General features: G+C 48.4%; 3 protein-coding genes and 1 non-coding gene across 11 annotated transcripts in view; 3 read left to right on the top strand and 1 right to left on the bottom strand.

The window, feature by feature from the left end:
• The first annotated feature begins 26,487 nt into the window (after positions 1-26,487).
• On the top strand, positions 26,488-49,504 carry PANK2 (pantothenate kinase 2). 4 transcript variants are annotated; one of them, XM_056813725.1, is made up of 7 exons: positions 26,488-27,073; positions 34,601-34,953; positions 40,638-40,891; positions 41,577-41,753; positions 42,849-42,972; positions 46,589-46,714; positions 47,477-49,504. In XM_056813725.1, exons 1-7 carry the CDS (start codon positions 26,497-26,499, stop codon positions 47,525-47,527), a joined length of 1,662 nt encoding a protein of 553 aa, XP_056669703.1. In that variant the 5' UTR covers positions 26,488-26,496; the 3' UTR covers positions 47,528-49,504. The 4 variants fall into 4 exon arrangements, with proteins under 4 accessions (XP_056669703.1, XP_056669707.1, XP_056669713.1 ...); XM_056813738.1 differs by lacking the exon at positions 26,488-27,073 and adding an exon at positions 27,711-28,260; XM_056813729.1 differs by lacking the exons at positions 46,589-46,714; positions 47,477-49,504 and adding an exon at positions 44,472-45,590.
• Positions 43,228-43,311, top strand: MIR103-2 (microRNA mir-103-2). Its single transcript, NR_032161.1, has one exon. It is a non-coding gene; the product is annotated as a microRNA mir-103-2 (primary transcript).
• An 8,500-nt stretch (positions 49,505-58,004) lies between the features above and the next one.
• Positions 58,005-124,338, bottom strand: RNF24 (ring finger protein 24). Its single transcript, XM_056813716.1, has 6 exons — positions 124,103-124,338; positions 74,215-74,364; positions 71,580-71,622; positions 70,581-70,622; positions 63,316-63,395; positions 58,005-62,735 (listed from the first exon to the last, which is right to left on the bottom strand). The coding sequence occupies exons 2-6, from the start codon at positions 74,355-74,357 to the stop codon at positions 62,597-62,599; spliced, it is 447 nt and encodes a 148-aa protein (XP_056669694.1). The 5' UTR covers positions 74,358-74,364; positions 124,103-124,338; the 3' UTR covers positions 58,005-62,596.
• A 9,673-nt stretch (positions 124,339-134,011) lies between these two features.
• The window catches only part of LOC103094158 (uncharacterized), a 66,894-nt gene continuing 59,314 nt past the window's right edge, over positions 134,012-141,591 (top strand). For all 5 annotated transcript variants that reach the window (XM_056813702.1, XM_056813698.1, XM_056813707.1 and 2 more), the window contains exon 1: positions 134,012-141,258. In XM_056813702.1, coding sequence (XP_056669680.1) covers positions 139,400-141,019 — 1,620 coding nt within the window. In that variant the 5' untranslated portion in view covers positions 134,012-139,399 and the 3' untranslated portion in view covers positions 141,020-141,258. The remainder of the gene's footprint in view (positions 141,259-141,591) is intronic.

Genomic DNA, 141,591 nt, shown 5'->3' with positions numbered 1-141,591 from the left:
TTAAAAGTGTAAGACATTTAAAAATCCCCAAAATAGGGCTTTCTCACCAGTTGTCTCTCTGTTCAGAATCAACCCTCTTCCTCTCTGCAGAAAAGGAGGAAGGCAGATTTGATCAGTGAACTGATAGCTTCCAGGTTTCCTTTTCCCCATCTCTGACTGGATTTCTAGGCGAGGCCCTTGCCTTAAAATCCATGTAAAGAGTAGAGTTTGGATAACTGAGAGCCTAGTGAGGGAATAAATCTAAAAGGTAAGGGACTTCTGTCCGTAAAATATGTCCAATTGCCACCTGGTGTTAGAATTTAGGGTAACAAAAAGCCAATTTCCTCTTTTTTTTCCTTTGATGGTGTTCAGCTATTTAACATGAGAGAAAACAAACAAACAAAAAATCCAACTGAATTTTCTCTCAGGCTGCTTAGACTTGATCTCTTCCCAACAGGAGAGGCCTGCAAGCATGCTTCTCCCTTTGTCTTAATTGGGTTGGCTAGTCCCTATCTGGCTTGACCTCAGGCTGAAAAAAAACTCAATTGTAAGTAGAGGATGGTCTTACAATTTTAGGGTGCCATGAATAGGCCATGCCTCTTGTTTACCAAGGATGTAACGTGGCCAGCCAACATTACAAAAAGAAATTAGTTGCTTTATCTTTAAGCTGTTTAGTGCCAATTTTTTTCCTATTTTTAAGTATACACCCCAAAGGGGAATCTTGGGGTACTCTCTGTCTCTGTCCCATTTAGATGCAGAATGGCCAATTTCACACTGGAGGGTCAACAACTGTGCATCCACAGAGGTTGCCTGACCAAGAGCACTCAGTTTAACACTGAGGCGAGACTTCCCACACACCAGAACGTCTTCCAGTATAGAAGGGGAAGCCGACAGACAGACTCCAAAATACAGTGGCCACACTGATCTGGGGCCGATGGGAGAGAGAGCACGAAAGAGGTCCCACAAAGATATCACCCAAAAGATGGGGGTTTCAGGAGTCAAAGAAGGCTCCTTCCTACCTGAGAAGCTGTGTCCTCCTGGATGATCCAGGGTACAGGAGTAGCTTTCAGGAGAGCCAAAAACATTGGGAGCCAAAATGTTATGGGGTTTAGATGTGTACCCCTGGGGTTCAGGAAGGATACCCTTTGCAAGAATGCAAGACTCCAAAACTTAGCTTAAAAACAAAAAGAGAAATGTATTAATTTAAGGAGTAATGTTGAGAATGGCCAGGAGGATAGCAAGGTGGAACAGCAAGATGGGGAGCAGTTCTTTGGGAGGACAGCATGGATGGAACGGCTGTCCCCCAGACGACATCAGTTCTGGGGCTTTTATACTCTTTACAACAGATGCTATGTCAGTGCTAATCCCTCAGGCATTTGGTGGGTGAGGTGGTCATCTGACTGGGGTCATAAAGATTCATCTCTTTGTCCATCTTAAATCTAGAGGACAATCAAAGAGGATAAACATCTCAGGACCCTAGGAGGGTCATTGGGTGTTTCTAGGTTCAGAGTCATGAGGATGCAAGGGACCGAGGGAGTTTCCCTGATAATAGTTTGCCTGAGTTTCTGGGGGTACAGTGCCCATGTCATAAATCACACAATTATATCTTAGAGTTCTGATATTATCATTTGATCACACTCAGAGCACTGATTAAGCTATTGATTGGTTTAATGGTTCCGCTCCAAATCCTGCCCTGGTTTCAGCGTGCCATGCCTGTGCAAGACTGTCTTGTATGGGAGAGTGGGGGACTGAAACTAGACAAGGGTGGCTATTTTGCAACTGGAGGTCTCAGGTTTGAACTCGGGGAAAGCAGCAGACCTCTGGCTCAGGGATTTTTCTGCTCATAATAAAGCCATGTCTTGCAAAGGAGTGCTATGTTTGAGCATGTGGATTCCCCTCTCTCTAGGCTGGTAAATTCAGAGACATGTGCTCTCAGGAGACATTTCCCTAAAGAAACTTGTATGCTTCAGGGGCAGCAAGGTGGCTCAGGGGATCGAGGGCTGGGCCTGGGTTCAAATTTGACCCCGGATACTTTTTAGCTGTGTGAACCTGAGCTAGTCACTTCCAGTTGCCTAGCCTTTACCACTATCCTGCCTTGGAACTGATAATGTCCATTCTAAGACAAAAGGTAAGGGTTTAAAAATCTACCTGCTTCAATTATACTCTTCTTCCTTTGTTTTTACCATCATGATCACTAACCCCCTTTCTCACATAATTCAACCCCCCCCAAATAAAAAATAACAATTCTTCTTAAAAAAAAAAAACAACCAACAACCCTTCCCTTCCTTGTTAGTCAATACTGTGTATTCCTTCCAAGGCAGATGTTAAATTTAATTGTGGTTGAACTGAAATATATTAATTATGTGGTCACCAGGGATTTAATTTCTAAATCCCAAAATGAATTACTAAAGTAAATGGAATTTATGGTAGTTTATTTACAATAGAGGGAAGATATTAAGGAAGAAAGAAAAGGGAGAGAGAGAGAGAGAGCTCTGGCTTCCACTGATACCAGTTAGAATTTCTAAGCCCCAGCCAGGGGAAGAGAGTCTCAAGCCAATGGACTTTACCTGGAGGCTTCACGCCTCCAAAAGGTCAGGGTCACTAAGTCAGCCTTTCACTCACCAACGTGACTGTCTAAAATGGAAAAGCAGTCTGAGGTCTCCTGCACAAGTTCTTCCAGTATGTAGTTCCTCTTCCAGTCTCTCCTCAAGTGTCTGTCCTCCAGTCCCTCCGAGTCAGAGAGCTCTTCCATCTCCTTGAATTGAATATATCCTTCTAGCCTCTGATCCTCTTTTTAAAGATCTTTTTCTCTTGTGTTACCTCCCCTAAACATCTCTGTAGACGTTCTTCTCCAGGATGGCCCATTCTTTAGTTCACATCTTCTTTGGTTAGATTATATCTTTTGGGTTACTTAATACCTTTTTTGGTTAGTTCACCTTTTGTAGTTACTTAACACCTTTTTGTATATTAAAATCTAAAAATAGATTGTGGATTACAATTCAATCTTCCCAATAAAGGAAGATCTAAGTACCTTCATTGTTACAATCAGGGGAGAGCTAAATCCAATCTTCACACAGAAGAGCATAAGGACTAAGCAGCAGTGTTAAGTGCCTTGCCTGGGGTCACCCAGCTAGGAAGTATCTGAAATCAGATTTGAATTCAGGTCTCTAGCCACATCTCTAAATCCACTGAGCTACCCAGCTGCCTCCCCCCCACCCCCATAGTTGTTTTGTTGTTGTTTTTTTTAAACCCTCACCTTCTGTCTTAGAGTCAATACTATGTATTGTTTCCAAGGCAGTAGAGTGGTAAGGGCTAGGCAATGGGGGTTAAATGACTTGCCCAGGGTCACATAGCTGGGAAGTGTCTGAGGCTAGATTGAACCCAGGACCTCCCATCTCTAAGCCTAGCTCTCAATTCACTGAGCTACCCAGCTGCTCCTCCCAAATAGTTGTTGACTATTGCTTTGTAGAATAATCTGAGATCTATTACTCCTGGTCCCCCTTTCATTTCCTTTGAGGTTCTTGACCTTTCTGTTCATCCACAAATTTTGTTATTATTATTTTTCCTCACTCTGTAATATCTCTTCAGTAATTTGACTGGTATGGCACTGAATAACAAAATGACTGTAGGAGGTTTTATCATGTTTATTACATTGCCACTATCCAACCACGAACAATTAATTTCTCTGTACTTATGCAAGTTTCTCTACTCCTGTAAGGAGTGTTTTTTTCCCCTTTATTCCTTCTCCTTTTTTTTTATTTCTTTTATTCATTCTCTTGAGACTCTTCTTTGGTTTGCTCATTCTTTTGGGTAGGTTTTTAAGGAGCACTTTTGGTATTTGGGGGTATTTCTGCTTCTCTCTTTGAGGTAGATGGAGAAGAGTTGGGTGGTGCCCTTGAGATCTTTCACAAAGCCTCTAAGATACTCTGTTTCACATCATGTTTCAGGGTGGTCTTAAAGCGTTATTTGCATTTTTCAGTGGTGAGATCATTTGCTCTTCCTGCGATGCTGTTCAAGGACTCTTCCATTCTTATCCCATGCAATAAGTCCAGTGGATTTCAGCTTAAACCTTTATCACTAGCATGAAGAGATTCTCCAAAAGCCACTTGATTTTGTCGATGTTGAAGTTGGACACTTTTGAGTTTCTTCCAGGTCTGTCTCAGACACCACTTCCACCAGGATCCCTCCCTGAACCCTCCTCATGTAAAGATCGCCTCTCCTTTCTCAAACTGCTTGTAGCCCTTTCCCAGGACCTTGTATCTCACTCCTTTATATAATATTTCTTCTTAAAATTTATTTATTTAATTAATGAATTTAGAATTTTCCCCATGGTTATATGTATAATATTTCTTTCTAAAAATTAAATTCTGCCTTAAGTCTCTCCCCACTTGTAGCTCATCCTCCTCTCAGCTATTCAATTGATAATTCTTAAAGTATAGGCCTGGTCGTATAATTCCCACCCCTCTTATTCAATGAACTTCAGTGGCTCTCTATGGTGTCCAGGATCAGCTATAAAAGCTTCTGTTTGTCTTTTAAAAAGCCCAGGGGGCAGCTGGGTAACTCTGTGGATTTAGAGTCAGGCCTAGAGATGGGAGGTCCTGGGTTCAAATCTAGCCTCAGACACTTCCCAGCTGTGTGATCCTGGGCAAGTGACTTCACCCCCATTGCCTAGCCCTTACCACTCTTCTGCCTTGGAACTGATACACAGTATTGACTCCAAGACTGTAGGTGAGCATTAAAAAAAAAAAGCCCTTCCTACCTTGAGCCCTCTTACATTTCCAGCCTTCTTTCTTTCTCTCTGTGTCTCTGTCTGTCTGTCTGTCTCTCTTAAACTGTTGCTTTATGTCCTAGTAACTGCTCTTAGAGAGAAGGGGATGGGCTAGACAGATGGAGATTAAGCAACTTGCCCAGGATTACACAGCTAGGTGTAGATTTTAAAATTAATATCTAAATACTCCAAGTATGATAGTTAATAAAATTTATTAATATTAACTTCAAGGAAAAGAAAACTAAAAGGCTAGAGTCAAGGGTGAGCTCACCTAGGCCCACACGTGGGAAAAAAAAGAGAGCGAGGAAGGAATTAAAAAAACATATATACAATAAAGTAAGAATGCAGGTAAACAGAAAGGGAAAAGCAATTTGGGGAGGAGAAAAGAATTCTGGGAGATGGAGTCCAAATTTTTCTAATTTTACATAGGAAATGTCCAAGGTCAAATTTGAACCCAAGTCTCTAGGCCCGGCTCTCACACCTAGAACTTGAGTGTGATGCTCACCTTGTGGCTGCATTTACTAGCAAAAGGACCCTGAGCTGCCCCACCAGGAAAGAAAACAGACCCGGCTGCTTCCTGGATCACTCACACATCCCCAATGATGTCTCTTTGTCTGGGTCTCCCAGACATAACTCAGCCCGGGTCAGAGGTGGGTCTTCCAGACTCCAGGAGTCATGAGGGACAAGAGGCAAGTCCACCAGGGAGCCCTGAGGCATCCTCCCACTACAGAGAAGTCTCAGGTCTTATTATTAACCTAATTGAAGGTGAGGGCTGGATTTTCAAAACTTTCCTTTTAAAAAGCAAAGGCTACAGATTGAAGTTAAAAAACACAGAATCCCCCTATGATTCTTTGGGAGACGTGGTCACCTCCCCAGGGAATCATTCCATATGTAATACCTGTACATGTCAGGACTGTCTCACCAGGGGGAAAAAGGGCTCAAAGATAGATTGCATTTCATGGAGGGTCTCATTACATTTGGGTGTTTCCCAACCTATTGAAAGTGATTGATAGATGCACTGACCATTCCCTTTTTTGGTACAAGGACTTTACAATAAAAATAAAACAACGGGGGGCAGCTGGGTAGCACAGTGGATAGAGAGAAGGTCCAGGTTCCAATCTGGCCTCAGCCACTTCCTAGCTGTGTGACCCTGGGTAAGTCCCTTCATCCCCATTACCTAGGCCTTAGAGCTCTTCTGCTTTAGAACCAATACACAGTGCTGCTTCTAAGGCAGAAGGTGAGGGTTAAACTCCCTTCTAAAGTTCTGCCATTTTCATGGGTTTAGATCCGTTCTCCCAGCCTCCAGTGACCCGTCTTTAAAGTTGTCCTTAAAATGCAGACAGCATCCCGTTTCATTGGGAATTCCGGACTCAAACCAATGTCCTTTATGAAAAGAGAAGCTGAGATTCCACAACTAGCCACATTGTTTTCCTTTCCAGGCAAGGCTGTAGGAAAGAATACTCCCTGATTAGAGCGTCCCAGGGGGATGGGAAGTGAGCCATAATCCCTCCACTGCCACTCTCCGAGCCTGAAAAGAGGCTTCAGAAAAGTTCAAGACAACAGTAGATCCTAGAGGGGCTTTTTCTTGTTAATATCACATTGTAGGCTGCTACACTGTAACATCCCGCCCGGGGCTCTCACTGCCTGAAGGCAGGGGATGGCGCCTGCATCTTCTCCTGGATTCTCCCATATCCTTCCTCCCTCTGGGGTGTCTGGGCTCTACTGGTAGCTCTAGCATCCGCAAGAGGGGTGCTTTGAGAATGGGGGAGGCCGGACCCCAACTCCTTTAACCACTTAACCATCAGATTAGCTTCCTTTAAAAAAAAAACTTTTACTTTCTCTCTTAGAATGGATACAAGTGTTGGTCCCAAAGCAGAATAGGGAGGTCTTGATCAATAACACAAGTAAAGCCCAGTGGAATTCTGAGTCTGTCTGGGAGGGAGTGGGAGGAGGGAAGGGAAAGAACATGAATCTTGTAACCATAGAAAAATATTCTAAATTAATTAATTAGAGAGAGGGAGAGAAGGAGAGAGGGGGGGGAGGAAAAGGAAGAGGGAGAGGCAGAGGGAGGGAGAGAGATGGAGAGAGAGAAGGAGGGAGAGAGAGGGAGGGAGAGAGGGAGAGAGGGAGAGGGAGAGAGAGAGGGGGAGAGATGGAGAGAGAGAAGGAGGGAGAAAGAGGGAGGGAGAGAGGGAGAGATAGAGAGAGAGGGGGAGAGGAAGAGGGAGAGGGAGGGAGAGAGGGAGAGATAGAGAGAGAGGGGGAGAGAGGGAGAAGGAGAGAGAGATATGGAGAGAGAGAGGAAGACAAAGATGGAGACAGAGACAGAGACAGAGAGAGGAGAGAGAGGAAGAGGGAGGGAGAGAGAGAATCTGATATCACCTCAAGGGAAACTTCTCAAAATTTCTAGTGCAGTAATCTAGAAATAGGACATGTTGAGGTGCTGGCTCTCTCTCCAAGTCTCTCCCAGAAAAAAAAATGTCCAGAAGAAGGTACATCCTCTCTCAAAGCTGCAAACAAGGAGTTCTCCTTTCCCAAGCTCTCACACATTCATACAAGCATGCCTTGTCAAGCAATCATCCTCATAACTAGTGATGACAATCTTAGGTAAATGTATCCAACCTCCTCAATCCCAATTTACATTCAGAATGTTCCTCAGTGACCTCTTTTCTTCTGTGAGTGATGCTATTCTATCTCAGTGTTCTCCTCACTCTCCATCTCCTTTGGGGGGGAAACCAGGAAAACAAAGCTCTTATAACAAAAACACACAATCAAGCAAACCGATTTCCCACACTGGCTGTGTCTGAAACCATGGCTTCCTCTGAAGCCTGGGTCTCTGGCCTCTGTCAGGAGGTACTTAGCATTACACATCACCTGCCCTCTGGAACTGTGGTTGGGCCTTGTAGGGATCAGAGTTCTCAGGCACTTCATCTTTCTGAGTAGTTCCGGTTTCCTCCTCTTTTCCAACGAGGCAGTTGGACTAGATGGCCTCCAAGTCCCCACTGGATGGGAGAGCTCTGGAGGAGCTTGGGTGATTCACTTGGCTGCAGCTGACTAGGCAAATGGGAACAGAATTTCGCCTCCAGGTTTCAAGGCTCTTGAGTCTGCCATTTCCCTCATCCATGCCCAGGTCTACTCACACCCCTGTCTGTCTGCGCAGTACCCAGTCAGCAATAGGACATGTTCAGTCTGCCAGGAGTTAGAGCCCATGTTGAGCTCTCTGTCACAAATTTGTTATGTACAGTGTTAGAGGGACAGACGGAACTCAGATGCCACTTCTTTCACTCTCCATAGCAATGGAGAAGTCTCTATCTCTTCCTCTTCTTCCTCCTCCTCCTCTCCTCCTCTTCTGCCTCCTCCCCTCCTCCTCTTCCTCCTCCTCTCCTCCTTTCTTCCTCCTCTCCTCCTCCTCTTCCTCCTTTCCTCCTTCCTCCTCTCCTCCTTCTCTTCTTCCTTATCTACTATGAATTTTACAAAGGCTGAATGAGCTCTTCTCTGAACTTGATTGGCTGGTTTTCCTTCCATCTAGACTTCCTGTCCACTAGGCAGTCCAGCTAACTTTCCAAGAGACAATAGTGGGTTGTAATAGAAAGGAAGGAACAAATTTTGTAGGATGTTCAAGTTCACCATCAAGAATTTCAGACTCCAGAATGGGTTTAGTTAAGAAAAACATCTTGGTAGAGGACAGCTAGATGGCTTTGTGGACTGAGAGCCAGGCCTGGAGATGGGAGGTCTTGGGTTCAAATGTGACCTCAGACACTTCCTAATTGTGTGATCTTGGGCAAGTCACTTAACCCCAGTTACCTAGCCCTCACTGCTCTTCTACCTTTGAACTGATACTTAGTATGATTCTAAGATGGAAGGCAAGAGTCTTTTTTTTTTTTTAATAAAGAAAGATGAGCCTTGTTTTTCTTTCTGAAAAACATATTGGTGTATAGAGAACATGCAGGATCATGGGACAATGGAAAGCTATTCTGTACCAAATAGAGGAACTTTTTCCAGGCTACAAGACAGGCTTGGAGAAAAGTCAAAACCTGGTATACTTCAACCTGAGTGAATGTTGAGTAAGTATTCATTATGTGTCAGATACTGTGCTAAACATTAGCGATACAAATATAAACAAAGCAGAATTCCCATCATTTGGGAAGTGGCTGAGCCAATTATGGTATGTAATTGTGGTGGAATACTATTATATTGTAAGAAATGGTAGAAGGAGGGCAGCTGAGTGGCTCAGTGAGTAGAGAGCCAGGCTCAGAGCAGGGGAGGGGTGTGTGTGTCCTGCATTCAAATCTGGCCTCAGACACTTCCCAGCTGTGTGATCTTGGGCAAGTCACAACCTCAGTTGCCTAGTCCTTACCCCTCTTCTGCCTTGGAATGACACTTGCTATCGATTCTAAGACAGAGGGCAAAAAGATTTTGAAGAAAAGAAACAATAGAAGGGATGGTTTCAGAAAAACCTGGAAGACTTGTATGAACTGATGCAATGTGAGATGAGCAGAACCAGAAAAACAATTTATATAGTTTCAGTAATAGTGTAAAGAGTTAGGAGCTCTCATGAACACAATGGAACCGACCAAAGCTGCAGAGGATCCATGATGAAACAGGCCTCTACCTCCAGAAAGAGAACTGATAAATATTATATATATACATGTATTTGTACATGCATAAAGGCACATGCACACTTATATGTAAATAAATACACATGTGGGCATGATGAAAAGCAAGAATTGGCTTTGCTTGATTCCACATAGCTGGAATGAATTTTGCTTTTCCTGCTTTCTCAGTAGGTAAGGGAGATGGGAAGGAGAGAATATGGAACTGAAATGTAAGTAAATAGGAATTTAAAAAAAAACAACAAATATAAACAAACAAACTAGTACTTGCCCTCAAGGATCTTCCATTTGAATCAGGGAGGACAACACATAAAGAGGGCTTGAAAAGGGTGTTGAAGATGAGGTTGAAAGCCTGGCAATGGTGTAGAGAAGCCTGGGAAGAGATGTAGAGGCTGGATGTCAAAAGGATGAGATGAAAACTCATTTAGGAGGGCTGTATGAGTCGGGGGCAGGGTCCGAGTTCAGAAAGATGGAGCTAGAAGAAAAGAGGGCTGGAAAGTTAGCCAAATGGGCTCTTAAAAGATCTCAGTACAGGTACAGAGCTAGAGAGTAGCTTTGAAGGAGAGGATTCATGTGAAGAAGAAAGTGAGAATTAAAATTAATATACAATAATTCAAGTATTATATTTATAAGATTGATTAAAATAAAAGCTAGAGTTAAAAGGGACTCAATTAACTCAAGCCCTGAGAAAGAAAAAGAAAAGTGAGAGGGAGGAGTCCCAGAAAGTTACACATAATTAGGTAAATGAAGGGAAAAGGATTCTGGGAAATACAAAAGGAATTCTGGGGAAGGTAGTTCAGAGGTAGAAAATTTCCACTTACACAGGGTTGTTGTAAAGATCAAATGAGAGAAAATGTGTAAAGTTCTTTGTGAACCTTTGAGCCACATTCAAGCCAGCTATCAGTGTAAAGCAGGTTCTTAACCTGGGACCCAAGAGCTCTGAGGAGAAAAAAAGTGACATTTTTCTTTTCATTACCCTCTCCCTGAAATGAGCATTTCCTTCAGTTAGGACTGTAGGCAACAGAGATTATTATTATTATTTTTAACTTTTATCTTCCATCTTGGAATCAACACTATTTATTGGATCCAAGACAGAAGAGCGATAAAGACTAGGAAGTGGGGTTAAGTGACTTGCCCAGGGTCACACAGCTGGGAAGTATCTGAGGGCAGATTTGAACCCAGGACCTCCCATCCACTGAGTTACCCAGCTGCCCCCTAACAGAGATTATTCTAAGAAAGTATCCCTAGGTTTCAGCAGTCTGCTAAATGGGTCCATGACACAAAAAGGGTCAAGAACCTCTGCATGATGTACAGGGACGGATGATGCACTCAAGACTGCCTAGATGTAAAGATGAGGACGAAGGAGTAAGATGAGGAACCAGTGAAAAAGACTAAAAAGGAGTGGAATGAGTCGAATAGCCCAGGAGAGCCCAGGCCTTAAGTCAGGTTCAGATTTGCCTTTTCTGGGACATTGGAGAGAATATATGCAGTAACTCCAGCTTGGCTGCTCTCCAACTCATGGAGATTCAGTCATCTTCATTCAAGCCTTGAGTCACTTAGGGGGTGATGGTACAATGTGGTGATTGTTAAGGAAAAAAAAAACAAGGGCAGAGTCTGGCTGTAGATTAAAAAAAATTTTTTTTAAACCCTTACCTTCCATTTTAAAATCAATACTGTGTATTGGTTCTGAGGCAGAAGAGTGCTAAGGGCTAGGCAATGGGGGTGAACTGACTTGCCCGGAGTCACACAGTTAGGGAAAGTCTAAGGTCAAATTTGAACCCAAGACCTCCAGTTTCTGGGCCTGGCTCTCAATTCACTGAACTACCCAGCTGACCCCTGGCTGTAGATGTTTTAAAAAATCCTTACTGTCCACCTTAGAATCAATATCTTAGGCAGAAAAACAGGAAAGGCTAGGCAATGGGGGTTAAGTGACTTGCCCAGGGTCACACCACTAGGAAGTGTCTGAGGCTAGATTAGAACCTAGGACCTCCCATCTCCAGTCTTGCCACTCTATCCATTGAGCCACCTAGTTGCCCTGTGCTTTATATTTTGACCCCACTTTCCCCAAGGACCTTGAGTTTAAGGGGATAACGTCCGATTGTCCTGTAACTACTATTCTCAGATTTGTGAAATCTAAAAGCTGGTCAGATTATTCAGCTGTCCTAGTCCTCCTCCAGAAAAACCCTAGAACGTGCGCTTTAGCAGATAATGATAAAGAAACAGGGACTGACTCACTCCATCCCAGAACAGCACAAAAAGCTACCCAGAAGCCCAAGGGCAATAGGAAAGAGGGTTAGCAGCGGACTAGGATCCTGCAGACGATTTAGCCCAGGGCTTCCCTGGGGGACTAGAAATGGGCCGGAGACGTATGTAGCCTGCAGGGCTGGAGGCAGGAAAGGCAGAATAATGGGGGAAGGAGAAACAAACATCCTTTCGGGAGCCCTGGAGGAAGTTAAACTAGAAAAACTGGTGTTGGGGGTGGGTGGATTCTGTTCTGAGGGGATCCCGAGAAAGAAGGGAGAGTTCGCAGAATGCCTGCGCTAGGAAGGAGGAAGAAGGGGCGAGACTGGTGATTTCCCCTAGTTAAGTCTTCAGTCCCGGAAGAAGGTGAACGGGAGCAGGCATCAGTGCACCTTGCTGTCCTCGGAAAAGGGCAAAGGAAGGGAATCGCGTCATTGGACGTAGAAATACTCCGGGAAAAGAGACGAGGCTGGGTGGGCTGGAGAGGGGGAGCACTTAAGAGGGAGGATGGTCCCCAGGGCCGGAATATCTACCAGCAGACCAAATTTCATGGTCCTGAAGAGGGAATCCAAAAGGGGGGAAAGCAAAAACTAGAATGGAAGGGGGAGGAATTGGAGGAATGGCTGAACAAACTGTAGTAATGGAATGAAATGGAACGTTGTTACAGTGATAGAAAGGAGGAAGGGGGGGGGGCAGCTCAGTGGATGGAGAGCCAGGCCTAGAGACCAGAGGTCCTGGATTCAAATTTGACCTCAGACATTTCCTAGCTGTGTGTGACCCTGGGCAAGTCACTTGACTCCTATTGCCTAGTCTTGACCCCTCTTTTGCCTTGGACCCAATACATAGTATTAATTCCAAGATGGAAGGTGAGGGTTTAAAATTTTAAAAAAAGAGAGAGACATTTTGGGAAATGGCCAATGGATAGATTCCTTTAGCTTGACTATGTTTATTTATTACAAGGGATTTTTTTCTTTGTATCTTTTTTTAATTGCAGAGGAGGTTTGGGAGGGGAAACAGTTAGCAAGAGTGAGGTAAAAAAGGATTGTTTAAATATTCTAAACTAATTAATTAAATAAAAATTTCCAAATTAAAAAATCTTAAAGTACTGAATAAATTGATAGCTATTATTAGTATTATTAATTTTTTAAATAAACCCTTACCTTCCATCTTGGAATCAATACTGCATATTGGCTTCAAGGCAGAAGAGTGGTAAGGGTTAGGCAATGGGGGTGAAGGGACTTGCCCAGGGTCACACAGCTGGGAAGTGTCGGAGGCCAGATTTGAACCCAGGACCTCCTGTCTCTAGGCCTGACTCTCAACCCACTGAACTATCCGGCTGCCCCTGAAAGCTATTATTTTAAAAAAAAAAAAGTATTGTTTAAAAACATTTTTTCCCCTAATGCACAGAAAAGGATGTTCAAAGGGAAGCATGGAGAAGCTGGTCAATTTTAAAAGTAATGTGTGGTGTTGACTGGGGCAGCTAGATGGCACTGTGGCTAGAGTGCCAGACCTGGAGTTAGGAAGCTCCATCTTCTGAGTTCAAATGTGACCTTAGACACTTACTTAATGTGTGACCCTGGATAAGTCACTTCACCCTTTTTACCTCAGTTTCTTCTTCTGTAAAATGAGTTGGTGAAGGAAATGATAAATCACTCCAGTCTATGTGCCAAGAAAACCCCAAATGCGATCTCGTTAAGTCAATCATGACCGAACAACAACAAAGGTGGTATTTATTATAATATTTTTCTAAAATATATATTACATTTTTCTAAAAAGCAAGTGAGATGAAATGGACACTCAGATTCATATGTGATCTTTTTTGTACATTTTGCTGTGTGTGTATATATATATATATATATGTTTATATTCAGATTTTTTAAAAAGCTTATTGATTTCTACTGGTTGATTGATTTGGAGGGAGCACATTGGATGGGGCTCATGAATGACAGTATTAGAAACCATAATCCCCTAAGGATTCTCCCAGAATGCTGAGAGGAATAGTAGCCAGCTGCCCTCTGGGAAACCACCCTGCTAGTGAGAGCTGAGGATTCCCAGGCTCCGTTTCTTGTGGGAGGCTAGTCTGGGATGACCTTAGGAAGGTCTCACTAGAGAGATTCTACCCCTGAGACGTATTATTGAATGCACAGATTTCAGGGATCCACGAAAGACAAATTAGAATTTTTTTCTTTTGTTTTATATGGCAAATGGCAAATCCATTTTGGGTGGCCTTTCCTTTGTGAGTCAGAGCTGCTTCTTTGTGATGACTTTTGCTTGTTTACATTCTCCAGTACTAATAGCTGTTGTATTCCTCTGCTCATTTGTTCACATGTACTGAGTGCCTCATCATTTGTCCAATCATAACTTGTAAAGGTTAATCTCATTAATTTTTTAAACTCTTACTTTCTGTCTGTTTTTAACCCTTATTTTATGTCATCAGTAACAACTCTAAGACAGAAGGACAAGGGCTAGGCAAATGGGGATTAAGTGACTTGTCCAGGGTTACACAGCTAGGAAGTGTCTGAGGTCAAATTTGAACCCGGGTCCTTCTGACTCTAGGTTTGCTGCTCTATCTTCTGTGCCACCCAGCTACCCCGTTAATCTCCTTTCCTTTAAATCACACCTAGAATGCTTGCCTTACTGTGTAATCATTACTGCTTGCAAGTCCATAGAAGAAAGCTTGCTTCTAGACTTAAAAACCCCTCAATAATCAAGCCTATGGACGGAATCCTTTTTGATTATCCCATCTATGTTTGTTTTGCCTGATCCTGTTTCCTTTCTCTTTTTTTAAAAATAATATTTTATTTGATCATTTCCAAGCATTATTCATTAAAGACATAGATCATTTTCTTTTCCTTCCCCCACCCCCCATAGCTGACACGTGATTCCACTGGGTGTCACGTGTGTTCTTGATTCAAACCCATTTCTATGTTGTCAATTTTTGCATTAGAGTTTCATTTAGAGTCTCTCCTCTGTCATGTCCCCTCAGCCGATGTATTCAGGCAGTTGCTTTTCCTCGGTGTTTCCACTCCCACAGTTTATCCTCTGCTTGTGAATGGTGTTTTTTTTTCTCCTAGATCCCTGCAAATTGTTCAGGGACATTACACCGCCACTAATGGAGAAGTCCATTACGTTCGATGATACCACAGTGTATTAGTCTCTGTGTACAATGTTCTCCTGGTTCTGCTCCTCTCGCTCTGCATCACTTCCTGGAGGTTGTTCCAGTCTCCATGGAACTTCTCCACTTTATTATTCCTTTGAGCACAATAGTATTCCATCACCTACATATACCACAATGTGTTCAGCCTTTCCCCAATTGATGGGCATCCCCTCGTTTTCCAGTTTTGGGCCACCACAAAGAGTGCAGCTATGAATATTCTTGTACAAGTCTTTTTCCTTATTATCTCTTTGGGGTACAAACCCAGCAGTGCTATGGCTGGATCAAAGGGCAGACAGTCTTTTAGCGCCCTTTGGGCACAGTTCCAAATTGCCCTCCAGAATGGTTGGATCAGTTCACAACTCCACCAGCAATGAATTAATGTCCCTACTTTGCCACATCCCCTCCAGCATTCATTACTTTCCTTTGCTATCATGTTAGCCAGTCTGCTTGGTGTGAGGTGATACCTCAGAGTTGTTTTGATTTGCATCTCTCTGATTATAAGAAATTTAGAACACTTCTTCCTGTGCTTATTAATGGTTTTGATTTCTTTATCTGAGAACTGCCTATCCATGTCCCTTGCCCATTTATCAATTGGAGAATGGCTTGATTTTTTGTACAATTGATTTAGCTCTTTATAAATATGAGTAATTAAACCTTTGTCAGAGGTTTCTATGAAGATTTTTTCCCAATTTGTTGTTTCCCTTCTGATTTTAGTTACATTGGTTTTGTTTGTACAAAAGCTTTTTAGTTTGATGTAGTCAAAATTATTTATTTTACATTTTGTGATTCTTTCTATGTCTTGCTTGGTTTTAAAGTCTTTCCCCTCCCAAAGGTCTGACATGTATACTATTCTGTGTTTACCCAATTTACTTATGGTTTCCTTCTTTATGTTTAAGTCACTCACCCATTTTGAGTTTATCTTGGTGTAGGGTGTGAGGTGTTGATCAATTCCTAATCTCTCCCACACTGTCTTCCAATTTTCCCAGCAGTTTTTATCGAATAGTGGATTTTTGTCCCAAAAGCTGGGATCTTTGGTTTTATCGTATACTGTCTGGCTGAGGTCACTTGCCCCCAGTCTATTCCACTGATCCTCCTTTCTGTCTCTTAGCCAGTACCAAATTGTTTTGATGACTGCTGCTTTGTAATATAGTTTAAGGTCAGGGACTGCAAGGTCCCCATCATATGTGTTTTTTTTTCATTATTTCCCTGGATATCCTTGATCTTTTGTTATTCCAAATGAATTTTGTTATGGTTTTTCTAAATCATTAAAGAAATATTTTGGTAGTTCAATGGGTATGGCACTAAATAGATAAATAAGTTTGGGTAGGATGGTCATTTTTATTATATTGGCTCATCCTATCCATGAGCAGTTAATGTTTTTCCAATTGCTCAAGTCTAGTTTTAGTTGTGTGGAGAGTGTTTTGTAGTTGTGTTCATATAGTTCCTGTGTTTGTCTCGGGAGATAGATTCCTAGGTATTTTATTTTGTCTGAGGTGATTTTGAATGGGATTTCTCTTTCTAGTTTGTGCTGCTGAGCTGTGTTGGAGATATATAGAAATGCTGATGACTTATGTGGGTTTATTTTGTATCCTGCAACTTTGCTAAAGTTGTTGATTATTTCAATTAGCTTTTTGGTTGAATCTCTAGGATTCTTTAAGTAGACCATCATGTCATCTGCAAAGAGTGATAACTTGGTCTCCTCCTTGCCTATTTTGATGCCTTCAAATTCTTTTTCTTCTCTAATTGCTACTGCTAGTGTTTCTAGTACAATGTCAAATTGTAGAGGTGATAATGGGCATCCTTGTTTCACTCCTGATCTTATTGGGAATGCATCTAGTTTATCCCCATTGCAGATGATATTAGCTGATGGTTTTAGATATATACTGTTTATTATTTTTAGGAAAGGCCCTTCTATTCCTATGCTTTCTAGTGTTTTTAATAGGAATGGGTGTTGTATTTTATCAAAGGCTTTTTCTGCGTCTATTGAGATAATCATGTGGTTCTTGTTGGTTTGTTTGTTGATGTGGTCAATAATGTGGATGGTTTTCCTAATATTGAACCAGCCCTGCATCCCTGGTATAAATCCTACTTGATCATGGTGGATGACCCTTCTGATCACTTGCTGGAGTCTTTTTGCTAGTATCCTATTTAAGATTTTTGCATCTATATTCATTAGGGAGATTGGTCTATAGTTTTCTTTCTCTGTTTTTGACCTGCCTGGTTTTGGAATCAGTACCATGTTTGTGTCATAAAAGGAGTTTGGTAGAACTCCCTCTTTGCTTATTATGTCAAATAGTTTGTATAGTATTGGGATTAACTGTTCTCTGAATGTTTAATAGAATTCACTGGTGAATCCATCAGGCCCTGGGGATTTTTTCTTAGGAAGTTCTTTGATAGCTTGTTGGATTTCATTTTCTGATATGGGATTATTTAAGAATTCCATTTCCTCTTCTGTTAGTCTAGGCAGTTTGTATTTTTGTATATATTCATCCATATCACCTAAGTTGGTGTATTTATTGCCATATAATTGGGCAAAGTAATTTCTAATGATTGCCTTAATTTCCTCTTCATCAGAGGTGCTGTCCCCCTTTTCATCTTTGATGCTATTAATTTGCTTTTCTTCCTTCCTTTTTTTAATTAGATTGACCAGTACTTTGTCTATTTTGTTTGTTTTTTCAAAGTACCAGCTTCTTGTCTTATTTATTAAATCAATAGTTCTATCACTTTCGATTTTATTAATTTCTCCCTTAATTTTTAGGATTTCTAGTTTGGTTTTCTGCTGGGGGGTTTTAATTTGATCGCTTTTGAGTTTTTTTATTTGCATTTCCAATTGATTGATCTCTGCTCTCCCTAGTTTGTTGATATATGCACTCAGGGATATGAATTTACCTCTGATTACTGCTTAGGCTGCATCCCAAAAGGTTTGAAAGGATGTCTCGCCATTGTAATTTTCCTCAATAAAATTATTAATTGTTTCTATGCTTTCTTCTCTAACTAAACAATTTTGGAGTATCATATTGTTTAATTTCCAATTAGTTTTTGATTTGGTTTTCCATGTACCTTTACTGATCATTATTTTTATTGCCTTGTGATCTGAGAAGGCTGCATTTATTATTTCTGCTTTTCTGCATTTGTGTGCTATGTTTCTGTGACCTAATGTATGGTCAATTTTTGTGAATGTGCCATGTGGTGCTGAGGTGTATTCCTTTTTATCCCTATTTATTTTTCTCCATATGTCTATTAATTCTAATTTTTCTAAGATTTCATTCACTTCTTTCACCTCTTTCTTATTTATTTTTTGGTTTGATTTATCTAAATTTGATAATGGTTGGTTTAAGTCTCCCACTAATATGGTTTTACTGTCTATTTCTTCCTTCAATTCTCCTAGTTTCTCCATTAGAAATTTGGGTGCTATATTATTTGGTGCATACATGTTGATTAGTGATATTTCCTCATTATCTAAAGTCCCTTTTAACAAAATATAATTACCTTCCCTATCCCTTTTGATCAGGTCTATTTTTGCTTTGGCTTTATCAGATATCACGATTACCACTCCTGCCTTCTTTCTGTCAGTTGAGGCCCAGAAGGTCTTACTCCATCCTTTAATTCTGACCTTGTGGGTGTCAACCCGCCTCATGTGTGTTTCTTGAAGACAACATATGGTAGGGTTTTGGATTCTGATCCATTCTGCTATTCGTCTATGTTTTATGGGTGAGTTCATCCCATTCACGTTCAAGGTTATGACTGTCATTTGTGGACTCCCTGGCATTTTGATAACCTTCCCTAATTCTAACCTTTTTTCCTTCGGCTCTACCTTTTAGTCCAGTGATTTACTTTGAATCAGTTCCCCTTATCCCCTCCCTTGATATGTTTCCCTTTTTAGTCCCTCCCCTTTTGTTCCCTCTCCCTCCCCCCTCTCTTTCCCTCCCCTTTTGTTTTCCCTCTCCCCCTCCCCCACTTGGTTTTCCCTTCTCCCTACCCTTGTTGGGTAAGATAGAATTCAAGATCCCAATGGATCTGGATGTCTTTCCCTCTCAGAGTTGATTTCCCTGAGAGTAAGGTTTAAGTAAAAACTCTCTTCCTCTCCTGCTTATAGGAGTTTTCTTCCCCTCCCTTTCCCATGTGAATCTTTGTGTGAGAATGATTATTCTATTTGGTCTTTCTTTTCCCCCTATTTACACATTATATTTTCCCCACCTATTAGTATACATAGATTGATATAAATGTAGTCCTTATAGAAGAGAGTTTGAGTAAAAGAAGAAGATAACATTTTTCTCCTTTTCCCTTTCCTTCATATTTACCTTTTCAGGTATTCCATGCTCTTTGATTTTCGATATCGAACTTTCCACAGAGCTCTGGTCTTTTCATTGCAAAAAGTTGGAAATCTTCTATTTTGTTGAATGCCCATACTTTCCCTTGGAAGTATATAGTCAGTTTTGCTGGATAGCTGATTCTTGATTGAAGACCCAGCTCTCTTGCCTTTCTGAAGATCATGGTCCATGCCTTATGATCATTCAGAGTGGAACTTGCAAGGTCTTGTGTGACCCTGATTGGCATTCCTTTATATCTAAATTGTCTTTTTCTGGCTTCTTGCAGGATTTTTTCTTTTGTTTGAGAGTTTTAGAATTTGGCAATTACATCCCTGGGAGTTGTCTTTTGGGGATTTAGTGTAGAGGGTGTTCTGTGAGCTCTGTCAGTGGCTGTATTGCCCCCTTGTTCTAGAATCTCTGGGTAATTTTCTTTGATTATCTCTTGTATTACGATGTCGAGTTTGCTGTTTATTTCTGGCTTTTCTGGAAGTCCAATTATTCTTAAATTATCTCTTCTCCCTCTATTTTCCAAATCTGTCACTTTGTCAGTGAGATATTTTATGTTCTCTTCTAATTTCTTGGTTTTTTGGCTTTGCTTTATTAGTTCTTGCTTTAAAGCCTGGTTTTCCTTTTCACTTTGGTCAAACTGGTTTTGTAGATGTGTAAATTTCTTTTGCATTATTTCCCACTTTTCCTCCCAGAAGGCTTCCATCTTTTTGATCATTTCAGATTCAAATTCTTCATGGGTTTGTGGAGAGTTTCCATTTCCTTTGGAAGGTATCGGAGGATTTGCTTGTGTTTCCTCTTCTATCTCCTCTTTGTTTTGCATTTTTGCTCCATAAAATGTATCCAAAGTCGCCCCCTTCTTCTTGTTTTTTTTTTTTTTTTAATTTTGGGACTTTTGTGCTTCTGTGGAGTTTGCCATCTCTATCTGAGTGGGGGCGGATTAGCTTTTCTTATCTCTGTCTGGTGTTCAGAGGTTTTAGCCCTAGGCAGATTGTTCGTTCTATGCAGTTGTTGTTCTGTGTTCCCGGGAAGCCAGGAGTTGCTGGTGTGTCCCTGTTACTGCCCTCCTCTCCTCGGCACCCTCCTGATGCTTCTCTGTTGCCTTACTTCCACATTCTAAGCCTAGCTTGGCCCTTGTTCCTGTGCCTTAGCTGGCCAGCACCTGCACTCTGTGGGGGGAGGGGCCACGGCTTCCTGGAGCTTGGAGGGCTCCTAATGAGATTAGCTTTCCCTGGGTTGAATTTAGTATGCCTTGAGGCAGGGATTTTTTTTCATGAGACTCCAATGGAAGGATCCAGCCAGGGGGTTACAAGCCCCCCCCCCCCCCCGTCTGTTTCCCTGCTGTCTGGGTGCCCCCTCGACTGGGTCAAGTTGTTTTCAGGGTGCGGCCTTCAGAGTAGCTGGCTTCCAAGGCCCTTTTGCCAGTCCTGAGGGTTGCTGTTGTTTCAGAAGACCCTGCTCTCTGAGGGGGAGGGGCCACGGCTTCCCGGAGCTCCGAGGGCTCCTCCCAGGGGGTTACGAGCTCCCCTGTCCCTCTCTGTTTCCCTGCTGTCTGGGTGCCCCCTCCACTGGGTTAGGTTGTTTTCAGGAAGCGGCCTTCAGAATAGCAGGCCGTGCGGCTCTGAGGTTGCCTCTGCTGCCTCGGACTCGGACTCGGACTCAGTGCTCTGGGTTGGGAGGGATGGGTCCTAGGACCTTCCTTCTGCCTACCCCTTAGGTCCAAGTGTTCTCGGGTTCTGGCTTTTGGGGGGGGCCGTACCTTTTGATCCAGGTCCAGGTCCAGGAGGAGGACTCCTGGGGTCTATGCTGTTGATCGTTTTGAATTTCGGTGTCCTAGGAGTATTCGGTTTGAGACTGGTAAGGAAGGGTTTCAGGAGATCTGAACTTTAGCTTTCTCTAAGCCGCCATCTTGACCAGAAGTCTCTCTGTTCTCCTTTCTCTTTTGAGCTCAGCTTCATTGTCATATTTTTGGATGCGTTTGGAATTCAATTCTGATTGCCCTTTTGATAACAGCAAATTTGGGGGGGGGAATTTTTGAGTGCGTGTTTGTATAAGGACCCAGAGGAAATTTGCCTGGACTCCAAAGAAATCACTCCTGGAGAAATATCTAGATTCCAATTGGATGGCCCTATGTGCTAAGGGAATGATGGAAGACTTTGAATAGAGACATTTTGGTTTCTCACCTGAGATATTTGGAGTTCAAAATCCTTCTTAGCCTAGCCCTCTCCCATCTTTCCAGTCTTCTTACACTTTGCTCCTTATCACATCCTCTGGCCTCTTGGCTGTTGTAAGAACAAGACACTCCATCGCTTGGCTCTGGACATTCTTTCTGGCTGTCCCCCCATCTGCGGAATGCTCTCCCTCCTTCACTATACCAGCCTCCCTGGTTTCCTTTTAGTCCTAACCAAAGTCTTGCCTTCTATAGGAAGTCTTCCCCACATCCTCATAATCGCAGTGCTTTCTTTTAATTGTTTCCTATTCATCCTGTATACTTTTGTTTCCGGGTGGTCTCCTGCAGCTTCTCTGTCCCCTGAGATCAGAAACTCATTGAGGCCAGGAATTGTCTTTTGCCTCTTTTTGTATCTTCAATTCTTAGCAGAATGCCTGACATATAGCAGAGACTTCATCAATCTTTATTGATTGATTGAAATGGAGAAATAATTTCTACTTGATCATATATCCTAAATCCTTGTGGGGAGAGCTTCACATATTCTGGGAAGTGCTCTAAGGACCAGGTTTCCTTCTGAGAGAGGAAGGCTGATTTTCTTTGCTTTTTTCTTTTCCTTATTGTATTTGGGGTGGGGAAGGACATTTCAAGCAGCAAGACAGCCCATTCATTCACTTTCAGCCCTGGTGGCTTTCAAGTGAGGAAGACTGCTGCTAGTTGCCAGGTGGAGGAAAAGGCAGTAGCAAGCTGACTTGCCCTACCTACTTGGCTGCCATATGTCTTTAAAGACATGATGTTTATTTTTTCTTGATCATAGGTCAAAGAGTCTTGTGATGAGAGCACGTAGGTGGCTGGTGAGTCTGAGGGATCTATTGAGACCACAAATCCTACTGACAATCAAAATCCGGGATCTGGGGGAAGTGGCAGCCAAGTCTAGTTAGGGGGCAGTTCAGTAGCTGAGGGACCTTTTTGTTTTAAGTTTATTTAATTAATTAACTTAGAATATTTTTCCATGGTTACAGGATTCATGTTCTTTCCCTCCCCTCCTTCCACCCCATCCCATAGCCATGAGCAATTCCACTGAGTTTTACATGTATCGTTGATCAAGCCCTAGTTCCATAGTATTGATATTTGCACTAGGGTGATCTACATCCCTAATCATATCCCCATCGACTCACGTGATCAAGCAGTTGTTTTTCTTCTGTGTTTCTGCTCCCACAGTTCTTCCTCTGGATGTGGATGGAGAGTGTTCTTTCTCATAAGTCCTGAGGGACCTTCTTGAACCTGACCAGCAGTATACTGACCCATCATCTTAGATCTCACATTGGGGAAGGAATCTGCCTAGCTGAGCAAGGGAATAACTTTCTCATCACTGAAGTTTAACCCCAAAGCAAACTTGGTGGGGAGTATGTGAAAGGAGGAAAGATTTCCCAGGTCTGGGAGTCACTGAGTACCCTCTGTGCCCCTTGGCTGTTCACATATATGTTTCAGTATCTTTGTTCTTTAACTTTGAGCCCACTTTCCCCAGGGATCTTGAGCATTGTACAGAGAGGAGAATATGCCCCAGTTTGGGGAATATTGTTGCAACTACTATCCTTTCTTGGCAAATATTCCTTTGTAGAAGCCAAGTTATTTCAGCTAGTAGATCAATATTGGGGGAAACACACTGGATGAAGACCCCAGAGGTTTCTGTAAGAACTAAAAGATGGAAGGGGGGGAGAGGAATAGATCTAAGACAAAGGCAAGTTTGTTGCTTATGGAACAGGAATTCTGAAGAGCATATTGGCAGAGAGGGGTGGAATTAGAATGAAACTTTGGGGTGGGAGGATTGAGAAGGATGGGAATGAGGAATTAGGTGATAGGGAGTATGAAGTGGGGTTTGGATGATGATCTAGAAGAGTTCATCATTGCTGGAATATGAAGGATATGAGCAGGGGTGATAATATTTATTATTGAGTAGAGGGTGCCATCCTTTACCCTCAAAGGCCAGTACTGCTAGAGAAGAGTTCACTGCCTTAAGATGAAGGCAGAGATCTCAAGATTGTCTAGTATATCTCTTTTTACAGATGGGGAGATTGAGACCTAGTGAGGTAAAATGACTTTCCCAACCACTCTCACCCAAATCCTCCCTTGTAACAAGCAAGTTCAATTTAGCAAGATTATCTGTGCTTTGACTTGCTCTATCATAAATTTGTTAAATTTCATGATAGACAAATGATAGATTTTGACTTTATTGTTCACTTTTGGGTTCCCTCCCCCAGGTAAAACATAAGTTTGGGCCTTTTTTTCTTACTTTGCTTTTCTGTTTCACTGTTTTAAGAAAATCCTCTAGAATGCCTATACCCATGTTGGTCAACCTATAGCATGAGTGCTAGAGGGGATTGTTCCCTTCCCTGTTTCCACGTGTCTGAGGACATTTCTCTGTCCAGCAGCCCAGTGGGAGTGCTTCCTCCCTCCCCTGTCTGCGGTAAGGCAATAGGGCTCACATGTGGTATGAGTGTTGTAGTTTGGGCACTCAGTCTCTAAAATGTTCACCATCACTGACCTATACTATACCTATTCTGTATAAGGAAATTACCCTTGAAACTGTACTTTGGCTTACTTTTCTATTTTATAGTTAAGCATTTTTACACATACACACACACACACACACTCAACAAATTGATTGTCATGCCTTATTCCATACTTGTAGACCACTACTTTCAATGTGTTTCATCATTGGGCCTCCAGGATCAAGATTGGTCCTTACGTTAATCTTTCCAGTATTGAAGGTTGTTTTCTTTTATATTATTGTGGTCTTTGTGTGTTGTTCTCTAGGTTCCGTCTATTTTGTTCTGCATCAGTTCCTACAAATATTCTGAAGTTTCTCTTCATATTCATATCCATCTTTTGTCATGGCCAAATAGCATTCTATTCCATTCATAGAGGAACATTTGTTTCACTATCACCCAACTACTCGTTTCCATTTTTCCTAAAGATGAAGGGTGATGCATATTTGAGGGGAAAGAGAACAAATAAGCTTGTGGAGGAGATCCTCATGCTTTTATTTTTAGGCAAAGGGACTTTTACTTTCTCCTTCCATCCTACTCTGAAAAAGCCTAGGATAGCACTTTTCCTGCCCTAGGAGGCTGGAGGATTTCTAACCCACCTCTTTCCTGGTAGTTGCCATAGAGACTAAATTAAGTTCTTTTATTCTCTCCCAGTGGCAGGTACATTTCACCAATGAAAGGGAGAGCTTTTTTTTTTTTTAAGCAAAAAATCCCCCCAAACTAGAGGAAGTAATACCCCTCTGTGGTATATGTATAGCCAACAGACCTTACAATAAGCCAGCTGAGAGAAAGCTTGGACTGCCACCTTAAGACCCAAAGCCATAAATGACTGCCTATGGCTGGCATAGTTTACCACTGAGCTGGTTGGAGGAAACCTCTTTAGGATCCTTGGGATTAGACCTAGGGAGGTGGCTCTTCTGATGAAATGGGAGTCAGGAAGGGAACATGAATAGCAGAAAAGTGGGACTGGTGAGGAGTCTAATGGTTAGGCCCTTTGAAGAAGACATTTTCCTGTCTACATAACAGCCTCCACTTTCCTCTGAGACGGAAATAAGCATTTATCCCTTTACATATGTTATCTCATTTAATTATCACAACAGCCCAGACAGGTGCAATTAGTAGCCTCATTTTAGAGTTGAGGCAGAGATGAAGTGACTTGTTGGGGTCACTTATCTAGTAAGAATCTGAGACTGGATTTGAGCTTAGGTATTCCTGACTCTAGCTCCAGAATTTTATCCACTGAGCAAACTCACTGCATCTCTGGAGATCCAAGGGGAATGGATGGGTAAAGCAGGGGCTGAGGAAAAGTCCAGGGCTCCTTCCTTGTGGGAGGAAAGGCAGGGCAATACTCTAAGAAAAGAAGCTGGTAGGGGGCCCGGAGCCCAGGATTTATGGAGGGCAAGGAAGAAAATTCAACTGGACAGATGTTTGTGCTCCATACAGGGCCTTCCACATAAAAACCAGTCTCAGCCCCTCAAGGAGCATTCCTTTCACCTTCAAAAGAGAGACTTCTGTGGAGTGGGAAGAATGTAGAAGGGGATGCCAGTGGATTGAGAGATGCAATCAATTTTGAGATTTTAGCGTGAATGGAGAGGTCATAGGACAAGCCTTAGCCAGAGGGCTTTAGTTATTTTTTTCCTGAGTTATGTTAGGCTAGGTTTTGAAGGTTATTTTATTCCAGGGAGGGTGGCTGTTTTGGGAGGTGCTGGATTTTAGAAGTTTTCTGGGAGTAGTTATATATTATGGGGAACTAAGGTTTTGGTAGGTACTTTTTGGGGAAAACTTTTATAAAAGGCTGAGTTTGGAGAGTAAGTTTTGGTGGCTTTTAGGTGGCTGTTCCCCGGACCCCACAGCTGTATCTGAGCTGGTCTCGGAAAGGAAAGGGTGGGACTTGGGATGTTTTTTTATGAAGGAATTGGGTTATGGGGAACTGGGATTTTAAAAGTTTTTTGGGGGATAGTTATATTATGGAGAGCTGGGAGTTCAGGTGGTATTTTTTGGGTTGTTAAGGGACTGCCTTGGGGAGTTATTTTTTGAGGGCAAGTTATTTCGTGGACGGGGTCGGTAACACAGGGAGCTGTAGTTTTAGGGGGCACTTTTTTGGGGTGGTTATTACAAAAAGGTTGGCTTTTGATGAAAAATCTTGGGGGCTTGGCGGTATGGGGTTTAGTATGAGTTCTGGGGTTTTACAATTTTTTTTTTGGTGGTAATGTTTGAGGGATCCGGGGTTTTTGGAGGCACGTTTGGGGTGGTGACTTCATAACATAAAGCAGCTGGTTTGGGAGGATAATGGGGGGCCCCGTAGGGGGATGGAGTTTGTAAGGGTTTTTTTGGCGGGAGTTCTGGGGCTTTACAAGTTTTAGGGGTGACGTTATCTTAGGAGCGGTTGAAGTTATTTTTGGCAGCTGACATGATTTGGGGGGGATGGGCTTGGGGGAGGGGGCGCCTGGCGGGAAGGGGGCGGGGCAGACAGCACTGGGGGGAGGGAGCCTGGAATAGGCGGGAGCGCGGAGTTCCACCTACTCCCCGTACAGTCGTCTTCCCGCCCACGGGGCGATGGAGGCGGGAACACACTCCAATTGGTCCCACCTTCTGTCAGTCTTATTCTTCAGACTTCATTGGGCAAGAGCATCTCTCTCTCACTCTCTGACCCACCCCCTCTTTCTTGCCTCCCTTCCCCCTCCTACTCTGCGCCTTTCCCATTGGATGGAGATGCCGTCACTCTTGCCCCATCCGGGAGCTCATTGGGTGGGCCGCCGCGATTGGTTCGCTCTGCGTCGGCGCACAGGGTGGAGGCCCGCGAAGGGCGGGGCGTCGGCTGAGGTAGCGGCGGCCGAGGAGGAGGAGGCGGTGGGCACGGGGGGCCGGCACGGGCGGGAGAGGCGGCGGCTGCTGCTGATGGGAGCAGGCCGGTCCGAGGCGCCCATGGAGCACCAAGGCAGGGCCGCCGCCGCCCCCGCCGCCGCCGCCACCATTACCACCACCGCCGCCGCTACCGCCGTCAGCTCCCCCCCGGGGCCGCCGGCCTCCGCATCGTCCTCGTCTGGGGAGCCGGGGCCCGGGGGGCCGGTGCTGGAGCCGCGGAGGCGGGAGCCCGCCCGACGTCGGGCCAGCAGCACCTCGGCCGCCTCCTCCTCCTCTCTGACCTCCTCCGCCTCCGCGGCCGTTGACAGCCAGTTCCGGGGAGCGGCGAGCGGCGTGAGCCGGGAGCGGCCGGGCTCTTACAGCGGCGCTACGCACGCTACCCGTCAGCGGCTGGAAAGCCTCAAGAAGAACCGGCCACGTAAGTGACGCCTGCCCGCGCTCCCCGGCCCGCCCGCTCGCTTCCTCCAGCTCGGGCCGCCGTTTTTTCCCGCGCGCGCGCCCCCGCTCCACTGCGGAGCCAGGGCGCGCCCCCGCGCAATTAATCGGGACCGCGCGCCGCGCCTCCCTTCTCTCCTCGCCTTGCCCCGCCCCTCCCCTCCCCCTGATCGCCCCGCCCACCCCACCACCCTGCCTCCTTGCTTTCCCGCCCCCTCCCCTGCTTCTTCCTCTCGACCCCCCCTTCGACTCTCCCCGACCCCTCCCTCCCCCTTACGCTGCTTCCCCTTTCTTCTTTATCCCCCCTCCTCACCTCACCACTTCCTTTCCCCTCCCCCTCCTCTGCTCTACCCGACCTTTTCCCCCGCTCGTTCCATCTCCCTTTTCCCCCCATCTTTTGTCTTTCCATTTCCATTCCGGGTCTTTACCGGTTACGTACCCCTTTTGCCAGCCCTTCCCTCCAGAAAATCTCGAAGCCCTTTACATTCAGCTCCAAAGTCATGGGGGAATACGGGATTTAGGGGGTGGGGGTGAGCTAGTCCGTGTTTTGGACGAGTTGGAAGGGCCTGGGGGGGGGGGCTCTTTAGTTTCAGCCCCAGGCTTGATCGGGAGTCACCAGTGTTGCCTTTGCACACTCTTTTTCTGGGATGAAAGACCTCCTTGGCCCTGGAGTGCTGGGCCTCCACGCCGGCCCCTCCTCACGAAGAGGGGAGGCCGTCGGGGGTCTCTTGGGCTATTCTGCTGTCCTGGGTTGGAGCTTGGGCAGCTGAGCCCTGGGTGTCCTTCCTTGAAGCCCTTCCTCTGTCTCCCAAGGGCTCCAATTTTCAGCCAATTTGCTTTGGCATCCCCCTGGAAATGGGCGTAGAGGAGAGAGGGCTCAAATAGAGGGGGTCGTTCCAGTTTTTCCCCTTATTGCCTAGGTGACCTTGGGTATTTCCGGGATCCATTGGGGGGGGGGCTCCCCGGCTCTGCTCAGGGCTTTGAGCAGGAAGAACTCAAGAGCCCCCGACCAGGTGGTTGCCCTCTGAACTGCTCTTGGAAGGGGGCCGCTGTCGGGCTCACCTCGTGGCTCTTTCGTTTATATAAATCCGGGGGTTTGATGGATCTGTCTGGAAAGATGTTTTTCATCCCTCTTCATACATCCCCTTTTAAAATACATTGACTCTTAAGGTAGGTCTTTCGGGGATTTCCTAGGTGAGTGTTTTTTATGGGATCAAAAGCGATTTTCAGGGGCAGCTGGGTGGCTCCATGGATAGAGCACCAGGCCTGGAGTCAGGAGGATCTGGGTTCACATCTGGTTTCAGATACTTCCTAGCTGTGTGGTCCTGGGCAAGTCACTTAACTCCATTGCTCTAGCCCTTACCACTCTTCCGCCTTGGTACCAATTCTAAGATGGAAGGTAAGATTTTTTTTAAAAGTCATTTTCCTTGGGAAACAGACTTCTTTCCAGATGGCACTTGCCCTTTTGAGTTTTCCTTGTTCTAAAATAGGAGAGACCATTTCCCCTCATTTAAGAGTCTTTACCCTTTCTTAGCTATCTCCTTTCAGTAACTGGATCCTGGTCTCCCAGAGATTTTTCTTAAAAGTTTTTCCCAAGCCGAAGAAATGCTTCTAATCTTGTGCATGCTGTTCTTCATAAACCTCCCGATTTTTTCCTAATAGACAAAAACCTGCATCTTGAATCCTTCATACTGAGCCCAAATGATTCTTCCCTTTCTTTATCTGTGTTAAACATCTTTTCCCCCATGTCCAATACCTTAACGCTGAAGGAAGTCTATTTATGTCTTTCCTTTGCTGAAATTGTTATTAACTCAAATGCGATATTTAAATAATAAAATGGCAGGTATAGATGATGCAAATTTATTTTATCCCCATTGTATGATGCCACATTCTTAATTTTAAGTACTTAAGTTTAGTCGCACATTTAAATTAATATCAGTGCATAAAGTATAATTTTTCAGCCCATTAATCAGGATTCCATGTCATGACACCAAATTTTTGGTGCAGGATAAGAGGAGGAGGGAGTGAGAAGTGTCCTCAATATTTTATGTACAGGCATTCATTTTATATGGTCTCAGTGAGCTCTATTTTTGTCAAACATATTTATATCATTTAATCTTTGCTAGCATAGATTTGTCTTGAATTGTAAAGTTGAATATTTTTACTGCTAGTTTTATGCTTCTTTATTTCAATGACACAAATCCTTAGAGGTTGCCATGTTCTCTCTTACCCCATGTCCTAGTGAAGAATTATATTAACTCCAATAATGTGATGAAAATACATAATTTCCTTAAAGTTTCTGTAATGTTGTGGGGTTCCTTCATGCATATGGAGAAGAAACAGCATTATTACGGGGATAAGGTCTGGACTTATGATTTTGTTAGTATAGGGGTCTCAGAGGTGAGGAAACTCCCTCTTCTACCTCTTGCAACTTTTATAGCCTTAGTGAGTTGTCTAGAGCACAAGGTTAAATAATTTGGGGAGGACTTGAAAAGGCAATTTTAAAAAGTGAGTTTACCCAGATCTGTATTGTAGAAAATGTCTGCTGTCTTTGTGTGAAATATTTGCTCTTGTTTTGGAGCATGACTTCAGATCCCATTTGAAATTGAGGTAGGAAACTCACTTCTACTATTCATTCTAAAGAATGAGTTTTGAAGGATATAATTCTCTCTTAGTCCTTCCTTCCAAGTAGCTCAGGTGAGTCTTGGTAAACAGGAGAGGAGCAGCCCTTTGTTTATTTCTTCAGATGTTCTTTCCTTACCCTAGTGACAGATCAGGTTACCTTGTTGGGCTCTCATTGAAATGGCAGAAAACCATTTGTGCTCTCCTGTCTTACTTGACTACAGAATTGTTGACATTTGAAACTTTCTGGAGTGTGTGTGTGTGTGTGTGTGTGTGTGTGTGTGTTGGAAGTGGGAGGGCTGACAGAATTTTTTTGTGCTGATGTGATCAAGTACTGGATACATAATGGGGAACTTTGGAAGATTTCCTTTGCTCACATCTCCCCTCTCATTGGTGTATTTATACAAGGTCAAAATGCCTTTTAATTTGCTCTCTCCTTACCTACCGCTTTAATATTCAAGTTACCAGAATGTATACAGGTTGGTTTTTTTTTCTGAGTAAATTTATCTTTCTTTTTTTTAATTTAAAAAAGTAAAATTATTAGAAAAAAATTTTTTCCATGGTTCCATGATTCATACTGTCTTTTGCCCCTCTTCCCTCTCTTCCCTCTCCTCTCCCGGGAATGACAAGCAATTCTACATGGTTATACATATATTATTACTCAAAACCTATTTCTATATAATTTGTTTTTGTAATAGAGTAGTATTTTTAAACCAAAACCCCAATTATATATCCATATAAACAAAGAACAAATCATGTTTTCTTATGGATTTCTACTACCACAGTACTTTCTCTATATGTGGATAGCTTTTTTTCTCATAAACCCCTCAGAATTGTCCTGGATCATTGCATTGCTATTAGTAGCAAAAGTATTAATTTGATCTTCCCACAGTGTTTTAGTTACTGTGTATAATGTTCTCTTGGTTCTGCTTATTTCACTCTGCATCAATTCGTTTTTTTTTTTTAAACCCTTACCTTCCATCTTGGAGTCAATACTGTGGAGGTCTTTTTTAATCCTTATAGAAATCAAATCAATTCATCATTCCTTATAGCACTATCATAAACTGTAATTTGTTCAGCCATTCCCCAATCAAGGAATATCCCCTCATTTTTCCAAGACCAACTATAAATATATTTTTACAAATAGGTCCTTTCCCATTTTTAAAAATATTTTTGGGATACAAACTAGTGGTATTGCTGAATCAAATTCTTTTAAAGTCCTTGGGACATAATTCAAAATTGCTATCTTTCCCTTTAAATTAGACTTTGGTTCTATTTCTTAACTTGTTTTTACTTTAAATAAGGAAACTTTGTTTCCTCACTGAGTATGATTTACCAGTAGGTATTGCTGTTTTTTCACTAACTTAATGTTTTAAAGTTATTATTTAATCTTCCTAGGTCTCAATTTCTATCCACAAAAATGAATGAAATATCTCCAGGGTTCTGTCTAGCTTTAAAATTCTTTGAGTCTGATTCTGGATTATTAACCATATGCCATTGTATTTTTTCTTTCTTGATTTTCTTCAAATCCTTTTGTATTTTCTAGGTGCCTGGTTACTTTCTTGTCACCTATTCACCAACCAGTATTTATTAGCTGCTGTATAATAGACATTATGAAATAATAAATAGGGTTTCTTTCATACAAGGTTACAGTTCATTTGGAAAGATGATATTTAATATCTGTAAAATAATTTGAACAGGCAAATGCCAAAATGAATTGCATAAGCTTTAGTAGAATTTTAGAGGAGGAAAGTTGTGTTCACCAAAGTCTAAACAGAATTCATGGGGAAAATAGTCCAAAGCTAACCCCCAAAAGATGAGTAGGATTTGGATGTGCAAAGAGTAGCTAGAGAGAGCACACCAAACAAGAGGCATACAGAAGGAATCAATGTGCAGGTATAGGGATGAACATGGTTTAGATAAGGAATGATGAGACTGTACTATCCTGTTCGAAAAATTTTGTTGCAACATATTGTGGATTAGGTGCTTTTTTTATGCCTACTTACTGTAAGTGTTGCAAGGGTGTAAGTCAGTCTTTGGAATGATGTTTGTGGGCAATAAGAAGTGAGAGAAAGATGGGAATCTCACGTGGTACAGGGATTAGATTAGACATTAGATAAGTGAGGAACAAAACAAAACTTAAAATAAGCTCAGATTCTATGAGAACAGAAAAAGATGTGAATGGCTAGGGATGGAAGCCAGAAGGTGCACAATGGCTTATAGCTATAGGAGCTGAAGCTCAAGTATGGCCAAGCTGGTTGCCACACACCAGTTCTGTTAATGATACGGTTTTGAAATCCTGCCCTCCTTAGGAAGACTTTGAACCCTTTATCCTAGCAATCAAGCCTTGGAAGTTTGATTTGAAGCTTGAATATGCCAACTTAGTAGACCTTGTTTTCTCGTTATTACTACATAGCCAGGAATTGTACCAAGTTATTATAACATGTTTGTCGAATTGGGACAAAGAGGAGCAGCTTGGAGCAGCAAGGGTGTGCTGTGAGTTGTCTTGGTCCTCTTCATTCTCTTGCTAGGCTCCAATTTAGCAGGAAATCAGGTCAACTCTTGTGACAAAATGAGTAGAGCATAAAAGGGGCTTTTTTCTTTCAAGTGGAGTGTTTTGCCAACTTCAAATGTATATGAGCCCAAGTCAAACATGGCCTGTCATCTCACAGAAATAAAGCTAGCAATATAAAATGTTGACAGTATCTAAATATAGTCAAAAGGAAAGTGAATTATGCAGTGGTAAAATGGTACAGTGTGTTGTATTTTAAGAGTCTTCAATGGGCCTGCACATATGAATCATACATTTGGGTAATAATATGGTTCTAAGTATTTCAGTGTCTGCCCTCTTGTTTAGCTGGGGAAAGGACAAGCAAAAAGAACCATATATTATGTTATCAACACATCTTACTTAAACTTAAATTATAGATGGAAGAGAAAAAAACCTAATTCAGTACTGTATTCAGTAAAAAAAAGGGAGGGAGATTCCAAATTGGCTCTTTATAAAACAGTAAAGATATTTGAAGCTTTAATCCAGTCTCTTAGAATTCATAACTTGGTGCCTGCTTATCCTTATGTAGTTATTGTCTTTTTGAGTCTTTGGGAGCATTTGGCTTTTTTACATGCTCGTACTGGTAATTGGAAGTTAAAATGTATGCTCTCAAAAACTCATTGCTGTATTTCATTGAATGAGGTAATACTTTTTTTCCTCTCCAAACAAAAACTTCTTGGGGTCTGCTATTATACCATGTACAGTGTTGATTTCCTGATTGACTCCCCCTTTTGTGGAAACAGAAATAATCATCTCTCATGATTTAGTTACATTATATGTTGCATATGGAAACTTAATTGTGATGGGTGTAGGTTAGCCCTTCTTCCTGAGGATTGTAGATCTACTTTTAAAAATACCAGGAATGTTAACTTAGCTATTTTCCATTGGGAAACAATTCTGAATATGGCCTTAGTTCTTTTTAGAAACCCTTTCTGCCATTTAGAATGATTTAAATCTACTCTTAGTTCTGTTGATACTCTCAGACAAATTTTGTTTGGTACAACAACTTTCTTTGAGTTGGAACTGAAGTAATTATCTGTTTTTCATTTAAACTGTGAGGTCAAGTAGGAATTTTTTTTCCTTGAACCAAATTAATGGAGTGTTTTGGAGAGGTCATATAGCAGGTTTTCTAAAATGGTGTGAATTTGGATAGATTTTGATGGAATTTCAGAGGACAGAAATTGTATATTTTTAAAGTAGATAAATAAAACCACAAGGCTATTGTGTCATTTGGCTTATTGTTATTTGGTTCATTGTTAACCTTTTTATTTGTAATATTAATTTTTGAGTGCGGGGACTGTTTCATCTTTGTTTTTCTTTTCCCAGGTCCTAGCACAGTGCCTGACACATAGTACAGTTGTTGCTTAATAAATGCTTATTGATTGGTTGATATGAGTTTTAACCCTGCTACCTTTTTTTGCTTAAGACTCAGCAAACTTAAGCCATGGTATTCTTGCTATCTTTTGGTGACTTGATAGGACAATTCAGTTCACTAGTACTACCCTTATTCCCCATTAGTTTGTGGTTAATCCAGAAGTATATAGATCATCTTCCCTTATGTGGATAGTCATTGCTCTAAATCGATTTTTCCAATGTTGATGTTTGTGATTCATTATTTTAAATCTTATGGAAACTGACTATGAAAATAAATGTGACATTGTTTAAATCATATAGAGGCATGCAGTGCTAGTTTTAATTTCTAAATTTGACCTTTGTCTTATATTTGCTTTCATACATGATTTTGAGATCTCATTTCACCAGGTGTTGTCTTTTCCGTATACTCTGAAACAAGGTTCTGGTTTAGTTGTGGTTAGACCTGATCCTGATGGATAACTAGAAACTTTTAGCCATGTTACTTAGAATCACAGTATCTGCTTGGCTTAAAAGTTAATTAAGGCAATAGTTGAGAAAAGCTGCCTTCAGAGGTTTTTGAAAATGTACATTTTATTTAATCTGAATATGACTTTTTTGATGTTTTCTTAATTTGCCAATTAAATATGAAAATGAAGGAACTGTACATTTTAGAGATAAAGCTATGGATAGTTCAAGAGGTTACATTTAATGAAGCATGGTTTAAGTTTTGACTTTTTAAAAATAGTGCATTCACCCCCAAATAATGCCTATGTTAAGACCATAATAAGACTGTTCACCAGAATTGTTATAAAAAATAGGGCAATTAAACTTTTTCAATCCATAGTCCCCTTGCAAATTGTAGGGTGTAAACTGAGATTGCATAGCTAACTGATAGGCAGGGATTACAGTTTATTGTTGTTGGTTATTGCAGCTGCAGAAAAAATAAGAATTTTTTCTTTTTTTTCCCTTTTATTTCCCATTTAGTCTTTCCGTGGTTTGGCTTGGATATTGGTGGAACCTTGGTCAAGCTGGTTTATTTCGAACCCAAAGATATCACTGCTGAAGAAGAGGAGGAGGAAGTGGAAAGTCTTAAAAGCATTAGGAAATACCTAACCTCAAACGTGGCATATGGGTCCGCAGGCATTCGGGATGTCCACCTTGAATTGAAGGATCTGACCTTGTGTGGACGTAAAGGCAATCTGCACTTTATACGCTTTCCTACTCATGACATGCCTGCTTTTATTCAAATGGGCAGAGATAAAAACTTCTCAAGTCTCCACACTGTCTTTTGTGCCACTGGAGGTGGAGCGTACAAATTTGAGCAGGATTTTCTTACAGTATGCATTTTTTTTTAGCTTATATACAACTTTATAGTCTAATAATTTGTTTTAAAATAGTACTGTAGGTAATGGTGGAAGCATTTCCATCTACTTAATTATTTTAAGTCTTAGCCTTCTAAATTTAGCTTTTTTAAGTCAGGTTTGAATTACATTTGATTGGGAAATAAATGAATAGCAAAAGTGAGGTTGTTAAATAAATGCAGCTTTTTTTTGCTAACTTTTCATATGTCATAGAAAGAATCAGATCTATTAAAGTATAAAATTTCATTTCTTTGGTCTCTATATGTTGAATTTATGAAAAATTAAACATAAAACAGAGAAGGAAATACTTGAAAAGAAATTTTAAAAGCTAGACCATATCTCTCAATCTATAATCTATGCTTCCCCATGGTTACTTGTAGACATATTGCCAAATGACTCAAATTATTATTATAAAGATATTTTATTTGATCAATTACATATAATAACAAATTTCCACATAAGTTTTCCAAAGTTATATGATCTAAATTGTCTTCTTCCCCCTTTTCTCCTGGAGCTGGCAAGCAATTTGATCTGGGCTTTATGTGTATTATCATGCAAAACATTTCCATACTGATCATTTTGGTAAGAGAATTATATAAAACCAAAACCCAAATAAATTAAAGTGAAAGTCATGCTTTGATCTGCATTCCAACTCCAACAGTTTTTTCTCTGGAGATGGATAGCATTCTTTGTCATAAGTCTCTTGGAATTGTCCTGGATCATACTGAGAGTAGCTAAGTATCACAGTTGGTCATTTTACAGTATCACTGTTACTTTGTACAATGTCCTCCTGGTTTTATTTGCTTTTCATTGTGCATCAGTTTATGAAAGTTTAGCTCTTTCTGAAATCATCCTGTTTAGCATTTCTTACAGCACAGTAGTATTCCATCACCATCATATACCACAATTTGTCCAGCCATTCCCTAATTGATGGACACCTATCCCTTCAATTTCTAATTCTTTGCTACCACAAAAAGAATAGCTGTAATTATTTTTGTACAAGTAGGTTCTTTCCCCTTCAATAAATATTTAAAAAAAATAATGGAAGATAAGCAAAGATTAATTGACAAAAGGAAAAATATTGCCCATGTCTTCAAACATTCAAACTACAGAAAAACTTAAAAAAAGTTATCTTCATACTGTTAGATTGCTCAGCCTCACCCTAGGTCCCAGTTAAAAAGAATATTTCAAATATACTGTTATTTCAAATACCTTTTCAGTTTTATGTCTTGAGACCAATGTTACCAGAGGGCAGGCAAAGAAGGGATTTATTTGCCCTTCCTTTTCATCAAACAGTATACATATTTAATATTAGACTATACTGGTGTTCTTCAATGAGTGTGATTAGACATGTTAGTCCTTCTAGACCAAGACTTATTTTTGCTTTATTTCCTGTTATGAGGATAAAAAGTGGGCTGTGCTTGTGTGAGAGAGAGATTGGAAAATACAGTAAACATAATCTGGAGCTCTGGATTTTAGGGTTTTTGTTTTTTTTTTGGTGATTTTGGAGTTTTCAGTTTTAGTCACCTTACCTGTAAAATGAGAATATTGGACTAGATGATTTCTAAGAACTTTTAAGCCCCCAGGATTTTAAATCTTTAGAAAACAAATGTCATGCAGGTTATGAATGGTTTGAGGAGGGTGGGATAGATGATATCTCTTATTTTCCTCTCCTATTCCCCTGAAAAACATTCTTTTAGTTGAGTGAATTGGCATAGGCGTGCCACAGAGTAAACTTTGGAGCTTTTCTAGAGGAGAAATGAAGATAAAATGGAGGACATAACTGTCTCTGAATTTCCTTCTGATATATTGTAAAGGTGTTGAGGTGACATTCATGGAATACTATATACGTGGAGTGGAGTTAGTACAGTGGGGATAGTACATCAGGAACCTGGAGTAAAGAAGACCTGAGTTTAAATCCAGCATCAGCCACTTAATAACTATATGACCCTGGGCAGATTATTTCACCTCCTAGCTGCCTCAGTTTCTTTATCTGTAAAATGGGGATAATGATAGCACTTTTCTCTCCCAGGGTGGTTGTGAGGATCCAGTGAGATGGCATTTGAAAAGTGCTTTATAGATGAGGAATTGAAGCTCCAAGAAGGGAAAGGATTGGACCTTGCTAGGGCTGTGAGCCCAAGTTTTGCTGGCTCTGAGGCCACTTCTCTTTCTGCTGTTTCTCTTCTACCTTTTTCAGATCTTATGCATGTCAGCACTGGCCTTGTGTTTGAATTGTGGGGCAAGTGTTGATAAAGGCCCATTCATGCTTAGGGCTGTGAAAATACAGCTAAGCAGAGGAAGCTTTTTGTAGGTAAGTGCTGATAGGCACAGACTTTTCACTCAAGAAATGTCTGTTATAACAGGAGTGTTCTTTTTTGTTTCTCTGGGTTTACTTTATTCTTGTTAATTCCTTTAATTGAAAAATTTTAAAAAGACCTTATTCTAATTTAAAAACAAACTGATTTTAAAAATATGTTATTGGAACATTGTTTTTATTTTTTATTTTTTATTTAGAATCACAGGATAATAGGTTTAGAGACAAAGAGACACATTTAGTACAATCTCCTTATTTCACAGATAAGGGAATGGAGTCATAGGCAGGGACTTGCTCTCAAGATCACACAGTTAGTCAAACCCCCCATCTTTGAACTTCAAATTCAGCTCTTTCTAATGCAGCTTATTACTTCATTCTATTGATGTGCTTATCTAATATAGGGTTGCCATCAGTTGGTACAATGTACTTTACATTATTATAAGAAAACAAAGAAGCACCCTAAGTGATGACCTGTCTTAAATAGAGATGGGCTTTTGTTTTTTTAGCAGGGGCATTTGTAAAAGTCATTGATGTCTACTTTTAATTTATTCTAAGTTACCCAAGGATAGGAAAATGGTTTTTCTTGAAATTTTATTTCTACTATTACCATGAAAAAATGATTTTTGATTTTTTCTTACCTCTTAAATGAATTATTTCTATTACTCTTTAAAAGAGAAAATAATCCTAAATTAAATTGCCTTTTAATTATGCAGTTCCTCCCACCCCTTCATTTAGTGACCCTTAGAGGACAGGACCCCTTATCTTTGCTTCAAGTCTGTTATGTGGCTGTCCAAATCATTTGGAAAGTTATATGAAATGATATTCATATCTCAGTCATCTATCAGCCAGACCCCTAGGAATTTATTCTGGGACTCATTTTATTTGTAACAAATATGCCTCTTTTTCTACAATAGCTGTTCCTGAGAAGTTGTGTGGAAATTAGGAACTATAGGGTGTCCCAAAAGTTGGCACTTAATCACACTTAATAATCTTTTTAAACTTCTTAATGTTTACTACACAAGGTTTGTCTCAAAAAATCTTATAAAACCCTGTATATTGAAATGCAGTTAAGGAATTTGAGGCTTATTACCAGAATAGGGAATTAGGGAGTTTTCTTTTTTCTTTTTTTTTTAAACCCTCACCCTTCCATCTTAGACTCAATACTGTATATTGGTTTTAAGGCAGAAGAGTAGTAAGGGCTAGGCAATGGGGGTCAAGTGACTTGCTCAGGGTCACACAGCTAGGAAGTGTCTGAGGTCACATTTGAACCTAGGACCTCCCATCTCTGGGCCTGGTTCTCAATCCACTGAGCCACCCAGCTTCCCCCTACTAGGCAGTTTTCTGACCAAAGTGTGTAGCTGGCTGCTGAAATTGTGCATCTTCTGAATCATGGAAATGGAGTTATTATAAAAAGATTTTATAACAAATAATCTTAAAAATGTGAATCCTAATTTGCCTTTTTTGTAATTATAGATATTTTGTATACAATCTTGAATTTGCTTAGGGAAATGTGCCTTTGTTGCTCTCATTAACTTGGATTAGTAAATTCAAAGTTTGAATTACCAGACTGCAGTATGACCCAGAATAGTGCTGGTTTGTCAGAAATAGGAAGAAGTTCAGGGCAGATAAGTCCAAGACAGAACACTTCAGGGCAGCAAACGACCTTGAAAGATAAAAGGGAAAAACTGGTGAGACACCTGTGGCAGAAAAATATCTGAGTTATAGTGGGCCACAAGTGGACTGGGAGTCAAGAAGCAATCTCAGTGAGTGGAATGTTTGCTCTTTGGTAACTAAGAATTAAACTTAAAAAAAAAATCTGTGCTATTATTGAGGGGTTCAGAAAATAATGACTGTAGGTCCTAATGAAGGAATATTGAATTTGATCTAGTAAAGAATATGAAGAATTGTAAAAAGTCATTGATAGTTTTCCAACTCCACAAGTAGTAATAAAGATGTTTTAGAGGTCCACAAAAGAACTTCTGTTATATGTAAGAAAAAACTTGAAGTATTTAAGTAGTTGTCAGGGACTAAGTAACCAAAGGAAGTTGACACATGTTAATAGGTTCAACATATGTCTTTAGGTAGGAGAAATGACCATTATTTTAGAATATTCTGAAGCTAGTAGATCATCTATTTTTTTTAATGAAATAGCATGGTATTAAAAATGATAAAATGCTCTTCTCTAAACCTTGAATTCACTCCAGCAAATAGATATACTTTTCCTGTGAAGAGAGGACATATGTGTATAAGGGTCATATGGGAGGCATATACATAGTAACATGTGTGACCAGAGAACAGTTGTAGAGGGAGAGGTAGGTAATTAATGCCTCAGAACTGCCTGTATCTTTTGATGGTGTCATTGCCTTGTTCTTTGCTGGCTCTGTTCCCTACCAGGCATTGACTGCTTTAGCTGGTTTCCAATTACTCGTGTCTCTTCAGGCATCTTAACTTTTGTCCATCATCCCCTAAGGAGGACTGTCCTTTAGTTGTGCTTCTCCAATGCCTGTGGGCAGAACTACTCCTCAGTCTGCTGTCAGCCCAGGACTCTGAAACTCATCCTGGGCCAGATTATTCAAAGGAAGTAGTGTAGTGGGTAATAGGCAAACTTCATTCTTCCTTAGATTGCCTCATAGTTTCCTGATTCCCTTAATTCAACTATGCTCCAACTTAAGGACTAAGGACTGAGGTTTTGGTTAGTTCTTATTTCACATTTTAACTGCCCAAGTACTCTCAGGAGCAGGTCATGTGTTAAAGAAGCTTTTTGCTTTTTAAACTTGGAATGTTTTGTTTAGATTATTAGAAATGAATTAAGTATCTTCAGACTATATTTTCTAACCTTTGAGAATGATTTCACAATATTAAATTCTATGCTGTGCTATAAAACAACATTCCTTGGTTTCTGCTTCTCTGCCTCCTTTGTGTGTGAAAGTATACTAGCTTAAATAGTATTCCTTTGGTCTGAAGTATGTGCAATTTGTTACATTAGTAATTTTTAAAATAGATTTTTCATATGAGAGATTGACTGGTTTTTTACTTAGCCACTTGATAAAGACACATTTTTTTGGCTGAAAAATGACTTCCCAGACCTCCTTGAGCTTTCATTTGCAGAGTGTTTTTAGGTGTGTGGGGTATTTAGATTTCATCATACTGCCCAGTCTGTCTATTCTCCTCCCTCAATCCTTGCCTCAAAGAGACTGCCCTTTCTGTTCTGTAAAACATACATAAATAACAGAACTTTAATAACTGGACTTCATTTCATATGGTCATGGGGGATACTCTTACCAAAAAAATGTGACTTTTAGCATTTTCAAAACCTAACTGAAATTTTTTTCTTATTTTATTACAGATAGGTGATCTTCAGCTTTGCAAACTTGATGAACTAGACTGCTTAATTAAAGGAATTTTATATATTGATTCTGTTGGATTCAATGGACGGTCACAGTGCTATTACTTTGAAAACCCAGCTGATTCTGAAAAATGTCAGAAGTTACCCTTCAATCTGAAAAATCCATATCCCCTTCTTCTGGTGAACATTGGCTCTGGGGTTAGCATCTTGGCAGTATATTCCAAAGATAATTATAAGCGTGTCACTGGTACCAGGTAAGGTTCATTAATAAGACAGTTAACAACATAGATTTAATGTAAGCTCAGTTTTTAAGGTACTAAAAAGCATGCTTTTGAGGACCTTTTAAATTGTTTCACCATCTAATACAGTGATGGTGAACCTATGGCACATGTACCTAAAAGGGCACACCTACCTTTGCCTGCCAGAGTTCATTACTAGAAAGCCAGAGGGACACAGCGGGTGGTGGCGGCAGTGAGGAGAGTGGTGAGAGTGAAGCACTCCATCTCTAAAAGGTTCCCATCACTGATCCAATAGATTTATTTTTGTTTGTTGACACCCAAACTTTGAAGTTAAGATTTCTTAAAAATTCAGAGTTCCCATTCTTTTTATTTGTCTTAGTCTTGTAGATGATTGTACAGATTGAAGTTGCCAAATGTGTAGTAGGTCAATGTACCAGAGGGGAGACTCATTCCTTCCTCTGCTTGTTGGCTTAGATGAACAAATGTGTTCTGAGTATGGACGTGAATTATTTTCTATGTTAACATTTTTGTATTTGCTCTTAGATGTGACTGACATCTCTTGAGGTCTCTGTCTGGGAGGGTGTTTTTAGCTACATAAAGAAGTTCTCATCCTACTTAAGGTCTCTGTTTTGAAATTTGTAGAGAAGATAATACAATGTGTGATCTGTTTTTTTTATTTTTTTTGTTGTTTTTTAATCAGTCTTGGGGGAGGAACTTTCTTTGGTCTTTGCTGTCTTCTCACTGGCTGCACCACTTTTGAAGAAGCTCTTGAAATGGCATCCCGCGGAGATAGTACGAAGGTGGATAAATTAGTACGAGACATTTATGGAGGGGACTATGAGAGGTTTTCATTGCCAGGCTGGGCTGTAGCCTCTAGGTAAGAATATGTGTGTGTGAAATGGGGACCCTAACATATTTAGGAATAAAATATTTTTATGTCAACTTTGGGGCTAGTTTTTACTACTTGAAAATGTCACATTGCTTTTCTTTAAACTCAGTTTTTTGAGAATTTTCCTGGTTTGTGACTACACTATAAATTATGGTTTCAGTGTATCTGCAGTGTTGAATTTGTATTAATCACTTCAGTTATAGTTGTCCAGTTTAGCTTTTGTAGTGCCATTCTAATTGTAGAGATCTTCTTATTCCTTTACAGAGGTGGGAGGTCCATAAAATGTTGTTTTCACTATTTTAGTTTTTAGTATATTAATCAGTTTGACTTTCATTGTTTCTTTTCCTTTTTTCTCTTTGAAAAACATTTTTTTGTTATTGGATAAGTCTCTGGGAGGGGAAAGAAGAAGAATCCTCAAGAAATTTAGATGATGTGAAAACATGTTATTAAAAACTTACTTAAAGAACACCTAGAGTTGTAATCATACTAATATTATTTTCTCCAAGGTTTTCAAAGAAAGCTGGTTCTCTGTTTAAGCACCTGGACTTTCAGGAATTCTAGAAGTTATTGACTAGAAACTGTGATTCTCTCATTCGTTAAACCTTTGTGGAAATTAGGGGATAGACATTTTTGTTTCTCCCTGACAAATTTGTATCATACATCTTGTAATAATCCAAGCAGAACAGCTATATAGCTGAGTGGTCAAGAAACATGCACTTTTGGGATGGGACAGGAACAGGGAAGGGAATTGAGCCCAAGTGGTTCAGGGCCATGAATCTACTTCTCAGACACTGCTTGAGGAGGCCCAACTATCTCCAGTGACTGAGATGATAAAGAAAAGGCCCAGTTTGAATAGTTTCTACTGCTAATCAGTAAAATTCCAATACAACCATATTACATAGCTGCCTCTTTGACAGAATTTTTTTTCTTTGACTAATTTCTTTATAGTTTTAAAATAAAAATTTTGGATGATCTAAATCTGCTTGTTTAAAAATTGCATTTGATTATACTAAATTTCCAATACCTTTTGCACTGCCTTGTTTTTCCCCTCATAGTGCTGGGTTTTCAATGTTCTCATTATAGTTTCGGAAACATGATGAGCAAGGAGAAAAGAGAGGCCGCCAGCAAAGAGGACCTGGCCAGAGCGACTTTAATCACGATCACCAACAACATCGGCTCAATAGCACGAATGTGTGCTCTGAATGAGGTAATGAAAGAAGCTAATCTCTTTGTGATATTTGGGGAAAAAAAGAAGACTTCCCACATGCCATGGGGCGTTTTTCAGATTCTGGCATTAATGAGGTTGAAAGGACTCGAATTTAGGAGAAGGAAGAAGACAGCAGGTGATCTGGGTGTCACAAGAAGGTGGGAGTTGGAGGGAAGGTAAGAACCTGCTGTGAGGTGGAGGAAGAAAGGGAGCATGAAAACTGGATGCCCCTGGGACACTGGACGGCCTCTCTCTCTTGGTGCTTTCAGCTTCTTTACAGTGCTGCCTTGTTGCATTGATGTCAAGCAGCATTGTACAGGGCTATGAAAGAACCAAGATGGGTCTTCACTTCATTTGGGCAATAAGAGTGTTCTGTAGCTTGATGTTAAAGAAGCATTAGCCTTTTAGGCCTTGTTCATGTATGAATTTGGTTTGAAGTCAACGTTTAGTCATCTGATCATGCTGGGTTTGGAATTGGGATGGGCTGGGTTTGAATTCCAGTTCCTACTAGCTGTGTGTGACCTGGGACAAGTCACTTAACTCCTTACACCCTTAGTTTTTCATCTGTAAAATGCCCCCCTAGCTCCACCTTCCACAGTGGTGATGCTCCTCTTGATGCCAGGGGATGTCAGACTGACGCTAGCCACTGTGGTGAGGTGGATCTAATTTTCATCACACAGCTCCCTATACTGTTTCCCCCTTGTAAGGTTAAAAGTCTGAACCAGTGTCCACCTCCATCTTAAACCAACCCAATCTCAGGAAACCCATGCCCCACATCTCTCAGTTCCCAATATAAAGGAGGTGGAACCCTGTCAGCCAGGAACACTCAGAACAATGGGGCTTCTTCAGGTGCTCTTTTCAGGCCTTCTTAATTAAAAGAAAATAGATTGCTAAAGTCGTCCTCAAAGATTCTAGGGTTCAATAGGAAAATAAGGTGACAAATGATACTTCCCTCTAAGAGAAGCCACAAAAGGAAATTTGCCGGTGGTGTCTTTAATTAAAGCATACAACTATTTAAGCTATCAATTAGAAAAGAAGAGGGTTTAGCAAGCCAAAGAACAGGACACTAAAAAGGGGACATTTTCAGTCTGATGCAATAATTCAGTTGCTTCAGACTTCTTTCCTCACATATTTAGCACTTAGGGAATAGAAACTCAAGGCCCAGAGAGATAGATGGAAGAATACAAGGAGGTCAGTGCTGGAACACAGAGCACTGTAAAGATGGGAAAGGCCTAAGTGGAGCTATGGCACAGGGATTCTTGGATAGCCAGAGGGAACCTGGACCAAAGAAATACTAGAAGATGGCAGAGTAGAGACAGCCAAGATGCCAAGAACAAAACCATCTGCTGCTTTGACAACTAGATCTGCAGCTAGTCATTACTTCTCTTCCTTCCACCCTCTTATCCCCACAGGGCAGTTTTCATTGACTTTTCTAAAGTCCAGCTTTCCCTTCATTTTACTGATATCGTGATCACCCAAACCTCTTCTCTTTTACCTAGATACTCTCTGCTTTGGCACAGTGATGGAGTAAGAGGCTAGTAAGAAGAGACCTATTTCCAAGTGATGACTTTATTTATCAAGCTGTTGGAACACTGGCCTCTCCTCCACCCTCTCACACCTCTTCCCACTGTGAGAAATAAGTTAATGTAGAAGAAACCTGAAGAAAATAACTGACAATTATATAGCACTTTAAGGTCTTGCATTGATCTCATTGATTCTTAAAATGGCCCTGTGAGATGGATCTGTGATCTCAATAATTTGGGAGCCAAGTTAAAGCATTTATCAAGTATAATGGAGCTTACAATGTGCTGAGTACTTTACAATGATCTCATTTGGTCTTCACAACAACTGTGGGGATTAAGTACTGTTACTAACCTCCTTTTGCCCAGGGTCACACAGCTAGTAAGAGGCCCAATTTGAACTTGCATTTTTCTCACTTCAGATTCTTGTCTGACTCTTGTCCATGTCCTTCCATGACTACACTACATGGTGTCATCCCAATGGACTGAAGTCCTACTTTGCCTACTCCAGTAAAGCCCTCTAGCAGTTTGCCTGTCATTTTTTGTCCCTTAGTTCAGTTCTTAAATGATGTTATCTTTTGCTTTGAGTGCTTTAGGAGGGGAACATATTTGATGTTTCTCATTGGCTACTTGTTGCCTTCTGCTCTCACTCACCATCAGTCAACAAGCCTTTGCTAAGTGCTGCTTCTGTGCCAGGCACTGTGCTGAGCTCTGGAGGTATCAATCCCGTGAATGACACTTTTCCCACCCTAACGGGTCTCCATTTTAAACAGAGCACATCTCTCCATTCCCTTTCTGTGACATATTTTTTATACTCTGAAAAGTAGATCAGTGGAATGACTTTAGATAAGGGGACAGGTATGGCATCAAGTATTTATAACCCCAAGAATACTGTACTAGGCAAGGAACTTGGTTTGGTAAAAACTGGGAGAGCCATTTGGTGGGAAATAGGCTCAGACCAATCTTTTTTACCATATATTGCAACAAATTCCAAATGGATAGTACCTTAAATATTACAAGTCATACAAAAAAAGTTGAGATTATGAAGGTACAACTTTTACACCTGTGGGTAAGGAAAGAATTTGTAACCAGATAAAGGATATAGATTTTAAAGGTAAAACACATTATTTGGTTAATTTGTACAAAATCTTTTAAATTGTAGTCAGTGGTGATTTGATGTTGTCTCTGGTCCTCCTGCAAATGTTCTTCGTACAAAGTAAGGACTTTGGCATATAAGGACCTCTTAGCTTCAAACACTGATCCTGGTAAGCCAAGACCCATTTTTGTTGGGAGAGACAACACTGCCAGATGATCAATTAGTGTTTTATGGATGAAGTAAATTGGGAGGTGGTTTTGAGATTTGATCTTTGGTTGTAGTATGTTTCTGGATAGGTTGCTTTTTAGTTTTAGTGACTGCTAACCTAGCAGTGTTTAGTTTTGGGGGTGTGGGATGATGCCTGTGAAATATCAAGGAAACTCACCACCTTAAGGCATCTTTTGACTTTGGGAAGTGATTAGACATTTTTTACAAGATTGAGGATCCTGTAGATGCCTTCATGAGACTTCCTCACTTATATAAGCGTATTAATTAAGGATGTGAGCTTTGAATTCCATTTTAGATAAGTATCGCTTTTTTCTTTTCTACTTTGAACTGAATTTTTGTTCCATTAATTTTGCATTACTCTTAATGTAGTGTTAGACCTAAAAGATAGAGGTACCCAAGATCATTTAGTCTAACCCTCTTTGTTTTTATAGATATGGGAAAGGAGGTAGAGATAGTCCTCCTTGGAAATTTGGTTATACTGTGTATAATAGATAAGGCTACTTCTGCTGAGGTCTCTTCCCTCATTTCTGGCATGCTGTGAAATGGGGGGGTTTGGATTTGGAAAAGCTTAAGAAAGGAGCATGGAAGTCCATGAATAGTTAATATCAGCTAGTTTCTTGCAAATGCTTTTTAGTGTTTCATTTTCCCTCAAATGTTTTACTGATTAAATAGTCTTAAAGATAACCAAAAACGAAAATGCTTTTTGGGTGTGGTTTTAAAAATGGAATGGAAATCATGTTGAAATCTAATTATCTTTTTTCAATGTGCCCAGAACATTAACCAGGTGGTATTTGTTGGAAATTTTTTGCGAATTAATACCATTTCCATGAGACTTCTTGCATATGCTTTGGATTACTGGTCCAAGGGGCAGTTGAAAGCACTTTTTTCAGAGCATGAGGTAAGCCCAATCAAAAAAAAATTTTAATAAAATAGAGTACATGCCTAGTTCTTTTCTGTTAATGGTTGGAGGTTCAAATTAAGTCCTGACTTTTTCATTGGTTTAAAGTACAAGTAAAATAATAAGCATTAATGTTTTCTTTTTGGGAAGAGAGGCCTAAAATGAGTATAACAGATAGTCTGAGTGATGCAGTTAAATAGCTTGGTTTTCCAAAGTAAAATCAAATCAAATCATTATGGTGATTGCATCTTTTCTATTTAGTTATCATGCTATTTTCTTAAAGATTTATTTTATTTTTAAAAAAACTTTTGCCTTCTGTCTTAGAATCAATACTGGGTATCAGTTCCAAGGCTGAAGAGCATTTAGGGCTAGGCATTTAGGGTCAAGTGATTTGCCTAGGGTCACATAGCTAGGAAGCCTCCGAGACCAGATTTGAACCCAGGATCCCCCATTTCCAGGCCTAGCTCTACTTAATTGAGCTACCTAGCTACCCTTCATGTCATTCTGGAAGTTATATGTCCAAAGCAGGACATCCTCTGATGTAAAAAATCCCAATTCATGCTGAAAAATTAAAATCTTCATATGAAATACGATCACTGCTTTTTCTACATGTTGCTGCCCTTGAAAGGAATTCAGATTTGGTAGTTTCATTCCCGCTACCCTCTCCCCAATTATGTTTTGATTTTAGTAATTATTTAAGACAATGTATTTAAGTCTTGGTATGTTTTATTAACAAATGTCTTGGATTTTTTGCCTTTCTAGGGTTATTTTGGAGCAGTGGGTGCTCTCCTAGAGCTGTTGAAATTACCCTGATCTGTTGTCTGAAATTACTACCAGAGCCTTCCACAACCCACAACGGAATATGCAGGCTTTTTTTCCCATTAGAAAGAAAAAAGAGATGTATTCCAGTGGCTTTTATAATAATAGAGTATGACCTGAATCAAAGTGAGAGAAAAGACAGATGTATTTTTTAAGTTGTGAAGAGAAATCTTGAGTTACCCTAAGAGAAACCTCTAAAAGAAGCAAATATAGAGGGGTGGACGCTGCCCATTCATTAAGTAAATCCTCTGTTTAAATTCCTTCGGTAAAGTCATGTTAAACCTGCTGTGTGGGAAATGGTGTCACTCAATGAAGTCTCTTCAGGGGAGCTAGACTTCAGCAGGCAGTGGTTTGGATGTCTTATCCAGAATGTTCAATGTCAGTCACCTTGTCTGTATTCTAATCTAATCACATCTTTTGTAAATATGCTCTTGGGAGTCTTTTCCATGTTATTACTGAAGTGTTGGTTTTCAGGTCTTTGTGTTGATGAGAATGTCAAAGTGTAAAACTGTGATGTGCATGTACATACATCTTTTTAAAAAGTGTTTTATTCTGAAAGGTTCTGTGTATTCAATCCTAGGGGTTTAATGATTTGTGTACCATTTTACTCAACTTTTAAAACTAGTATGTTTTAAAAAAGGCAATTTCAGATTACATTGTAATTTTTTACCTTGTGCTAAAGTATTTTTGAAAGCATTTCCTCTCAAGAGCGGCAATGTTTACTTCCCTTTTTTGTGGATTGGATTGAGACACTTTCTCATTGTGTATATGTGTGGTTTGTCTAGTTTGTATATGAATGAACTAGTGGATAAAGCAAAGTCTGGTCCAGGCTTAATTTAGATTACCCAAAAAGGCAAGCAACTAATAAAATAAAATGGACAAGTTGTCGAGAGGTGGGTACTTGGCTACTACTTCAGATTTAGTAGAAAATTAATTGAAACCTTTATTTGAACATCTTCAGAGAAATATATTTTGTAAGCTATAGAAAATGCATGTTTTCGTGTTCTTTGGAGAATACAGAAGAAATAATCAGAAGAAAAATTCTCTTTAAGAGTCTAGCAGGGAAAAAAATCTTAATTCTGATTTGAAATTGTAACTTTATTAGAAAGTTTTGGTGGGTCCCAACAAACTAATTAGCTCAAACACTGGATTTTCCAAAGTTATAGGATCAGAATTATTTTAGTTTTTACCCCTAAAACTTAACAACTTTGTTTAAGAGTTGTTTTGACAGTGACCTCTGCTGCCATTTGTAACCAAGAGTAGGCAGGCATTGGTGGGTTCCTTCTAAGCACAAAATGTCATCCTCCCAAAGGTCTCAGGCTCCTCCTCTGGCCTGTCTTCTCAGGCCCCGTGCATGGCATTTTCTCCCCTACCCACTGAGGACAATTTTTCTAAAGGAAACTCTTTTAAGGATTAATGTAGTGATGATGTCCTGTTATGGAAGTGGCTATATAGAGCAGTGGTCAGAAAACCAGTTAGGAGATAAACTTGGGAGATATTGGAGGAAATGAGCTCTGTGGAGTCTGGTCTTTCCCCTTGGATTCCATTAGTAGGACAGGCACAAAAAAAGACTCCAGGGAATGACTTGCAGTGTTTTCTGTTGATCGTGCACTGGGGAACATGCCTTTTTTTTTCCTGTCCACTTATCCTTGTTGACCATGTACGTGGTCAGTCGTTTGGCTTAGTGCAATGATGTATTTTATTCAGATAGTGGTGCTGAGCCTGTTCTCAGCCTCTCTTCTCTACTACCCTTCATGTCTCTACTTTGCCTGCTTCATCAGTATTTGTATATCTATGCACACAGCCTTGGAATACTGGAAACTGTTTTGAAGAGGGCCTAGAATTTGGCCTCTTTATTTTGAACACTGAATTTATGTATGCGTGGTGTATTAAAAACTTTCTTTTGTAAAGCAGCTTTTAAAATTTCACTGTGGATACACGATTACAATTATTTTTATATTTTCTAAGTTATTGTTGAATTAATTAGTCTGTATCTTTGAGGTGAAAGAAGAATTGCTTTTATCATGTGGGTTGGAGTGAGCCGTCCTGGAAGAAAACAAAGATAATTTTTCATGCTAACTACTCATTGTCATTGTCATCTTCAGGTTGAACTGTAAAATCTTCACTCGGGAGGTAGCTTAATGTATTAGAGGGGTAAGAATGTTGGATTGGAATGCAAGTCAGTCCCCAAAAGCAGGAAAGCACCAAGTACTTGCTTAGTTAGTGCCAGGCACCAGCAAGGCACTGGGAGAAAAGGAAAAGTCAAGGATCCCAGCCTTGAGGGTTACCATTCTAATGGGAGAAACAAGAAGGAGCCCTCACTAGATCCAGAGAACAGAAGTGGGTGCCAGCTGGCCTGGAGGAGAAGTGGGGAACTGAGCCTTGGAAGGAAGTGTGCGAATAATGCTTCCTATTCAGCTTACAGATTTCCGCTGGGCAGGGCCCTTTCAAGTAGTGTTTAAGGGAATTCATTGCCCACACAGACCTGGCTGTAGGCCAAAGGATAGAGCCTGAATTCGGGTGGGAGTCGAGGGTTGGGACCCGAGGAGGGAGAAGGCAGAAACCAGACGTGGCAGTGGGTTTAGCTCTGAGGGGACTGGATTGAGAATGATCCTGAGCTTGCAGATTCCGAAGGCGAAGAAGATGGCTTGGAGGGATGGATGGAGATGTGAGAATCATCTGCCAGAGCCGATCAGACTGCCGTGATCACCGGGGAGAGGGAAGGGCACAGAGAAAGGAGTGAGTGGGAGTGACATGGATGATGCCCCCTCAAAGGAGACCGAGGAGGGTCCTGAGAGGGAGGGCCGGTAAAGGAGCAGCTCTCTCCTCTGCCCCATTTATACATAAACTAATGGGACTTGTGGCACAGGGGGGGAGAGTGCCGGGTCACCCCTGAACACCTGGATTCAAACCTGGCTTCAGATACTGGCTCAGCCTGGTCAAGTCGCTGAAACCTGTTTGCTGCCATTTCCTTATCTGTCCAGTGAGCTGGAGAAGGAAATGACAAACTGTTCCAGGCTTGGCCAGCATGAAGTCCTGGGGTGGTCACCAAAAATTGGACATGACTGAGACAACGACAGCAGTACTTGTACTATCAGGGAGCTGAGTGGCTCTCTAGCCAGGCCTAGAGACAGGAGATCCTGGGTTCAAATCTGGCCTCAGACATTTCCCAGCTGTGTGACCCTGGGCAAGTCACTTGACCCCCATTGGAACCAATACCCAGTATTAATTCTAAGAGGGAAAGTCAGGGAAGAAGAAAAGAAGGAATAAGCAAATTCTAAGTAAGCTTTTGCTATTTAACTTGTATCTGTTCTTTTGTTGGATGCTGTGGGGAGATTCGCTCTGTACTGTGCAGGTTGTAATCTATTTAGGTGGACAAGACTCACGTCAGACAGTAAAGGCAGCTGCCAAGTGAGTGGTCTAGAGCAGGGATGGTGAACCCTTTAGAGACTGAGGGCCCAACCGGCAGCCTCACACCACATGGGAGTCCCTGCCTTGCCCCAGACTGGGGGGAGCATGCTCTGGCCCACGTGCCAGAGGCTCACCAACACGGGTCTAGCCATTAGGACGAGATAGGAAGGGCATTTACTAGAGTTGGGCCTCCGAGGAATGAGGAGAATTGAAGAGAGTGAGGGGAAGAGCAGACAGGTCATAGAGACCAGCTGGAAGTGTGGAAACCCAGAGGACAAATAGAGCTGGCATCTCTATGGCCACAGGGGCTGCAGTGTTTGATGTCCTCACCTAGGAGGTTCCCATCAACAGTATCATCCCTGTTTCACCAAAGCGCAACGTAGAATTTTTGAGTTAGAAGAGACTTGAGCAGCCCTCTGGGCCAGGCCATAGCCCAGATCATTCCCATGATGAGATGTCTGACAAGTACCTGCTACCTCTGAGACCAGCTTGTTCTACTTTTGGTTAGTTCTTCAGTTTGAGGACTTTTTTGGACATGAATTCTAAATTGGCCTTTGTGGAACTTGTGCATTGCTCGTAATTCTGCCCTGTGGGACCAAGCAACATGGCGAGTCCTTTGCTGCACCTTCCCTTCAGCTCAAATAGCCAGCCTGTACCTAGATTCATGTTTTCTACAAGCTCAATGTGTATTTCCTTCAGGTGATCCTCCTCCGATGAGGCCCTTGGCTTGCCGCATGGTGCCTTTCCTGAAATTGTGTCTGTCCGGTCTCTAGCTGAAGGGGATTCTCCAGATGAGGGTGGCAGGGTAGGAAGGGGCGCTCCTTCTCTGGTTGTGCCTGCCGAGACCCCCCAGCTGCCCCGCATTCTCTGGGCTGCTGGTGAGCTGCCTGTTTGCCACTGTTTGCACACACAGTCATAGTTTCCTCTTATCCCTTGGCCAGTTACATCTCTGAGCTGTTGCTGGATAAGATGAATGGAAGGCCAGTTGTGAGCTACAAACTGGGAAGTAAGTAGTCTTGTTTCCCATCCCATACTTCAAAAAAACCCAAAACAAAAACAAGCAAGTGAAGGGATTGAATGGCTCAAAATCAAGTGGTTCAGAGTGAATTGGAAGTTTATAATGGGGCACTCTAGGATTATCTTTGGCCCCACTCGACATTTTTATAGTGATTTGGATGCTTGTCCAACAGGCATTATGCACCCGGAGCGAACATTTCCTGTAGGTGGTGGTTGTACCCGTGAGTACATTTTTCATCCTGGTCCGGGTCCCCAGCCACTCTGCAGCAGTGTCCTGGAGGGCCTTGAGGCTCCTGTTTTCGCTTCCAGACTTTCTTCGCTGAGTGATCTTTTTTTGGAATTCCACACGATTAAAATTTTCTATCTAGTCAAAACGTGGTTGAGCCCATGACTGGTCCCCTCATTCTCTGGAGCTGTGTGGGTTCCGTTCCACCTCGTTTTCAGCGCCCTGTAAGTGTTGTCTTCCCCAGTTAGGGTGTACACTCCTTGAGGGCAAGGACTCTCCTTTTGCTTGCATTTGTGTTTTCCTCACGCAGCACAGTGCCAGGCACATGGTAACTAAGCTGCCTCTTCCCCCTCAGAATCCCTTTCTTCCTGTAAGATGCAGCTCCAACTGCCTAGATTTATTTCATGTGTCTGTACACATGAACTTTTATGTTCTGTCTTATACGTAATATACGCATGTGTCTCAGGATGTTTTTTTGCAAGTAGGGATTGTTTAATTTTTTTAACCTTTCTGCCTTAGAATCAATACTATGTATTGGTTCCAAGATAGAAGAGTGATAAAGGCTAGGCAATGTGGGTTAGGTGACTTGCCCAGGGTCACACACCTGGCTTGATTTTTTCCGTGTGTCCTCAATACCTAGTGCATAGCTGGCACCTCCAAGGAACTTCCTAGTTTGTAATCTCTGAGTAATAAGTTAGAGTTTTGCCAGGATTCCAGGCCAGCTTGTTGACATAATAAATGCTTTATAAGATTCTTTTGTGGAAATGAAGATTCTTACCCTTCTCTAGTCCTAGGATCCCTTCCTTTTTTTCCTGGGATTTCAGATATTAATGAGAGCAATTCAGCAATCACATCTGCTAGTTTTTTCCTACAGAATATGTGCTTTGGGCCTTTTGACTTGGGCTTGCCATGGGCAAGTAGGTTGCCTCTTTTTCCCTGCTCGGGTAAGAAATCATTTTTGTTCAGTCTTTCCCAATTCAAAGATGATTTTTACAGAGAAATCAAAATGAGGAGAGTCTTTATTTGCCTTAATTTCTCATCCTTTGATCTCTGCTTAAAAAAAGAGTAAGTAGCCTTTCTTCACTACTTCACTACCAGGTCTTTCTAGTTAGAATTCCCTTCCCTCCAGGGTGTGGGAGAAAGGTGCCAACTCGATCCACGTTTATTAAGTGATTTCCATGAAGTCCAGACCTGACCGTATCACTCCCCTGCTCAGTAAAGCCCAGTGCTTCCCTCTTGCTGCTAGGAAAAAGGTTATTTAGCTTTTACAACCCTTCGCTTGGCCTTAACTTGCTGTAACGCTTCCTTTTCCTATTCCCTCTTCACATCCGACTTTCCCGCCAGCTGTTCCTTACAAAACATCTGTGCCTTTGCCTTGGACATTTCTCATTCCTGGAGTGCTTTCTCTTGGGTATGAGCTGTGCTAGGGAAAAGCCAAATGAGACATTACTTGCAAGGAGATTTCATTCTTCTGGGGGATTCGCACATTGCAAATATATTGGTGTTCACCTAAGGGATCCACGGAAGAATCCCTGGCTCCCTTCAAGGCAACAATGGATGCCACTTCTATGAAGCCTTTGCTCATTCTCCTTGTGGGCCTCCTTTTGCTCTGGGAAGAAAACACTTTGTTCTTTTTGGTTATTCTCCTGGGGAATACAATATGTACAGAAAGTATGAGGAAATGAAATGATAGGGAAAAGTGCAGAAAATGACATTTAAAAACAATTGAAAAGAAGAGGAAGGAACATTTTGCTTGATTTGGAAAAATGGAAAAAAGAAAGTCAATAAAACAAGGGAAAGGTGACATGGAAGAGTGGTCTTTGGGTGAAGGGAAGTGCTGATGGGAATAGGTTTGCCTTTTAAGATTAAAATAATCAAGACAGTGCCTTGTGGAGGGAGAGGGGGATATAATGCCCAATTTGAAAAAAAAAATTAGCAAATGGAGGAAAACAACCCAATCCATAACTAAATGCAAATAATGCAAATAAAACAAAAAAGCAAAAGATTGGATAAGAAAACAAAACTCATAGAATATGTATATGAATTAACTACCTAAAAAATATCACAATACAAATTAGAGATTGGAAGAAAAAAATGTAGAATATGTCGGGTAAATCCAAGACGAGTTGAGATCGTTAAAAAAAAACATTAAAAAGGAGGTAAACAAGCAAACTACCTTATGCTGAAAGGAAAGCAATACCAGTAGTAAATTTATGCTGCAAGGACCTTGGCATCTTAAATTTGTAAAGGAATGGTTTAACTAAACTAAATTGTGGAAATTTGGTTAAGTCTAACAAAGATGAACAAAAGGGTTAGGGTACAAGGGAAATGAGCTAAAGACTTCTAAACAGACTGCTAAGGAATATCTATATTACTCAGTATCACATGCAACTTAAAATCATAAAAGTGACGGTTCAGGGAGCCCAAAAGAAAGACAGACCTGATTGCACACTTAGAATTCTAAAGTAGGTCAAGAACAAAATAGAAATTATTGAAAGCCATAAAGAACCCCAAATTCCTGGGCCTGGAAACTTGAGAGGGGGCCTGCCCACCTCGGGAGAATGAATCCTGTCTTTTGGGGCTCCGCAGCAATGAACTGAACAGGAACACCCTCTGCATCCTCCCATGGGGGCTGCATGACAAGAGGGTCCTCTTCAGTGCCCCGCCTTGTTGGAGGCTCCAGCTTCTCTTCCCTCGCCCAGAAACACCCCGAAGTGGAGTGGCTACCCTGTCCTCCAACCCCCCCAGCCTGGCCATGCCGTATCCCTAAGACTCCCCGGACTGTCCAGAGATAGGGACGGTGCTGCAGAGGACCCGCCCAAGGCGCTCAGCGTTCCCTCAAAATCTGGCTTCCAGAAGATCTTTAAAAGGGGCCTCCTCGGCTCCGAGTGGTGTGTCCTGGGGGTGTATCTGGCTTGGTGCCTCCCCCCAGTTCTGTTTTAAATCGTGGCCCCTTTTCATCAGGCCAGGACAGATTTTCTTTTTAAGAATAACTCCAGTGTATACATCCACGGACGTTTCTGAAGCCTCGTGTAAGTCATTTCCTGTGACCCCCAGGAGCCCAGGAAGGCAGCGAGTTCCCGAGTTGTATAGATCAGTATAGATCTAAAAATAGATCTGTATAGGCTGTATAGATCTGGCACTGCCCCATTCAGTCTCTGCAGAGTGTATGCGCCTCCCCACCCCCGTCTGCACTGCAATGGGAGCCGCCGGAGGGCGCAGACTCCTTTTTGTCTCGGTGCCCCGGAACCCAGGAGTCACGGTGCCTCGGCTTTGGCTGACTGAAGAGGAGCCAGCCTCAGGTCCAGCACCAGCCCTGGGCCTGGGTTCAAATCTCGCCTCGGATCCTAGCCGTGCTTTCTTGGGCAGTCTCCCCGACCCAGTTCCCACATCTATAGAATGAAATCAGGACAATAATTTCTAGCACGAGAGCCTCCCTCCCGGGGGGTTGTGGGAGCCCCGGGCCTGGCGTAGAGGAAGACCCCCTCCGCTGCTCAGCAGAGCTCTGGGCTGGAGCCCTGTTTGGTCCATCCTCTGAGCCTCCCCCATACTGACTGACTCCTGGCCTGGCCTGGCCTGGGCTGGGGCCCCCCGGCTGCCAGCAGGGGGCGCCGTGGCCCCGCCGAATGGATCCCGATGCCCAGCGTGGCTGGGCTTGCAAGGACTGGGGGAGGCCCTTGTCCCCGGAGGACCGGGTCCCTCGGTGGCCCGAGCTCCTGCCCCGCCTTTGGAAAGGGGCTTTCCCCCCTGGAGAGGCTTCTCTTGGGGCTCAGGGAAGGCCAGGATGCCGCGGAAGGTGCCAGGCTTAATGCCCTTCCGCCAAGGGGCCAGCGATGCCCGGCCCCAGGGGAAGGAGGCCTTCGCTGGGGAAGACTTCCGCGCCTCTGCCCTCTCTGGCCGTGTGGAGCCGAGTGTCCCCCTCCCCCCAGGGCTGCCCCCTGCCTCCGGGGCCCCCTCAGGCTTCCTGGGGAGCAGCCCCGGGCAGCGCTTGGCCAGAGAGGGCCTCCTCTGCCCGGAGCTCCCCGAACTTGGCCGGCTTCTGCCCTCACCACAGGGGGAGCCCCCTTCCCTGGAGGCTCTGCCTCTGCCCCAGGCTCCTGCCAGCCGATCCTGCCCAGGGAAATCCACACGCGGTCCGAGGAGGCCGCCCAGCTTCGGGCTCCCCTCCGGGAGGGCCTTTGCCAGGGTGGGGAGGGTCCTCCGTCCCCAGAGGCCGGCCCGGGGGTCAGTTCAGCCTTTCTCCCTCCCCTGCAGACCGCACGCTCGGAGGCCTCTCAGGGAGGAGGAGCAGAGTGAAACCGCGAAATGATTTCCTCTGTCCGGGCTCTTCGGGGGAAGAGGAGGGGACGGATCCCCCCGACTGTTCCAGGGAGTGGCCGGGGATCCTTCCGGGGATCCTTCCGGCTCTCTCCCAGGCTCCTGGTCTACACTGGACAGCGGAAGCAGACAGAGGACGTGGGAGACGCCCCCCTGGGGTCTGGGTGGACTGCGACCGTGTGCCGGGGCTCCGCCCTTCTCGGTGTGCCCGGTGGGGATTTCTCTGGCCATTTCCTTCTGCAGCCCATTTTCTAGATAAGGACTGGATCTGAACTCAGGACCTCCGGAGCCCGGCGCTCTAATCCACTTGAATCCATGGCCTGTAGCTGCCCCCAGATGGAAGGGCCTGGCTTGGGAGGTGGAGGGAGGAGGGTGAGACGAGGGTCGTAGCGGACCCCAGAGCTGGGGCTTGAAGCCATGAAGAGACTCAGCCGGTGCCCAAGCCTGTCTAGCGACTCCTGGGCCTGCGAGAGCGTCCAAGAAGCGCTTTGGAAGCCTCCGGCATCTTTGTCAAAGGGACTCGTTCAGGGTGTCTCCTGCGCGTGGGGTCCCCACGGAGCCCCGCTCTGCGGAGGGAATACCAGGCCTGTCCTGGGGGCAGCCGGGAGGCCCCTTGGGTGAGAGGAGGTGTGGGTCAGGTCTAGCAGCCCTCAGACACCCCCCCAGCCCTTTCCTTGGGTCTTGGAGGACCCGGAGCCTGCGAGGCACTTGTGGCACAGACCATCCCGGAGCTCCAAGGAGCACACGCCCCCCAATTCACATCCCGCTGAGGGGCGCCGGAAGCCCCCCCCTTTGCCGCCAGGCCCCCCAGTGCCAGAGCGCCGCGGAGGATGGTGGGCTCAGAACCTTTACAGGCTCGCTGTTCGGATGTAAGGCTCGACCCCCCCCCCCAACCCTGCCCCAAGCAGGCCGCATTCCTGCCTCAGGGGTCCCTGCAGGTTCTGTGACTCCTCCAGGCCCTCCGCCTCTGGGCTCCTTTAGCCCTTGGCTGTGTCCCCTCTGGCCATGGGGGGGGGAGAAGGGGGCCGCCAGCCACGCCCCAGGACACACAATGGCGGTGGAGGGACAGAGCTTGGAGCCTGGGGTTGGCCCTGGGGAGAACCCCGGAGGCCAGCCTGTGTCTGGGGGCCGCAAAGAGGAGGATGCCGGAGGGAAGTGAACCCCAGCAGCCTTTTCTGCCTTGGCTCAGAGGCAGGAATGCCGCGGCAGCCCCATACCGCCTCCACTGGAGGCTCTTCACCTTGTCTTAGCCTCCAGAAGCAGCACCAAGGGACTTGCCCAGGGTCACACAGCTGCGAGGCCTCTGAGGGGTCGATCCTGGCGCCCCCCCCCCCTTTTCCTCTCACCTTCCCAAAGCAGAGTGTCTCCTCCCGCCTCCCCATTGTGTCTACTACAGCGCGATGGTCACAGTGCCCGTCACTGGTCGGCTAATCTTCCATTACCCAGAAGCCCCTGGTCTGCTCCCCGGTTGGGCGACTGGGAGAAGAAGGCCATTCTGGGGCCAGTTTGCAAATCTTTTTATTTACATTTCAAGTCAATCACATGCAACCTTTATTTTTTAAACAAGAATGTGATTAGCAAAAGAGGCCGATTTTCAAATAGCAATTAAATATACAAAAATAGAGCTTACAAAAACAGCGAATGTTTGAAAAAATATTCTGCTGCAGAATTCTTAGTGTACAAATACGTCTATGAAGCCGGAGCTCGCGCTCGCGGCTTCATAAACCTTCCCGAGTGACACGATATCTACTTGAAGAAACCCAACGGGCGCCGCCATTCGAAGAAGGCTTACAAGACACAAACCCAGGAACTAGAGCCGCTCCCTGGGAAGTCTTTCACTGAAAACACTCCCTGTCCGGTCCTGCTGGACACTGGACGTCTGGCCTGGCACCTGTTCTTGGAGGACCATGAGCCTCCCGTGCAAAATGGGAGTCTCGGGAGAGCTAACGAGATGGCACTGATCGTGGAGGCATGGGGGGATGGGGTGCCAGGAGAAGCCTGTCCTCCCGGGGGGCTTAGGGTTCAGATCTGGGGCTCCTCCTGTGGGGTGTGTGATCTGGCAAAGGAGGACCAAGACACTAATCCAGCGACTAGAGCGACTTTTCCCTCATCCCAAGGCAAGGTTTGAATGGGACTGCAGAATAGCTGGCTTGCCAAGATATTTTTACCTCCTCTAAAATGGGAGGAAGTTATGTAAGTCCTGCTTTCTGCCCTCCTCTGCAATTCACACTCAGCTTGGAGATTCTTTTCCTCATTTCCTGAAAACACGGTGACTTTCTCACCCACAGCCATGGGGCAAAGGTCGCCCCAATGAACACTGCCCCCCCCTTTGGAGAAAGAGCCGTTTCCAGCCAGGCTGGGTGTCTGGGAGGGGAAGATGGATGGAGAAGAAAGTGAAAAGATGGGAAAAGTGTTTCTGGTGGGCTTACAGGCAGGGCCAGGGGCAAGGGAGGAGGCTGAAATGTTGCATAGCTCTAGAAAGGGGTGGGGTGCTGTGCATTTGTGGGTGACCAGAGGGGCCCCCCACACCCAGAGCTGGGCTCAAATCCCCACCTCCACAGTGATCCAGGGCACGGTCTGCCGGGGGTGTTGGAGCTCCGACAGCTCCCTCAGAATCACTGAGAGGAAAGGGCGTGCGTGCCCTGGATGGGGCTCATTGGGTGACTACAAGAGACTCTCCCAGGAGGGCAGCGCAGCGCCCGCATGGCTGGCTACACAGGCTGCAATGGAGGCCCCTTGAGCCATGGCGGAGCCCCTGAAGTCCAGGGACAAGAAGGGCCTCCCGAGGAGCCGCTCTTGCCTCCCCGACAAGCGGACCTCCAAAGGCAGGCCCGGCCCGTGCTGACCGCAGAGGGAGAGGATTCTGCAGACACTTTTCTCCCCCGGATGGCGGGGAGGAGGGCAGGCGGGAGCGGTGGGGTGGCCGAGCGCGGCCTTGGAGGGAGCGAATGGGAACGAAGGCTTCCAGCAGGTTGCCGCGGAGCCAGGGATACGCCTTACTGGAAAGGAATGTTTCAGAAATGTGACTCCGTTTGTTCTGGGTTTCCAGATGAACGGCTGAGCGGGGAGGCGACCTCCCTGCCTCCCGCCGGCTGGGGTGCGTCTGAGGTAGTCACGAACGCGGCAGGGCTGGGAAGCAAGCCACGGGCCAGGGGGGGAGGGGAGGGCCGAGCAGTGCCAGAGGAAGCCCCAGGGGGGTCGGCGCTCCCGCAGGCCCACCTTGTGGCGAAGCGGTCATAGTCGGTGGGGTCTGACCAGTGAGCCATCGCGGGCTGACGTGGCGTCCCGGGAGGAGCCCCAGACACGTGACACGGGCCAGTCTGAGGGCTCCAGCAAATGGGGGACAATCAAGCACGATCCCCAAACCCTGATTGTACGAGGGCCTGCGGGGGGCGCCTCCTTCCTTCCCTCCTGTGTGGGGGACCAGCGAGGGGGCCCCCAACGTCTAAGCCCGCCTGGCCTCTCTCCAGGGAGGCAAGAGGTCAGGTGCGAGCGGCGGCTTTCCCAGGGCTCGGGGCTCGCTGCTGCTTCTGTCTGCATCTCGGATGGACGAAATGCTGACAAACTGGCAACGACCAGGGCAAGAATGGCCAGGAGCCCGCAAACGGCCACTGAGTCCAGCGGTCAGTGCGGAGGGGGGAGGGGGAGGGGAGGGAGGAGACGGGCCTCTGGGGAAGCTCTGCTGGCCCAGCCTCAAGGATCCCCCGTGGGTTAGGAGGCCGACGGCGGGGCTCCGGCCACGGATTGTGGGGACGGCCTCGATGCTGCTGAGGCCACGCGGACACAAGGCGGACCTTGTGGTTCTGCTGCTTCGGCCTTCGGTGGGCTGGAGCTCGGGGGAGAACGCAGGGAATCTCTGAACGACCCTGCCGCCGGAGGGTGTCCCACAGCGGACGAAAACGTTTGGCCTTAGAAAGAGTCACTGGGTGAGCTTTGCCCAGCCAGTGCTGCTGGGCACACGGCAGGCCTGGAAGGAGAAACCAAGGAAAAGCCTCCCCAGCCCAGACTTCCGGCTTCTCCTCTCATGGCGGCCCCTCTGGAACAAGGCTGGGATCTGACTGTAAACCAGGCAACGGGCTCTCCAGACCCAGAGACAAGCCCAGCCTTCTGGCTGATGGTGGTCACCGGAGGAAGAGTTGACGTGGAAGCTCGGAACAATGGCCAGAAATGCAGAGACGGGACAACGGGAAAGTCAGAGGGCAGCTGGGAATGCTTGGAGTGGGCGTCCCTTCGGGCAGTGGCTCAGGAACGAGCGGAGCCGAAGGGCTCAAAGCTCTACCACAGAAACAGCCTTCGCTCGCAGGCCTTGTTAAGGAGACCGCCCAGCCTGCGGATCACACTCAGGGTCCAACGGAGGGAGGGAAGAGTCCGTCGGGGCTCCCCGAGACACAGGTTCCGAGGTGAGCTCCACGTTCAATGGTTTCTGGAGCTAATCCCAATCTTCCTTCTCTAACCTCTCGACCCCCTGAACCATCCAGCACTCCCTTTTTGTTTTTATTTCTAAGGGTGGGGAGATCCGGGTGCAGCTAGGCTGAAGCCCTGGAGGAAAGCTCTTCCTTTGAGGCCCATCTGCCCCTGACATGTTCCCAAGGGAAAAGGCCCAGCACTCGTGGGTGGGGGACCCCGTAAAGCCTAGCGGCCTACCTGGCCCAGAAGAGGGAAGTCAGAAATGATGCCAAGCGGATGGAATGGCCTTTGGAAAGAGGCAAACTGGCCCATCTGCCTCTTTTGAAGGCTCATTTACAAAGATTCTGGCCTCTCCAGAGAAAACCTGCTCCTCCGCCACTTGTAAGAAAGTTTGAGGGCTGAGGGGGAAGGGGGAAGGGGGGAAGGGGAAAGGGGGAACAGGGAGAAGGGAGGAAGGGGAGAAGGGAGGAAGGGGGGAAGGGGAAGGGGGAAAAGAGGGGAAGGGGAAAGGGGGAACGGGGAGAAGGGGGGAAGGGGAAAAGGGGAATGGGGAGAAGGGGGAAGGGGAAAGGGGGAATGGGGAGAAGGGGGAAGGAGAAAGGGGGAACGGGGAGAAGGGGGGAAGGGGAAAGGGAGAAGGGGAGAAGGGGGAAGGGGAATGGGGGGGGAAGGGTAAAGGGGAATCTACAAGGGGGAAGAAGCCCCGCGAGTTCCGTAAGGAGACTTTTGACTCGGACGGCGGCCCTAATCCAAGTGCAAAACAGCCCACCATTGGTGGGTCCTTAACCCGGGGCTGCTGACACAGTGCTTACAAGTCCTGATACGAAGAAATACCGAGTGCCCCCCCCCCCAGGGGTGTTCAAGTCGGGGCCTTGGAACGGCCCGGAAAGTCGACGACACGTTCTGTCCTCAGGAGAGCGAGAAGGGGAGAAAAGGGGGACCCACGTGCTGCGCTTGCCAGGGGGCTCCAACTGCTCCTGGCTTTGGGGCTCCTTTTCGGGGGAGTCGTGGCTGCTCATCAGGATTTCTGGGGGCGACAGTCAGTGAAGGCCGTTGATGTGGGCTCGCTTGGAGTCCTTCGCCCTGATGGTCTGCTTCCGAAGGCCTGGGGAGGCCTCCGTGCTTTCTGCCCAGACCTAGTTGCTGATCCCTCTGGCTCTTGATGGTCTCCAGTGCGGAGAGCTTTGCCCTCCCTCGTCTCCCATAGGCCACCTGGGGGGGCGGGGGACGCCCTGCCCCCGGGCCCAGGACTCCAAGAATGTGGGCGAGCCTCGCGGGGCCCCCCCGGCCTCCCCAGCCGCTGGCTCCGATGAGGTCACTGTTGCTGCCTTGGCTCGGGGACTCCAGGCCGCGCTCTGCTCGGCTGCAAAGTCCCCTGCATGGCTGGCGCGGGCCGGGCCGCTGTCCGAGGCTCTCTCACACCGACCGTCCCCCGCTCCTGCTCGGCGAAGGCAAACTCTACTTGGACGAGGGCTTGGGCTGCACGTGGGGGGGCGAAGCGGGCAGGAGCCCCTCCCGAAGCGCCCGACACCCACGTCCAGAGGCTCAGGGGGCATCCGAGGGCTCCGAGACTCGGGGATCGCGGGGGCGTTGATGCAGGAAACGGCCGATCCAGAGGCTCGAGATCCTCCGCCTGGGGTTCATTTCGATATCGTGTGTGACAACAGTCTGGCCCCCGGGAGGAGCTATACTATGTTCTCTGCCCCAGGGAGGGGTCCCTGGGGGGGGCCGTGGTCCTGCTTACTGTGCAGCTGCGCCAGCTGGAGCACCGGCATGTTGCAGAGCGGACACACTTTTCGAACTTCCAGCCATTTAATGAGGCACCTGAAAAGGAAAGGCACAGGAGGAAGGGGGGCATCGCCGACCCCCGCCCACCCACTTTCGGGAGGGAGCACCCCACAGCCCCCCTATCGGCACCACTGAGGCTTGTCCCTTCGGGAGAGCCGGCCGGGCCGGGCTGGGACGGTACAAAGATCGAGGGAGGCCCCAGATCTCTCCTCCTGCACCCTTCGGGAAAGCCCTCAATATTACCTCTCAGAGGTCACCTTCTCTCAGAAATAGGGCGCCCAGATAAGTGGGGCCTCGGGAAGGCGCCCCCAGCCAAGAGAGGGGGGACAGCACTAGAGTCGGGGAGCACAGGCTGCCTGAGGAGGCCAGCTCCGGCCAGGGCCCCACGGGGTGGCCCCTTGCTCCTGGACCCCGGCCCATCCACGCTTTCTCTCCCCCTTTCCCTTTCCACCCTCCCAGGATCTGCCACTGTAAGCTTGATTTCTAAACTGGTTGGGAGAAGTCCTAGCCGCGTGTGCAGGATCTTCCCTTTCCCAGGCGGGGGAACAATCCATGAAGACCAGGGCCAGGCCCGAGCAGCAGGAAGGCCCGGGACAGTGCTGGGCGCCATACTTACTTCCTGTGGAAGGCGTGCTTGCACGGGCAGATCCCCAGCTCATCCTTGGGTTTGAAATCTTCCAGGCAAACCGCACAGATCTGGAAGAAACACGCCTATGTGAGAGGCATCGAGGGAGGGCCAGGGGACAGACACACCTGTTGCCCTCCCTCCTGGTCCCCCCCCTTTCCCCCATCCCTTGGGGGTGGGTGGGAGCCGGGGCTGGATCCTCCCCCGACCTCCACCCTGGGAGGCAACCCTTTGTTTGGGGGGGGGCGGGAAGAGACCTGGCCAGCCACCCCCTCAGGAAACTCTGAAAACACAAAGCAGGTGGCAGGAAAGTTGAGCAGGAAGGAAAGTATCCCAGACAAGCACCGCCCCCTCCCCGCCCCCTCCCCACCCCCTCCCCACACCCACACAAAAAAGGGAAGTGTAGGGCCTCCCAGTCAGCCTGTGGCGCTGTCCATGCAGGAGGGGCCTGGGCAAAGTCTCCCCTTCCTGCTACTTTTATGCTGAGATGGAAACTATAAACAGCAGGTCAGCCTGTAGTAAAAGGCTATTTATAACCAGCTGCTCTGGATCGCCCTAGGGCTCATAGAGCCTATTCTCAATTAACATGGAAAAAATAGATTTAAACAAGTTGCTGAATGAAGACCCTAGAAGACATCTCAGGCCAGGCTACCACTCAGGGAATTGGTGAGGTGGGGGGGGGGGAGGGGGTCTCTGCGGGTCAGTCCTGACCCCAAGCTTGATGGTGAGGGGGGATGCCAGCGCCTCCCCAAATAGCCTTCCTACCCGCACATGAGGTCAGAGGAAGCGAGGCTTTTGGGTTCTAGACAAAGCCGGCCTCAGGTTTCTGAGCCTGTAGCCAGCAGCACCAGGAAGACTCCATTCTCCTTCTACATCGTGAAGCGCTTTAGGAAGTGTTCATGCTGAAGATGTATTCACACCTTTGCGAAAAGGAATTCTCTGTTGTCTTTGAGTTTACACTTGTGAAAGGGAATCCTTGATTTCCTTTGTTCATTTTGAGTTAACATTTTGGTTAACACTAACTTAAGTACCCCTACTTAGTACCTCACTAGGCTGAAGACAGCATTAACTCTCCTTTGTCTACTTTTAAATTGAATCAACACAAGCTTGAACACCCTACTTAGTACTAGGTGAGAAGTTAGCAAGGTACTTGGAGAAGTCACATCCTTAGCTGTGAATCCCTTTGATGAGAACTTAATCTTCAGAAGGTGAGAAGGTCGGTTGCACAGACATTGTCCCCTGGACAGTGCTAGACAATTTGGAAACTGTGATTGGCCCCTGTGAAGAGGGGAAGGGACAAGAAGTCACCATAAAAGCAAGCCCCAAACTCCCTCTGAGAAGATTGTCTTTGAGAAGATAGACTGAAGAGATTGTCTTTTGGAGATAGTCTTCTGACTGGGGAGAGTCTTTGAGGGAGCCTCGCTGGAGACTGTGGCTTAGATTGTGGGCTTGGAGCTCAACTTCAAATTAGACTCCTGGACTACTTCATTGGGTGAGTGAAAGGCTGACTCCTTTCCTAGCTTCTGGAGAGACTAACTTCCATCTTGGAGGAGGCCACATGGTTACTCACTACCAGCCTTCCTGGTTGAGAGCTAATTAATCTGCCTGGATTAAGCAGACCTGGAGTAAACATTTAGGTTGATAGGATAGATAACCTCTCTATCCCTCTCACATCTCTCTTCTTTATTGTTCTCTATTTGTGTATATTTGTAAATAAATTTCTGAGTCAAGATATAACAAATACTGGCAACCACATCATTTCATATAATCATTGTCCAACCATTAATTTTAACCTTTATGCCGTAGAAACATGTTCTTAACAAGGATGAGGCTTGTCCAGGGACTCCTGATAGAGGGAAAGTCCGAGTGTGCGAAGTCAGCCCTGGAAGGCGTCCATGCTGCCTCAGTCTTCCTTATTCCTCCTTGGATGGCTATGGGTGCCCCTCTGCCAGCCTGCAGAACTCCACCACAGTCCCTGGAGGATTGCCAGTCTGGTGGGCTCCTTGGCAGAGGCTGTGCCGTCCATGCTTAGGCCACCAGTGTGGCTGGGCTTGGGGTCTCCCTTAGGTCTGACAGGTGGGTCCTCTCAGACCCAGTGGGCCTTAGCCTCTCTGAGGAGCTTGGAGGAGGGGAGCCCACCCCCATAGAGGCTGCTTTCCTTGTTGGGGAGGCATTTCTGGTGGAGGCCGGGAGGCTCCCTCCACAACATCTACTCTTGGCTTGTGCTCGGCCTCAGGGAAGTGCTGGGGTCACCAGAATTGGGAGAAGCCTTGTTTGTCCTCAAGGAGTTCATTGTCTAGCGGAGGAGACAACATGATGACAAATATGTACATACACTGTTGGTATCGCAGGCTTGATACTGTGTGGGGACAGTCCCTTCTGACTAAGAGGGCCCCAGGCCTCCAGCCAGGCCTTGGAGGCGAGGACGGTGAGGGGTGGCCTCTTCCCTGGAGCTTCTGGGCCTCGCTCACTCACTTCACGCCAAGGCCACATAGGCTCTGGTGGCTGCCACGCTGCCTTCCCGACGCCTGCAGAGCTCCGGGCCCACTAAGGCTTCTGCATCTTTTTCAGAACCCTTGAGGGGCTAGCTGCCTCTCCTCAGTCAGCCTGACCTCTGTCCTTGGGGATTTCATTTTCTCATGTTCACCGCAATGCTTTGGCTCGTCAAAGTGCACCGGATTCCTTCTCCTTCCAGCTCTGTGTCCTCTGCCGAGGCACGGCCCGATGGATGCGCTCCAAGGCTCAGACCCAGCTCAGACCCCACAGCGACTCCCCTGCAGCCATCGGACCGCTAACAGCGACCCTTGGGCTCTGGCCAACGACCCGTTCTGCACGGGTGAGTCTGCCATCTGGGCTCCAGATCTCCGTCCTCCCTAAAGCGCCTTTGCCGAGATGGAGGCCTCAGCGCATCCTTCTGACCTCTCAGAAAGGGAAAGGAGCTTGGCCTGTCCGGCCTCGCCTCCTCTGGAATCGCCGCTTCCCTTTCTGGAGCAGCCGTGTCTCGCGAAGGGCTTCGCAGCCCTCCGCACCTAAACCTAAAACGTGCGTCTGGATGAAGACCCAGAAGGCCCCCCGAAAGCCTGGCTGCTGAGCCACCCCGGAACTGCTGCCCACTGTAAAAAACAGACTCGAATACGGGACTACAATCCCCACAAGCCTTTGCTCCACTTCCCCAGAATGCCTTGTAATCTCCCCTGGGCCGAGATCGGGAAGGTATTTAAGCTGATTCAAAGGCTTTTGAGGTCTCTTTTCTCGCTCTTGGACTTCCGTTTTGGGGCAGATGTGGCTTTTTTTCATAATGTAGGTGAGGTTGTGTCTGGGCCACTCTGTGGCCTGGACACGTGTCTCTTATCCTGTATTTTCTTTAATCCTTAATCTTCAATAAACCTCTAAAAAATATAATACTCCTTGCAGAGAGAAACTAATTTCTACCTGCCTCAGATGCCTCAGTCTCCCCGCCTCCACAGTCCTAAATTTTCATCTTTACACCACGCCCTGTCCTCCTCGAGCTCCCCGCCAGCCCGGAGCCTGGGGAGGACAGGCTGGCCGGCCCGGAGGCCCCCGAAGGTTCTCCCGGACGCAGAGGCCCCAGCACTTCAGCACCGTTAGAAGGCACAAAGAGAAGCGCTTTGGTACAAGGCTGCCGCCACCAGGAAGTCCAGAGAGAAGTGTGGGAAGAGCCCGCCAAGGGAAGCCTTCTGCCCTGCCCCGAGGGGCCGCGGCAGGGCTCCCGACAAGGCCGCCAAGGGCGGAGGTCCCAAGGAGCCGGGCCGCAGAGCCTCGGCCTCTCCCTGAGCACAGCTGCGTGCCATGTCAGAGGCAAGCTTTGGGGTTTGGAAAGGGGAAAACGGAGGAAAGAGCCAGGCGAGGATCAAAATTGGGTCTGTTTAGCCCAACACCGGAGGAACCGGGAAATAACTGCACAAGAGCTCTTTGAAAAAGCATCTGGGCGCAGGAAAAGGGAGTCTCCAAGGGTTTCTATGTCTCGGGAAGACCCGGGTTCAGGTCTTGCTTCTGATGCCCCAGAAACCCTCCCAAAACACGAACTGCCTTTAAGGCAGCTTGAAGAGCGGGCAGTCTGGGCCCCCCCACATGTCCCGGCGATGGCCTCGCAGGCCCGGCCTTACCCCAAACAAACCAAAAACCCCAACCCCGCCGGGAAGTCTTAACAGCCCGACTGCCTCCTGGCTGCCGGCATCCTGGGATAGGCGGTCGCCGAAGGCCATCTCACTGAATATTGATTTCTGTAGAACCAAGTGTGAGGCGAGGCCAGGCCTGCAGGGCCCCCTGCGCCGGGACACTGCACGAGGCTCCTCACTCGCTCCCCGGGTCGGGCCTTCCCCTCCCCAACGCCACCTCCAGCTCTGCAACGTGCTCCGGTGATTCTCGTGGCCCAGGATAAACGTAGAGGCGGGGGTTGGGCTGACCCGAGGCTCGAGTCTCCCTCGGTGCCTTTCCCGTGCTCTCTAGGCCGGCCTCCTCCAAGAGGACGCCCAGGAGCCAGGGCCTCCCCACACAAGCTGCCTCCCGCTCACCCTGGCCAGACGGTGGAAGTGCTGCTTTGGTTCCTCCTTCCTTCCTGCCTCCCTCCCAGCCCAGAGCCAACCTCAGGGCTATTCTTGGGCCAGCAGCAGCGTCTCTCCTCTTCCTCCTCCCTTGGCATCTCGGACAGGCCTCGGCCTTACAAGGTTAACAATTCAGCGGGGCCCAGAGAACAAGAGTTGGAGGAGAAGACGTCCGTTCACCGAGCATTTGCGTAGTATTCCTTCCGTGCCACACGCCTCGATTCCCCAGGGCCCCTGACCGAAGAGTGGTGAACCCTTCTTTCTTTGCCTTAATTTGACTTTTTGGCTATTACCCCATTAATCTCACCCCCCGGCCCCCTGTTTATGCATATTTAGGTTCTCTGCCCTCACTGCGATAAAATTCTTAGGGGTTACAAGTATTGTCTTCCCATGTAGGAATGTAAACATTTTAACCTCATTAAATCCTTTTCTTTCCTTTTTACCTTTTTAATGCTTAATGCTTGTGTTTGAAAGTCAACTTTCTCTTCAGCTCCGGTCTTCTCTTTAGGGCTGCCATTAGACGGTCATCTCCCCCACCCCTGGATTACACTGTTTTGCTGGGTAGGTGATTCTTGGTTATAATCCGAGCTCCTAGATGCCCAATGGAATGTCTATCCTCTTTTTTATAATTCTTAAATAGTTTCTCTTGGACCTACTTCCCAGGTCAGTTGTTTGACCAATGAGGTACTTCATATTTTCTTGAATTTAAACATTTCTTTTGACTTGCTTTTATGGCTTCTTGGAATTTCACAGTTATTAGTTTACACTTGCTCCATTCTAATTGTAAAGAAATTTATTTTCCTCAGTGGAGTTTTGTTCCTCTTTTACCATCTGTCCTATTCTGTTTTTAAAGCATTATTTTCTTAAGGTTTTTTTGGTGTGCTTATTTTATCAAGCTGTTTTACAATTTTCTTGTATCACTCTCATTCCCCCCCCCCCAATTTCCTCTACTTCTCTTATTTGATTTTTAAAATCCTTTTTGAGTTCTTCCAGAATTTTTGGGGGGCCTGAGGCCAATTCACACATTTCTCTGAGGCTCTGATGGATCTTTGTCTTCTTCTGAGTTTGTGTTTTGACCTTCCCCGTTACCATAGTAACTTCTTATGGCCAAGTTTTTTGGTCTTCTCCTTCCCAACCTATTTCTTGAATCTTGACTTTACGTTACAGTTGGGCCATGCTCCTGGGGTGCAGGCAACCCTTTCCCAAGCTTCAGGTTTTTGTGCTAGTTGAAGGTCTGTACGTTTCCAGCTCTTTCAAGATGGTGGGGTCTAAGGAGGGATGTGGTCACTGCACGCCTGGCCTGTGCTCTGGTCTGTCAGTGACCACAAGCATTCTTTTCACCCTGGAACTGTGACTAGGCCCCTTCGCCCCTCCAGCCACACGCCCTCCTAGGCTAACATTCCCTCCTTCTCTGGGATGGAGCCCGGGAGTCGCCAATGGCGGTCCGGATGCGCTCTGAGCATCGGTTCCCTCGGTGGAGGCGGCTAGCGGGGCTGCGGGTCCTTAGACGGACGAGCCGCCCAGCCTCCCGCAGCTGACGCTCAGTCCAGGGCTGCTGTTACGCGTATCACGTTCTGCCGGCTCTGCCCCCTTTAGTCGCGCCAGTCCCTCGAGGCGTCCCGGGTTTCCCTTTGCCACCTCTCAGCGCCCCGCAGGATTCTGTCGCCATTGTGTGTCCAAGCTTGCCTAGCCCTCCGGGGGGCACGGACAGGCCCGAGACACTTATTTCTGCGCCATTTCTTTCGATCTCCGGCGTTCTGTGGCTATGGCCGGGCCTGAGCGTGCGCCGCTTTCTGGGCCAGCTCTGACTGGCCAGCTGACCCGGCCCCAGCCGCCTGGGGGCCGCGCGCCCGCCTTCTCTTCTGATCATCTGCCGAGCGCAGAATCGGCCTCCGCTTCCTGCAGGCCCTTCTCCTCGCACGCGGCTCTTATTCTTTCCCCTCAGTTTCTCGTCCATCTCGCCGCCACGCCAGGAACATCTGATCATGAAATCGTGAGAAAAGAGCCCGACGTCTGAAGCAGAGACGGTTAGCAATTCCCTTCTGACTCGGGCCAACTAGAGGACACCGCGTGGAGGGGCGAGCACAGCGCCGGGCACACGGGGCCGGCTGCACTCGCCCGAGAGGCGCAGAGGGGTAAACGGGCCTCTGCAGCCCCTGTTGTCTCAGCAGGAGGTGCCTGCCAGGAACAGAATAGCAAGCGGTCCCAAGGAGGCGGGCGCCCGTCGCAGTCACGCGGCACTGCGAGGTGCGCTCCCAGACCACGTTTCAGGGGACCCTGGCAACGATCCTGGGAGGGGGTTCTGGGCTGTGGAACCTGGCGACGGGCTGCCTCATTGTCTCTCATGGAAGAAATCCATTATCGTGGATGGAGAGCCAGGCCTGGGGGCGGGAGGTCCTGGGTGCCAGGGTGGCCTCCAGGGCCTAGCCCGGACCGCTCTTCTGCCTTGGAGCCAATGCCCAGCCCTGACTCCAAGACAAGGAAGGTGAGGGCTGAAGAGAAAAGATCTCTGATAGAATAAATAGAGAAAAACACGCGGGGGAACCGGCCAGCCTTCCCCGAGGGCTTCGGGTCTGCGGGCTGACCAAGGACTGCAGCAGACGGGAGTGCAGAAGGGCCGGCCCTGGGCGTCCGCAGCCACAGGCAGAAAGGCCCGAAGTCATCCCCACCCCAGCAGGCTCCGCTACTCACCTCGTGCAAGTTCAGCTCTTTGACTTTCTCCTTCAATATAACCTGGAAAACAAAAGCCGGGTTGGTGAGCGTCCCAGGAGCGGCCGGCCCGGCCGAGCAGCTCCTCTTCCGCACAGCCCGCTCGGCCCGGAAGTCTAACGTCCCCCGCTTTCTGCCTGAACCGGACCCAGGTCGCATTGGACGAGCGGTCAGAGCCCCCCCCCCCCCCCCCCCCCCCGCCATCAGTGCTATTTCGGTCACAAAAGACCGCAGGAGTTTCTCCTGACTGGACACCCCACAGGGACAGGAGCTGCCGAAGGCCCCCAAAGAAGGCCCAGGGAGGGCACCTGCTGGCACGAGACCGGCCTTACGGTGCCGGAAGGGCATTTCGGTGTGTCCAGCAAACAGGAAGGCGTCCTCGGGGTCCTGCTCAGGCTCCCCTTTGGGGCCGCCCCCGTGAGGAGGCCAGCGAAGGGAGAGCCCTCGGCTCCCCGGGTCAGCGGGCGACTCCCGGAGCCCAAGCCCCAAAGCGGGCATCCCCAGAACGCACGAGCCTGGGCTGGCGGCTGAGGGCGAGCGAGGCCCGGGCGGGGGATGGCCGGGGGATTCCGGCCGGAGACGCCAGCCGGGAAGCGTCTGCCCCACGAGAGAAGCGGCCGGAGGGCCTGGGGCCGGGCAGCCTCTGCGGCCCTCCTTAGTGGGGCGTCCAGCCAGGACGGAGGGGCCACGCTGGTGCTCACCGACCCCCGGAGCCTTAGGGCCGTCTACACGGCCTGTCGCCACCCTGCAGGTCACTTGGGAAGGACTCAAAAGTGGGCCGGACGCGCCTGCGTTAGCCTGGGGTCACCCTAAGGTAGGGAACCTGGAAAAGAGGCGCCTCTGGAGGCTTCAGGGCTTTCTCCGGGCTCCCCAGGAAGGTTCTCAGGACAGATTCGCAGGCGGGCAGGCGGGGCCGCCTCGAGAGCTCCCCCCAGGCAGACGCAAACCCCAGAGGAGAGGCCGGACGGCCCACGCGCTCACCTGTTTGTAGGCATAAAACTCCTTGTGGGCCTGATGCCGGAGCCTGCAAGGACAGAAAGAGCGAGAAGGTGAGCCTGGGCGCAGGGAGCCCCTCCCTGCAGGGGCAGGACTGGGGGGGAAGGGGAGACACCGCTGGTGGACCCGCCCCTCGTCCCAGACACGCGGCCCTCCGCGGCTCACGTGGATTCCTGCGGTTTCTGGCCTCCTCCCTTCCTGCCCGTCCAGCAGGAGCCTCCCCTTCTGGCCCTCGGTCCGAGTCCTGACGTGAGGCCGGCAGCCTCGGGAGCAGAGTTCTAGTCCTGGTTCTGCGGCTTCGGCTGGGGCTTGGTAAGAATGGAGTCATGTGACCTGGAGCCAGTGACTGTCCTCTCTGGACCTCAGTTTCCTCATCTGCAAAATGGAGCGGCTGAACAAAGTGGCCTCAAAGATGCCTCCAGCGCGGGGATCTCGGCTCGCCTTTAGGACAGAAGCTGCTGAATGGACAGACTTAAGTTTCAGCCTTGACCAGCACCTCGCTTTTTCTCTTCTAAATCTGGACTGTGACATTTGAAAAAACAAGCTGTGGGGCGATCCAGTCCAACCCACTTTACCGATGGGGCTCTCAGGCCCGTGATTCTGAGCCCCTCCAGGCGGACGGAATGTCCTGGGAAGCAAGCAGTCAGCGCTTGTGCATGCTGCGACCACAGCACCACCGGCTGGTTATTGACTCTTCGTCAGTGCCAAAGAGTTGAGAGAGATGATGGAGATGCCCGGGCCAAGGCGGCCACACGGCAACGCTCCGGCGAGCCCTCTCCGTTGCCAGCATAAGCTCTTTCTGTAATGACACCAAACACATCCGGCCACCCCCGAGCTTTGGGACGTGCTGCCTGGCGCCCACCAAAGAAGAGATGGCTTGTTCCGAGCTCGAAGGTTTCATATCACTTTTGTTTACTGCCCGTAAACAGACACCCCAAAACCAATATAAAACCACCCAACTCCCCTCAACACATTCCTTCATAGATAACGGACACGTTCGGGGTCCCATTAAAACGACGAGATACTGCCCTGGCGCTTTCCAGACCGACAAGTCATCTGTTTCTTCTACATCCAGGATGGGAAGGACCAAAAAAGAATGAACAAACCCTTCCGGTTTCCACATACTTAAAACATTTCAAGCTATCAAGTAACCGGTCCATGAAGTGCAGTGACGGCCATCGAAAAAGGTCTTCCCTGGGTCCAGTCACTTTGGTTCCTTTGCTTGTTTTCACAGTAAACAAAATAAGCTGCTTTGCTTCTCTTTCCTTTGTTGGCTCATTAAAAGGAGATTCCAGGAAGTACAGCCATACTTTCCGTACCTTCACGGAAGAGGCCGACAGACAGCCGAGACGAGGATTTTCCACTCTTAGTGAGATGCGGGGATCAGTGGGTTTTAGTCCTCAGCAGCCCGGAAGGGCCCGCCTCCATGTGGAGCGACAGGAAGTACCTTGTTCTCCTGAGCCTCGGCAGCCAGGGTGCCCTTTTCCTAGGCTTCGTGTGACATTTATTCATCATCTTTATGAATGGTTTTGATTTAAACAATGACCCGGCAAACCGCCTGCCACCCCCTTGCCCGGGACCACAACAGCCCCCAAAGGAGTGCGGCGGGAGGGAGTCATTCCTGAACAGTCTCAGCTGTCCTCTGGGCTGTCCTGACCCTTAAGGGGAAGCCAGGCCTCTCTGGCCTCTCCCCGACATCGGCCTCAATCCTCTGGCCAACACAGTGGTCTCTCGCTCCCATTCTGTCTTCGGAGGTCACGGCCTCCATGCGGAGGCCCTCTGAGCTCTCCTAGGAGCCTCCCTTCGCTTAGGCTCCTCACATTGGTCCTGATGGTCCAAGGCTGGGGGCAGAGGCTGGTGGGAGGCGGGTTTAGGCAGGAGGCTGATTGTGGCCATGCTGAGTTTGGGAAGGCTCTGGGAGGCTGCAAAGGTGTCGGACAGAGCACTAGGGGGGTTGCTGGAGGGGAAGGACACCTGCGGGGACTCAGCTGGGGCCCTCCCTTCTGGCTTTCCCCAAAAGGTTTAGGCCTGACCACATGGTTTCCAGGAGAGAACAGGAACCCTGCACCCGGCCTTTCCCAGCCCTGCATCTCCTCAGCCTTGTGCTCCTCCTGCCTTCAGGAAGGCCGGCCTCTGCTCTCTCCGCTCCCCCCCCTCCCAGGTCCTTCCTGGGCCATCCCTGGCTCGCTGAAGTCCAGCCTGAGTCCTCAAGGCACTGAGGCACAGGCCTGTTGGCCCTTCCCTCTCCGGCCAGCCCTGGGCTCCTGTGCGCTGGGGCTGAACAAAGCTGGAGAAGATCAGGCAGCTTGGCTGAGCATGCCGGGCCTCCCCTCTGGTCTTCCCTGGCGCCACCCCATTGGATCTCACAGTATGGTCAGGCCTTGGTCTGCCTCTGCGCCATATTGTGGGAGAGGCAGCTGGGCGGCTCAGGGGTTGGCCGGAGATACTCAGATACTTCCTCGCCGGGTGACCCTGGCCAAGTCCCATAACCCTGAGGCTTAGCCTCGCTGCCTCCTGCTTGGGATCAGGAAGTTCTGATTTTACGATGGAAAAAAACCACCCAACCCTTCCACACCACGGAATGCATCTGGAAGGGAAGCAGCCCACCCGGGACGCTCACCTGATTAAGTAGCAGCAGAACAGCAGGCTGAGGATGAAGACAAAGATGGCCGTGCCGAAGACCACGATGTAGATGTTCAGGGGCAGGTTCTGGAACCCGATGTTCGGCATTCTGAAGCTGTAGTGCTGGAAGTCGGAGCTCATGGAGGAGCTGCGGGAGGAACGAGAGCATCGGGCCGCTGGGGGAGGCCCCGGAGCCCTGCAGGGATGCTCTGAGCCTGGCTCTGCCCCTCCCCGCCCCCCCTTGCCTCCACCCAGGCCCGCCATGTCTCACCAGATCCCTTCGTGCCTTTGGCCTCTTCCAATGTGCTACGGGGATCCCCTCCCATCGGCCCCATTTCCCCCGGCCCTCGCTGGAGCGAGGCAGGGCTTCCGTTATCCCGCTTCCCGTGGCGGCTCTTGCAAATTTTCTGTCCCTCCTCAAGCCTTTCCTCCTTCGTCTCTTCCCACCCAGGCGTCCTGCCCTTGGGTACCAGGAGCCTTTGCCCAGCCCCACTTCCCCAGGAGTGCGCCTCCCTCTCCGCGGCCTCCCTCTGCTTCCGTCCTGCCTACCAGTGGGTAGATCCTGGGCAGACCTTGGAGCCAGCCTGCAGGGACGCGCAGCGCCCACACGGAGCCCACATGGAGCCAACACGGAGCCCGCACGGAGCCAACACGGAGCCAACACGGAGCCCGCACGGAACCCGCACGGAGCCTGCATGGAGCCCACATGGAGCCCGCACGGAGCCAACACGGAGCCCGCACGGAGCCAACATGGAGCCCCCATGGAGCCCGCACGGAGCCAACACGGAGCCAACACGGAGCCCGCACGGAGCCCGCACGGAGCCAACATGGAGCCCCCATGGAGCCCGCATGGAGCCAACACGGAGCCAACACGGAGCCCGCACGGAGCCTGCCAGAAGATGGCAGCGCCCTGAAGCGGCGGCGCAGGCTAGGCTGTCCCGGCTGTCGCATCGTCTCTCGGCCCTCTGATCCAGCCATTACACATAAACTCCCTCCACTTAATGGCGCCGTCATTTCCTCCCTTAGACAGATGGCGCTCAATCATTTTAGAAAATTTTTTAAGCTTGTCGGGCTGTTCCTGTCTGGAGGAACAAAGGGAGGCGTGGAAGGTGTGGCGGCTTTGTGGAAAGGGCAGCATGGCAGAGCCCGGAGTCTGGCCGCAGCCGGACCCTCAGCAGTGGGGATTTTGAAATGTCTTCTTTTGTATCCTCTTTATTCCTTGACTTCTAAGGATTATTAAGAAGCCTCCTAAGACACAACGTTTCCTTATTAAGATTTACTTTTAGCTTTTACAGATGTGGAAGACCGAATGGGGCAGGCCCGGCCCACCCCACAGACCCAGCCGGGGATGGACGTGCCCTCTGGGGAAGGCAGTAAGGAGCCCTGAGCAGGGGCCTGGGGGGGTTCCAAGCCGAACAGAAGCCCTAGACCTGCGCTGGGAGAGCCCCGTGAGGAGGCAACAGATCCAAAGGGGACGGAGCAGGGGCGGCCGCGGTGTCCTGTCTACCCCGTCTTGGCCCTGGGGGACGCCGGGCCGTCCGTGGAGTCCCATCTGGATGCTGTTATTTCCCGGATGGGCACCGTGCTTGGGACCCCGCACCTGCTCTCCAGCCAAGGAACAAAGCACATTCTCTCAGCCTACCCATGACGAGCAGCAAGGAGGGCCAGAGAAGAGCCGTCACTGGCCAGCCCCGGCCCCTTCTTGCTCTGCTGGTCAGGCCAGACTCTAGAATGGCGGAGTCTCAGAGTGCCGCAGTCCAGCCCTTCGCAGAGCCCAGCACCAGCACCCCCTCCGTGGATGCTTGGGCGCCCCGTCCTCTGGGGGGCCTCCACCTTCAAACACGGGGCGACGGAGCCACGCGATTTGTCTCTCTGTCTTCTTAGCGCAGGTCCAGGACTCTGGCAGCCGCCGCCGAATCAGGACTTCTAGGCACTGAACTCGGGACCTTGGGCGTTCCGCACCCCTCAGCAGGAGACGGTCAAGATGTGGTTGTAACAAAGGCCTTGGTGGAAGCCGGACCGACTGCGCGGCCGTGGTTCCATCCGGGGCGCCTCTGACCCATGCACAGATCCGTCTCCAAACTGGTAGAGGTGAGAAGGCGGCTGGAGGCCGACGTGTTCCGTCGCTCTTCACTGTGCGATCTTTTCTGGAGGGGGACAAGGGGCGGGAAGGAGGAAGCCAACAAGAGCGAGCATCTAGGAAGAAAATCACGATAAACAGCCTCCACAAGGAATTTAAAAAGCATCACCGAGAAGAGGAAGAGGGGAATAGAGACCAACAGGATAGCTTTGGACGAGGAAGCCGAATGGATTAGACTCTTGAACGGTCCATCATGGAGATCCGTGGTTCTGCCCTTTTCTGTTTGTCTTTACCAGGGTTCGTCAGGGCGGATTACCCTAACAATATCGAGGAACAAGGCGTGCACCCCGACAGCTAAGAGGCCAGACACGTGGGCCAGCCATTACTGGTGTCCCCTGGATTCATTTTCCGCCCTTTCCCTGGGTCTGGACCTCGATGGCATCGGTCTGACAAGCTCCCATTCGGCAGCGTGTCTGAGGAACACTTCACCGACTTGCCCAGGCCACGCCGTCCCTCGGGGTCAGAGGCGACGTCGGGGCTCAGGCTTGTCCTCCAGCCGACCATCCTGCAGCACCTAAAACTCATTTGGGAGCTTCCCCTCCGAGACATCTTGAACATCAAGCCCCCGACAGCCCGGAAGCTGCGTGTACCCTCCGGCTCTGGCCTCCTCGGGGGGTGCTTGTCTTGGGGATCCAAGTGCCATTTCCGTCTTCATTTCCAGTCGCTGGGCAGCCCAGGGAGGCCTGGGAGGGACACGGACGTGAGGAGTTGGCCGGGGCAGGAATTGTTTTGCTGGACTGAACACGCTGGTGCACAGGTTTCCCCCCTTGCACACTCAGTGAAGGAAGGAGGCGAAATGGGAGAGAATGCAGATTTGGAAATAAAAAACGGATGGCCGTTACTGTGAAGTTTGTGGCATTGTTTTTCGTTTGACGATGAAGAAGGAATCATAAATGTGCTTTTTTGGTCATTTAGATCGATGGATCAAGGATTCAGGAGGCATTATTATGGTCCTGGCTCCGTGTTAAGCCCCAGGATCTAAAAAGGAGCCGGCCATAGTCCTTGTCCTCCGGGAGCCGACATTGCGGAGGAGGCAGCTAAGAGCGGCCGCGGCAGGCCACGGCCTGGAGAAGGCAGCCGGCGTCAAAGACTTCGGGAGATTCTGTCTGGGGAAATGAAGCCGGGCCCTGCCTCGGGGTCCAGTGGCCCAGGCAGGGGCTCACCGTGGTGGCTTGTGGGGAAGAGAAGGCAACGAGGAGGAGGAAGAGGAATGGGGGAAAGGGCTGAGCTGAGAAACAAACAAGCCCGACAGCGTCTTTCCAACAGAGGAACAAAAACCAAACAGCCTAGTCTGACCACCGGCCCGCTCGGGAGTGAAAAAGAAAGTTCCGCTTCGGCACAACAAACAGCTGGAAAAGCTGGGCCGAGCCGAGCCGAAAAGGCCAGCCGGACCATCTGCTACGACTTCCTCCCGTGCCGTGGAGGAAGCAGGCTCAGGGCGCTGATGGACTAGACTCCGCGCGTCCTGACCGGCTCCTCTGGACTTTCAGGAGAGAGTGTGGACCGCAAGCCCGACCCCTCCGACCCAAATCTCCCAGGCCTCTCCGTCAACGAACAAGTCTGGGCTGACAGTCTTTAGCCTTCGAACGCAGTATTGGGCACACACAAATCAGAATATGCAAGAGAAACACAGGGGAGACAGGAGGTCACCTCAGAGGAGCCCGACATCATTTTGATAAGCTCGAAGCCCACTGAAATAGAGTGCATTAAAATAAAAACTCTCTATTCGAAGATAACCTTTTCTTGTTTCTGCATTAAATGGTGTGAAAAGGAACTCCGTGACTTGGAGGTAGAGAAATCAGAATTCCACAATGCATCTAAAAAAAAGAATTCTGCCTGTCTCTTCTACAAATTGTTGAAGAGGAAAAGGTCCTTTATAGGAAATACCAAGATCCAGGAATGCACTTTGTTTAATTTATTCAATTTAATCATACAAATAACTGCTAAGTAACTTTCAAATGTTTAATACTCATTAGGGAAAGAACTGCTTCCTATTGGGGTAGCAAAGGTGAATAAAAGCATTACTCTTTCTTCCCCAAGTTTATTAAACGATAATTCTTCTCCAAACTATGAGGATGCCATGATGAAAATTACATAATAAAATTAATTTATGACTGAATCAGGACTACGAAGCTCTCTGGGACAGACCTAATATCTACTTGGAGTTTGGCCAGTGGATCGTAGGTAGCCAGACCAATTTATCTTCAGGGACAACTGCCGGAAAACGATGCCTACTTCCAGTCATGCTTATTCCTGCAAGGAGTAATTCCTTAAAAAAAAAAAAAGCTTTATGTTTTTAAGTCGCACCCTTTGAAAGAAGGATGTGGGGCAGACCGAAAGATCTAAATTCTGCAAGTATTCAAATGATTTTAAGAAGCTCCTACAAAACAAACCTTTCTCTTTGCTAGAACAGTACAGCTCAATCTTAAAAGAACATGGATTCGAGAAATGGATTCTGTCCAAACAGGAAGAGGTGGAAATTTCAAAGAAGCAATTCTTCTATGAGAAATAAGCTGAAGATGAAAGTCACTCTCCTGTGCTATAAAACATAAACAATAACTATTGTGTTGTCAAGAATGTCATTGGATTATGGCTTATAAATAGCATCTTAAAATGCTGTATAGCCAACCGATGGGGCAAAAATGAAATCTTACATCTCACAGATTCTCTCATGTGAACGTTCCAGATTTCTGGAGGCGACGTTCGTCACCGCTTGCCACATCGGACAGGCTTCTCTGACAAAACGACTAGCGGTGGTGGTTGTAGCTGTGTCCAGTTGGACGTGACCCCTTTTAGGAAGCGTCGACTCTGTCCGGCGCCCTCCCTGCTCCTGGTCTAATGGAGAAGACCGCATGCAGCCAGAGAGAACAGACTGGACACAGGAGGGGAAGGCGTTAGACCAGGAAGGGACTGGGAAGGACTTGCCCAGAAGAAAGAGCCTGCTGGGCACGGGGCAGCCAGGGTCCCTGGAAGTAAGAAGACCGGGAAGGGCGCTGGCGAGGCAGGGTATGGGGACTTTCTACGGCATCCCCAAGGGGATGGGGAGCCCCGGGGACACGACTGGGCTTGGGCTGAATGAAGGACGGGCTCCAGAGGGCTGACCCCGAACAATGACACCGCCTACCTGTTGGCAGAGTGGAGGCGATCTGAGAGGCAGGAGGGGAGATATATTTCATGGACAATGGGAGCATCCCTCCTAGACTATGCGTATTGGTGACGAGAGAGTTCTTTCCCCTTTTATAAAGGGGTGAGAGGTGGCAAGGAAAGGACATAAATGCCTGTTAACGGAAAATGAAAGCACGACTAATCCAGTGTTGGTTTTTGTCAGTGCATTTTCTCTTCTTTTTCAAGTATTTTCTTAATCAATGAACTTTAATAATATAACTACAATCATGTGCGTGTTTGTGTGTGCTTGTCCATGGAACTGATATTAAATGGGGGCCTTGTACTAGGAAACATTGGGACTCACACACAGGCTTGGACCCCCAAGTCCCCTTGTCCCTGACAGGGTCACCAGGGGAAGGGGAGAGGCAGTCCTTTCTCATATCCCCCCGGAAAAGCTGGTGATATTCCCAAAGGTCTCATTTCCCTAACTGGGCGTCAGCACTCCTTCCTTCCCAAATGTATGTGCGGTGACCTGGGATTTCATTTGCTTTTCTTGGCCTTTACTGAGTCCCTGGTTCTGGCATGCTCGTGCTTTCACAGACGCTACCTTTCCCAGCTGCTGAAGCCTGTGCTTCTAGGAGAGCCTCTCCATACCCTGGTTAATTTTAGCTCTTTTTTGGGTCTCCATCTGATTCTATTATGTCTTTCTTGAAGAAAAATGGCCAAGGAGGGTATCACAGAAAGACGTTCATTCTGGGCTCCAAATAGGCAGTTTCTTTGCAATTTAAAAATAAGATTCCCTCTATCTGTTTCCAGTTAAACCATTTTTCTTTGAATATAACCAATTGTTTTGTAAACTGAACCCAGTGAGAAAACAATTTATTTTCTCTCTTCCCCACTCTAACAAGCCTTCCCTTTGGGTACTTTTTAAAATGACAAATATTGACTACATAGAAATTTCCAGATGACCTAAATTGCTGAATGGTGTTTTAGTGACCTCATTAAATTCATTTGCCAACCAAAGATAAAAAATTTATTCTTTTTCTTAAAGGTAGGGCTAGACTCAGTGTAGTATTAATGGGAAAGAGAAATGGTCATCCTATAGAGCTAATTCACAGGAAGATGAACAGATATAAAAATTGAACACTGAATTTCTTGTAAAGGGAGATTTTCATTTTATTTCTATCTTACATGCTGCTTTAATGCAGGCTCCTCAACCTGGAGTCCATGGACCCTTTAAGGAATTTGGGGAGTGATTTCAGGGGGTCTGGAACTTGGATGGGAAAAATTATTTTTATTTTCACTATTCTCTGGCTTCATTTGTAATACTTTATATTTTATTTGATGTATTTAAGAACATTATTCTGAGAAGGGCCCATAGGCTTCATCAGACTGTGCCAAAGGAGTTTAGGGCACAAAAAAGTCTAAGAACCCTTGCTATGAGGTGAAGCAGAAGCAAATAAAAGGAATAACAAAACACATTTGGGTTATAAAAATAACATCTGTATGTGGAACATTCAAGAGCTTACTCACTTGGCTCACAGTTAAATCTACTGATTATTCCTTAAAATAGTTCCATGAAAATGTGTTCTATTTTCTTCTTTCATTTTGGCTGAAACCATCTAATTATTAGGTAGATGAACTACTAGCCGCCATCTGGTTTTTAGTTAACACGGGTGCTAAAGCTGCTCTGGGTTTAAAAGAACCGAGTCTGTGGAAATCTTATTTTGGGCTCAACAAGGCGTCCTTCTTGATGGCCTCCATGAACAAGAGGGAAAAGAAGGAAATTGCAGTCCACAAACCTGAAAATAGCAGCTTCAGTTCTGATGGCCAGAATGACTTTCTCTCCAGTCAAAAGACAAACATGAAAGTCTGTCCTCGAGCACCGGCCCTTCTTCTGGGGGGAACAACCGGTCCTCCATCCACAGGAAAGAAACCCTGCGAAGCCAGAAGACGGAGAGAGCCAGGGAAGGAGGGGCGGCAGGAGAAGGCTTCTCGGAGGAGGTGGCCCCTAGGCAGTCCTGAAGAGACCCGATTCTGCGGGGTGAACCTGAAAAAGGACTTTGTTCTAAGATGGGGGAAGGCTTGAGGGAATGCAGGAGACAGGATGTACCTGCACAGAAAATAAGGTTGGGAAGGAACAAGAAGACAAGGAGGAAGGGCAGAGGCCGGCCTGTGGGGGGCTTTCAGTTCCACGGGAAGAACCCGTTCCTTCGGGATGATTGTTGTGGCGGTTGTTTATGAAGCCCGCTGGAGAGCCTGACCAAGATGGCGGCCGGGGACAGAGGGCTAAGGGAGCTTGGCACCTGGGCTGCTCGGTCTAGGGAGTCTAGGAGATGGGGGGGGGGGAAGGATGGAGGTGGCTAAGTTTGAAAGAGACACAGGTTGATTGAGAATTTATTGTAAATGTACACATTTATGACAAAAGGGACTGCCCCTAATTTGGCTTTCTGTCAATGTGCCTAGCAAAACACTGGTTTTGCTTTCTTTCTTTTCTATTTCCTCCCTCACTACTCTAATTTCCTCTTAGAAAATTGAATATTGTATATATCTGCAGTTAGAAGTGCATTTAGGACTATAAGATGATTGTTAAATGGTCAATGGGGAGACTAGTCTCCCAATGATCATCAGGGGGGATTGTGAATCTTAAAAGTTCTCAGGCCCTACTTCAGAACACTTGGTTAAGACCATTCCCCATTTTAAACAATGAAGGGACTTAGTCAGGAATGTGAGAACTCTACTCCACCCATACTTAAGCATACTTTAGGGGAAGATAAAGTTGTAAACTCTTTACTGAACAATGAAAAAGTACTTAACTCATAGTGAAGCAAAAGCCTTAAGCTAAGTCTATTTTTAGGAAGGTGCTAAGTACCTATGAAGGTTAGGCAACTTGCAAACTTGTAAGGGACAAGCCTTAACAAAAGAGGTGTGAGGTTTTAGTCTACTCAGGTGTGAATTACTCAAAAGTTTAGTCTACTCAGGTGTGAATTAAGAATGGTCTGTCCTTTGGAAAACGTCTACTGTGATTGGTAGATGTGAGAATTTAGGGGAGGTGACATAGGAGAAAATTCTCTTTAAAAGGAGGTCAGAAGCTGAGAGAAGGGAACTCTCTCTGAGAGAACTCTCTCTGAAGAGATGCAGCTTGCTAAAGCTAAAGTGGAGCTCAGGAGCTGAACTGGTGGGTCTCTCTGAACACTAGAATCTTGCTTGGGACAAATCTTGTGGTGAGTGGATTAAAGACTGACTGATCTCTCTCTTAGGGCTTGGGCCTAGGCTGGCCTAGCCCTTTCCTCATTGTTTCCTCTTACTCTCTCTCTCCCTTTCATTAATTCCTTATTTGTATTAATTAAAATCTCCATAAAAACCTAGCTGACTTGGGTATATTTCAGATTTGGGAATTTTTCCCTGGCGACCACTTTATTTTTGATTTGAAACCATATTTCCGCGGTCACAGTTTAAGGTAGCCACTCTTTTATCTGTAACAATTTAAGGCAACCACTCTTTTAAATGTCACAACACCCAGGCCTTTTAGCTGAGGCCTTGGGGCGGCCAGGTGAGGCAGGTGCAGGCACGGCAGCGGAGCCCGCAGCTGAAGGCAGCGCCCCAAACCCAGCCCTGGGTTGTTCCCTCAGAGGGAGGCCGCCATTTTCTTGTATTAGCGAGTTAGGGGTGAGCTGGGGCGTCTCAGTCCTGCCCTCAGTTCCGGGGTTGCCTTACACTTCCACAAGGCCCTTCAGAGCGACCCTCAGCCTGAAGGCGGAATGTAAGTGGACTCAGAGGAGAAAAGAGACAGCCAGGCGCCCCCTCCCCCCCCCTCCGCCCCCCAGGAGCCCCGTACACGGCACCCAGTCCCCCCCCAGTGCCCAGGAGAGCCGGGCTTTGGGGCGATTCCGCAGCGTCCCACAACTTCTTTCAGTGAATCGGTGCGGCTCCTTATCCGGAGCAGGAAAGAACCTTCACCTCGGTATTCCGGAGGCAACCCCAGAAAACGCCCTCCCGCCACTTGGGGCTGTTCAACCTGCTCACTACAAAGCCGACAAGCTCGAGGCGGTGTGCTGGAAGAAGGGCGTTTTTGCTGCCTCTGGAGTGAGAACTTTTCCCCAGGGAGCTTGTGGTCGGGCCTGGTGAGGGGAGGCGCATCAGGCGCCCCCCCCCCCTTCCCGGAGGGGGTCGGCTGCCCCCCCACCCGCCGCAGAGCGGTGCGCCTGGGGCCAGCCTCACGGGGTGACTGGAAGGATCGAAGGGGACAAGACGGGGTTCTGGAAGCTGGCAAACCCGACGGAGGAGGCGCTGTTCTCTGGGATGTGGAAAAGCCCGCCCTTTCAGTAGCAAGTATTCGGAGAATGCGAGTTCCGGCCCAGGGAGCGAGAGTGGCCTGGGGTCAGCGGAGGAGAGGCGCTTCCGTGACACAAGGGAGCCATTACAGAGCGGCTCCCACAGCCAGGAAGAGCAGGCACGCGCGGCAGAAATGATAGTTCGGGCATTTATGAAAAAAAAAAGAGCCCCCAAAGCATTCTCACTGCAATCTGGTCCTGCTCCGTTTATTTATTTGTTTGTTGGGATATTTCTAGTTCTTAAAGATGTCATATAAAATCGGGTCGTTGTTCTCTTTCTGAATTTACAAAAAATTCACAGTTTACTTCCAGCCATTTAATCATAAAAACGGAATTCTTTTTTCTTTTTAAACCCTCACCTCCCGTCTTGGAGTCAATACTGTGTGTTGGTTCCAAGGCAGAAGAGTGGTAAGGGCTAGGCCATGGGGGTCAAGTGACTTGCCCAGGGTCACCCTGCTGGGATGTGTCTGAGGCCAGATTGGAACCCAGGACCTCCCATCTCTAGGCCTGGCTCTCCATCCACTGAGCCACCCAGCTGCCCCCCAAAATGGAATTCTTGAGACAAAACCTTATTCTTGTTCTAGAAGGAGCATGAAATAGAGTGGGCAGCCATTATGTGAACGCTGACCTCCTCCTCTTGGCCTGAAAGATGCTGAAGATGATTCTATGACAATTTAAAATGCTGACTTAACAATCTGCCGCGTGAACAGGCACCAGAATCGCTTCCCACAAAACTGGCAAAGGATTAACAACCCAAACAACTTTAAGGATATTAGTGGACAAAAAGAAAATGACAAAGCCCAAGGGACTTGTAAAATGGCATTCCACCATTAAAAAAAGCCCCAAATGCTTGATGGATTTGGATTAACGGCTCCTCATCAGTTAATTCCTTTGATATGAAAATACTTCCGCAGGATCAGAGTGGGAGGGAAAAAGATTTGGCTGGATTAGTGTCTCCTAAAAATATAAAAATGATAGCCAGGATTTTACAAATATATTACTGAGAACTTAAATATTGACATGAATGGATCTAAACTACAGTTTTGTTTTTTGAATTATGAGTATTTATGGGAAGAAATGTGGCAAAGTGTAGATTTGAAGAAAAAGAAGGAAATGGTTCATGGAGTACCCAGAAGCTTCACTTAAAAAAAAAAAAGTCAAGAACACTTAAAAACAATCTAGCAAGCCTGGTGAATGGTGAGCTTTATTAAAAAAAAAAAAAGAAATAGATTACATTTTAGCAAACAGAAGACTTGTTACTGATGGTGGATGTTATCCCTGAGTCAAATAGCTGTGCAGTCAGACCACAAAAACACCAGAGCTAAGAGAAAATGTTATTAAAAAAAGCAAAATAATAATGAGAAATTATTGAACTGGTGGCAGCTGGGTCGCTCAGTGGATTGAGAGTCGGGCCTAAAGATGGGAGGTCCTGGGTTCAAATCCGACCTCAGATACGTCCTAGTTATGTGACCCTTGGGCAAGTCACTCAACTCCTATTGCCTAGACCTTGCCACACTTCTGCTTTGGAACAAACATATAGTATTAATTCTAAGACAGAAGGTAAGAGTTAAAAAAAAAAGAAATGATTGAAAAAAATGAAATCAACATCATTGATCTAATAATTTCACCAAGTTTAACAAGTCTTAATGAAATGCCACAACAAGGAGACCAGAAGAGCTCAAAAAGGATCTTCATTGGCAAACATCTACTGCCAAAGGTGATAATGTTTTAGATCATAAACTTATTTGTAAAATCTTAAAAAGAAGAATAATGGATGAATAGGAATTAGATGACCTTATAAAGCAGAGAGAAGTAAAGCATGGCCAGATGGCCAATGGTCTTCTCAAGGACATTCATAGATGAAAATGGAAGTAGGGCTAAAACCACAAGAAAAATAGGAAATATTTGCCAGAATCATTTTAACAAACTGTTTTCTCTATTATTAAAGATCGTGGAACCATCACACTGGGACCTAACATCACAGTCCTCAAAACATTTATAGAGATGTAGAGATGCAACTAAGGAAAACAGAGACAGGAAAAGCAGTTAGCTTCAACCAAGGATATAAAGATGGCCACACTGGGGATGACATAATTGTGAAGGCAACGAGGGACCAATATACAAAGCATCTGAAGAACAAGATACCAAAGATGTGGGGAAAAAATCTGGGGCCTCAGTAATGCTAAAAAGGCGGACCTACAGGATAGGAATAGCTACTGGCCTATACGTCTACTTTCCCACTTATAAAAAGATGGATGCACACATGTATTCAAAGACCTTATGGGACTCCTCTACAGGAGAATCACGGGCATCCGTGATAAGGGGATGTGCAGGGAGGATGAGCGCCTCTGCCGGGAGGGCTGCTTGCCTGCCTCGCCACACGGCTCCAATAAGTTGCAGCATGCACAGTGGCCAAAGCCCAGGAAGACCATCTTCGCAGAGGGGCTAAACCAGATTCCGTCAGTGACTTGGGAGGGGGCCCACTCCAAGCACGTGAAAACTTCCCATGGCAGAATGGGTGGATCAGACCAGTTTGTTCCAAGGGCCGTGAAGGAGGCTTGAAGTGGCTCCTGCAGTGAGCCTAGAACTTGGTCAGATATTGAAAAAGCCTCGTCATCTTCGGTGTCCTGGATCATCGCCGGCCGTCTTGACTTTTGCCTGGCCACTGGACTGATGACTCTGGAAGAGAGGGAGGCTGAGGGCTTTGTGCAGCTCTGCCTCACTTCAACCCAATTCATGCACAAGTCAAGCCGTCCCCCTTGTGATGCCTGTCACTGGCCCTCTTGAAACGAAAGATGAACTTTAGGGAACAAGCCAGCGTCTCAAATCATCTTCAACAGACATGGGTCAAGAATCTAAGATTCCATTATGTTGGATTGTTATGAAGAGCATTTGAGTTGGTAGAACAAACACCTCCTTACAATTTCTCCCTCCCTTCCTCTCCCTCTCTTTTTCTCTCTCCCTCTCCCTCTCTCTCTGTCTCTCCCTCTCTGTCTCCCTCTCTTTGTCTCTGTCTCTGTCTCCCTCTCCCTCTCTGTCTCTCTCCCTCCCTACCTCTCTCTGTCTCCCTCTTTCTCTCTGTCTGTCTCTCTCTCCCCCCTCTGTCTCTCTCCCTCCCTCTCCCTCTCTCTCTCTGTCTCTTTCCTTCCCTCCCTCTCTCTGTCTCTGTCTCTCTCTGTCTCTCTCCCTCTCTCTTTCTGTCTCTCTCCTTCCCTCCCTCTCTCTGTCTCCCTCCCCCTCTCCTCTTCCCCCTTTCTCCCTCTTCCTCCTCCTCCTCTCCTCCCCCTCCCTCTCTCTCTCTCTGTCTCTCTCCTTCCCTCCCTCTCTCTGTCTCTGTCTCCCTCTCCTCTTCCCCCTTTCTCCCTCTTCCTCCTCCTCCTCTCCTCCCTCTTCCTCCTCCTCCTCTCCTCCCTCTCCCTCTATCTCTCTCTGTGCAAAGTGTCTTCTAAGCAAACATAGATGTCATTCAGTATTCCTTGTTCAACAAAAGGCATTCACCACTGAGATCAAGGAGATCCTTTCCAGAGTCCAGACCAAGGAGGTATTTCCTGTTGACGGAGAAGCCCCGGATGATCTTACTCATAAATGACACTGCTAACTGCGTCAAGTCCCAGAGTCTCCCAGAAGAGAAGGGTAATCAAAGGCGTTTGGCCTGTCAGTCTCCATAGGAAAGACCAAATGGATGAAGGATGACGACTGCCCAGGTTTCGACAGGTACTTAGATGGCGACCCTACAAAGCCTAGCCAAGAGTCCGCACAGGTGGGGCAGAGTCCAGCTCAATGAGCTGGGCCTAGAATTGAAACAGGAAGAGTCTGAGTTATAGCTATAGATGCTTTTGGGAAACTGAAAAACTTTTTTCCAGGGCTAAGCTTCCATGAAAGTAAAGGCCCAATTTGAACCCTCTGAAGAAAACCAGTTAAGTCTACATCCTCCCCTACTTTCAAGTGACGTTCTCTTATCCTATCACTGTCCGTGCTCTGTCAGGCTCCAGGCACAGATTACTCTCACTCTGCACAGACTTTCCTATCACTTGCTGCCGGGTAGCCCTGGAGATCATGCTGGCTGGGTCCATTACAGCATTATCTGTAATGAGCCTAAGCTTAGAAGCCTGTCTAATAAGATTAAGGATGAAGCAAAGACGTCCATCATCACCATTATTCTTCAATATTGCACTGGAAACACTAGCTATAACAATACAACAACAAGAGATTAAAGGAATAAGCACATGAAAAGAGGAAACAAAACTATCTCTTTTTTGCGTAGGACCTACTTAGAGAATCGTAAAGGATCAAATAGATTAATTTTAGCAATGAACAACTTCAGCAAGACTGCAGGATAGAAAATAAAGGCATGTGAATCATTATCATTTCTGTGTATAATCAACAACAATAACAACAAACCCAGTGGGAAGAGAGAGAAAGAGAAATTCCACTTCAAGTAACTACAGACAGTGTAGCATACCAGGAATATTGGCCTCTGGGAAGTATGACTGATGTATTGATATTGTACTACCAGACCCGTGGTCAGACCTCTTGATGGTCATTGTAGGATTCATGAGCTGGCATGATGCCTCTGTTCAGAGCAAGGTCCTTAACCTCGGTACTTTCAGCTCAGAGTATACTCATTTGCAAAGGGATTTACCTCTTTGTTTTCGTCATTATCAATTCAACCAATGTTAAACACCGATGCTATGTTCCGCATTCATTGAAGCCCTCCCAATCCACACCTCAATAAGTGGGAGAGGGCATGCATTTTCCCTCTCTGGATTCCTGCACCTTCCGAGTTTCTCCTCCTATCTCTCTTTATCTCTATTTAGGAATTCTTTCTTCCACGTGTTCTCTTATTTCTCATATTTTCCTTTAATTAATTTTCAAAGGAAAATATTACAGGAGCAAGCGCCGCTCCCCATATCAATTAACTTGTCTTTGAGTCTTCATTTATCACCCATTTTTCTCAGGCTCCCTTCTCCTTCTCAAGCTATAACCCACAAAGGAAAATTATATAACAACTGCTGGTCAGATTGTTATAGACAGTTAAAAAAAAAGATTTGGAAGTCTAGCTGCCAAAAACATACAGGAACTATATGAAAACAATTACAAACACTAAATACAAATAAAAGCAAATATAAATAATTGGAGAAATATTAATTACTCAGGTAGGCTGAGCCAATATAATTAAAAATGACAATATTATCGAAGTTAATTTACTTATTCAGTGCTATCAATCAAACTACCAAAGAATTACTTTTTAGATATAGAAAAAATAATAAAATTCATCTGGAGGTAAAAAATACCAAGGGAATCCATCTCATGCTATTTGCCAAGAGAAGCTCAAAATGGGTGCATGATTGAGACATAAAGGGTGATGTCAGAAACAAATTAGTAGAGCAGGGTAGAAACTACTCATCAGATCTGTGGATAAGGGAAGAATTCATGACCAGATAAGAAATGGAGAGCATCATAGGAAATAAAATGGATAATTTTTATTATATAAAATTTAAAAGGTTTTCTAAAACAAAAGCTAAAATAGTTAAATTTAGAAGAAAAGCAGGAAATTAAGAAAAAAATTTTACAAGTTTCTCTGATCGAGATCTCATTTTTACCATATGCAGGGAACTGAGTCAAATTTTGAAGAGCCATTTCTCAACTGATAAGTGGGCAAAGGATAAAAACAGGCAGTTTTCAGAGAGACATCACAAAAATATCCATATGAAAAATGTTCTAATCATTAAAATGAAATAAATATGTATTATAACAACTCTGAGACATCAACTCACACCTATCTGATTGGCTAAGATGACAAAAATGGAAAATGACAAATGCTGGGGGGAAATGGAGAAAACCATTACACTGGTTGGATCTGTGAATTAGCCCAACAATTTGGAACTATGTCCAAAAAGCTATAAAACACGACATATCCTTCTGCCTGAGCAATACTTCTACTAGGTCTATATCCCAAAGAAACCAGAGAAAAGAGGGAAATATATGTACAAAAGTATTTATAGCAGGGTTTTTTGGGTTTGTTTTTGGTGGTGGCAAAGAACTGGAAACTGAGGGAAAACCCACCAACTGGGGAATGGCCAAACAAATGATGTTATATGAACGTGATAGAACACTATTGCACCGTGAGAATAAGAAGAGGGAGATTTCAGAAAAACCTGCGAGGCCCTGGATGAACAGACACAAGGCGAAGTGAGCAGAATCAGGAGGACCATGTATAGGATAACAACTATATTGTTATTACATCCGAAGACTTAGGAACTCTGGATAAACACAACAACCAACCACAATTCCAAAGGACTCCTCTGGGGAGATGATGAGCTCAGAATCCAGAACGGCGCATTTTTTCCTCTTTCTTTTCTTGGGAACACGGCTAAGGAAGGAAGTTGTTTTGCATAGCGATACATATTTGTAATGGATTTTATTTTTGTGGCCGCCTTCAAGGGTGGAGGAAAAGGGAAGAGAATTTAGAATTTAAAAACATCTATTAAGAGAAGACCGTCCATGGCGAGCTCTCGCTATTCAGGACCAAACAAAGAATTAGGAGCCTGACTTTTCCCTGACTAGAGTCGACTGGCCGCTCCAATTTTCATGCTAAGTCCCACGCTAGGCATGAGATCACGATCGCTTTGTCAGTCATGGGTCCTTTGCAAATGTAGGCTAACTCCTGGTGTGGAGTATCAAAGCCGACGTGTCTTGGTTCCCCGGAGGTCCCGAGCTACTTTGGAGACTACAGAGTTTCCAAAATGTGATGGAATCATTCAGAACCCTCGAGGAGGTGAGGCCAAACCATCTGTCCACTAGAGATACTTCTTATCTCTACGGATAATGAGTTGGAATGCTTCTAGGCACAGGTCGGTCTCCTTTCTCCAAACTGGGACCTGGAATGTTAAGGTGCCCCACGCTAAAGAAGGCAAGAGCGGGCCTGATGAGGCGGCCAGACACCCCAGTAGTGTGCAACTGCCCCAACATTGGGCCACTGGTCGTTTGGAGAGGAGGACGCACAATAAGACAGTTTCCAGGCTTAGCAGGAAAGAACCCAACGGGAGAGTGCCTTAACAGTGCAACCGTTATGCGCTGGGAAATTCTGGAATTTGCTTTGGAACAGACTTGAAAGATAGGTGGTTGAGTGTGTTGGCCGGCCCAGGCGCTCCGTACCCTGGAGCTCTGCTCTGTCAGGTCCTCCTTCCTTGGTGAGACCGGAGCCTCCCAGGCTGCTCTCAGGGCGTCCTCGCGTGGCAAGTTCTCTCGCACCAGCAACGAGCCCCGCGCTTGCAGGGCTGAACCGCAGCGGAATGGTATTTGGGGGGGTGGTGAGTGCCAGCATAGCCTCTTTAGTGGGAAAATGCCTCGGGCCAACGTGGGTGCATGGAATCCCTATAAAGTCTTTCCCGACGGTCTCCTAAGAGAAAAGCGACAGGGCCGTGCTGTTGCCCAACAGCCGGTCACTAGCGTGGCGAGCCGCGTCCTTCAGCCGAGCAAGATCTCCGGGCCGGGGCCGCGCGGGAGGAGAACCGCGTTGGCTCTCTGAGGCTCGGACGTCCCGCCCTGATGCAGCTTCTTCCTTGGCCTACCTGACCGTCTTACTGTTCAGCGGCGCTCTCGCCAGCCGGGGGCCTTCTGGGGCCCGTTTCTGCCCGGCAACGAAGCCGCTGAGACCACAGGACCGCCGCACCACGTCCGACGATCCGGCTTTCTGGGGCGTGCCTGGTGTCTGCTGCTGTGGCACTTCCAGGACTGACCCCACTGTGAGGAGGGGCCTCCTCTCTCCAAGGAGCCCTGAGCGCGCGGAGGGCCGTCCCTTCGGTTCTGCAGCCAGCGGAACTGGAGCGCCCTGAGCTGATGCTCTTTTCCTCCCAAGGCAAGAAGGTCACGATAATTAACCTAAAGGCAGGCGTTAAACCCCCAATCACTGACTGGTGGAGGAAGCCTCGTTCTATTAAATGACCCGCTTACTAGGCCTGCCGTGAGTGTCCCCAGACACCGGCGAGCCAGAGAATACCGAGTGAAAAACGTCTCACAAAACAGATGTGCTCCGGCCTCTCTTCACCTCGCTCATCTCTGCTCATGCCACCCGAGAGAGTCAAAGTGCAAATCGCACTTATTTTTCTTTAAAAGAATCAGACCCAAAGCTTGCAGCGTAACGTTCCTTTCTAAATCTGTGTGAGCCGCTTGCCAAGAACTGTGCTCCTAATTCTAATTTCCGAACCCCAGGGCGGCCAGGCAAAGGGATTCTATGGAGATACGACTACGATTCACCGCCTCTCTGCGTGCTGTGCTCAGTTGTCCGACTCTGTGACTCCGGTTGGGATGTTCTTGGCAAAGGTCCTGCGGTGGCCGGCCGTTTCTTCTGCAGCTCGTTTTACAGATGAGGAAACGGAGGCCAGCAGGGTGAGGTGACTTGCCCAGGGTCATACAGCTAGTACCTGTCTGAGGCTGGATTTGGACTCAGGAAGAGGAGTCTTCCTGACTCCAGGGCTGGTGCTCGCATTTACAGTATAGAATTCTGAAACTAATGAGCTGCCTCGGGAACTAAAGACTCGTCACTGGGAGTCTTCGCGCAGAAGCTGGACGATCATTTCAAACATTCAACCTGAAGCATTTAGTAAGCACCTACAACGGGCTGTGTTCTGCGGACACAGATGAGGAAAGCAGCTTCTGAGGAGTTTGTAATCTAGTCGAGGGAGCCAATAGGGGTCTGTGCACGTGGTGCAAGAGAGAGACAATATAGTTTGGGGGGAAGGCCCCAGAAGCTGGGGGGCGCGGGGGGGGCAGGAAATGTTTTCTGCATAACAAGGGCTCGTGAGTTGAGGCATGAAGGAAGCTGGAAATGGAGGCAGAGGTGTGGGCAGGGGACAGACAGTAAGGAACAAGCCCAGTCTGGGTGGATGAGAGAGAGAGAGAGAGAGAGAGAGAGAGAGAGAGAGAGAGAGAGAGAGAGAGAGAGAGAGAGAGGGAGGGAGGGAGAGAAGAGAGAGAGACGGAGAAAGAGAGGGAGAGAGAGAGACAGAGACAGAGACAGAGAGAGAGAGAGAGAGAAAGAGAGAGAGAGAGGGAGAGAGACAGAGAGACAGAGAGAGACAGAGAGAGAGAGAGACAGAGAGAGAGAGAGAGACAGAGAGAGAGAGAGAGAGAGGGAGAGAGACAGAGAGACAGAGACAGAGAGAGAGACAGAGAGAGAGAGAGACAGAGAGAGAGAGAGAGAGAGAGAGAGAGAGAGAGAGAGAGGAGAGAGACAGAGAGACAGAGAGAGACAGAGAGAGAGAGAGACAGAGAGAGAGAGAGAGACAGAGAGAGAGAGAGAGAGAGAGAGGAGAGAGACAGAGAGACAGAGACAGAGAGAGAGACAGAGAGAGAGAGAGACAGAGAGAGAGAGAGAGAGAGAGAGAGAGGGAGGGAGAGAAGAGAGAGAGACGGAGAAAGAGAGGGAGAGAGAGAGACAGAGACAGAGACAGGGAGAGAGGGAGAGAGAGAGGGAGAGAGAGACAGACAGACAGACAGATAGACAGAGAGAAGAGGGGGAAACAGAGAGGAAGACAGACAGAGAGAGAGAGAGAAGGGGAAACAGAGAGACAGAGAGACAGAGAGAGAGAGAAGAGGGGGGAACAGAGAGACAGACAGACAGACAGAGAGAGAAGAGGGGGGAACAGAGAGACAGACAGACAGACAGAGAGAGAAGAGGGGGGAACAGAGAGACAGAGAGACAGACAGAGAGGGGGAGAGTCGGACAGACAGACAGGCAGTGAGCAGGTGCGTGTGGGGAGTGGTCAGGCAGCCGGTGGGCATTCATTCAGCACATTCCAGGACAGAAGGGGGCCGTGGTCTGGTCGCATGTCAGCCTGTGCTTTCGGCAGCGGTGCAGAGGGCAGCCAGGAATGAAGAGGCGAGCTAGGGAAGGCAAGGCCAGAGGGGATGAGCGCCTAAAGCAGAGCCCAGGCTGCAGGGTGGGAGACAAGAGTGGGGCACCGAGGGCGGTTCTGGAGGGAGGAGTCACAAACTCTGCCATCCCAGGGGCTGAATGGAAGGCGGTGGAAGCTGGGAGGACGACGACGGTGCCTTTGGCTCTCCGGTCCCAAAGGTCCAGGAGGCAGTGGGCGAGGCAGGCCTAACGCTCAGGACGGGGCCTCCAGCTGACCACGGGGCCGCTGGTGAGCTTCCCGAGGGGTCTGCGGAGGGAGGAGGCCCAGCCCAGAAGCGTGGCGGCTCCTCCGGCCGCGGGCAGATGGCAGGCAGCAGAGCAAGGAGAGCGCTGGCTTGGGAGGCCGGAGGAAAGGGGGGTCCGCAACGACGAAGGCTGCCAAGGGCCCAAGAAGTCAGACTGGCCGTTGAGAAGAGCCGGCCACAGTGCCTCAGAGGGTCCGGTGAGGCTTCTGAAGGAGGCGCGAGCTGTGAGCACTTCCGGGGAGCACAGAAGGACTTCCGAGGGGGTAAGCTCGGAGGAGCTGCCCAGTGGGAAGGCCCTGTAATTTAGGGTGCCAGCGCTGCAAGAGGGGAAGCAGACCCTGCACCCCGGGCTAACGCGCGGCGTCTGAGCGAGCAGGGAAGCTGCGCCCCACAAGCAGGGAGTCGGGGCGCCAGGCTTCGACCGCGGAGGGCTAGCCTCTGTTCAGTCCTGCATTCCTCGGACCAGAGGCGAGGGGGGTGGGAGCCAGCTTTTTAAGGGGCCAGTAGGGACCCCCGTTTTTTGGCTGGCAGCTGCGGCGGATTCACGGGCTTCTCGTCTGCCCCAGGTCGGAGGCAGGGCTGACCCTTCACGACAGCCACCGGGCGACAGCTGGAGTCAAGACAGCCGTGTCCGACTCTTCCCGACCCCTCTGGAATTAGGGGTTTGCCATTTCCTTCTTCAGCTCATTTTCCAGAGGAGTAAACCGAGACCACCAAGGCGCCGTGACGTGGACGAGGCCACCTAGCGGGTGAGAGGCCCACTGCGACGCCTGCGCCATCGGGGGCAGGAGGAAGGGTGGCAAAGAGTCTGTCTGTCCTCCCCTCGCGCCCGGTCACCGCTGTGTGCCCTCCTCCAGCCATCTTTTTTGTTTTAACTTGCACAGACGTGGGACCCACTGCAGGAAATGAAAGGAAATATGCGGAAGGACTGGGGACTCCGAGTGGGCTACCAACGACTGACTGAATTCCTTTTGGAGGAGGCCTGCCAAGGAGAAGCCCCAGCAGGACGCACTTCCCTCGGCCGTCTGTCGCCCCCTTTGCCCTGAGGAGGAGGACCCCGGGCCCGACCAGGGAGCTCCACCCTGGAGCCACAGGCCAGAGATGCTCCTGCTGGCCGTCTTTTTCCTGACAGACGAGGAGTCCCCCTGACTGTGGATGAGGACGCCCCTCCCCGTCTCCTGCTAGAGGCCTGCGGAGCGCAAGGGACAGAGCGGGACAGGAAGGGAGGCGGCATGGCCAGCATCTCTGGCACAAGGATCCTCCCCGAAGTTTGGCGTGTGGAGATGGGGCTCAAGAGGAGGTTGCCTCCCCCAACGCTGAAAAGAAAGGAATGTTAAAGCACTTAAAAATGCACCAAGGGCAGCTTGGTGACTCGGCGAGTAGAAAAGGCAGGCTTGGAGATAGGAGGTCCTGGGTTCAAGTCCGGCCACAGACACGTCCCAGCTGTGTGACCCTGGGCACATCATTTCACTCCAATTGCCCAGCCCTCACCTCTCTTCTGCCTTGGCACGGATACTTAATAGTGATTTTAAGACGGAAGGCAAGAGTTAAAAAGTGCACCGAAGAGAACAGAAAGAAGGAAACCCGGACAAGCAGGTTGGCTCTGAAAGTTAAATACTGAATTGGTCCTATACTTAGAAGGAAAGAAAGCTCTATAAAACAGAAACCCCCCTTTTCTGTTCGACTTTGCATGTGGAAATGCTCCTGGGATTTGGGTTTTAGGTTCCCAGCAGAAAGAATGAAAAAAACGAAAACACCTCGAGCAAGACAAAAACAGAATGGATGAGAGAAAGAGCGTGCGGCCACGGGGCTGGATCAGAGCACAAAGGCACGAAGGAAAAGCCCCAGCAGCAAACTGCACAGAAAAGTTGACAGATTCCAAGAAACCGGGTTTCTGCCGGAGGCCAGGAAGGGGAAGGGGAGGTCTTGGAGTCGATCGCGCACCCTGGCAAAGGAACAGGGAAGAAAAAGTCTGCAGGGATGCAGAAGAGAGGAAAGCGCCAGGCTCCGGCGGGGCCTCCGCACGTGGAGGGATGTGCCTGGGCCAAGCCTGAGCAGGAGCCCGCCTACAGGCGAACAACTAGCCTACTGCGTGGAAGGAGCTCGTCACCCACGGTGGTGGCCACCTCTGGACACGGAGACGGGAGGAGCCAAAGTCCTAATAATCACCCAGCTTCGAGCTGGGTGTCTGGGAGCCCGCGGGGCCCACTGCCGAGGCCCCGCAGCTGGCCCGGGTGCCCAGGTGGGTCAGGGACACTGGAAGCGATCAGAAGCCCCCGGAGACCAAACAACAAGGCCAAACCCTCCTGTACAGAGTGGGAAACTGAGGCCCAGAATGACCTTGGCTCCAGGTCCCCCACGAGGAGCTTTCAGAGTTGGGGAATCATGGAGCCTGTTTGTGTCCCTTTGGAGCACCAGAGGAAGCCCAGGATCGCTGCAAGCGAAACGGCCCCTTTCGGCTCTCTTCCATCAACGCCTCGGTTCTTCAGAAGGCCGCGTGGCCCAGGTCCGGGGCGCTCCCGACAGGCGAAGGTGGGAAGTACCACGGTGGAAGCAGACCGCTTGGATCCCAGTCAGGAGGTACGTGGAAGCCCAAGAAAGGCCCTGACCGCTCCCCCGCCCGGAGGCTCCCCGGAAGAGTTCAGGCCGCCCCAGAACACCTCCCGGGCTGGCCCTTTGCTTCCACCTCTGGGGAGCTCCTCTGGGGCCTGGCCGGGGCCGAGGCAGGGCCGTCTCTCGCCCTCTGGCCCGCCCGCCTCTAGCTCAAGGGTCGGTGATTCCATGGGTGGTCGTTCTCCTTCCCACGGCGCGAGCCTGGCCGGAGCCGCGTCCGTGGGTGGCAGCCAGGGCTGTGGCTCTGCAGAGTGGCCGGAGGCCAGAGAGGGTCCGGCGTGCGGAGTGGTCAGCAAGCTCTGGCGGGGGAGGGATTCTGGCGAGGACCCAGGACGGAAAGGCCGGCGGCACATGGCGGGGAGAACACAAGGAGGAAGCCCGTCCCCCAACATCGGTCCACAGGGGCGGGCGCCATCTTTTACGAGGCGGCCGGTGAGGCCGCTGGTCGCCTCCCCTGGTTTTACGGTTTGCGCTGATGGAGCCACAGCTACACGAAGGGGGGGGAGGGGGGCGCCTCAGCCTTCCTCCACAGAAGGGCCCCTCCCCGAGGGCGCGGCGCTTTCAGATGACAGCAATGCCAGGGCGGGCGGCACTTACAAGTGATGGCAGCATGGCGAAGCCCTTCTAATAAGGATGATCTCGGATCCTCCCGACACCCCAGGGAGGCGGGCGCTACTATGATTCCCATGTTATAGAGGGAAACAGGTTGAAGGACTTGTCCAAGGTCACAAAGCACGTGTCTGAGGCTGGATTTGAACTCCAGGCCCAGTGCTCTGTGTGCTACACCCGCAGCTACCTTGCCTTCTGTCCCTGTGCCGAGGCACACAGTAAGCGTTTAATCAATGATCGTGGTGGACCGAAAACCAAATGAGAATAACTGCCTGAAAGATCTGCCCTGCTGCCCTTTGTCCGCCGACGGCCCCTGGGCGGGACATGCAGTCCAGACGGGCAGCCTTTGTGGCCGGCTCTGCTGGCACAGCATGATAAAAAAGGCAAAGGGAATGAATTGGGGGGATAAAAGAGGACTACGACAAACTCTCAAAGGAAATTTGTTCTTAAAAAGGGAACAGTCAAAGCAATTAAGAAAGCGAAGAAGAAAAAGGAAAATCGCCACAGAATCGGCACTATGGAAATGATAAAGCTGAAACCCGAGAAGGACAATTAATGAACGTTGAGGCTACCTTTATGGAAGCTTGAATTGTTTTTGAGAAAATCAAAATGGATGAAAAGTTCTTTATTAAGCATCCATTTTTATGTGCCAGGAAGGGATCAAAAAGAAAGGCAAAAACAGCCCCTGTCCTTAGGGAGCTACCGGCCAAACAGGGGAGGCAACGTGCAAACAACTGGCCAACAAGGCAGGACGACATAAACTGGAGATCATCTGAGGGGGAGGCCACGAGGAGGAAGGAGGGCTGGCAAGACTTCTCGAAGAAAGCCGGGGAAGCCAGGAAGTGGAGAGAATTCGGGAAGTAGGGGCAGCCAAGGAAAATGAGGGCGGTGAGATAGACTGTCACTGCATAGAGATGAGAGAGCAGACAGAAGACCCGAAAGGGAGGACGGGGCTGGATAAAGCGGGCTTTAGAAGCCAAGCAGAACATTCCATAGATGAATCTGGAGGCAACAAGGAGCCCCTGGAGTCCGCTGATAGGGGAATGACAGTCAGCCTATTTGCCAGGGGGAGGATGGACTGGAGTCCAGTTCAGGCATGAAGTATGAATCGACAAGGACCTACATCCGAGTGGTGGAAGTGTCAAGAGGAGAGAAGGGGCCAGTACAGAGCCTGATGCGGATCTGCTATACAGAGATGCTGTGAAGCTAGAATCAATGGAGGTGAGGAGGGAGAGAGTGTACGGAGCCTGGGTAATGGTGAAGCTGGTGGGGTGGTGCTCTTCACACTAATAAGTGCTGGGAGCCATCAGACCAGGATACCTTGACAGAGTCACACGTGGTAGCTGGGGAGCCCACAGCGTGGTCCCTGGCGAGATGTGACTGCCCACTCTATCCCCCTTGCATGACCTCTTTCATCAATGCCCCTTACCTATGAATTGACATGATTATTATTCCCCCTAGTCTCAAAAGAAATAATGCAAGAGCAAAACACCTGTACTCTAATTCCCCAAAATATCACCAAAAAATCAGACCCTTAAACCCAATCCCAAAAAGATTATCATGGGTTAACTTTTATTTAGGTACATAATTCCCAGCAAAACCGCAGCTATAAGCCAAGTCTAAAACGTTCCCCCTCACAGAAACCTATTCTCATGAAGCCAGCACACAAATCAATCATAGAGGCCCATGCGATAAGTACAAGTACATCAAGCTTCAGGATGCCTCAGTGACTCGATTACACAAATCAGTAACTCAGAAACTCCCTAGAAGCCCCTGGTCTAAATTTGAATTATGTTCCCAGGACCCCTCAACCTCAGTGATATGATTGCTGAATTGTCTTTTAAGAACTGCTGATTAATTATTCCATTTTATTAAAAGCAATAAGTAATTTTCCTTGATTATAAGCTCAAAACTTCTCACAGGGTAATGAGAAAATTAAGCCACCTGTGATAAAATCATTTATCTTGTGTGCAACCTTTATTCTGTCTTTAATCACAATACAAAAATATAGAATGTTTATCAAGTGACTTGTTAAAAGTTAATGTATCACTTCTCCAATTATCTCTCTTTGATTATGTGTATTTGAGTGCCAAGAAAATGGGTATAAAAATAAAAACCAAGTCTGGGCATGGTGGAGCAGCTATCAGGTGCAAAGCAATCCCATGGCTGTTATGATTAAGCTGTCTTCCGTTTGTTATTTTTGTTGACTGGTCATTTGTCACCTGTCTGGGAAACCCTGGAGTCTTGAGCAAGGGTGGACTTTGCCCATGGCAAGTAAGGAAATGACTGAAGGAAATAAAGGAAAAGGAGAGAAATAAGCCTCAGGATGATTTGAAACTCAACAACTCAGAACTACATGTGAAGAATATAAATAAAACAAAGGAGTCAATGAAAGCAGAATTGTCTTTGCTAGAGGTAAGAGAATGAGGGACATAAAAAAGAAAACAAGCAAACAAACAAAAACCAAACCAATTACCCCCTACCCTCTCCCCCAAATCTAGGAACCTGAGCAAACAGGATTGGATTGGATTGGAGAACAGTGGTTGGAAAGAGAACTATTATGTTTTTCCCCAGACTGGAAGAAAAGATTTGACTTCTCTAATGCAGGAAATCATATAGAAAACATTACATACTATATTAATACTAAAAACAAGAAGGCAAATTGCTTTGATTCTTAGGAAATATTTTTAGGAAGAGACAGAATTCTTAGGAAATCAGAAAGGACTCATTCCAGATTCAACTCACTGAAGACACTTATCAACTTGACTACAATGACAAGGAGAGATCTTATATGCTGCCACAAGGAAAACATTAAAAAAAACCAAACTGAACTGCCAAGGATTTTTTATCAATGCCATATGATACACTAAAAGTCAAGGGAATTAAGATTTCATACTTAAATTAGCTTCCGTTCAAAGCCAAATAGACTTTCTGAAGATAAAATGATCATTTAAAATCCACAAGAATTTCAAGGAATGTACTGGGCAGACTTGACCTTAGAGCAGCTTAGGATATACAAAATCAAGAACAATGGGTTTGAAATTCACCCTTAAGATATATGTTCTGTGAAATTGATATTAGAGATTTCCATCCCAATTTAATCTTCCCAGGGGAACCAAAAATAACTGCATTGCAGGTCTAACAATACAATGACACAAATGGGCTTGATGGGAAAAAAGGGGGAAGAAGGAAAAGAGAAGCAAAAGGTGAATTTGGGGCATCAAAAAATAAAAGGATGAGAGGGGAAAAAACGGAGCAGACAAGGAGGATAACGCTGGAGAAGACCCTCTCAGAGCGGGGCTTCTACCCTAATCACAGAGCCCAGGTGCTGGAACAGGCTCTCTCAGGAGTAGTGGGCTACCCTCTTCACTAGATATCCTTAAGATGACTCTTGGAAGAGCTCTCTCCGGAAGTAGCTCCGTCATCTCTAATATCGGTGGCTTTTGCCTCACCACTGCACTTCCCGTCCTCCTCATTTTAGGACCCGAGGGGCCCTCCCCGCATTTCTTCAGGGCCGCCTGGATGCCAGGCACCATGTCCGAGGCTCCTCCCTCTCCAGGGCATCATGGTGGAGAGCCTGGGCTTGCTTCCTGGGCCCGGCTCCCTCTTCCTGGGAACTTGAAATGGTGATGCCTTGTAGGAAAAGAGAACTGCTCACACCTACCTGTCTGCTGAGGGCTAACTGTTCTGGCCAGCTCACCTGATCCACCCGTGGGGGGCTGCCTTTGGTGGCCTTCTCCGGGGGCGGCCCTCTTTACCTTCCAGAGGAGACCCACATATTTATTTTAAGAACCGGCTTTCTTCTCCAGCCCTCCCCAATGACACCTGTCACTTAGCACACTACAGGGATGTCTAAAACGACAGAATTCTGTAGTTAACTGAAGAAATGATGTTTAATTTTCCTTTGCTATCAGAGTATGAATCTTCTAAAACCCAACAGGTAACCACTCAAGAGTCAATAGGTTAAACTCAACTCAGATGAAAATAGAATGAACTAAGCAGGCAAAGCAAACATGCGATCACGTGGTAATTGCCCAGGAGGGGCAGGTTCAGGCAGAATGCTAAGAGAAAGGAAGGAGGGTAGGGCTACTTTCAAAGAACCAAAGGGAGGAAAAAGAAAGCAGAGATTGACTGCCTTCCAACCATGACCAAAAGAATGCAGGTACTTCAGCTGTGGTTATTCTTATAAATATTTAAATAGACTTATGTCTAAAAATCATGCCTGGGGGCAGCTGGGTGACCCTGGGCAAGTCCCTTAACCCTCACTGCCTAGCCCTTACTGCTCTTCTGCCTTGGAACCAATACACAGTACTGATTTTAAGATGTAAGGTTAAGACAAAAAAAAATGCCTAAAACTTTGTTGCTTTTGACTTTAAAGTCCTGTCCTACTTAGATGATATGGAATGATTTTTTACTCCGGGTCAGGGGGAGGGTATCTAGGCTTAAATTTTATTGTATTTCAATTTTTTAAAAAACCCTGACCTTCCCTCTTAGAATCAATGCTGTGTATTGGTTCCAAGGCAGAAGAATGGTAAGGGCTAGGCCATAGGGGTTAAGGGACTTGCCCAGGGTCACACAGCTAGGAAGTGTCGGAGGCCACATTTGAATCCAGGACTTCCTGCCTTGAGGCCTGGCTCTTAATCTACTGAGCTACCCAGCTATTTTTTTTTCTTAGACCAAGGCACTGCTGTTGAAACAAATAGAAATGGGGGCCACTAAATCATACATAAAAATCCTTGCTGGGGCACGCTATCTTAGGAAGCCACATATCAACATTATCTATGTTCTAATATGATTATTTATTTTGTTAAATATTTCCCAATTACGTACTGCTTCCAGCCACACTTAGGAGTGTTGTGGGGGGACCTGACGCCTGCAATTCAAGGAATTAATGTTCATCCATAAAGCCACGTCCTTCTTGCCCTTTAACTCTTCAGAAGCTAAAGACGTTTACTACCTGAAGGCACGTGAGGTCCATTTTTCTAAGCTTCCGTATTCATGCCAGCCATGAAGTATTTGGATATTATCCAATATGAAAGATGAGGGTGTCCCTTTGAGATCGGGAGACCCCACGAGGCTCCCTCCAGAATTCGGCCCAAGGGAAGTTTCAGACGGAAGTTCTTGACGATCCCAGCTTAGGTGGGCTGGCGGCTCCGCTGTCTTGGTAGTCTCTCCCTTTGGAGCCAGGGCCCCTGCCAGGTAGCCCAGGCCTATTGTGAGCAGGTTCCTTTCCCAGGCCAGTTGTATCCTTGGGGCTTCCCATTTCCCTGTCACCACGGCAACATCAATCCATCATACTTCCCTCCCAGCCTCATTCTCCTCAGCTGTGAGGAGAGGGTTGGCCGGGCGGCCTGGTCTGCCTCAAGGAGCCCCTCATTCGCGTAGCTCCCAGCCAGCCTCTGCCTGGGAGGCAGGTGGGGCTTCTGGGGCCAAGCGAACGCCTCTCCGGAGAACCCGAAGGCCAGCCTCTCGGAAGGGCCTGCACCGCTCAAAACGTTCTGGAGACGCGCGGCCAGAACTCGAAGGGAGAACCTTAGAAGAGGAAAAGCGCAGGCTGGGCCCGACGGAGCTGCGGAGCCTTCCCAGGAAGGGGCGAGTCCTGTGGACGTCGTTGCGCCCCTCATTTCCCTTCCTTCAGTTCCGACCTGTTTGGGGTTGGCACGCTGCAAGGTGCAGCCCGGCCGTGCTAAGAAACCTGGCCTTGCCTGAAGCCTGGAGGGTGCTGCGTATCCCCTTCAAGAAACAACACGGAGGGTGGGCTGGCTTTCAAAGGCCTGAACTTGCTGTTCTAGCATCCCCTCCTCCCTCACCTCTAACCAAGTACGGGAAGGCGGCTGCCAAACCCATCAGCAAAAAGACGGCTGTCACTTGAGGTGCTCGAGAACTCAAGATAATATTTCATTTTAAGCAGAGACTAGAGCTGCAGGATTCTGTTACTAACACAGAGGCAGACAAAACAGAGCAGGAGAAAACTGGTTTTGAGATTCATCTGCTCCTACCAAGATCTGGAGAAAAAAAGCTCAAACCAGGACGATCTATATAAATAAAACTGGATGGGAATCGCCACAAAAAATCTTGGCTTTGTCATATATACATATAGAAGATTTCTATTCTTTTTTTAGAAATTAGCTAAAGAGTACACATTAAACTCTCCCCTACGTGACAGCTTTTTCTTCTTCCTTTAAGAAATACTCTACTAACCTCTTCTAAACTCCTACCATTTTTGTATCTATACCAAATAATGCTGGATAAGCACAATGCAATTGTTTGATCTAATCCTGGTAATTTTATCAGTGAGGTGAGCCAGTAATCCTTTGAGTTGATCTCACTGTGAGAGATCAGAATGAATCTCTAAGACATTTTATTAGTTTTACTGAATAGGAATGTCAAAAGACTGTAAGAAAAGAATAGCAAAACACAGGCTAAGTAAGGATACTAGTAACACAAAAAAGCTGAGGGACCCATTCTAAGTAAGGTTACTTTTAAATTAAAATCTCTACCTTTGATACATGTCAATATATTAAGAAAAACTTCAGCTCATAAATTAGTTTCTCTGTCTCAAGTTGAGTCCATTTGAAGACAGCCACATGAAAAATATTAACAACAAAAAAATAATCTCCCAATGTCAAGGTAAATGTTAGACTACAGAAAAATTTGTTATCCAAATAAATAGAAGGAAGTACCAGTAATAAAGGCCATTTGGAAGGCTGGGGTTTAAAAAATCTTAATATCACTCTTTCTGGAAAATATGGTAGGCAGATTATGGACAGAGAAATCCCAGTTGTGATGAAAAGATCTAAAGTGAAATAAAAATGGAGAAAGAGATAATTAAAGTGCACCCGCCTCCCCCCCCCCCACTGAAAAAAAGAAATGAACACGAACCAATGAGATGCATTCAAATAAACCACAGTCTGATGACAAAACTCAAGAGCAATGATGGCAAACCTATGGCACAGATGCCAAAGACGGCACACAGAGCACTCTCTGTGGGCAGTCAGCCCGGTCCCCGCACCCAATTCCTTACTAGCCACGCAAAGGGGCTTGGGTGGAGCTGCTCTCCTACCTTCTCCCCCACCTCTCTGCCCAGCAGACAATAGGAGCACACTGGGGGTCAGGTGAGCAGCTAACAGGCAGCAGAACTGGAGGGGAGCAGAGTCCTCAGGTCACCCCCCCCCTACACTGGCTGAGGACATTCCTCTCTTCCCCTGCTTTCCACCCAGCAGCCCAATGGGAATGCTTTCTCCCTCTACTGTGTGGGGGTAAAGGAGTGGGACGGGCACAGCACTTGGTCTGAGGGGTAGGGTTGGGGGCAGGGCCCAGCACTCCATCTCTAAAAGGTTCACCATCACTTCCCTAGAGTATAAAAGAATTTGGAAAAATCATTTTAAAGCTATTAGTGCTTAAGAAATTGTGAAAAGTTTCTACTGACTAAACAAAGGGCACCTATCATGCTACTCTTTCTAGAGAATGACCCCGTAAATTAGGGACTGTCTATAATTAACACTGATGCTGGCACAGCTGCTGGATGACCCCAGCTGGGGAAGTCACTTAACCCCTGATGGCTCTTTTTATTTTATTTTATTTTACTTTAAATTTTTTCCCCCTTTTAAACATTATTTTATTTGGTCATTTTCAAACATTATTCATTAGAAACAAAGATCATTTTCTTTTCCTTCCCTCCTCCCACCACCCCTCCCATAGCTGAAGCGTGATTCCACTGGGTATCACATGTGTTCTTGATTCGAACCCATTTCCCTGTGGTTGGTATTTGCATTAGAGTGTTCATTTGGAGTCTCTCCTCAGACATGTCCCCTCCACCCCTGTAGTCAGGCAGTTGCTTTTCCTCGGTGTTTTACTCCCACAATTTGTCCTCTGCTTGTGGATAGTGTTTTTTCTCCTAGATCCCTGCAGATTGTTCAGGGACATTGCAATGCCACTAATGGAGAAGTCCGTTACATTCAATAGTACCACAGTGTATTAGTCTCTGTGTACAATGTTTTCCTGGTTCTGCTCCTCTCGCTCTGCATCACTTCCTGGAGGTTGTTCCAGTCTCCATGGAATTCCTCCACTTTATTATTCCTTTTAGCACAATAGTATTCCATCACCAACATATACTACAATTTGTTCAGCCATTCCTCAATTGATGGGCATCCCCTCGTTTTCCAATTTTTGGCCACCACAAAGAGCGCAGTTTTGCTTTGGACCCACTATTTAGTTTTGATTTTAAGATAGAGGGTAGAGGTTTAGAACAAAGAAAAACAAAACTCCACTGGGGACTTGCTAAAGCCCTAGAACAAGTTAAACAATGAATGTGCACTCATAGACAAGCAGAGGCTCCTACAGCGTGAATGACGAGCCTGAGAAGAACAAAGTGCTCCATCCTAACAGTATTCCCTTCTTCCAGGACATGAAAAGTCCAAGGCCTGGGGAGATCAGGGAAGACTTCCCAGAGAATGTGAAGCTTGGATTTGGCTCTCCCTTGACTATAACAACGAAGGTACTTAGTTCTTCCTTGATTGTGAACATTAAATTGTAACCCCATGTCTATTTTTAGATTTTAATCCCCAAAGTGTAGAGCACAGTACTTGAAGTTGAGTAGGGAGAGCTACCCATTTTGGATTTTAACCACAAAAAGGTGTGAACACCCATTTCATACATTGAGTGGGAGGTCTGTGACCCACATATGAAAGAGTGGGCAGTCCTGGAGTGGAGCGTCAGCTGTGATTGGTAGATGTAAAATTTAGGGGAGGTGACACGAGATAAAAAGGTCTTTAAAAGTGAAAACAGAGACACACAGAGGACAGACACTCAGACTTGGAGTGAAGAGAGACTTGAAGGAAGTCACTTGAATGAAGCCTGTTGGAGTTGAGGCTAATAAAAGAATGTGCTGATTAAACTCACAAGGTTGATTTCCTTCCTTGCCCTTTCTGGAGGTGTGAGCCTCCGGGAAAGGCCCATTGTCTTGAGACTCCTTTCCCTTGGCTGGGTCCTTAAAATTTCTACCTGGCTCAGAGGAACCTGGAGCTCTCTCTCTCTCTCTCTCTCTCTCTCTCTCTCTCTCTCTCTCTCTCTCTCTCTCTCTCTCTCTCTCTCTCTCCCTCCCCCCACCCCTTTTCTCACTTCCTTAATATCTTCCCTCTATTGTAAAAATAAACTACCATAAATTCCATTTTACTTTAGTAATTAATTTTTGGGATTTAGAAATTAAATCCCTGGTGACCAATTAAATTTTCAGTCAAACCATAAGTTTAACATAAGAAGGAAACCTGGGCTAGTTTTGTTTTTTTTTTTGCTTTTAGGAAAGAGTACTTTATAAGATGGTATAATAAGAGTCAGTACAGAACATCTCCCCAAACCCAGAGTGCACTGTTTTCAAAAAAACATCACTGTTTTCAAAAAAACATCAAGTCCCTGGAAAGAGAGGACTGGAAATTCTTGTGCAGAAATAGTGAGGAATACATGTAGAAAAAAGCACGTATGGCAAAGGGGGAGTTTGTGATTCCTGATTATTTGAAGTTATTTTCTCCCTTCTTACTTTTCTCTTTAAACTCTCTGTATTAAAAAAAAAAACCCTTATCTTCTGTCTTAAAATCAATACTGAATATCAGTTCCAAGTGTAAAAAATAGACTCGAATACAGGACTACAATCCCCGCGAGCCTTTGCTCCACTTCCCCAGAATGCCTTGTAATCTCACCTGGGCTGAGATCGAGAAGGTATTTAAGCTGATTCAAAGGCTTTTGAGTGGTCTCTTGGCTCTTTTTGGACTTCCGTTTTGGAGCAGACGCCTCTCTTGCGTGATGTGAGGTTATTTTGTCTAGGCCTCTGGCCTAGGCACATGTTTCTTACTTGTATATTCTTTAATCTTTAACCTTTAATAAACCTCTAAAAAATATAATACTTCTTGCAGAGAGAAACTAATTTCTACCTGCCTCAGTCTCCCCATCTCCCCTAAATTTTAACTGTTACACAAGGAAGAAGAGCAGTAAGGGCTAGGAAATTGGGGTTAAATGACTTTACCAGGGTCACACAGCTAGAAAGTGTCTGAGATCACATTTGAACTCAGGGCTTCTTGCCTCTAGGTCTCCCTTTATCCAGTGAGCCACCTAGCTATCCCATTAAGTTCTCCTTTGATGCAGTTCTCTACCAGTCTCCAAGGGTCAGTGCCTTCCTAAAATCTATAGCCAGAACTTCTCAGATGCAAGGATTTGCACTCCTTCAAGCTGTGTCCTCCTTTGGATGGGTAACTTTCTGCATTGATCTCTCTGTGTTTACGTGTGTGTCTCTCTGCTCCTGCTTGGACACACTGGGTCAGTCGTGAATGATCAGTGGGAAGAAGGGAGTTTAACATTTCTTCTGGTATCATCTCTCTTCCTTTTATGCTGGGCTAGGTTTTTAAAGAAAACAAGCAGTACAAACTACTAATGCTCATAAGAAAGGTGCTGTGAGTGACCATAAGGAAGACAAGTGGAAATCAAAATAGTGGAAGAAAGTCTCGCTTCACACTAAGCCAATGGGCAAAGATGGACAAGGGAAGATGGCGCACTAACATCTGGCTGCTGGCTGGTGGGACTCAGTCTGAACCATTTGGGAAAACAATTTGCAGTTAAGGGAAAAAACTCCCTCCCTGTTCCTGCCCCAGGGGCCCAATCTATATCCCAGAGACTAAGGACAGAGAGATCCCGAAGAGTGTGAGCAGGCTTTTGGGGGTGCCACGTGCTGGAACAAGGCTGAGAGATGGCCTAACAGTGTATGGGGCACATGAACACCAAGGAACGTATTCTTGCACCATAAGGAACAATGAAGTAATCAATTAGATAAGCATTCATCAAGCAACTCCTAATTGTGCTAGGTTTTGAGAATAAAAAGAACAACAAAAACCCTTCCCAAAACCCAATTCTTGTCCTTTAGGAACTCTCCTTAGGACGAATCCCAGATATATAAGAAAAAACAAATACATACACACCTAGATGTAAAGAGTGTAAAAGCTAAATACAAAAGAATTTCAGTCACTGCTAGTGGATGGGGTGATCAGGGAAGGCTTTCTGTAAGAAGTGATGAATGGACTGAATTTTTGTTTTTAACTCTTACTTTGTGTCTTAGCAACAACTCTAAGACAATAGTTCGAGGGCTATTCAAAGGGGGCAGGTGATTTGCCTAGGGTGGCACAGCTAGGAAGTGCCTGAAAGTCACATTTGAACCCAGGTTCTCTTGACTCCAGACCTGGTGCTCTGTCCACTGAGCCATCTAGCTACATCATGAACTGAATTTGAGGGGGAGAAGATTTTTTTTGTCACTGTAAACATGCTACTCACTTTCATATTTTTAATGAGAAGTTTTGGTTTTGCTTCCATTTTATTTTTAAATGCTTGTTGCTTTGCCTACTCTGGCATCAAAAGCAACTAGGTGGTACAAACTGGCCCTAGAAACAAAGAGACCCGAATTCAAATCCAGTCTTAAACATTTGCTAGCTGTGTGGACAACCCTAGACAGGTCCCTCTGCCTCGGTTTCTTCATCTGTAAAATGAGGATAATACTAGCTCCTAACTCCCACGGTTATTGTGAGGACCAGATGAGTTAAGACACAAAGTACTTTGTTTTGAAGAAAGTCCAATGGAAACTCTTCCTGGTCTGCTTCCTTCCCTCTTCTCCACTGCTATGAGTCATCACGAGTCCCTGGATTCTTCCTATTCACTGTTTCGCACGGTGCCCTAATCCGCGTTCCATTCACGGCACACACAATTCCTCCGGTCCTGCCCCGCCGATGGGCATCCGCATTATTTCCAGTTCTCTGCGGCCACACAAAGAGCTTCTGTGAGTGGCCTCCCTGCGCACCTAGCAGAGCCGGCTCGGGAATCCGGAGCCTCCAGGTGTCCAGCCCACCTTCCCGAGCAGCCACCTGCCCCGTGTGCCTTCCGCCCCATCGGGGTTCCTGACACTCTGCACGTAGGAAGCCAGCCGGGGACCCCAACGTCGAAAAATGAACCAGAACCGAAGCCCAGGCTGGACCTGTTCTGTTGGGCTCTAGAATCTCCACTTGTTCTCGAGGCCATCCTTGGCCCCTGTTAGACCGGCTGTTCGGGGGTCTGTCGGTCTGTGGGAAGCCCTGAAATGCTCCACTGGGGTCAAGTTGGCTTGGCCAACCCTGGCATAAAAGGCCACCTGCCTCCGCGTACAAGGCCCGAGCCGACCCCTCTGCTCGGGAGGTCTCGCTTCATTCCTCAGCCCACCGGGAGGTTCTTCAGGTGATCCCTTTGGATGTAAAATCTGCGGGTGTGCATGCGTGCACGTGTGTGCGTGTGCGCACGTGTGCGCGCGCGTGTGTGCGTGTGTGCGTGCGTGCACGTAGGTGTGTGTGCGCACGTGTGTGCGCGTGTGCAATGTGTGCGATGTGTGCGTGCGTGTGTGCACGTGTGTGTGCACGTGTGTGCGTGTGAGCGTGTTCTGCCTGGCTTGCCAAGGGATAGTCTCAGAGCCACCGGGACCCTGAGAGCGGAAGGGACTTGCTCCAGGCCTAGTAACTTCCTTGTAAAACGTTCTTCCGTCCTAGTCAGATATTTAGACAACGAATACCATTTTCTCTTGAAAACAGTCTAAATAGAGACAGACCACCCAGAACAAACACGTTCGGTTTTTTTGACTCTCACTCTCACTTTAAAGAGAAGGGCCAGGGCCGGGCACACAGAGCTAGGAAGAGTGAGCCAAATCGGACCCAGCGCTCCGACGCCAGGCCCGGCTCTCCCCAAATTCAGTTTAAATAATCTAATTTTCAGTTGCGCTGATGCCTGTCGGGCCGGGCCGGGGGGGCGCCAGAGCGCCCTGGAAGGAAGTCGGAGCAGGGCAAAGCGAGCTCCCTGGAGGCAGCGGCGGGGGCTCCGACGAGACTCTGGAGGGGCCGAGGGCAGCCCAGGGCACGCGCGGCTCCACCCCGCGGGGCTGAGAAGCCGCGTCCCTGGGAGTCGCACCCCCGGGAGCACTTGGGAAGCGGAAAGGCCCCTCCGGGCCCACCGGGAGGCCGGCCCTCGGGGCTCCTGAAGACGGGCCGCTTCGCCTCCCGAGAGCTGTCTAGACGGGCTTCGTCTCACCCGGCAGTGGGAGAGGGCTCCCAGAGGACCCCACGGCGTCTCCCAAGAGGCTGTGCAGGGAAAGGCCACTGTCTGGGCCCCGGCTGGGTGCCCGGATCCCTTTCAATCGCAGCTGCCTCCCGAGCCCTCCTGGGGAAGGGAGGCCTCCCGCCGGGCGGCCCCTGCGGAGCGTCGCCCTCCCCAATGACGATTTCCTCAGACTGAACCCCGCAAAGGCATCAGGACGCCATTTTCTTTTAAATGAGGCGTTCCCTTGGGACAGCAAGGCGGCACCGCGGAGGGAGAGCCGGGCCTGGCTTCGGACCCTTCCTAGCTGGGTGACCCCGGGCAGGCCTCACCCACCCGGCTCTTCTGGCCCAGAATTGCACCAAAGGGGGGTACACGCGTTCCCCTGGGGCGCCGCCCCTAAACTCCCAGAGAACAAAGCGCCCGTTCAGCGGGGGCATCCCACGGCCTCCTCTGGGGCCCCAGAGGGGAGGCCGAGACCAGCTTCCGCGCAGGAGCCGGCCAAGGTCTCCGGGGCCAGCTGGCACGGAGGAGCGCGGCTGCAGCGCCCGCACGTCCCCGAGGGGACGGGCTGCCGCCAGCTGGACTAGTTGGAGGGCGGACAATCCCCGCACAGCCACCTGCTGCTTTAGAACCCCGGACGGACCTGGCCCGACACGCGGCTCGCGTCCCCCAGGCGAAGGCTCCCTTTCAGACGTAAATGCCTGTTTGGGGAGGCGCGAAAGCCCAGAAGGCCCCAGAGGAAAAGCTGGGAGCACCCAGGAAGCAGACAGAGGAGACGGCCTTCTGGGCTCCATGTCGGGGTCGCTTTGAGCTCTGGAGAGGTTTGGGGGCTCTCTGAGTTTCTGCAGCACTTCGTGTCTGTCACCCTCATTCAACAACTACGAAGGGCCGCCCGCGTGTTGCTGGAGAAATGCCGCCTGCCTTCGGGGTGCTCCGAGGGGCCGCCAGCGCAGGGCTCCCCAAACTCGGGCCCTCAGAGCCTTGGGGGGGGGGCTGGGCTACAAGACTGAACCACTGTGAATCGGGCCCGCCCCGCCTTGCCCATCACCGCCACCCATACCGGGCGGCAGCGTGCCCAGCCGGAATCCCCTCCCCCCGACCGCCGCGCACCCACATGATCCTTTGCGCGGCGCCTCGTCCCGTCCCGTTCAGGGACTCTCAGAACAAGGCGCCACGCCAAGGATGATGTCACCCGAGGCCGCCACGCCCGGCGCTCCTCTCACCGACGGCCAATGAAAGAGGCCCCTTCCGGAAGGCGCTGGGGCCGTCGTGGGGAGCCCTGGTGCAGCGCCATGAATGGCACGAGAAGGGAGCCGCCTGCGTGCCCTGGAAGGGGGCTTCCCGGAGTCTTTCTCGCCCCCAGGGCTCTCCATTCCCTCCTCACTGCTTCCCTGCCCCGGCCCAGGGCAGGCTCTCTCCGTCCTGAAGACAGACACACAACCTGTCCCTTCCCTCCTCCTCCTGACCGGCCTTCGCCCCTCCGGACTTCATCCCCGCACGGCTCTCTGCGGCGCCCCCCGGGGCCCTGTCCGGGGAGCCTCTCCTGCCCTCCAGCTGCCGCCGGACACTGCCCTTGGACGGAGCTCTGGGCGCCTCGTCCCCAAGCGCGTCCTTCTAAGCTCTCCTCCCAGGCTGACTCTCTCCGGGCCCTCCTCCCCCGCAGCCAGTCAGCCAGCACCCCGCAGAGGCAAGAGCAAGCGTCAGCAGCAGGCAGAAGAGCGCTGAGGGCTAGACCGTGGTTAGGTGACTGGCCCAGGGTCACGCGGCGAGCAGGGTCAGCCGAAGTCGGCCCGGCCTGGCTCTCTGCCCAGTGAGAAGAGGAGCCGTCGCGCGTCATTCCTTCACCCCATCAGTTCCCAGGCCACAGAAGGGACGCGCTGCGGTTTGCCATTCGAAGCCCTCCCAGAATTCCGCCCGGCGTTCTGGTCCTCCCCCAGCTCGGGGCTCGGCCTTGCTCCCCGTCCCCTGGCCTCGGGAGAGTCCCGGGGGCTTTCCTTCGGGTTTCTCTTCAGAACAACCTGCCCTCTCCAGGGCAGCGAGGGGCTGGGGGAGGGCGGGACGGGCGGTGTGACCCTGGCTGGGTCACTTTGCCCCGCTTGTCTCCACAGGAGAAGGATCTTTGCCAGGAATATCCCGAGTGGGGCCCGGAGGGTCAGGCTTGGCCGAAGGGCGGAACCCCCAGCGGTCATCCTTAGGTGCTCTTTCCTTGACCTGCTGCCTTCTGGGCACCACGAGCTCGGGACCCAGGGATAAGGGACGGGGCCAGGGCCACCCGGCCGGGCAGTGTCTGAGGCCCCGCGTGAAGGCGGGCTGGGCCCCGGCAGCCCCAGCGCTGGTTCTGGTCACCTTCCAGGCAGTCGAGCTCAGTTCCTGGCTGAGGGCTGGCCGAGGGCGCGCTCTGAGGCATCCGTTCTTGCCGCCAGTCCTGCCTCCCTCCCTGGCTGCCGTGTGCTGTCCTGCAGGGTCTCTGCTGGGCCTTGGGGACCGAGCCTTTGCCGGCGGTGGGCCTGGGAGCCCCCTAAGACCTCGTCGTCATTCGCCTCCGTGTCCGAGAACTCTGGCATCCCCTCTGAACCCCCGCCGGCTCTTCCGAAGCCTTGGCGTCGGGGCTGGCTGTCCTCTGGGAGCGGCCTGTCCTCCTCTCCTCCTCGGCCCTGCCCCGCCTCGGGCCCTGCCCCGCCTCGGGCCCTGCCCCGCCTCGGGCCCTGCCCCGCCTCGGGCCCTGCCCCCCCCTCAGGCCCTGCCCCCCCCAGGCCCTGTCCCCCCCTCAGGCCCTGCCCCCGCCTCGGGCCCTGCCCCCACCCCCCCTTCGCCCTCCGCGTGCTGGAAGATGGAGAATCTCCAAGGCAGCTCTCCCGGGGTGGCACAGAACTGGAAAGGGAGGCCCATCCGCGGGGATGGCGGAACCACGTGAACCCGACGGACGGACTCCCGCTGTGCCACCAGAATCGAGGAACAGCCTGAAAACTTGGAGAGAACCGCGCGAGCCGACAGCCGTGAGAGGACCGGCGCAGCCACAGAATGAACGCGGCGGGAAGGGGAATGAGGAGACCCTGGAAGGCGTCTTCTGGGCCTGGGGAGGCGCTGGGACGCTGCCGGACCGGCACCAGGGTGTGGAGCAGCCTGGGGACTCCACTGGCCGACTCTCTTCTCTTTCTTTGCTGGCATAAATGCCTGTTTCATTTGTTTTGTAACATTTGGAGCTAAAGAGTAAAGGCAGAAAGATGGGATGGACTAGAGGGTCACTGAAAAGTCGGAGCCGGGGACGCTATGCCTTGGAGTGGTTGTTGGCAGGAGTATGAATGACTGACTGCGGAAGACGAAGGCTAAATCAGGAAGAAAGAATGACGAAAATACGGATAACTGCTCACACTTATAGAGCACCTTAAGGTTTTTACGTATATAATCCCATTTTGTCCTTATAGTAATCATCCTGGGAAGTTAAGGTGGGGGATAGAGGAAGTGCTATTACTTACAAATAAGGAAACTGAGTCAGAGGATGAAGGCTCCCACAGGCCATACAGCTACTAAGTTGTCTGAGGCAGGATCTGATTCAGCTCTTTCCGACGCCACGCTCGGAGCGCTCTCCACTACGTGTGCTTTTGACACGAAAGCAGACATTTATCCCCAAAGTTTCCACAGGGTGGGAATAAGGGTCTTTCCCAGCATTGGGGGGAAAGGGAGAGAAAAACTGTTGCAGAAATAGATGCCAAAGGACTTAACGGACGCGAGGATGGACAGGAAGATAGGCAGCAGCCCGGGGGTGGCACCGCAGACGAGGAGGAAGTCAGATAAAGAAGGGGAAGTAACAAGCTCAGTTTGGGACATCTGGACTTGGAGGGGCCCAGGGACAACCAAGTGCACACGTAAACCTGGAGCTCCAGAGGTGAGGTCGAGAGCTTTCTGTGTATGGGAGTCCAAGAGGAAAAGCTGGCCACCAAGTGGCTCAGTGGAGAGAATGCCAGGCCTGAGTTCGAAACTGGCCTCGGATACTTCCACGTCACTGAATCCTGTTATTTGCCTTTTTGTCTTAGAGTTGTTACTAGGTCAGAGAGTAAGGGTTAAAAAAAAGACTAGTTGAAGGTGTGAGAATGAATGAGAGGATCCCTGGAAAGAATGGAAACGGAGAGAAGTAGGCTACAGACAGGCTCTCGAGGAACACTCCATCATTCATTTTTTTAGGTTCAGGAAGAAGAAAATCAACAAAGAAGCTGTTAGAGAGAACAACGGAATGAAACAACATCGTTAAAAATTCTTTGAAAACAAGGCACGGAACCCCAGCCTCCGAGCGAGGACTTTCGTTAGTCCCCTGGGTTCCACCTGCCGTCTTCCCCGCTCTGGATCCCAGGGCCTTCCCTCCCTTCCCCAGGTCCTGCTTCTCCTGCAGATAGCTCGCCGTCTCTCCGATCGGAACGGGAGCCCCGGGAAGGCCGTGCTTCTCTGGAGGCCCGGGGCCGGCACGCAGTGGGAACTTCGTAAGTGACCGATGGTGTAAGGCTCCCGTGAGATGTTAGAGGACTGGCCCGCTGTGGGCACCATATCAGAGAGGAGCCAAGTCAGCCGTTTGCAAAGCGGAGGGAAGAGAAAGGGTCTGGGGTCACGAAGGTGCGTTCATGTCCAAAAGCTACAAACTGTTCAAAAGGGATACGATCTGGAAAAGAAAAGATTTGGTCGTGAGGCGGTCCCTGCGCCTTCTGAGGGAGAGCCTCGGCGGCATGGCGGAAGCCGGACGCCCAAGGGTGGGGGCTGCCGAGCAGCATTCCACACTGCCCATGCTGGAGGCAGGAGCCCGGGAGAGGCCGAGGCCGGGAGGAAGGCCATCCTGGGCCGCTGCAGGACTTGGGGGGCCGAGGAGGCTGTGGAGTGGTCAAGAGGGACGGGATGGCCAAAAAAGGAAGGCCCGGCACCAGGAAAGAAAGTCTTCCAGACCTCCGGGACGGTGGCTCGGAGGAGAGGCGGGTAGAAAAGGTGCAGAATTCACCCCAAATAAGGACGGGGGCGAGGGACATCCGGAAGCACCTGGGCCGACCTCCAGGGAGAGCGCACTCATCGAAAGGGCGGCGATGGGACGCGCTTTGAACTTCCATTCTGCGTGCACGGTTCACTTTTCCGTCCACAAGTCTTACGCTTTGCTACCTGGAGTGCAGAACGCCGAGCCTGCAATAGTGGCGAGAGCCAGAACTGGATTTAGTCACACCTCCAGCACGGGGCAGGGAGGTAACTGTTTTTAGACCTTTACTTCGAGTCAGTCCTCTGTGTGGGTTCCAAGGCAGAAAGCAATAAGGGCTGGGCAACGGGGGCGACGTGACTTGCCCAGGGTCAGCTAGGCAGTGTCTGAGGCCACATGTGAACCCGGGACCTCCTGTCTCCAGGCCCGGCTCTCTATCCACGAAGCCACCTGGATTTGTAACGGTTGGCCAGTCCCTTAAATTTCTCTGATCCTCAGTTTCCTTCCCTGTAAAATGGGGCGAGGATGTGCCTCACGGAGGTGCTGGGCTCGAAGAATAGCGGTGCAGAAAACGTCTATGAGCCTCGCCAAGCCAGATGCATGCCAGGCCCGACCGGCGCCTGTTTTCCTTGTATGCCGGGCAGGGTCCTGCCCCGTCGCTCCCATGTTTCGGCTCCTCAAGCACTGGTGCTTCGGGTGCCGTGTCTGAAAGTTGTGCTTCTAGAAACGGACACCATCTACTTGTCACGACTTCTGTCGTTATTGGGCTCCGTTCTGGGCAGGATGGGGGGAGAGAAGCCCCGGCCCTGGCGTGAACTCCCGGCCTTGGCCCTAAAGCCCATCCCGGCCCCCTGCGTTTCCTGGTCAGCGAAGAGCGGCTGTCGGGCAGGCCCAGTGGGGGATGGGCTCTGAATGGAGACAGCCGGGGGGGCCAAGAGTCGGGGAGCCCCGATTCCAGGCCTGGCCCCCGATACATCCTTGTCATTTTGCTGCTGCTTGCCTCAGTTTCCTCACTTGCAAAATGGAGATCCCAGGAGCATCCCCCTCCGCAGGCTGTTGTGAGTCGCTCTCTCCACATCTGCTGTTATTGTTCAGAACACTTCCGTGAGGAAGGCAGCAGCAGCTCTGCAAAGGGGGATAGCCGAATAAATGTCCTGGATTCGAAGGCTCTAAACTATGGCTACGTAGAGCCAGGAAATAATAGCGACCAACGCGAGGCTCACCAAGGCTGGCCGCTCCCTCCAGGCAGGCCCAGCCCCATTTCCCAGAGGAGGCTCTGACCGGCAGGAGGCCGTGACCTCCCCATCCCTTCCCTCCACCGCTGAGCCTCGTTAGCCCCTCGGGGTGGCCACCTCCAATACCCACCGGGCCGCGGGGGCTGCAGAGCGACTCGGAAAACAGCCAACGAGCCTCCTGCAGGTGGTCCCGGACTCGTTTCTTTTGTCAGGCGCTTCCCTGGGCTTCCGGTCGGTTCCGCTCCCCTGGGGAGTTCTGCGGCCCCGGGGCCGAGGCAGGAGCGGCAGAGCAATGTCCAAGGCTCCCCACGAAGCGTGGCGGGCCCCAGAGCGCCCTCCTTGGCCAACAGCAGCAGCAAAGAAGGGCCCTCTGGAGAAACAGGAAGCAGGGCCCAGAGAGGGAGTCAGGGGAGGAGGACCCAGCAAGACCGAGGCGCACGGAGGCCCCAACCCGGGACGCCGTCTGTCTGCTCCGCTTCTGCCCGGAGCGGACCAGCTCTGCGGTCACGAGGCGGAGAAGCGAATCCTGGCCAAACCTGCCTCACAGGACTGCTGCGAGGAAAACTCTTCTGGCCTTAAATAGCCCAATATTTATACAAAAAATAGACTGCATTCCAAAATCTGGACCAAACACCTCCCGTCGTCGTTAAGAAAGGACGGCAGAAACGGCTGCTTCCCAACTCAAGGCTGTGGGTCGTGGCCAGAGAAAGAACACCCGTAAGAAGGGTGGTGACGGGAAACGCCGAGGAGCCCAGGAGCCTTGGCATGGACATCCCCAGGAGGGAGCCGGCCCCTTCCGAGGTCCGTGGGGGGAGCCGGCCCCTTCCGAGGTCCGTGGGGGGGAGCCGGCCCCTTCCGAGGTCCGTGGGGGGAGCCGGCCCCTTCCGAGGTCCGTGGGGGGAGCCGGCCCCTTCTGAGGTCCGTGGGGGGAGCCGGCCCCTTCCGAGGTCCGTGGGGGGAGCCGGCCCCTTCTGAGGTCCATAGGAGGGAGCCGGCCCCTTCTGAGGTCCATAGGAGGGAGCCGGCCCCTTCCGAGGTTCGTGGGGGGGAGCCGGCCCCTTCCGAGGTCCGTGGGGGGAGCCGGCCCCTTCCGAGGTCCATGGGGGGGGGAGCCGGCCCCTTCCGAGGTCTGTGGGGGGAGCCGGCCCCTTCCGAGGTCCGTGGGGGGGAGCCGGCCCCTTCTGAGGTCCGTGGGGGGGGAGCCGGCCCCTTCTGAGGTCCATAGGAGGGAGCCGGCCCCTTCCAAGGTTCGTGGGGGGGAGCCGGCCCCTTCTGAGGTCCATAGGAGGGAGCCGGCCCCTTCCGAGGTCCGTGGGGGGGGAGCCGGCCCCTTCTGAGGTCCATAGGAGGGAGCCGGCCCCTTCCGAGGTTCGTGGGGGGGAGCCGGCCCCTTCTGAGGTCCATAGGAGGGAGCCGGCCCCTTCCGAGGTCCGTGTGGGGGAGCTGGCCCCTTCCGAGGTCCGTGGGGGGAGCCGGCCCCTTCCGAGGTCCGTGGGGGGGAGCCGGCCCCTTCTGAGGTCCGTGGGGGGGGAGCCGGCCCCTTCTGAGGTCCATAGGAGGGAGCCGGCCCCTTCCGAGGTTCGTGGGGGGGAGCCGGCCCCTTCTGAGGTCCATAGGAGGGAGCCGGCCCCTTCCGAGGTCCGTGGGGGGGAGCTGGCCCCTTCTGAGGTCCGTGGCCGGCCCCTTCCGAGGTCCATGGGGGGAGCCTGCCCCTTCTGAGGTCCATGGGGGGGGGGAGCCGTCCCCTTCTAAGTTCCGTGGGGGGGAGCCGGCCCCTTCTGAGGTCCATGGGGGGGGGGAGCCGGCCCCTTCTAAGTTCCGTGGGGGGGAGCCGGCCCCTTCCGAGGTCCGTGGGGGGGAGCCGGCCCCTTCCGAGGTCCGTGGGGGGGAGCCGGCCCCTTCCGAGGTCCATAGGAGGGAACCGGTCCCTTCCGAGGTCCGTGGGGGGGAGCCTGCCCCTTCCGAGGTCCGTGGGGGGGAGCCGGCCCCTTCCGAGGTCCGTGGGGGGGAGCCGGCCCCTTCCGAGGTCCGTGGGGGGACACGATGGCAGGCCGTCCTCCGTGCAGCGGGGGCAGGCTCTTCTTCCTTCTGACCTCTCGCCTGCCTCCCGGAGGTCTGCCGAGGACTGCTGGAGCTTCTCAGCCAAGGAGGCTACAAAGAATGGTTTATCCAGGACGGAGCGCTCTGGATGCTTCTGGTGGCAGAAGAGCTCGAAGGCCCCAAGAGCCCTGCATTGGAAACGGAAAGGGGGACACTAGCAATCCTGGCTTCCCTCCAGGCAAGGGCGCCGCTGGGCCGAGCCGTGCTCTCTTCACAGCCCACGGAGGTAGCGAGGTGAGGGACAGGACGCCCTGCTCCGGGGGCTCTGGGGTCAGCCGGGAGGGCCCGAAGCCTCCGTCAGCGCCATGGCCAGGCCCTGGGCCGGTCTCCAACACAGTCGTTCCCTCCCTCCTGCTCTCGTCTCCTGCCTCCGAGCGAGGTCCCAGCATTCTTGGTCCTGAGCCAAGCGGGGACTCCAGAGACCCTGGGCGGCCCGACCTTTACGTCGCAGACCTTGGGCGAAATCCAGGGGCCTCCCAGTGTTGTTCAATGCATCCAATACAGAGATGATCCAGGGAGACGACGGTGCGGAGCCCCATCTGCACCCTCCCAGGGCCTGGGTCCCAGCCCAAGGCCCACCCACACGCCCGGCCCCTCCGGCGCAGGTGCTGTCCGGCTGGCCGTCCCTGCCCCAAGGCCACTGAGCGGGAGTGACTCACGAGCCAGCAGAGCCCCCACTCCTTCCTGGCTCGTCATCACTCGGGTGCCCCCCGGCCCCTGGTCTGACGGAGGGCACCCGGGACTCGGCTCTGCCTCCTGCTTCCCGCCGGGTTCGAGCCCTCTCCCCGGGCACGGCCTTCCAACAGGTCCTGTGTCGGGTCTTTCCCTCCCCCGGGCTGCCCTCCAAACATCTGCCCAAGAGTTTCTCCAGGCGCCAGGCCGCCGGCCTCGCCCCCCCCCGGCCTCGCCCCCCCAGCCCCGGGGCCCCCCGCTGATTCTAGCTTGGGACGTCCTTGATGCTGGCAGGCAGGAGGGCCGTGGCCAGTGCTGCTGGTCCTCTCCTCCCCTTCCCCAGGGGGAGCAGCCACCATTATGTGTCTCCCCTCCCCCCTGCCCAGGCCCCCAAAGGCTGGTTCAAGACTAGCCAAGGCAAAGAGAGGCCTGACGTTCCCACAGAGCTTTGTGGCTTCCTGAGGCCCCCCCAAGCCTCCCGCCATCAGCACACCCCCGCGGGACCCCTTTTCCCAACGGTCGGCGCCCCCTCGCCCGACCCCACCTCAACTGGATGGCCAGCGCGGCACAGGCCCCATCCCCCACGGCCAGGCAGCCTTCTGTTCAGAACTCGCCGCGAGGTCGAGGACGTCCGGCCCCACCCTGGCGCTGAGGACCACCTGGGGCTCCGGGCCGGGCGGACTCCGGGTGCTGATTCTGCCCATGAGAACTACGTCCAGGGCCCATTTGTGCATGGAGCGCCGTGCGGACACACAAAGTCCTCCCCCTTCACGGCTCTCATCCTCGCACAGCGTCTCCTTTGTGTGTAAGTGTTATGATGGACAAAATGGCGGCATCTGTGAACGCCCGGTGTTCCCGGGAGGGGGGAGGGGCTCGCTTTGCAGCCTCCGAGGAGGACTCTGGAGGCGACCCTGAAGGCACCTCCGAGGGCCATTCCAGCTCTGGCTACAAACCCAGGATCCGTGGAGGAAAGAAAACTCGGCCACTTTGGATGCACTGTGAGTAGTGGCTGGGTCGAAGAACTCGAAGATTCCTCTGAGGAGGTTTTCAAGTGTTTTTGAACCCTCATCTTCCGTCTTAGAGTCAATACTGTGTATTGGCCCCAAGGCTGAAGAGGGGTAAGGGCTAGGCCATGGGGGTGAAGGGACTTGCCCAGGGCCACCCAGCTGGGAAGTGTCTGAGGCCAGATTGGAACCCAGGACCTCCCGTCTCTAGGCCTGGCTCTCCATCCACTGAGCCACCCAGCTGCCCCTTCAACTTTTAATCAAGAATGCTACAGTGCCAGGAAGGGTTATAGAAACCGAAAGAACAACTTGTCAGGGGAACATTTCTTGCCTTTTAGGGACCTACATAGGACGAGGTCGTTTCTACTGATTAGACAGTCACAAAGTGTTCTAAAATTGTGAATTTGCAGATTATAAATTTCTAAACGGCAGAAACAACTTTTTCTTAATCCAGACTAAATCCCATTTAGGTGTTGCTTAATGGTTTCTGGTTGATTAATTTTAGACTAGGCAAAACAAGCAAACAGAGAAGTCATCTGCTTGGTCACTTTATCTAGTTTAGTTAAGGAGAAAAGGTAGTACTCCATTCAAAGAGTCTAGTCAACAAAGTTACCAAAGCGTACCAGCAGCCTCAAATGTCATGTCAGTTTTGTGTATCGCGACTCAAATTTTCGTCTCTTTCCGCTAATCTGATTATATACTCTCCTGAACCAAAAATAAAAGGGCCCAATAATACGTCTGCGAGGCTGAGTGGGACGTAAACAGGACACCAAGCGGGTTGGGTTGGAGAAATCCAGGTGTAAAGCATTCAGGGACAAAGAACGAGAAGACGGTCACACATACCCGATACTGTTTCTGAACTGAAGCTTTCAGTGATAGCCATCAGCAACCTCCTGATTCTACAGTTTTCCAGAGACAGCGTTAGGAACAGCACTCACATCATGTTTGTACTGAAAAAGCTCAGCCGTACTTTACAGAGCTCTGGATGAAAAGAACCCTGAAGAGCAGAAATCCACTCTATTTAGATCTGGGGAGGAGAGTGGAGTAGCTTTCTCAGGTCCTTCTCCTGACCCAAATTCCCTACATTGGACAGGACTCCCAAAAACTTTCCTAGCAGAGATCAAACTATGTTTCATCACAACCGACAGACAGTTCTTAATACATCTGGAGTCTTTCAACATGCGGGGAATTCGAGTTATAAAAGTCTTATTCTTACTTTGATTCCCTGGAGTTCACATTAAATTGATAGGAAGGGTACTGACGATTCTAGTTAAACAGCCTAACATAAAACCACAGCATAAAAACATAAAACAGTCAAATCTAGGGGGCAACATGTAGGCTTCTGCCCCCATTAGAGGTCATTGTTATCTACGGAACAGATAGAAATCTTTTATTTTGGTCAGAATTCATGTTCTCTTAAATTCAAGGATTCCAAAGTATTTGGCTAAAAAAGTAATCATGAGAAGGTAAGCAATCGACAACCTATATTTAGCCATATTAAAGATTAGCCAATATTGGATCATTTTAACATCCGGCAGTTTGTTTACCGTGTGTCTATTTTTACGACTTTTTCTCCTCAAAACGGTGGGGGTACACATGTCTCTGGAGAAGTTTCCTCCACCTGTGGCTGAGGGGGCTGGTGAAAATGCGCCTGTATGGAAGCACAGACGCGGCACAGGCCAGGCTGGAGAAAGATACCCACCAAACGAAGGGAGGAGAGGGGCCCGCAGCCTGGAGATGGCCCCAGAGTACGTGGATTCCCTCTGGCATGGCATTCCCGTACAAACACAGAGCTACCAAGAAAGACAAGGTCCGCCTGATGCTATAAAACTGCGGGAATGGAGGCCCGGAGGATCAGGACAATGACCAAAGAGCTCGAGCGGTTCTGTTTCCCAGCAGTCCTGTAAGAGGAGCCATTGAGCTGAGCTGCCTGACCAGAGTCTTCGAAACGGGGCAACTTCATATCGCTGCGAAGGGGCCACAGGGACGCCTTGGGCCGAGGTTAAAACAAGAGGCGCCACCTGCCACCTCGTCAGCTGGCCACAGAGGTGGGAGGGGGCTGAGCCCATTTCCTGCCGGCCCACGGAACAACAGGGCTGCTCCCTAAGCCCAGACACCTTGCCGAGGCACCAGGTACCACTAAGCAAACACTGCACTGTCCTTGGGGAATGCTGAGCACAGCGGGCAGGGCATCACTCCCAGGGCCGGATCGGGACAGGGAAGGATGCCCCGCGAGCCAGCGAGGGGGGGAGCGTCTCTGTCTGCCCCTCAAAGTCTCCCACTCCACAGCCTTTCCCACGTGCCCCACCCACGGAGGAGCAAGCAACAAAGGCTCTTCATTCCCCTCCAGAGGTGCTGGCACACACGGATACCCGGCTGTGGAGACACACAGAGGTAACCCAGAGATAGAAATCGGAGACACAAAGGAGGCGGAGGAGAATTTTTGTTCCTATTCAAGTGGGTGTTGAGGGCTTTGATAGCGAGGAGGAGCCTTTGGAAATGGGTGAGAAGTGCTGACGGAGGAGCTGGGAAAGCTCCAGGAAGAAGGGAGAGGGGAGGAGGGGAGCACCGCAAAGTCCACTCTAAATACCTGCACACACACAGGTGATGGAGGGCCCCTCCGGAGCCCCAGAACAGGGCAGCCAGGGCCACAGGCACCAGCTTAGAAACTTTGGGTGGCCGCCTCCGGTCCTGGACGGTAGCCCAAGACACACGGGCACGAGCTGGGAGGGGGGATCCCAAAGCCTTTAGGGGAGCCTCTTCTGGTTCCCTGTGGGTAGGGATGACCCAGAGCCTCCAGAAGGAGGGAGGCTGGCAGGGAAAGAGGCTGGCCCAAGGAAGGACAGCACTTCCCACCGTTCAGGCTCAGTATATGGGGGTGACAAAAGGCTTCTCTTAATTAGGACAGTTCTGCTGCTCAGACACCAGTGGAAACTGCCCTGGAAGGGTAAGGAGGAGCCGAGTCAGAGACTGCCACAAAAGCTCCCTTCACTTTCCAACACCCCCCCCCCCCCAGGCTCTCTCTCTGGTTCCCCAGGGGGGTTCCCCACAGCTTCCCCCTCCCCTCCCCAACACTCCTAGGCCTCAGAGGTCCCTATCCCCTCCCTCACGACCGGGTCAGCACCAGAGCATCCCTCCCTTCCTTAGAAGAACCCTGACTTCACTCGGAGGAGCCTCCTCTCTTAGCACCCTCGCTCCCTCTCCGCCCTCCCCCTCCTCCGGGCTCCCTCTTCACTTATTCTTTATCCTCATTCCTCATCGGCTCCCGGCCCCCCACGGATCCCCTGCGCTCTGAGTGCATCCCTGGGCTGCGCCCCTTCACGCCTTCTCCATCCTTTTTGGATCCCCTCGGAACTCCCTCCCCTCCTCTTTCTAGCCGCCGCCTCCTGGCTGTCCGACCCCTTCCCTGCACAGGTGGGTACTCCCTCCCTCCCCGCCCCCCCTCCGGCCCCGTGCTCCCCTGCCTTCACCCTGCCCCAGGCCACAAGCTGCCTCTGCTCCCCGGAGCCCGGTCCGCCCACCCTTACAAGCCTCCAGTCTCCTCCCGGCCCCCAACCTGGTCCCTCCACAATCACCTCCACGCCCTCCTCCCCCTCTGGACTCTCCTCAGCGCCCAAGTCCTCAAACCGGCGGCCCCCATCCTTTCACAGTGTCCCTTCCCTCTAGAGCTCCTGGAGTCCCCCCACTTTCTCTAAACCCCCTCTCGGAGCCCCTCCTCAGTGTTCCCTCTCCCCCTCACAGTCCTCCCTTACTGTCCTATCCTCCCCCCTCACACCCCCAAAGCCCCCCAGTTCCCGCCCCGCCCCCTCCTCATTCCTTCGCCCTCGGCTCAGGGTCCTGCCCCGTGCTCGTCCTCCCTCCCTCACTTACTGGCTCGGGGCTGCTCGAGGTCGGGGTCGGGCCGGGCTCCAGGCTCCGCGGCTCGGGCGGCCGCTGCTAATGCTGCTGCTAAAGCTACTGCTGCGGCTGCTCCTCCCGCGCCGGTGGCTCAGTCTGGGGCACCCTCGCGCTGAGGGGCGGGGCGGGGACCGAGGGGGCGCGGTCTGAGGGGGCGGGGCGGGCCCCGCTCCTGGATTGAGAGGGAGGGACCCGGATGCTCTGGGGCCGCTGAGGGCAGAGGCGGCGTCAGGCTCCGGAAGTGCGCCTGCGCGGCTGGCGCTCGCTCGCTCGGGGCGCACTGCGCAGACTCCAGCCTCCAACCTTCTACCCAGTGATTGCCATCCGCTGAGTGGCGGCCGAATTTTGGGAATTTTCCTCGCTGAAGGCTCTTTAATTAGGCTTTTGTTTTGTTTACTTTATCCCAGAAATCCTCCTTTTACCAGGCGAGGACTAAGAACTAGCGCCCCTCAGCCCAACGCTGTACTTTCCGTGTCAATTATCCGTTGGGAGGGAGGGAAGGATGGAGCGGGTGCTCTTCTCAGCTGACCTCCAGCACGGGCTGTCCTGTCCCCCTGGATGTTCGCGGTGCTCCAGTGCCTGCACAGACCCGCAGGGCTCGGCACGATAAAGGCAATTCCTCTGTGTCCCATTTATTAGTAAAAGCTTCATAACAATGGACACTTCACAACTGAGAGTTGCTCTAGGGTCGGCAAGACGCGTTAGAATGACATTCGCGGCGTTTGAACTACGGGCAAACGAGCCAAGTAACTTCTATTATTTCCATGAGAGAGCCAGGCAACTGGCCGCAGCTCCCCAGCCAGAATGCAGAGAGCAGCTGGGTTCGAGGCTAACCAGATGCCACTCCTGACTTTCTACCTGGCCGACTTGAGCCAGAGATCCCGTCTGGGCTAGTTTCCCCATCTGTAAATTAACGGGATGAGACTGGATGGCCTCTCAGTCCCTTCCAGTCCGGCAGCTGTGGTCAGGGGGCCAGCTAGGTGGCCAGGCTCAGCAGCAGGTCCTGGGTTCAAATGTGACCTTAAGACACTTTTGTGACCCTGGACAAGTCACTTACCCCATTGCCTAGCCCTGTTACCACCAATACTGTATTCTAGGAGAGAAGGTCAACAGATAAAGTTGTGGTCAGTGTCCTGTCCACTATGCCAACCTGACAACTACATTCAAGGCATATACTAGTGGGCTTGGATGGTGCTGGGAAGAGCCATGGTCTTGGAGTCTGGGGACCTTGGGGTTTCCTTCCATGATAGCTCCATCTGAGTGACATTGGGCATAGCTGTCCTCTCCACTCTTATTTCTTCATCTGTGAGATGAGGGAGCTGGATCCCATGATCTCTAAAGCCCCATTTCTGACCTCCATGCTAAGTCCCCTCTGGCCAGAAGTATGGAGATAGGTCTCCTGCTTTTACATTCTCTTTCCATAAATCACTCTTCTTTCTTCCAAGTCAAGAAAATATGTTGTCTATTCCCCTTCCTGCCAGGGAGTGAAGAAATCTCCCAAACACATTCATGCCAAGGTATGAGGGACTTTGATGTCCTGTCTGTCACTGGAGTGTTTGAGTTTTAACACTGGGCAAGTTATCATTTAATGCTAGGTTACTGGGCAGCAGATGTGGAAGCCTTTGCAAGCCCAGTACTTGCCATGCTCCTAAGTAGGTCACTAGTATAAAGGACCCCTGCCTGGTCACTTTTCTTGGTGTCAATATGTCTCTGAGCTCTGTAGGGACATCTGCTCTGTACAGTTTGAGGTGAGCTACAGCCATAGAGAGAATACTTCAAAATGCTTTTGAATGACCATGGAGGTCATCTAAGCAGGAGTTCTTGCCCTTGGCAGTCTGGTAAAGCATGGAGATCCCTTCTCAGAATAATGATTTTAGAAACATAAAATAAAATATATGATCACAAAGGAGACCGATTATATTGAAATACAACTGTCAATTATTTGGGGGTAAAACCACAGATTCCCAGACCTAATCTCTTGAGTCTTAGATATCATCTATCGCAACTCTGGAAATTTTCCAGATAAGGCTCAAAGAAGGGAAAAGGACTTAGAATCCTATCTTTCCTCTCTTTTCCCAGTTGAACTTCTAGACAGGTTTCACCTTCATTTTTCATTCACCTCCCACTCACTTCTTAATTCCTTGCAAATTTTCCTTCCCACCTCATTTTTCAATAGAAACTACTTTCCCCAAGGTCACTAAGGATAACTTTAGCTACCAAATACATTTAATTTTTATTTTACTTTTTTCTCAATTACATGAAAGCAAAATATTTAACATTTTTTTAATATTGAGTTCCATATTCTTTCTCTCCCTCCTTCTACTTCCTCCTCCTTGAGAAGGTAAGCAATTTAATGTAGATTATATCCATGTAGTCATGCAAAACATTTCCTATATTAGCCATGAAAATAAAATGCAGAGCAAAAAGCCCAAGAATGGAAGAGTTAGAAAAAGTACACTTCAATCTGTGCTCAGACTATCAGTTCTTTCTCTGGAGGTGGATAGCTTCAGAATTGTCTTGGATCATTAAATTTCTGAGAATAGCTAAGTCATTCACAGTTGATCATCCTTCTAATATTGCTGTCACTGTGTACAATGTTCTTCTGGTTCTTCTCATATCACTTTGCATAGTTCATGTAAATCTATCCAGATTTTTCTGAAATCATCCTGCTTGTCATTTCTTTTAACACAATTGTATTCTATCACAATCATATGCTATTTCTCAATTGTTCAGTCATTCCTCAATTGATGAGGATCGCCTCAATTTCCAATTCTTTGCCACCACAAAAAGTGATCCACTAAATCCAAAGGTTTTTTGTTTGTTTTTTTATTTGCAGGGGTCTCCTTTTTGGCCTTTGTAGCCTTTAATATTGTTTACCACCTTCCTCAGATAATCTCTCCTCCTTAGGAGCTTAGCTCTAGAGCTGAAAGGGAACTAGTCATGACATATATAGTTGAAGACACTGGGGCACACTAAGGTTAAGTGACTTGGCCTGCCTGACACCACACATGTAGTAAACATCTGAGGTGGGATTTGAATCCATGTCTCTCAATTCCATGACTTTCTTTTCTTTTTTTATCTTCTGACTTAGAATTGGTTCCAAGGCAGGAGAATGATAAGGGCTAGGCAATGTGGTTTAAGTGACTTGCTCAGGGTCAAAGAAGTGTTTGAGGTCAAATTTGAACCCAGGACCTGACTCTCAAGTCACCATGCCACCTAAATGCCTCCTGACACTGCTCATTTTTAGTTTCCTCTATATCTCTTGACCATCCAAGCTGGACCAGCTTCTTCTTGACCACTGATCGTGGTCATCCCCGAAAGATCCTGGTTTCCCCTTTCTCCTCTACACCTTCTTCCTTATGCTTCCATTGATTCAATTATAGACAATGAACCAGGCTTGGCGATGGATTGAAGTTGTGACTTGAGGGTGTAGGAGGAGACAAAAATGAACCAGATGGTTGGGAGGAAGGTGGTGCCATTGTCAGAAATGAGTGAGCGTATCCTCTTCGAGTTGATGACTCCCAGGTCTACATATCCACTCCTAATGCCTTTCTGAACTCCACTCCCATATTACCAACTGCTCTCCAGCCTCAGGCATCTCACGCTTGGCTTGTGGGGAGCAGAAGTCTTGACATTTCCTCCCCAGACTCGAGCCTACTCCAAACTATCCTGTTTCTGTGGATGGTACTAGGGTCAAACCCTCTGAGTCATCTTGGCTTCTTCCCTCACCCTTGACCCATTTCCAGTGAGTTGTCAAGTTTCGTCCATCCTACCTCTCTGTCATCTCTTCCCTCTTATCTCCTTTTCTCCACTGATGCAGCCTTTAAGGTGGTCCAGACTCTGGTCACTGCTTTCATTTAACCTATGATAATAGCCTCCTACCTAGCCTCCTCTTTTTTGACATTCTAAGCCCTTCAAAATCCGGCTTCTTTTTAAAATTGGACTCTTCTACACATTTCTCCTGGCCCGACACTCTGATCTGGAACACATTTCCCCTTTCCCTCTCTGTGTCTTGTTCTACCCATTCAGTTCCCCCCTCTTCCTTCAAGGCTCAGCTCAAAGCCCACCATGTGCAGCAGGCTTTTCCTGCTCTTCCCAGACCCCGATGGCTTCCTCTTTCAGATTGCCTCCCCTCTATCAGTCATCTGCTTTGTTTGTGTCAAGTGGTTTACGTGAGGGCTGTGGCTGTGTTCCTAGCCTGTTCCTTCTCAGTGATTAACACAGAGACTTGTATAGAATAAATACTTAATAGATGCTCGGTAACTCCCTTGCTTCCTGTCCCTCCCTCCATCAGTCTGTCCTCCACATAGCTGCCTCCTTGACATTCCTAAAACAGTTTGGAATGGTCTAGGTAGGAGCCATAATGGATTCTGTTCCAGACAACGCCAGCCCCCCACCCTTCACGAATCTTCCTTCCTTCCCCTTTGCCTGTAGCATAAGGAAACATCTTCAGCCTTCCACCAAAGCTCTTCCAATGTAATTCCCAGCTACCTTTCAAATCGCTCGCCTTTACTCATTCTCTTCACATCATCTCGTCTTTACTCATTCTCCAAGTCCACAGAGCCTGGTGGTGGTTAGTTTCTGGAGATGACATCCCTTCTCCCCCCTCTGATCCTTTGCAGGAATGGCTTCCCCATGGCTGGAGTGTCCTCCCTGCTTCCCCCATCTCCCAGAGCCCTTAGATTCCTTCGAAACCTTCCCAGTTATCCCTAGGGAAGAGCATCCCCTTTTTTTCCTTACCACCTCACACAGCCACTTATTTTTAAATTCTTTTTCAGTTCTATGTATTTTTGAGAATTAAGAAATATCTTATAATTCAGACTTTTTCCTTCCCTTCCTGGGGAGAATCAATAGTTTGCTATAGGTCCAATCTCTACATTCATGCAATTCATAGGTCCATATTACTCATGCCATGATGGAGGACACATATCGCACCTGTAATAGGAATCGTTAGTGGACCCTTGAATTATTTTATATATTGTTTACATAAAGACCTGCTAGGTCTCCCTCTTTTCCTAGGTGGTCCTCTACTCTTGTCTCCGGACCCAGGTTCAATTTTAGGAGAGCCAGATGTCCAAGGGAGAGATCAGACTCCCTTCCCCCCCTCCCCCCCACTCATTGGCTCATTTAGTCCTCCTACTCTGGTCATCCTGGTTCTTCTCCAGGGAAAAATAGCTCCTGGCTTAGGTGCTGGCTTATGTTTTGTTGTTCAGTTGTGTCCGACTTTCCTGGAAGAGACCCTGGAGTGGTTTGCCATTTCCATCTCCGGCTCATTTTACAGATGAGGAAACTGAGGCAAACAGGGTGATGCGACTGGCCCAGAGTCACACAGTGAGTGTCGGGGGCCAGATTTTAAATTGGGGGGACGACGCCTGGCAGTGAGCGCTCTAGCCACTGGGCCACCTAGCTGCCCCATGGCTTCTGTTTCGGATCTCTCCAAAAGGGAAGAGTCGGCAGGTACTGAGTGGGCAACATGAATCAGGCACTTATTTCCCACCCATGGAAGAAATGCTCAATACACAACCGGTTGGCAGAAGTGAATTTCCACAAATTCAAGGAGAGGGAATCCTCCGCCTGCCCAGGTTGGCATCACCTCTTACGCCACATCTTGGATCTTCCCAAGCAGTCCTGGCGCTATTCTTCTCTCCATTTTACAGATGGACCAACTGAGGAAGGCAGGAGTAAAGGGATTTGCTGAGATCACCCAGAAGATGTCTGAGGCTGGGTTTGAAGCCAGTTCTTTCTGACTCCAGGTACGGTCCTCCAGCTGTGAGGATTGTGAGGGTTCAATAAAATAACATAGGTAAAGGGCTTGGAAAATCTTAAAGGATTACATACACTTTAGCTCTTTATGCAATACATAAAATGGGACACACATTTTTGAGCCGTTATGGGCACATTTTTTAAAACTATGTTCATTTGTTTCAAGGGGCAGCTGGGTGGTGCAATGGATAGGGAGCCAGGTCTGGAGACAGGAAGACTCATCTTCTCCAGTTCAAATCTGGCCTCAGGCATGTAGAAGTTGCATGATCCTGAGCAAGTCACTTTACCCTGCTTGCCTCAATTTCCTCATCTGTCAAATGAGCTGGAGAAGGAATTGGCAAACTACTCCAGTATCTTTGCCAAGAAAACCTCCAAAAAGGGGTCAGAAAGAGTCAGACTAAAACGACTGAACAACAAAATTTGTCTCAAAGGTTTTGTTTTTCTCTCGTAGGGAGGGGAGGTAGAATGGCAATAATGGTAATACCTGTATGACCCGGATCAAATTGCTTACCATCTCCAAGCTGGGAGAGAGAGGGAGGGAGACAGACAGTTTGGATCCTATCATTGGAAAATGTATGTTTAAAAATGATTATTATACGTTCTTGGGAAAATAAAATATCTTTGAATAAAAGTTTTTAAAAAATACTTAGCATAATGCATATAATATTATGCATTATATGCATTAAGCATAATAAGTGTCTAGTAGGAGCTTAATAAATGTGTATTAATCAACGGAATGACTTATTTTTATTTTTTTAATATAATTTTGTTTTAAAAATATTTTTCCATGGTTACATGATCATGCCGGCTCCCTCCCCATCCTAGAGCTGACAAGTCATCCCTTCCTCTGGGGATACATAAATAAAACAGAGACAGCTTCTGTGTTCAGGGAGATTGTGTTCTATCAAAGATTTATCATCAATATATGTGATATATTTACAGAATATAGAATATGTATTATACATAGTGTTATAGAATAGACTATATAACATGATGATGCATATACGGTATAGACCATATATTATATATGGCATAATACAAATATATTCTATAGGGTATACCTTACATCTATAGGTGGCAGCCTTTTACGCACTGACCCTCAGCCTGGATTTAGGGTCTTGCCCATGCTGAGATCTGAGAGCGCCCGGGAGAAAATGTCAGTAATGAGAGTCACCCGAAAGCTGCCTGGGCTCTCCTCTCCGGCCAGTGGGGGAACGTTTTCCAGCACGTCCCCTCAGCAGTTAGCCCCGTGTCTGGCCCTTAGGAGGCACTTCATACAGATTTACGAAGTGAATGAGTGCACGTGCAGTGAGTCTGGAAAAGTCGGCTACAAGTAATAATAATAATCCAAGGCAGGGGATAAGGGCTAGTCATGGGGGTTAAGTGACTCACCCAGGGTCACCCAGCTAGGAAGTGTCTGAGGCTAGATTTGAACCCAGAACCTCCCATTTCCAGACTTGGTATCAATGAGCCACCTGAGATGAGATTTGAACACCTGATGTAGCCTCTCCCTGACTGCAGCACTGACCTTGCAAGATGTTGTCAGGATCAGGTGAGAAAACACAGAGTCGGGAAGAGAATTAGAATAGAGGAGAGCCACTATAATCAAACCGTTAGGGTCTATTAAAGTATCCCCTATGAGGTTTGGTACTAATTCTCCCTTCTGTGGAATTCCCAGGGTGGAGATCTCCCCATGACCGCCCTCAAATGTCACCTACGTCAACTGTACTATGTGCAATGCTGGGAGGGAGGACTTCCAGGAATATGAAAGTGAAAGTGGGAATGTGTTGTTTAGTCCTGCCCCATTCTCCACCGTCCCCTTTGGGGTTTTCCTGACAAAGAAACTACAGTAGTCTCTTTCTTCTTCATTTTCTTCTCTGGCTCATTTGACAGATGAGGAAACTGAGGCAAACAGGATCCAGTGACTTGTCCAGGGCCATACAGCTAGATACTGGAGTGTTTGACCATTTTCTTCACTGGCTCATTTGACAGATGAGGAAACTGAGGCAAACAGGATCAAGTGACTTGTCCAGGGCCATATAGACAGATACTGGAGTGTTTGACCATTTTCTTCACTGGCTCATTTGACAGGTGAGTAAACTGAGGCAAATAGGATTGAGTGACTTGTCTAGGGCCATATAGACAGATACTGGAGTGCTTGGCCATTTTCTTCACTGGCTCATTTGACAGGTGAGTAAACTGAGGCAAATAGGATTGAGTGACTTGTCCAGGGCCATATAGACAGATACTGGAGTGCTTGGCCATTTTCTTCACTGGCTCATTTGACAGGTGAGTAAACTGAGGCAAATAGGATTGAGTGACTTGTCCAGGGCCATATAGACAGATACTGGAGTGCTTGGCCATTTTCTTCTCCGGCTCATTTGACAGATGAGGAATCAGGAGTCATGGGGAGAAGCTGTAGTGAGAAAGATTTGGGTTTGATGGCTTTGTCGAGGGGATTCTCCCCTTCCCACTCCCTGAAGGCATCCCAGCAAGCAAGCAAGCCGGAAAGGCCTTATTAATATGTTCTAAAGCCTTGTCCAAGTCTTGCTTCCCCTTAGGGATGCAGATCGGACCTGTGAAGCCATTAATATAAGGGACTCCCAGGTGAGGAAACTTCATGCACCAAAGCAGGTCAAGACCCCCTCTGCACGTTGGCCTTGGAGAGTAGCCTAAATATTGAGATGAAAGGATGAGGTCCCACAGCTATAGGTATTGGAAGTGAGTCCCAAACCCAGATCTTCTGGGCCCTCTATGCACCCACATGGAGGATGGGTTTATCTCGGCAGTTGGCTGACTTTCTTGATGATGTCTAGCTTTTGAAAACATGAAACATTCAAATCCAGCCTCAGCTTCTTACTCATTGCGGGATCCTGGGCAAGTCACTTCTTCCTGTTTGCCTTGAAAAATAAAATAAAATAAAGATTATTTTTAAATGGGTAAAGAAATAGATAAATAACAATTAAAATTACCTTTAAGAAATAGATAAATAACAATAAAGATTATTTTTAAAATATGGAAATAGATAAATAACAATAAAGATTATTTTAAAATGTGTAAAAATAAATAACTTATTTTTAAATATGTAAATAAATAGATAAATAACAATAAAGATTATTTTAAATATGTAAAGAAATAGATAACAATAAAATTATCTTTAAAATATGTAAATCGACAAATAACAATAAAGATTATTTTTAAAATGTAAATAGATAAATAACAATGAGGATTATTTTAAAATATGTAAAGAAATAGATAAATAACAATAAAGGTTATTTTAAAATGTGTAAAGAAATAAATAACAATAAATATTATTTTTAAAATATGTGAATATATAGATAAATAACAACAAAGGTTATTTTAAAATGTGTAAAGAAATAGATAGATAACAATAAAGATTATTTTTAAAATATGTAAATAGATAAATAACAATAAAGATTATTTTAAAATGTGCAAAGAAATAAATAACAATATTATTTTTAAAATATGTAAATAAATAGATAAATAACATCAAAGGTTATTTTAAAATGTGTAAAGAAATAGATAAATAACAATAAAGATTATTTTAAAACGTGTAAAGAAATAAATAACAATAAATATTATTTTAAAATATGTAAATAAATAGATACATAACAATAAAATTATTTTTAAAATATGTAAATAGATAAATAACAATAAAGATTATTTTAAACCGTGTAAAGAAATAGATAAATAACAATAAAGATTATTTTAAAATGTGTAAAGAAATAAATAACAATAAATATTTTAAAATATGTAAATAAATAGATACATAACAATAAAGATTATTTTTAAAATATGTAAATAGATAAATAGCAATAAAGATTATTTTAAAACGTGTAAAGAAATAGATAAATAACAATAAAGATTATTTTAAAATGTGTAAAGAAATAAATAACAATAAATATTTTAAAATATGTAAATAAATAGATAAATAACAATAAAGATTATTTTAAAATGTATAAAGAAATAAATAACAATAAATATTTTAAAATATGTAAATAGATAAATAACAATAAAGATTATTTTTAAAATATGTAAATAGATAAATAACAATAAAGATTATTTTTAAAATATGTAAATAGATAAATAACAATAAAGATTTTTTTAAGTGAGCAAACATCTCTTCGGGATGGAATTAGAGGGCAGCTGTCCTGCTACATCTGATCAGGGCAGGTGGAATGGGGAAAATCGCCCTCTTCAACCAGGAAGCTAAGCCACCTGAGGTCTGGCTGCCACATCCCCCTCCTAGCAGCCAAACTGTAATCTGGCCTTTGTGGGGGGAAACAACGAGCAGCCTCCTTCGGCCTTGGTGTCCTCGGAGCCGAGACTCCCACGTTCTGCTGTCCGGCTCCATGTGGGAGCCTCCCACCCTGGGTCAGTCTCCAGCTGAGAAGGAGCCAAGCGGAGGACAGAGGTGGAAAGGACATGGGACGCCATTTAATCCCGGAAGCAGAATGAATGGACTATGTCAAGGGCAAATAATAAATGACACATGAGGGGCTTAGAAGGGAGCGCTCGGAGATCCCGTGACCCTCTCCCATGTGACGCCCATCTCCAGATGGCGAGTGCTTTCCCTCGCTGTTGCCCCAAGCCTGGAAGGCTTTCCCTCCCCATCTCCACTCCCAGCTTCCCCGGCTTCTTGGAATCCCACCCAAGTCCCGTGTCCTCTAAGAAGCCTTTCCCAAGAGACTGATAACATGGAAAGTAGGAAAACCACCGAATTCCTCAACAAGACAAGGAGCTGATTTGGGAAAAAGCAATAAAGTGGAGAAACTACCCGTTAATTTGATTTAAAAGAGAGAGAGAAGGAAACCCACTGACCAGCATGGACAAGGAAGAGGCACAGTTCACCCAATGAAGAGGAAATGAAAGCAATTATTACGAGTTATTTTATCCAATTACACGCCAATAAATCTGATCATCTGAGCCAAATGATGACTATTTTAGAACTATAAATTGCCCAGACGAACAGAAGACGGGGTGGAGTCCCAGCCTTCCTTTGTCCTGCGACCTCGTCTCTGAGGCGACCCCAATTTATCTCATCTCTGCCTCTTGCGTACATAGTGGTGGGGAGCTTGTCTCCCCCTTAGTCCAGGAGCTCTTGGAGCTTTTGCTTTCCTTTGTACCAGAGCCTGGCGGAGGACCTGGGTCCCGGCGGGTCCGTCCTCTTAGTCCAGTCTGACTCTTTGGTTTTTCTCGGCAAAGACACTGGACTGGTTTGCCATTTCCTTCTTCGGCTCATTTGACAGATGAGGAAACTGAGGCAAAGAGGGTGAATGACTTGCCCAGGGTCACACAGCCAGGAAAGGGCTGAAGGCACATTTGAACCCAAGTCTTGCAGAGCTTTTTTGGCCCTCAGAAGTACAAGGGGGGGGGGCGGGGTAAGAGATGCTCCGTGTTCCGAGCCCAGATGGATGCTCCCATCCCGCGCAGGCTCTTCTCCTCCAGGAAATGCCTTTAGCAGCTGGGACTCTATGGAGATGCGCCTGGAAGCTTCTCACAAGGCTGCGTGTCCCAGTTCCTTCCTGGCAGGCCCGGTCGGGCGCTCTGGGACATTTCTGGCTGCGCACGTGCGGCGGGGGGGGGGGGGGGGGGGGAAGGGGGGGGGCTCCGTCTGTGGCGGGGAGTCAGGCCAGGGTCAAGGTTGGGGCCAGCCGCGGTCACAAGGGCTGCCCGTTGGCCTGGGGTCAGTGTGTGGTCAGGGAGGGCGGGCGGTAGCTGGTGTGCCGCAGCCCGGGGGCGCCTCGAACCCCAACCTATCCCTTTGCTTTTAGCCTCGTGCCTTCGGACCTAGAACTGACCACCCGCTCCGCTGAGAGGTCCTTCTCCTGCCCTTGTTGGCTCCTTTGGGGGTGCGGTGGGGGCGGGGCGTCGCCTCCTCCAGCCCCTCCCCCACCCCTTCCTCCGCCACAGCACCAACCTTCCCCGTCCTGGCCTCTCTGGCCAGGCTCCTGGGAGGAAGGCCTTGACCCCTTCTAGGTCTCCCTGCGGCCCTCCGATGGCTCTTCCCAACCAGCCGGGGAGCCAGGGAGGGTCAGGCTCAGCCCCCCACTTAGGGGCCGCACCAGGCTTCGGAGAGGCGACGGGGGTCTTGATCCCGGGCCTCCGGCCTTCCGGGCCAGAGCTCGGTCCGTCGGCAACAAACGACTCCCCTTCCAGAACATTCCGACCCAATTCCTCAGAGCAGCCCACAGCAGAGGGCGGGTTCGGCATCTGGCGGGGGAGGGCCACGCCGGCAGCCCCTGCAGCCCCCCAATCAGGTTTCACTAAGGCTCGGTAGCTGGAGAGGAATCCCAGGCGGCCTCTTCTGGTTTTCAGTGGACTGAGAGCCGGGCTTGGAGGCGGGACGTCCTGGGTTCAGATGCGGCTTCCTGGCGGTGTGACCCTGCACAGGTCACTTACCCGCCTCCGCCACTCCTCTGCCTTGGAACTAATACACAGTATTGAGTCTGAGACGGCAGGGAGGGTTACAAGCAGTAAATACAAATAAAAATAAGAAAGAAAGGAGAGCCACCGCTCGGGTTCTGTTGGAGGGCATCACTGGCTGGCACTTTACATGCCGTTTAGGCCTTAGGAATGGCCAAGAAACCTGCAATTTGCATCCTTTACTTATTCATTGTTATTATTTTTTAAACCCTCATCTTCCATCTGGGAATCAATAGCTTGTGTCTGAGCTCGGATTCGAACCCAGGACTCCCATCTCTGGGCCTGGCTCTCCATCACTGAGCTGCAGAGACCCTGCACAGCGGCTTCCCGGAGCATCCTTTCCCTCCCAGCCTGGATCCTCTTCCGGCGCCTGCGGCAGGCCGCGCCCCGTGGGAGGAGGGGGGAGGGGCCGAGGGCTCTCCTGTGGCTGGTACCCACCCAGACGGGCTCTGCTTGCCCAGAGTGAAGCAGGCTCTACAAAGCTCCCATTGAGAGGAGCTCTGGGTCTTCCTGGCGAGGGGGCCGAGGACAGTGAGGCCAATGTGTGCCGAGGGGGGAGGGGACCCTTAAAGAGGCAGGCTCCCCGGCACCTTGGGGCCCCTCTGGGCGTCCAGTCCCCGCCCTCTGCGGGGTATTGGTTCCATGAACTATTAGTATTGATTAATTATTAAGAATGAATGAGGAGCATCAACCATGCTCTTCTCTCTCCCTTGCTCCCTCCTCCTCCTCCTCCAGGATGCCCACCCTGATTGCCGCAGAATCGAAGCTTTAGATGGGAAGACATCTCAAAGGCCATCCGGCCCCAAACCCTCATTGTTTTAAGCATTTACCTTCCCTCCTAGAGCCAACAGAAGCGGTGAGGAAAGTCCTGAAATTGGGTTAAAGGTGACTTGGTTTTGTGGGACAGACAGACAGACGAATGACCCCCTCCACAGCGGTTACCAGCTGGGGGGGCAACATGGTGTGTAATGGATGGGGATCCCACACGCAAGGAGCCGACACCATGGGGGGAGACACAAGACTCCTCAAAAGACCATTGGCAGGAAAGGGCCTCTTTCCAAAAGATGCTCATTTACAAACTCTTCTCTCTTAGAGTGACATCAGTGTGGATGCCACAGCCGAAGAGAGGTAAGGGCTAGGCAAATTCAGTGACTTGCCCAGGGTCACACAGCCAGGAAGTGTCTGAGACCAGATTTGAATCCAGGACTGGCTCTCTATCCACGGTGCCATCTTGCTGCCCCGGAAAGGAGCCTCTCGGAAGATTATGGAAAGAAAAACCCATCTGCCTGGGGGCTGGAGAGAGGGGACCTGGAAGGGGGGGGACTTGGGTTCAAATCTGACTTGATACTTCCTCGGGCTGTGACTCTGGACAAGGCACTTAATCCTGCTTCCCTCGCCCTTCTCTTTCCGTCTTAGAGTGGTTATTAAGACAGAAAGTAAATGGTTAAAAAAATAGAACTATAAAGCCGTGGAACTAGAGGGTAGGTGGCCAGTGACTGCTGCCATCTTCTGCCCTGCTCAGACCCCATCTGGATCATGAGTTCAGCTCAGCCGAGGGACCTTGAAGAGCTGGAGCTGGCCCAGGGGATGATGACCAGGCTGGCAAAGGCTTTAGAGCCCTTAAAATGCAGAGGAAACTGGAGCTGCTCATCTTGGAAGACAATATTTGAAGGTCAGAGATTTGTTCTTGGGCCAGCTAGTGGGGCCAGTAGAGAGAGCACTGACCAGGTCGTCAGGAGGACCCGAGTTCAGATTTGGTCTTTGACTAGTTGAATGACCCTGGGCAAGTCACTTCACCCTGTTGGCCTCAGTTTCCTCATCTGTAAAATGAACTGGAGAAGGAAATGGCAAGTGAGGGGGGGACCCTGGGCAAGTCACTTCACCCTGTTGGCCTCAGTTTCCTCATCTGTAAAATGAACTGGAGAAGGAAATAGCAAATTATCGGGGGACCCTGGGCAAGTCACTTAATCTTGTTTGCCTCAGTTTCCTCATCTGTAAAATGAACTGGAGAAGGAAATAGCAAATTTTCGGGGGGACCCTGGGCAAGTCACTTAATCTTGTTTGCCTCAGTTTCCTCATCTGTAAAATGAACTGGAGAAGGAAATAGCAAATTATCGGGGGGACCCTGGGCAAGTCACTTAATCTTGTTTGCCTCAGTTTCCTCATCTGTAAAATGAACTGGAGAAGGAAATAGCAAATTATCGGGGGACCCTGGGCAAGTCACTTAATCTTGTTTGCCTCAGTTTCCTCATCCGTATGAGCCGGAAAAGGAAATGAGAAACCACTCCAGCATCTCTACCAAGAAAACCTCTAATGAAGTCTCAGAGTTAGACACAATTAATTGACTAAACAACAGACTTGTTTTATATAGCTCCAAAGGGCAAATCTGGGACCAATGGGAAGTTAAAGGGAGGCAGACGGTGACTTTCTATAATTAAAAGCTTTCGGATGATGAAAGCTGACCATAAAAGAGGATGAACTTTGCCTTTACTACTTATAAATGCTCATTCATTTATTCTTGTTAGATAATGAGCTCCCCATTGCTGCACATATGCAAGCATAGATTGGGTGACCACCTCTCAGGGATGTTGTAAAGGGACTCCTGTCTTGGGTGAAAGGTTGGACTAGAAGATAATTTCTTTTATTGGTTCCAAGGGAGAAGAGTGGTAAGGGCTAGGTAATGGGGGATAAGTCCAGGGTCACCCAGCTGGGAAGTGTCTGAGGCCAGATTTGATCTCCAGGCCTGACTCTCAATCCACTGAGCCCTCCAGCTACCCCCAGACGGCTTCTTTCTAAGATCTACTCCATGACCCTGAATAGTACAGAGGAGGAGGAGGGAGTTGTTTGGAGAAGAGCAGCAGAAGACATATTCTAGGGGCAGCTGGTGGCTCCCATTAATCCCCGTTGCTTAGCCCTTGAGGATCTTCTGTCGTAGAATGAATATTGAACTAGAAAGAAAGGGTTAAAAAAAAAAGGAAAAAGAAGATCGATTTTATTGCTGCTCTCAAGGGGAAGAAGAGAGAAGATCCTCACAGGGAAGAGGCAGCTGAAAGAGGCACGATGGAGATCTTAGAACCTGACCAGACACGGAGGACACCAAGGGCACCCAGTGCATCCCAGGCCATCACCAGTTCTCTAGGCGTGATGGAGATCTTAGAACCTGAGCAGACACGGAGGACACCAAGGGCACCCAGTGCATCCCAGGCCACCACCAGTTCTCTAGGCGTGATGGAGATCTTAGAACCTGAGCAGACACGGAGGACACCAAGGGCACCCAGTGCATCCCAGGCCACCACCAGTTCTCTAGGCGTGATGGAGATCTTAGAACCTGACCAGACACGGAGGACACCAAGGGCACCCAGTGCATCCCAGGCCATCACCAGTTCTCTAGGCGTGATGGAGATCTTAGAACCTGACCAGACACGGAGGACACCAAGGGCACCCAGTGCATCCCAGGCCACCACCAGTTCTCTAGGCGTGATGGAGATCTTAGAACCTGAGCAGACACGGAGGACACCAAGGGCACCCAGTGCATCCCAGGCCATCACCAGTTCTCTAGGCGTGATGGAGATCTTAGAACCTGACCAGACACGGAGGACACCAAGGGCACCCAGTGCATCCCAGGCCATCACCAGTTCTCTAGGCGTGATGGAGATCTTAGAACCTGACCAGACACAGAGGACACCAAGGGCACCCAGTGCATCCCAGGCCATCACCAGTTCTCTAGGCGTGATGGAGATCTTAGAACCTGACCAGACACGGAGGACACCAAGGGCACCCAGTGCATCCCAGGCCATCACCAGTTCTCTAGGCGTGATGGAGATCTTAGAACCTGACCAGACACGGAGGACACCAAGGGCACCCAGTGCATCCCAGGCCATCACCAGTTCTCTAGGCGTGATGGAGATCTTAGAACCTGACCAGACATGGAGGACACCAAGGGCACCCAGTGCATCCCAGGCCATCACCAGTTCTCTAGGCGTGATGGAGATCTTAGAACCTGAGCAGACACGGAGGACACCAAGGGCACCCAGTGCATCCCAGGCCATCACCAGTTCTCTAGGCGTGATGGAGATCTTAGAACCTGACCAGACATGGAGGACACCAAGGGCACCCAGTGCATCCCAGGCCATCACCAGTTCTCTAGGCGTGATGGAGATCTTAGAACCTGAGCAGACACGGAGGACACCAAGGGCACCCAGTGCATCCCAGGCCATCACCAGTTCTCTAGGCGTGATGGAGATCTTAGAACCTGAGCAGACATGGAGGACACCAAGGGCACCCAGTGCATCCCAGGCCATCACCAGTTCTCTAGGCGTGATGGAGATCTTAGAACCTGAGCAGACACGGAGGACACCAAGGGCACCCAGTGCATCCCAGGCCATCACCAGTTCTCTAGGCGTGATGGAGATCTTAGAACCTGAGCAGACACGGAGGACACCAAGGGCACCCAGTGCATCCCAGGCCATCACCAGTTCTCTAGGCGTGATGGAGATCTTAGAACCTGACCAGACACGGAGGACACCAAGGGCACCCAGTGCATCCCAGGCCATCACCAGTTCTCTAGGCGTGACGGAGATCTTAGAACCTGACCAGACACGGAGGACACCAAGGGCACCCAGTACATCCCAGGCCATCACCAGTTCTCTAGACTTTGGTCCTGCCACTGCCTTTGTATGACTCGAAGGGAGAGGGAGGCCGATGACTTGGTGCAATTCTATCTCACTTCAGTCCAGTTCCCTGGAGAGTCAAGACACTGGCCCGTGATGCCAGTGGTCCTCTGTAAAAGAAGGAGCCAAACAACAACAACAATATATAGTAGCCACTCAGGGCTAGAACTTGGACAATAGCACTAACAGGAGACGTCGCCATCATCTCTGGAGGAAGAGAATGAGATCATCTGGACCAGTGAAATGAAGGTATTTTCTGAATTGTCGAATAAGCAATTGAAAACGAGGGGCTGAAAGCCAGGAAACTTAACTCTAACTGCTCCACACAGGCAGAAATCTCTGGAGGAGGGAAAGGAGGGAGGAATGCCTGGTTCCGAGGTGTGTTGGGTTCAGTTATTTTTCACTTGTGGCTGACTCTTAGCGACCCCATTGGGGGTTTTCTTGGCAAAGATCCTGGAGAGGTTTGCCATTTCCTTCTCTAAGTGCAGTAGCCTTAATATACGTGGGGGAGTGGGGCAGGGCTGGGGCCATACCAAGCAGATTGGTTTTCACCAGTTTATAGTTATATATAGTGTCAGAACC

The sequence above is a fragment of the Monodelphis domestica genome, chromosome 1 (genome assembly GCF_027887165.1).
Source record: "Monodelphis domestica isolate mMonDom1 chromosome 1, mMonDom1.pri, whole genome shotgun sequence".
Taxonomy (NCBI): domain Eukaryota; kingdom Metazoa; phylum Chordata; class Mammalia; order Didelphimorphia; family Didelphidae; genus Monodelphis; species Monodelphis domestica.
The sequence above is the reverse complement of the archived record's forward strand: the minus strand, read 5'-3'. Positions and strand labels throughout refer to the sequence as shown.

Bases quoted from the DNA above. Each gene is read 5' to 3' on its own strand.
- PANK2 (XM_056813725.1), top strand. From the start codon at position 26,497: ATGGAGATGCCGTCACTCTTGCCCCATCCGGGAGCTCATTGGGTGGGC. The intron at 40,892-41,576 runs GTAAGGTTCATT...TTTTTTAATCAG, and splicing joins AAGCGTGTCACTGGTACCAG to TCTTGGGGGAGGAACTTTCT. The intron at 41,754-42,848 runs GTAAGAATATGT...TTCTCATTATAG, and splicing joins GGCTGGGCTGTAGCCTCTAG to TTTCGGAAACATGATGAGCA.
- RNF24 (XM_056813716.1), bottom strand. From the start codon at position 74,357: ATGAGCTCCGACTTCCAGCACTACAGCTTCAGAATGCCGAACATCGGG. The intron at 70,623-71,579 runs GTGAGCGCGTGG...TTTGTTTTCCAG, and splicing joins AGTTTTATGCCTACAAACAG to GTTATATTGAAGGAGAAAGT. The intron at 62,736-63,315 runs GTAAGTATGGCG...TTTCCTTTTCAG, and splicing joins AAGCACGCCTTCCACAGGAA to GTGCCTCATTAAATGGCTGG.